The 144,179-nt window shown below is 33.9% G+C and overlaps 12 protein-coding genes, 2 long non-coding RNA genes and 1 other non-coding gene across 20 annotated transcripts in view; 4 read left to right on the top strand and 11 right to left on the bottom strand.

The window, feature by feature from the left end:
• LOC123885553 overlaps nt 1-503 on the bottom strand; it is a 1,908-nt gene extending 1,405 nt beyond the window's left edge. The window contains exon 1 of the long non-coding RNA XR_006801186.1: nt 198-503. This is a non-coding gene — a long non-coding RNA (uncharacterized LOC123885553). The remainder of the gene's footprint in view (nt 1-197) is intronic.
• An 18,072-nt stretch (nt 504-18,575) lies between these two features.
• Nucleotides 18,576-22,294, bottom strand: LOC123884995 (zinc finger CCCH domain-containing protein 62-like). Its single transcript, XM_045934233.1, has 9 exons — nt 22,016-22,294; nt 21,817-21,926; nt 20,696-20,810; nt 20,553-20,614; nt 20,247-20,298; nt 19,909-20,020; nt 19,491-19,589; nt 19,274-19,401; nt 18,576-19,172 (listed from the first exon to the last, which is right to left on the bottom strand). The coding sequence occupies exons 1-9, from the start codon at nt 22,186-22,188 to the stop codon at nt 18,662-18,664; spliced, it is 1,362 nt and encodes a 453-aa protein (XP_045790189.1). The 5' UTR covers nt 22,189-22,294; the 3' UTR covers nt 18,576-18,661.
• A 2,075-nt stretch (nt 22,295-24,369) lies between these two features.
• Nucleotides 24,370-29,719, bottom strand: LOC123884534 (25.3 kDa vesicle transport protein). Its single transcript, XM_045933646.1, has 6 exons — nt 29,475-29,719; nt 28,218-28,467; nt 27,455-27,615; nt 27,198-27,344; nt 26,264-26,340; nt 24,370-24,955 (listed from the first exon to the last, which is right to left on the bottom strand). The coding sequence occupies exons 2-6, from the start codon at nt 28,403-28,405 to the stop codon at nt 24,872-24,874; spliced, it is 657 nt and encodes a 218-aa protein (XP_045789602.1). The 5' UTR covers nt 28,406-28,467; nt 29,475-29,719; the 3' UTR covers nt 24,370-24,871.
• A 28,241-nt stretch (nt 29,720-57,960) lies between these two features.
• Nucleotides 57,961-65,749, bottom strand: LOC123886689 (potassium transporter 5-like). Its single transcript, XM_045935984.1, has 9 exons — nt 65,582-65,749; nt 64,656-64,881; nt 63,299-63,535; nt 62,882-62,923; nt 62,472-62,732; nt 61,804-61,856; nt 60,436-60,550; nt 60,073-60,327; nt 57,961-58,841 (listed from the first exon to the last, which is right to left on the bottom strand). The coding sequence occupies exons 1-9, from the start codon at nt 65,747-65,749 to the stop codon at nt 57,961-57,963; spliced, it is 2,238 nt and encodes a 745-aa protein (XP_045791940.1).
• Nucleotides 65,750-68,941: 3,192 nt separating this feature from the next.
• LOC123886688 lies at nt 68,942-69,256 on the top strand. The gene has a single exon (XM_045935983.1). The coding sequence runs from the start codon at nt 68,942-68,944 to the stop codon at nt 69,254-69,256; it is 315 nt and encodes a 104-aa protein (XP_045791939.1).
• Nucleotides 69,257-69,974: 718 nt separating this feature from the next.
• LOC123886687 (potassium transporter 5-like) lies at nt 69,975-74,374 on the top strand. The gene is made up of 9 exons (XM_045935981.1): nt 69,975-70,157; nt 70,309-70,534; nt 70,787-71,023; nt 71,407-71,448; nt 71,558-71,818; nt 72,444-72,496; nt 72,709-72,823; nt 72,932-73,186; nt 73,494-74,374. Exons 1-9 carry the CDS (start codon nt 69,975-69,977, stop codon nt 74,372-74,374), a joined length of 2,253 nt encoding a protein of 750 aa, XP_045791937.1.
• Nucleotides 74,375-77,258: 2,884 nt separating this feature from the next.
• Nucleotides 77,259-78,606, bottom strand: LOC123885856. Its single transcript, XM_045935193.1, has 3 exons — nt 78,402-78,606; nt 77,526-77,658; nt 77,259-77,425 (listed from the first exon to the last, which is right to left on the bottom strand). Exons 1-3 carry the CDS (start codon nt 78,560-78,562, stop codon nt 77,369-77,371), a joined length of 351 nt encoding a protein of 116 aa, XP_045791149.1. The 5' UTR covers nt 78,563-78,606; the 3' UTR covers nt 77,259-77,368.
• A 1,795-nt stretch (nt 78,607-80,401) lies between these two features.
• LOC123885029 (ABC transporter B family member 19-like) lies at nt 80,402-87,591 on the bottom strand. The gene is made up of 9 exons (XM_045934251.1): nt 86,551-87,591; nt 86,096-86,150; nt 85,801-85,976; nt 85,511-85,675; nt 84,949-85,244; nt 84,459-84,775; nt 83,960-84,183; nt 81,639-83,552; nt 80,402-80,977 (listed from the first exon to the last, which is right to left on the bottom strand). Exons 1-9 carry the CDS (start codon nt 87,544-87,546, stop codon nt 80,630-80,632), a joined length of 4,491 nt encoding a protein of 1,496 aa, XP_045790207.1. The 5' UTR covers nt 87,547-87,591; the 3' UTR covers nt 80,402-80,629.
• A 2,099-nt stretch (nt 87,592-89,690) lies between these two features.
• LOC123883626 (dentin sialophosphoprotein-like) lies at nt 89,691-100,733 on the bottom strand. Its single transcript, XM_045932519.1, has 11 exons — nt 100,370-100,733; nt 99,642-99,800; nt 99,346-99,528; nt 99,140-99,239; nt 98,999-99,029; nt 97,990-98,032; nt 96,668-96,820; nt 92,968-94,957; nt 91,529-92,828; nt 90,502-90,585; nt 89,691-90,212 (listed from the first exon to the last, which is right to left on the bottom strand). Exons 2-11 carry the CDS (start codon nt 99,698-99,700, stop codon nt 90,148-90,150), a joined length of 4,008 nt encoding a protein of 1,335 aa, XP_045788475.1. The 5' UTR covers nt 99,701-99,800; nt 100,370-100,733; the 3' UTR covers nt 89,691-90,147.
• Nucleotides 97,093-98,861, top strand: LOC123883627. Its single transcript, XR_006800337.1, has 2 exons — nt 97,093-97,242; nt 97,869-98,861. It is a non-coding gene; the product is annotated as an uncharacterized LOC123883627 (long non-coding RNA).
• A 6,807-nt stretch (nt 100,734-107,540) lies between the features above and the next one.
• LOC123885725 (probable F-box protein At2g36090) lies at nt 107,541-109,671 on the top strand. 2 transcript variants are annotated; one of them, XM_045935039.1, is made up of 3 exons: nt 107,541-107,681; nt 107,762-108,938; nt 109,445-109,671. In XM_045935039.1, exons 2-3 carry the CDS (start codon nt 108,002-108,004, stop codon nt 109,552-109,554), a joined length of 1,047 nt encoding a protein of 348 aa, XP_045790995.1. In that variant the 5' UTR covers nt 107,541-107,681; nt 107,762-108,001; the 3' UTR covers nt 109,555-109,671. The 2 variants fall into 2 exon arrangements, with proteins under 2 accessions (XP_045790995.1, XP_045790996.1); XM_045935040.1 differs by having other exon boundaries at nt 107,541-108,938.
• A 2,483-nt stretch (nt 109,672-112,154) lies between these two features.
• LOC123884928 (trihelix transcription factor ASIL2-like) lies at nt 112,155-114,007 on the bottom strand. The gene has a single exon (XM_045934152.1). The coding sequence runs from the start codon at nt 113,538-113,540 to the stop codon at nt 112,410-112,412; it is 1,131 nt and encodes a 376-aa protein (XP_045790108.1). The 5' UTR covers nt 113,541-114,007; the 3' UTR covers nt 112,155-112,409.
• A 2,858-nt stretch (nt 114,008-116,865) lies between these two features.
• TRNAA-UGC lies at nt 116,866-116,938 on the bottom strand. The gene has a single exon. It is a non-coding gene; the product is annotated as a tRNA-Ala (tRNA).
• Nucleotides 116,939-118,673: 1,735 nt separating this feature from the next.
• LOC123885008 (dormancy-associated protein homolog 4-like) lies at nt 118,674-121,084 on the bottom strand. 2 transcript variants are annotated; one of them, XM_045934240.1, is made up of 3 exons: nt 120,679-121,084; nt 119,251-119,350; nt 118,674-119,115 (listed from the first exon to the last, which is right to left on the bottom strand). In XM_045934240.1, the coding sequence occupies exons 1-3, from the start codon at nt 120,947-120,949 to the stop codon at nt 119,085-119,087; spliced, it is 402 nt and encodes a 133-aa protein (XP_045790196.1). In that variant the 5' UTR covers nt 120,950-121,084; the 3' UTR covers nt 118,674-119,084. The 2 variants fall into 2 exon arrangements, with proteins under 2 accessions (XP_045790196.1, XP_045790197.1); XM_045934241.1 differs by having other exon boundaries at nt 119,270-119,350.
• A 6,304-nt stretch (nt 121,085-127,388) lies between these two features.
• LOC123884759 (chaperone protein DnaJ-like) lies at nt 127,389-135,805 on the bottom strand. 4 transcript variants are annotated; one of them, XM_045933955.1, is made up of 7 exons: nt 135,321-135,805; nt 135,080-135,173; nt 134,768-134,835; nt 130,453-130,509; nt 128,818-129,054; nt 128,238-128,312; nt 127,827-127,860 (listed from the first exon to the last, which is right to left on the bottom strand). In XM_045933955.1, exons 1-6 carry the CDS (start codon nt 135,423-135,425, stop codon nt 128,283-128,285), a joined length of 591 nt encoding a protein of 196 aa, XP_045789911.1. In that variant the 5' UTR covers nt 135,426-135,805; the 3' UTR covers nt 127,827-127,860; nt 128,238-128,282. The 4 variants fall into 4 exon arrangements, with proteins under 4 accessions (XP_045789910.1, XP_045789909.1, XP_045789911.1 ...); XM_045933956.1 differs by having other exon boundaries at nt 127,827-127,856; XM_045933954.1 differs by lacking the exon at nt 128,238-128,312 and having other exon boundaries at nt 127,389-127,860.
• Between the last annotated feature and the right edge of the window lie 8,374 nt (nt 135,806-144,179).

Genomic DNA, 144,179 nt, shown 5'->3' with positions numbered 1-144,179 from the left:
CATCAGACTTTTGATTTTCACACTTTTACCTCTTTGCTTAATCATTTAGCCACATTTAGGTTAAAAGATTCAAGAAAGGCTAATTTTGTGCTCTTTTAAAAAATAAAAACAATGAAATAAATTGAAGAAACCTAACAGATTAACAAAAAAATTAAATAAAATATATAACACTAGAAAATAGAATTTTTGTGACTTACCTCATTAATCAAAAAAATTACAGTCGTTGAATTAGGAACCAAATAAAGCTCCTCGTTGAATTAGGAATCAAAAGTAGTAAGTATTGTTGAAGAAGTGGTTATTAATTAGAGGGGGGAGGAATTGATATTAGAGGGAGAGATAAGTTGACATGAGCTTACTACATAGAAGAACCAAGGATCTATCAATTTAGATATGATCTTTCTCTTAGGAATTTTGTGATGAAAATTTTGTTCCTTTTAACTTTTTTGTTACAATAGTTTTGAGAAAATAGTAACATGAAAGAAAATAGTTTTGAGATAAGAGCTAACTACTACATGTAAGAACTCTATCTTGGTTTTATAGAGAGTTGAGAGCTATATCTTGGTATGTGGCAGGTTCAACATGGTTGATGCTTAGGCAGGTTCCACATGATCTACCTAACTAAGGCAAATTTATTGATGGGTGATCTTATGTCTAGAATTATGAGCGAAAAAGATTAATTTTATCATTTTAAAAATTTACTTTTATTTATTCTCATTTAATTTACTACATCTTTTTCTTTTTCCCATAATCAATAACCAATAACTAATAAAAAGTAAGTTTATATTTTTCTATTAAACTTATTTTAAGAAAAACACAAAAAAATTATACTTCAAATTACGAAAAGTAACTATGTGAATCATTGTTCTCATTGTTTGTTGAATAAATATCTTCATTTTTTTAAGATGTAATCTTGATAAAACTAATTTTTATTATAAATAATAAAACTTTTATAACAAAATTTTATATTTTACTATAAATAAAAAAAATAAATTGTATTTTAAAATATTTATTTACAAGACCTTTATTCAAAGATGGTATGGTATTGTTTTTTATGAAAACAAAATAAAATCATTCATTTTCATACTTACTTTTCCAATTTTATTTTAAAAGTAGTGTTAATGCTCTCTTCTTTCCTACGCGCTTTTGTGTGGACGCACTAAGTTAGGTCTATTTCCCCCGTTTATATATATATATATATATCTTTTTTATATATATACTACTAGAAATTTGTTGTTTTCCTGCGAATTTCCTGCGGATTTGGGGAAAACATTTGCAGGAAACACGTTACCTGCGAAATTCCCTGCGGATTGAGGTTCCCAGCTAAAACCTTTGTGGGTAATTGTTTCCTGCCGTTTTTGGAATCCTCAGGAAACTTTCCTGCGGAATTTCCTGCCCAAAATGAGAATAAATCCGCAGTACATGTTTCTGCAACATTTCCGCAGGTAGTTCCGCTGTAAAATCCGCAGGAAAAGCTCCAGGAAACATGTTTCCACAGAGAAGATAAATCTGCTGGAACTTCTCTGAATTTTTTAATATTTTTACAATGATATTTTTTTAAACACCAAAATAAATATTAAAAAACCTTTAATAATCATATCATAACCGTAAATCATAATGTCTTTCATCAAAATGTTATTTACAAAGTCATATCAGCAGTTATGCATTACTAGTGTAAATAGTACTCCCTCCGTCCCAAATTATAAGGGAAAATAAAAAAATCACATTTATTAAGAAAAAGTAAAACATGAAAATTTGAAGTATGTTTTTGTGGGTTTTTCTTGGAATAAGTTGCATAGGAAGATGTAAAAATAATTTTTATTGGTTGTTTTTTTTTTTGGTATTCTTTATTGGTTGTTGTTTATTGAGAAAATGAGAGAAAAGAAATTAAATGCAATTTGCATTTACTTTCATGAAAATAAGGAAAAAACATTCTTGAAAATGATTTTTTCTCTTATAATTTGGGACAAAAAAAAAATGGGTTTTTTTCCCTTATAATTTCGGACGGAGGGAGTATTACTCAAGAAATTTCCATAGGCAGCAAACACACATTTCATGCTGCAACTATACTTCATAATCATAAATTAGAAGTATAAATAAGAGGGGATACATATTCTGCAATAGATTCAATACATATTCTTCCAAAACACATTTTATTGTGGACATCAGCTTCTTCTGTGGGACGAGCTGGAATTGCTTCCTTTCTAGTAGTTGTAATTGCTCCACATGCTTTTGCAAATTTGAGCACTTCCCTCAACTTTAATTCATCCTGCAATTAAAAACATGAAAACAAATCGATCACTAACTATATGAGTAGTGACGATCTATATAAATCACTTTCAAATTTTACAAAAACACTTTGCTAATATATAGCTGAACACTCACTTCAAGTATAGATTGATCATACATACAACATGAAACTAAACATGGACACGGAAATCAATTTAAAAGAGTTAACCAAATAGAAATAAATCACTGGAAATTGGCAATAGCACAATTAATAAGAGTAACTACTAAATTTGGTCTTCAAGTGTCATTATAGTATCCTATATCAGAAACATTTCATAGTGATCCATACAATTACAAATTGTTAATCAAACTCGTTCTATGTTGATATATGTATTAGGGACTATATAATGGGATTAAATTGGTAATTAGAGGAATGACTGCATTTAAAAACATATCCAAATAGAACAATATTAATGTATGCTAGAACTATAGTTTTTTTTTTTTTTAAGAAATATGCTAGAACTATAGTGATACACAGTCCTGCATTTTCAGTCCAAAACATTTTATTTTAGTTAAGTCACTCATGACAAAATTAAAATCTAAATGCAGAAAGAGAAGTTCATTGAGGTCATAGCACAAGTATGAATGTATCACGTAAGTTCATAGAGACGAAAAATAAAACTATCTTAAAGCTTATCTAAGCATAAGGGCAGAGGAAAACATCATCTGCATAATGATGGGAAATAGCATACTGATGATAACATAAGCCTATAATACAGGCACATTCAAGTTCTGTTGATTCCTCAACTAATTAGAAAGGTGATTTTGTTTATCTATTAATTACCTTATCGCAACTTACATATAGTTTAGACCAAACTGTGGTGTATAAGGGCAGAGAAAAGAACAAACATAGCTAATACAGAAGCCTATAATACAGAAGCCTGTGGTAGAGTGTGAGATTGAGTGTACTGAGATTGTGATTGTGGTTGAGGTTGAATGAATTGAGGTTGGGGTTGAGAACCCTTTGCACAATTCTTCTTTGAATTTTTTGGTAGCATCATGTATAGTATAGCTAAAGCAAACTAACAAAATTAGCACCATTTAGAATACATTCAGATTATGGCTTCAAACTTTTTATATAGCTAAACCTGAACAATAACAAATTAATAAAACTCCTAGTTCAACATATAAGCACACTAACACAATCAAACATTCAAACTCCTAGTTCAACATACTAGAAAATAAACAATAACAAATTAATATTCAGCACCTTTTATATGCTACTAGTTCTATCCACTGGACTTATACTATAAAATCTTTCATTTTCCCATAACAGTGTTAAAAACTTACACTTTAGTATATACTACTTTCTTAATATTTGTGAATTGATCAATTAAAACAACACTTATAAATTTAGCTTCTTTGGTAGTTCATAGAGTACATTGAAAATTAGTTTTATGAATAAAATGTTATGAATCATTTTTTTTTCGCTTCCTTGCTTATTAAAAAAATTGCTCCTCAATCCTTCCTGAACACTAAAGAATTAAAAATGTTTGTACTTACTTTTTATTAAACTAAAGAATGTTTGCTATCTTTTTATGACTTCTGGACTTTTAATGTGAATTTAACTAAAGAGTTAAGGTTTTTAATTGGGATAAGTTTTTTTTTTTGACAACCAATAAACTATAGCATTTCATTATTCAATAAAGGAGTAATACAAAGAGGTAGTAATGTCTCAAAGATACGGCGGCTAGTCTAGAAAATGGCCGCACTAGCAAGTGTGTGAGCAACCATGTTAGCTTGCCGCTTAATAAACTTAACCTTGAAGTTTGGATTACATAACAAAATTCTATTAATATTGAAAACAATAGAACTAAATTCAGAATTGCCACCACGTAAATTAGAAATGGCATCCACCACGCTTTTTGAATCCGTCTCAATAACAACGTGAGACAAGCCTCTTTGTTCCAATGTTCTCAAAGCTTCAAGCAAGGCTATAGATTCACCTTCCACTATGGAGCAATTTCCTTCCAACCACGCCGTCGCTGCCATGACAAAGCTCCCCCTATCATCACGCAGACACCATCCAAAGCTGGTTTTATTCAGTGCTTTGTGAAAACCCGCATCGACATTGCACTTATACCAACCAACTGCTGGTTTCTGCCATCGCAAGGCCTGCTGCTGCTGAGTATTATCGCGCCTGTCATGCTGTGTATTAGCTGCTACTGTGTCATGTTGCAGCTGCTGAACAGATAGCCAATCTTCCCACATATGCCGAGCCTTGAATCCCAAAGTTCGTCCCGATTCGTGTGAATCATTCCAAACTTCGCAATTACGGTTATTCCATAAAACCCAAGCTAAAGTCGCAAAAATGCCTGCTGCTTGCTTATCATTTGCAGAACAAATCGCATGTATAGCATGTTTTGCACTGCTGGCCTGCACTAAAAAAGGCTCTAAAAACTGCTCTATACCTGCTGCTTGTCGTGCTTGGATACTAGCATCACAACCAAATAAAACATGCCAATCATCTTCATTATGGTGATTACACAACGGACATAACAACGGGCAAGGTACACGTCTTTCTTGCAGTCGCATTCGAGTAGGTAAACACCCTTTACTAATCCTCCATAAGAGATGTTTTGTCTTAGGGGGAGCAAGGATTGTCCAAAGGCTATGCCAATCTTCTCGTTGTGGCCCAACATCTACCTTGCCTGTGACATCCAACAATAGTTTATAACCACTCTTGACACGACCATGTGTATTATCTATGAAGCACGGACTCCGACACGGACACCGCGACACGACACGGACACGGATACCGCGACACCGCTAATGTAAAAAATATAGGACACTGACACCGCTACATATTTATAAAACATATAAATTGAGAATCAAAATATATACATTTAAATCTAATTAGAGCAAGTTATTTTTTTTAAAAAAGTTTTAAAACAAGATATGATAGTATTTTACCTTTATTTATCCATCTACAATCGAAAAAACTAAAAATATCGTAATCAAAATGTAATGTCTTAAATCCCTCATTGATCAATAATTCAATATTGTTGTTTCTACGCATCTTTAACTCTTGTAGATATGTCTAATATGTGCATAAGGAGAGTATAAGCAAAGAAAAAATAATTATTTTTGGGACACTTGTCCGACACGTGTCATACGAGTGTTTTACATGTATCGGACACCGATCAAAGGTGTGTCAAACTAAAGGAAAAATTCAATTTTTTCCAACACCGATATGAGCTATCCGACATGTGTCGGAGGAGTGTCATACGAGTGTCAGACACGGACACGTGTCGGACACCGCGACACGCCTAATCATAGAGGTGTCGGTGCTTCCTAGTGTATTATTAATCCAAACAAGCTTATCCTCTTCAACAATGTCAAGTAAAGGAATGGCAAGTATACGATTAGCAATATGCAGCGGAAAAATAGATACAATTTTGTCCTTATCCCACAACTTTAAATTTGGAATCATAAGGTCATTAACGGTTAAATTATGCACACCTTGGCTTTGTGGTGAAGGAAGCCAGGCACCATCGTCTCCTCTTAGCCACGGTTCACTCATTAATTTGATGCTAGCTCCACTTCTAATACCCCACCTACAACCATGCATAAGAATTTCCCGAGATTTCCAAATACCTCTCCAAGCATAGCTCGGATTATGACCCAATTTTGACTCAAAAAAAAGGAGTTCGGAAAATACCTTGCTTTATACAATTTAGCCAGAAGCGTGTTGGGTTTTGTCATGATATTTCAACCTTGCTTAGCTATCATCGCCAAGTTGAAATAACTAAAGAGTGTGTTCAAATATATTTATACACCCGCAGTTCAAAAATTTGAGTAATTTAGAATTTCAAACAAACTTCAAATAACTTTAATATTCACCTTCACGCCTAACTTGAGTTATGAGTATAATTTACACATTATAATTGTTAGCCACAGTGGATTAGTCCTAGATCAAGGGTGCAAAATTTTTAACGTAATTAATAATTTATAACAAATAATGAATTAGTCCAAGTGATAAAAAATTTAAGCCCCTTTAACAGATGATTAGTAGTTCAATTTCTTTTTTTCTTTTGGTAAAAGAAGTTCAATTTCTAATTGCTCCTATTTTTTTTTTTGTAATAATAATAGGCAGCTGATAAATTAAATATGAATTAATTTGTTATATATATTAATTAACTTTGCGAAAAATATTCATATGTTTTTTTGGTGAATAAAGAGGGCAAAGCCAACAACTACAAGACTATGCAACCCCGGGATATATCATCAAAGAGGAGTTGTTGGAGTTTCCTAGGAGGATATCCTCCAAAATTCTCACATCATATGAACTTTGGTTGAGACTAAAACAAGCTAACCAATTTGCGCATCTATTTTCTTCACGTCATATGTGCTTAAAAATAACGTGCCACATAAATATATACTTCCTCAGTCCCATTTTATAAGACCCATTTTGACAAAATGCATTATTCATATGTCTTGTTTTGACCGTATTTTTCTAAGAGTATATAAATGTAAATATTATCATATAAGATCTTGTTTAATTTGTTTCGATAAATATTTTTAAAATATCAAATTTCTATAATTTTTACTAATACACAATTAAAAATATTCGTAATCAAAATTATGTATTGGTATACGTGCAATGGTCAAAGAATCCTTATAATTTAGGACGGAGGGAGTATTACCAGCTGCTTTGTAGTCTATTTTTTTTTATATGTGACATGTGAGTATGAATAAAATAATTGTGAAAAGGATTTTTCTCTTTTATCTTGATATTGGCATAAGTCTTTGGTGACAAATTTATTTTCTATTAATGCTAGTAATGAGAATAAGTAATTTAAATTTAGAAACATAAAGTTGGGAACTGCAAGGTGGAAGTTGAGGATTTAAATTTGTAAATACAAGCTCTTAATTTTCTTTTCATGGTTTTGAAGTTCTTTGATAATTTTAGGATTTACTGAGGCTCGTCTACTATATAACTAGATCAATTGTGATGATTTATGTGTGTTAGGTACATGGAGTATCATTAGTTAAGGGTTTAGGCTCTCAAAACATGGTGTTGTTGATAACGTGAGCACAAATAAAGACGATTTTCTTTTCATATGATATATTGATATTGATATTACTCGAGTTTATCTTAATGTTACAAGTTATCATTTAGTCACTTTTTATTGTGGGAATAGAGAGTTAACTACTGGTAGAAGAAATCATTTATGAAGATTAATACTACTTGCAAACAAGATGAGATTGTGTGAAGGAAGAGTATGCAAATTTATTTGGAGAATTAGGAAACAAGTGCATGTGAAATTTGTGATAGAGTGGTATCTAATGTAAAGTTGTGAATTAGTCGTTGAGGTTGTTTAAATTGAATTTGATTATTGAAGCTTGTTGTGCAAGGAGATTAGGGAGGAAGAATTACTCTATATTGTGTATAGAGATTAGGGATGAAGATGTTAATGCTTAAAATGACAATGAGAGAGCTATTAATTGATCAGAGTATGGAGCGAAAGTTTAAATTGTTAAGTAGTGCAAAATTTCGAGGATGGAATTTTCTTTAAGGATGGTAGATTGTAATATTCCAGAAAATTAAAATAACTAATTAATACCCGATAACGACTGATAAAAAAATATATAAAAAAAGAAAAGAAAAAACAAGATGGTTCAATTTTTGTGAAAGTTTTATTTTCCTTTTGATGAAAAAAAAAGTTGTTGTGTAAAGTTGGGCTAATTGGGCTGCTGCAAACCGGGATACTTGTTTAAGGTGTTCCGGTAAATTTAACAAATTGGAAAAAGTTTAGGTGCCTACCGGTACTGTTTTGAAGCATGTACAACATTTTGAGGAGGAAAAGTTAAAAAATGATAAAGTAAAAAAAGAAAGTAAAATAAGGGTATAATAGGAATATTTTAAAATATGTTGTGGTAGAGGATTAAATGTAGGGGTAGGAAATTTTTTTTTCCGTCGGTGATAGTTGAATGGGCCTAGGTGAAAAATCATTAGATAAGGTGCAAACTAAAATATTCAGGGTGCAAGTGCAAAATATAATGGAGTATCATATGTAAATATAAAAAATTCAGGGTGTGTAAGTGTAGGTCCAACCCTGATGTCAAGTCTAATGGAACAAGATTTCCTGCAGTCCAGTTTGCACGCAATTTCACGCGGTTTTGGATCTCCGCCGTTCGATCATAAATGAATGGTTCAGATTGCAAACAGTTGATTTTATTAATATATAATCTGGACCGTTTGTTCTTAATCTAACGGTTGAGATCCAAAACTGCGTGCAAACCGGACTGCAGGAAATCCAAATCCAAGTCTAATACCATGTTAGAATAAAATACAAAGTAGAAACATTAGGAAGATGAGAGGAAATCAAATATGAAAGTTGGGGACATTTTGAGGTCTTGGTTCCATTACAATATAATAGAATAACGAAACTTGACAGTACAAAGTAATACTAGAAATGTATAAATACTAAAGGTCAAACAACATATATTATCTAACACATGTCATCCCAAACTTAATTCCTTCAGAATCTATAGCAATATATATAAGCTCCCAAATAAATATTAATTTAAAAAAAATGAATAGTTTTGAGATGTCAGAAATGTTTTTAGCAAATGTTGATGTATATTTGCTATAGATTATGGAGGAATTAAGGCAACATTAATATTTTATAATCTTAGCTTTCTTCTTCTTCTCCAAATTATTTTTTCTTTCTCGTTACAATAAATAAGTAGTTCTCTTTACTTTACCATATCCAGCTTCATTGAATTGATTTATTTATCATCATTGATGGTAAAGTTCAGGGTGGTTTTCTTCAACTAGTATCAGTGGCCTTCTTCAGCTTAGTGATGAGAGTTTGGTTCTGGACATAGCCTCTGTTTGGTTCAGCTTCTACATGCCATGGACGTGCGTTTTTTTACCTCTAACGTGATTTATGAGGCTTGTAAAGGTGTTTGGATTTTTTTTCTTAAAATCACTTTTATGGTTCAGACTTGATTCTACAAGAAGCAGGAAATCCTAGCTTCTGCGTTAATGTGAATCAATTCTATCCATATTAATGTACAGTACACTCTTCAATTACCCTTCACAATTATTTTATACATATTTTATACACTTATATATACTTGTTTCTAATACTGAACGGTGTGAACTGAGGACAATTAATTTTGTGGTAATTTTTAGGTACTCACTACTTCTGTTGGGTATCAGTATTTTTAAGCAAAATTAATTTAAAATGTTTTTTTTATAGTATATACATAAAAATTACTTCTCTTGTAACAAAAAAAAACATTAAGGGATTGACCTCTTCCGACAAATACTTCTCCATATGCACCGACCATGGATCGAACCCGGAACCAAATGATTAAGACCCAAAAATCTATCACTGTAGTGTTGTTACATTAAATTTTACTTATATGACACTTATAAATTATATCCAATTAAGTACCAGTAATCGGTGATCACTTAATTTTGTTTGTTATTTTCCATTTCATTACGTTATACAATTAATGTTTTTTCCTACAATAAACTTAATGAAACTTTTTTTTTGTGCTATTGAATTTTTAACTTATGTACATGTTAAGAATTTTTTTGTTTTCACCACCAGTCTAATCTGGTTTAAGGGTCAGTTTTGGTATTAAGTGTTTTTAGCCTCATTCCGATCGCAGTTGCAGGGATCGAACTGCGGTTCTCCCTACCAAGTTCAACGTCAATCACACTGAACCAATTAACAATTGATTTATGTTAAGACCCTTTTGGTAATTTACACATTTAAAAGTAATTTTGACTCAAATTATCCAAACAACATCAAATGTTGAGAATCACTTTTACATCTATATATCCAAACATAAACTAATTCTGTTCAACTCACTTTTAACCAAAATCAATTCTGTCAAACTCAATTCTACCAAACTCAATTCTAGGTACCGCTAAACCAAACACACACATAGAAGAAAAGTTACGAATTTGAAATTAAGGACCAAATCCCCTCAGAAAGGTTAACAGAGATGGTTGGTAACTTGAGCACTTATCGCATGCATGGAATTGAGATTATGTATTTCGAGCTTTCACAACAAACTCTTTCGATATTCCCTTGCCTGATTATACCTTGCCTTCACTCGGTTGTTGTCTTAGTTTCCATTAAGGCAAAACCAACTAGTAGGGTTTCATTAGAGGATAGGTATGTATTTGGGCACATGGAGAGTAGAGAATACAAAATCTTCCAGTGCACTATAAGGCATGATATAGTGATTCGATTGGAGATTTGAATGAGTTTGAGTTTGAATTAATTTGTTATCTCAGAGAATTTATCAAACATAGTCATACACAACAAGTTGAAGCAGCAGTAATTGTTGAACAATTAGACGACGTCTAATTGTTCAACAATTGCTGCTGCTTCAACTTGTTGTGTATGACTATGTCTAATAAATTCGTTGAGATAGAAAATCAATTCAGACTCAAACTCAATCAAATCTTTAATTGAACCACTATACCCATGCCTTATAATGTAGTGGAAGATTATGCATCCTCTACCCTCCACGTGCCTAAATACATATATATCGTCTAATGCAACCCTACTAATTGGTGTTGGCTTAATGGGAACTAAGAAAATAACCGAGTGAAGACAAGGTATCTTGACAATGAGGTGAAGGAATATGGGAATAGTTTCTTGTGAAAGCTCGGAATAGAAAATTTCAATTCCAGGTATATGATATGTGCTCAAGTTACTGACTAAGTTTGTTAACCTTTATGAGGGAATTTGGTTCTTGATTTCAAATTCTTATCTCTTCTTCTGTGCCCAGAACCAAACTCCCATCACTCCGCTGAAAAAGGCTACTAGCACCCAAGGTTGTCGGGATCGAGCTTTTACCTCAACTCGTTTTGCCTAGGTAAACTCGACACGTAAAATCGTACGAGTTTACCAAAAATTAAAATAATATTACAATAATTATGTACACGACATATATACTAGTATAATACTATAAGGGTCCGTTTGGTGCGCAGGATATGATAGTGACATGATAGGATATAAAACAGGATAAGGATAAGATAGAATATCGGCAGGATAACAGTTATCCTGAGTTATCATATCCTGCGTTTGGTGCACACAGGATAACAAACATGATAACTATTATATCTTGTTTTTAATACATACTTGCTCATAATAATATGATAAGATATATAACAATTTAAATGATAAAGTTACTCTTGTAAAACAATTGTTATTTGTTTTAAAATTATTTTGTAATACTTTGAATTTTATAAATAAAAAATATAAATAAGTAATCAAATAACTTTATAATTTCAAATAAAAATCATGAGAAAATAATCAAGTTTAATTTTTTATATGAATCATGATCAAATAAATAACTCAATAATATATACATGTTAGATAAGTCAAATAAATATATGATATATCTCATACGTAAATAATAAAATTACTATTGCAAAAGAATTATATTTAATTTTTTATAAAATTTAAATTAATATCCCTATTTTTCAATTTTTTAATAATTAATTTACTTTAAAATATTGTAATTTTAGTAAAATTTTGATTTTTTAGAATATATTAATTACAAAATTACCCCTGAGAAAATCACATATATATTTAAAAATTAATTATTTTATTATTTATATTTTATTTTATTTTATTTTATTTATTTTAAAATATATTTTATAGAATAAATCAGTAATTTTTTTTTCTTCTTATCCTATCCTGTTGGTAACCCAGCTCAAATTCAGGATAAGAATTTATAACTAGATAGAGACAGGATAGGATAAGCTTCAGGATTAACTTATCATATCCTGTTGTGTCACCAAACACTGGATTGTGACAGGATATGATACAGTTATCCTATCATGTCTCTTATCCTGTGCACCAAACGGGCCCTAAAAACGTCAATATTTCAAAATATAAACTTAATTATAAAGGTAAAATATACCAAATCACCATATAAATAATATTATGTCCATAAACTTGTATTAAAATATACGATTAAACAAAACAAAAATTGAGCCAAAAAAATGAAAATGAGCTTTTAAAGGTAAACTCGAAATCACAAGTAAACTCGTGCAACGAGTTTACACGATTCCAGCGAGTTTGATCGAGTTAACTCGGTGTAAATTCGTTTTTTTTTTCCCGAGTTTACCAGAAAATGAGTTTACATCCGATTTAACACGTTTTTCATACCTAAAAGCGTAAAATCGAACGAGTTTACGTTTTAAAACGCGATTTTAACAACAATGCTAGACCCTATGTGAACTTTACGATAAATGATGATAAATAAACCAATTCAATGAAGCTGAATGGTAAAGTAAAGAGAGAGCTACTTTCCAAAAGCTCTTATTCCACATAATCAACATGACAACTGAAACTATAAATGAGTTTTGAGGGTGTAAAGTTTTTGTTGTCAATATATTCCGAGCTACTTTCCCAAGTGTAATTTTTGTTGTCTACTATTTTATTTTGTGAGGGTGTAAAATATGGACTAATAGTTTTGAGCTCTTTTAAAAAATAAAAATAATTAAATAAATTGAAGATATTTTTTTTTTGACAAGATAAACTGAAGAAGACTAACAGAGATTAACAACAAATTAAATTAAATAAACACTACAAAATAGAAATTTTGTGACCTTACCTCATTAATAAAAGGAATTATATATGGTCGTTGAATTAGAAACCAAAGCACATCGTTGTTGTGATGTTTTTCTTCAAAACAAAAAAGAAAAGGAAATCAGGACTCGGAGGTGACTGGAGTGGGCCATGACCACCCGAAAAAAGGAAAATTACTAAAATATTCTTGGAATTTTCTAAAATTTTAAATGTATATACTACATGTATTTGTTGGTGTACAAAATTATCAAATTAGAATGATAACCTTGGTGAATCATCGTGGGTTTTGAATACTATGGCTTAAAGTTCTATGCAAAATGAATGTTATCCACAACACATTGAATGGACTATATTTATAGTATTGTTGACATGTTGGGACAAGTTTAGAATAGGTAAGACATGCAATTGGTAAATGTGTGTTAGTTGGGAGGTAAGTGGTTCATGGATCATGGTAATCATGTTTAGAATAGGTATGATTTTTTTTTTTTCTTACCAAAAAAAAATCATATGATATCATAGTAATTGTCTCTTATATTTTAGTTTTTTTTAAACTTGATAATTCCAAGCTCAATAAGGTAATTAAATAGCAGTATACTCCCTCTGTTGTAAATTATAAATACTAGTACTAGTAAAGTAGAATATCTTTTAAGATTTTTACACATATTAAAAAATATAATGATGTTATCGTCCTTCATTATAAATTGAATTGAGTGTCGGTTATGATTTTTACACACGTTAAAAATACACGTTATTCCAAACATACATGATGAACATTAAAATCGCGGCAAATGCAAGAGGTAGATAACCTCCTTGGTCAAATTTGTATTAAACCGAGCTTAAATAAACAAGCTCTATTGTACAGCAATCACAAACATCCTAATTATAGAGATTGTTGGATTATAGAAATGTTGATATGACATGCAAATTGGATGGGGAGAATGGGTGACATATTAAATTATTAAAATACAATTATATTTTAAATTATTATATTTTTCAATAAAATGATTTTTTTTTATTTATAATTTAGGAGGAAGGTAATAGGAGATTATTGTTTCTTTAACACATGAAATATTCTGTTTCTATTGAAAAGATAGAAAATATTCTCCACTTCTCTTCTCATTTCTTACTCAAATGACATTGGGATGGCCTATATAAACTTTAATCAAATTAATAATAATATTACTTTCTTAAGAAAAAATTTAGCTTAAGTACCTTTGTGTTTCCTTAACTTATTTAAAAATTTAGTTCATCCCTTAACTTAAAAATCGTAACATGAAATTGTTGAACAAAGCAACTGAAACAAAGGAGCAAATATTGAACAGAGTCGAAAAAAAAAAAAAAGCAACGCAGCAGAGGTTGAAAGTGCTGCTGTCATGACAGAATCGCGAGTGCAGACGCATAGGCAGGAGAAGGCTGAGCTGCGTTGGCAGAAACCTGAAACCGGTAGGTACAAATGTAACATCGATGCTTCATTTTCGGCTCACCGGAACCGTGTTGGTTTTGGTATATGTATCCGTGACGATGAATGCCGTTTCTTGCTTGCCAAAACAATGTGGAGTTCACCTATGTGCAGTGTAGATTTAGGAGAAGCGTCGGGACTTTACCATGCTCTCAATTGGGTTCAAGAGTTACAACTAGAACGAGTGGACTTTGTGCTTGACTTGAAAAGAGTTTTTGATTATTTTCATAAGGGCGGGAATGATGTCACATAGTTTAGTGATGTTATAAGAGAATGTCATTGTGTGTTTGATCTAATTTTGAAAACTCTCATGTTGAGTTTAATAGGAGACAATCGAATGAGGTCGCTCATGCACTTGTAAGGGTAGCCACATCGAAAGCTATAAAAAAAAATTAACCTTTTTAAATTTTTTTTTAAAAAAAAAACAAACAGATTTTTAGCATAGAATCTGATTTTAAGCTCTCTTAAAAATCTGGTTTCAGGTGAAGTGAAAAAAGTGTCTCATTCTTTATAGGCATTCATGTTTTATCAAGTGAGGACTTGCACAAGATATCATTGTTCTGTGAATATTTCCTAATCTCGGATTTTATTTAGCCAATACTCCAAACTAGATTTGTAACACTTTTACAATGATAATAATTGGTCTAGAAGAAAAAAATCTTTCATCAGATAAGTGGCCTAACCTCAAGTGCCATAGAACACTACTTCTATCTTCACTGACAGAATGTATATACCTGCCGAGGCTTCAAATAGTATAGTCCATCCAATTGCTTAGCCAAACCAATACCCCTCATAGTGTCCTTTGCCTGTATAATACAAGAATCATTTTCAAAAGACAACACACAATTGTTTCCTTTGGCTAGTCTTGAGACAAATATCAAATTAACATTAAATTCTGGCAAATATAAAACTCAGTCCATAAGCAACTCATCTTGTAATCTGAATTTACCAATTATGTGTGCTTGAATGCTATTACCTGCTACTCCTGTAGAATAGCAGTGACTGGTTTCTCCCTTCACCGTGTTGGTGGAATGCTTTATGTCATCCATAGTGTTCCTTTCAAGTAAATCAAGTAAACTGTTGTATTGGTCCTTGGTCAATGATACATGTCCTTCATCTACAGGTTGCACATTGCCACCATTAACTCCCTCATTGTCAGCTCCAACATTGTTAGCATATGCATTTCCTCCATTACCTTGATTGTCTCTTCCATAACCCCAATTGGGTGGATAGCCATGTTTCTTGTAACATATATCAACTATGTGACCTTTCTTGCCACAATAGGTGCACACTCTTGTGGAATTGTTCACATTTCCACGACCTCTTCCTCCTTTGTTGACCATTGTGTCCTCCTCTACCTCTACCATAACCTCTACTATCAACTGCATTAGCCAATGCATCTGTTACTTCATTTTTGTTATCAGATTGATTTGCAACTCCATAATTATGCTGCCTTTCTTCTTGTAAAACTACGGAAAGAACCTTGTTTATGGTAGGAAGAGGTTCCATTAACAGAATTTGAGATCTCACATTTTGATATTATAATCTTGTCTTCATTGTTGTACAATCTTGCATTTCGCTTAGATGCACACACACATGCATTAGGACAAACACATTATGGCATAGGTCTGAATTGATCAAGTTCTTCCCACAATGCTCGCATCTCAGTGAAGTGGTCTGAAACCCTCAAAGCTCCTTGTACATGTTGCATGGCTCTAAAACTTGGGATGTATTGAGACATAGTCAATAAGCTTAACTTAACCCCTGGTTTGAGTATGACAATTAGAATTAAAACACATTTTTCATGTCAAACCATTAACAATGTAAGAGTTTAATAACCCCTCCAATTAGAGGCATCAAAGTTGTCATTCTTTGCTGCAGTTTTGAGGTCTTCATTCATGCATCACCTTAGTAAGATATGAGATATGATTTGCAGCTATCCCAAAGAAGCTGTTTACCCTTTCACTAAATTCAATTGCTGCACCATATGAAAATTAACAGAATCACATATTAATTACTTTTCAAACACATCATGTGTCACAAATCAAAGGATAAAAAAGATATAGATATCCCATTTCTCTTTTTCACTTTCTTCTCTTTTTCTTGATCCATATTTACAAATGAAAAAAAAAACACTGAACTTTGAGGAACACGCAAGAATCAAACTGAACAAAAACTAAAATCGGAACTAAAGGACACTCAAATCAAGTAAAAACAGAAGACTGATCTGATCAACCCTAATGGTTAGACAACAAATCATGGCGACAAACCGGACAAGTAGTTCCTTCTCCCCGCAACCAAGAGTTAAGGCACGATGTGTGAAACTCATGGGCGCAGACAACAAAAGGTTGAACCAACTCTCCTGTCTTCAACTCCTCTATAGACAAATAGGGCATTGCATATCTTCACCACCAAAAATTTTAACTGGAGGTAATGCTCTCATTGCCATCCTAGTAATCTCCGAGATTGTGTTAAAAGACATGTTGACCCTTGAATTTGGTCTGTAAGGCTCCCTCACAGACCATGAATTGCTCCTAGTAATAGATTGAAGTTCTTGCGTCCATCGACAATCTGATATACAAAACCATATAAACATAACCAACGATATCAATGTAGCTATGCAAACAAAATAAATGTATGCCGCGGCTTTTGGTAACATTGCCAGCGGAATGAATATCACAGCAGGAACTATGTACTTATAAATGGATTCTGTCATTCTTTGGCTGGTTGAGAAACAAAGAAGGTGGTGAAGAGACTATAACAGCAAGAGTAAAATGAAGAATACAGAAGCAAGATTTTGAAATGATTTCACTAAATTGTGTAAAGAGTGAGTACAATTTAGGAATCTATTACTGAAATTGTTAACAAGTATGGTTGAAAACCAAGGAAAAGCTAGGTAGAATCAAAGGGAATGATTTCACACCCATGCTAAATTGGTTTTCAAGCTTAGTGTTGCAATTGGTCTTCAAGCTTGTCAAATTTCATGGGATGATGATGGAGGAAATGTGTGTGGCTTGAGGATATGATTAACTCTCAAGTTATTATGCAGCACTAAATTGTTTCTGCATCAGAGAGGGATATAATTTCCATTCCCATGCATACTATGCTATTATCTTGGACAAAACACACTTTCTATTTCTGGTAGTGGCTAGTATAGTACATTATATAAGATGGAGAGAAAGATACAATTTTAAACATATTTTAATTTAATCATTGCGGGACCCACTTAGTTGTTTATTTTGGTTAATAGATGAAATGACAAAGCCATTGAAAACTCACGCATAAAGTGGAGTGACCGGAGTTCCAACCCTGGCCATAACTCTGACACTAGCAATTTCAACATTTATATCGGTTGAGCTAGAATTTGTATACAGACTCACTTACTTGTGGTCTTACATTATATATTTTGTATAATCCTCCATTATATGAAATGTGACATGATAAGTAAAAGTTTTTTTAATATAAAATTTACTTCATGACCCATATTTAAAATATCACAATATAAATAAGAAAAGGAGAATGTTAACATGTGCACCAAGAACACATGTTAAGAAAGCAAAAATGGAAATTATTAAATGCTAACTTGTGTATTTTAACTTTTGAAGCATTAAATTTTTTGTATCATTAAATGTTGATTTTCTATATTGGGATATCTTAACATGTGCCCTATATGCACATGTTAACAACACCCATAAGAAAAATATTTGAATGGACAGATTTGGTCACACTCACAAAATTATTTAAAAAATATACAATATTCATTTTTTATTTTGTTTTACTTTCTACGTTTTTTCAATTTTATGTGAGTGACCAAATTTTGTGATCAGAGTCTTATGACCACACAAGAGTTTCTCTATATGTAAAACATATAGTCACAATAACACATCAAATAATTTTATCGTTTTGATATATTCAATATATGGATTTGTCTAATATGTGTAATATTGCACATGTTAAAATAACCAAAAATAGTAACTATTTATTGCAAAACAATAATTATTTATTAAAAAATTATACATTTAATATAAAACGCATAAGTTCCAATGTAAACTTACTATTTTGAATTTCTTAACATGTACAAATTTGCACATGATAGATAAACCCATTAGTATTCACTAAGAACTTTTAATTCAACCGTGCAATAGGAATACACCACAATAATAAGTGTAATAGTAGTAGATAAAACAATAGATTAACTTTTCAATTTTAATACCAAAGTATCTATCCATCCAGAGAAAGGACAGACCAGATTAACATTTGTAACAGACCAAAATTTTAATTTCAAAAGCCAAAACATCTATGACATTATGCCACTACAAAGTTTTTCAGTTCATCCATTCCCTTAGTCTCTCCCACCATGTAAGAATTTGCAGTTATCTCCAAAATGGCATCTTCCACGCGCAAAATGTCTACAAAACTGTTTTTGCTGATAGCTTTCTCGGTTTGGGATCACTGTATGGATGTGATTTGCATTTGCAAAACGCGGAACAAAGTGATTTGCACTTGACAAAGGCTTCCTTGGATAAAAAGTTCTCTCAGCAAAATTGTTTGTCTCAACCATGGAAGGATGGTATCTCTCAACAGTAGTTGGTTTGTCTCTGTAATTATAGTCGGCATAATAATGGTTTGAATTAAAAGACGGTTTTCCTGAATTTCGGAACTGGTCAGATCCCATTGTGACAGCTCGAGAGTCAATAGACCGAACGGGCTGTTCAGTTACAGCTGCTGGTTTATTTACAATTGCAGATGGTGGAATAATGAGTACATTTGTTGTTTCTTGAGGTTGAATTTGTGGCCTTACGATGGATGAATGTGATTGAGATTGGTTCTTTGCTGAATCCTTTTTTGAGATCCTGAAAGTGTAGATTGCAAGTACATGACATTGTTTTGCAAACATAAACAAATGGAGTATTCATATTGAATGAAACACTAAACCTAAAATCATATGAAGTACCTATTTTCCTTCATTGATTTTCTCATCTCCTTTTCCTGTATTCTTGCTTCCCTATCTGCCCTAGCAACGGATCCCCGAGAGTGCTTTTCCATCAACAGTTTTTGCCTTTGCCCTTCATCCTCCCATTTCTGAAATTAAAGATAAGGACATGATGAACATCGAAAGAACAACAGCGCAATGATATCAGAAGAAAAGGAGTGCTGCAGAATTGACGAACCTGTCTCAAAGTCTTCAACCTATAAAGGTTTCGACCCTTAATCAGTAGGGGGTGAAGGGGAGGGAGAGGCTTTTCTCCCTTGCTCCAAAGCACTTCAATCTGTATGAGAAAAAGGATATCAGATGCATAGAATGATGAAACAATGGTTCAAACATAACTCAATAAATTATACTGCTATTGTAGCACCAACACTTCAGCAATGCATAAAATGGAGGCTGCTGCAGCTCTAAATATTCATGAAGATTGGTATTCCGAGGACTGATATTAATATGTGTATGATAGTAACACATTTCTATGTTGCAAATAACACTGCTATTTTGCAAATAACTCTGCTTAAGTTACATAAGATTATACAACACTCAACAACCACAAGAAAATAATCCATTTAGTTGATAAACTATGTCAAAGTTTTCCTCACCGTAAATGTATGCTGTTGTTTGGCAGCACCATAGCTTTCTTTCACTATGCGGCCTGCAACAGTCCTTTTGCCACACGGTGGACCGCCGCCACTCCTGGATGCTATGTTGAACCTGAGAAAACCAATTTTTATAAGGAAACTGGAAGATTTTTTGCCAGCATCATTCACCCAATGGCATGTACACTGGTAGAGAATAGTGTTGCCGTGTGTGTTGAGCTTTCTCTTCTCAAGTATGTTTATATACATACTTTCAAAAACATTGTATTGAGATCTCTGTGAGTGTGTGATATCATCCATCATGCATTAAGTCAAAAATGAAAACAGAAATAGAAGCTTACATTTCATAAACATTCTGCTCAAACAAAACAACATCACCAGTACATGCATCACCTGCATAAAGCAAATTTTTTAAGATTTTTAAGCCTTAGATAGTGATTACATGTCTAGAGAATATCAGTGCATTACAAAAATTATTTGAACAGATCATATCAAAACTCTTACTAGTATAAACATGTATATGATATATGATATATCAACATATGATAAATAAAAGTATGTAAAACAAAGTACTAGAGGATTGGGATGCTAATAGTCTTTGGAAGCTTTATATCAAATCAACAACATAAGAAATTATAGGCGGATACCTTTACAATTCAACACAAAGCTATGAGGCGGATACTTTTTCTCCCCTCCACCATTTATAATCCTGGAAATCTCACATAATTAGAGAAAACATAGAGTTATTAAAAAAACAACTACTTTTTTAACAACACAAAATAATAATTACTCTTGATGCTCCTTTATACGCTGGATAAGTGTGTCCTTATTCCCAGTTAGCCTCAGACCATTCTTCTTCAAATAAATCTTGCATTCATCCACTTTCAATTTCTCTAGCAGTCCAGCTAAAAAGTGCAAACCAAAAACAATGAGAGAAACCTTAAACATGTTTAGTTTGAGATTACCAAAATCCACCGCATGCCTAAGAAGTTCTATCTCAGTATTTGAAATTATTTGAGCTTATCTACTCGTATAAGAACTGGTTGTAAGACTGTTTGAGAAAGCTTATAGAAACAACTTTCCACAAGTGGTTTTTTACTTATTTCCATAAGCTCTCCACGATAGCGTATGAAAACAGCTTATAGCTTATATAAAAACAATTTAGCTTTATTTTATCTTTTGTTATAGAAATAGCTTATACATAAGCACTTATATGATAAACGCTTATCCTATGAACATTTAGTTTAGATGTTTATCCAAACAAGCTCTAAGTCTAACTATTCAAGGCTTGTTTACATAAGGGTATGGTATAGATCTATGTTGCCTAGGTACGGGTACGGTACCGATATCCGGTACGGGTACTCGTACGCGGTACGACATTTTTGGAAAATTTAAGGTACGGGTACGTTAATATAAAATATTAAAAAAAATCATTTTTAAGTGAATTATTATCATCATGCTTTGAAGATTTAATATTTTTGGTCCACTGTCTCAACTATTTTCATAAAAAATGAGAGATAATTGAAATATAATAAAAAAGTATAATAATTTAAGAGACTTTTCAACGGCCGATATGTTTTTTCCGTAATCATCATAAATCAACCAAATAAAAATGGGTACGGAATCGGTGCGTACCATACGAGTACCATGAAGTATCCGATACTGGTACGTACCCGGTACGGGTACTTCACCATTTTAGGAGTACCCATGCTACATAGATAAGGCTTAAACATTCGAATATCAAAATAAAATCATCGAATGGGACACACTAAGTAATCAAAAAGTGATATATGCAAATAAAAAATCATATTTAAACCTAAAGATAATAATCTAACAACAAAGCTTGTTTCACCTTACAAGTAACAATACCCAAAAAAAAAAAAAGGAATCATCAAAGAAAAGAAGACAAACCCTTTATTATTTTCTGAACTTTTTCAAAACTATCACCATCAACAGAAGGTGTATTCAACTCCAACACTTCTGAGTTGATCGCACTATCCATACCCATATTCTCAACTATGCTGAAAACACCAAATCAACAACAAATAAGTCTTAAAAATCAAATTTTGAATAATGGGGTTAAATGAGATTGTGATATTATTATTGTTACCGCTTTTTTGCCTTGTTTTTGAGTGAGAGATTGGAGAAGCTACGATGAGTTTCTTCGAGCATGTCGTAATCAGGATCTTCTTCTGAATCGTCCCATTCGGAATTTGAGTTTGATCCTTCACTTTCGATGATGATTTCGTGAAAATCCATTGATGAATCTTCTTTGGTTGCCATTGAAACGATTTGGTTAAGAGTGTGAGTAGCAGAAGAGGAAGAAGAGTGTAACCTTTTGGATTGTGTTGTCGACCGTTGCAGGTTTAAGGTTTGAATTTCCCACACAATTGACACCAATTACTCGTACTTAATAAAACTAAATTAAGACAGCACAATTAGCGAGGTATCTTTATAAACAGTGGAAATTACTCACTCCGTTTCAAAATATAAGTTATTTTGGCCAAATTACACAATGTAATTAATGTTGTATGGAAAAGATAAAACTATATTAAGTTATTTTGATACAAATTTTTTTCACAAAGTGACTTAGATTTTGGAACGGATGGAGTAATACATTAAAAAATTTAATGATATTGTCAAATGACATAATTGTTCAAAAAAATTTAATAGTATTTCAAAACAATAATATTTCTTAAAAAAAGTAATTTAATAATATTGTCACGTGTGCCATGTGGTTATTTTGCGTTATTTAAGCCCCTTAATAATATCTCTCCCTCGGTATGATAGTTTCCTCTATCGTTTTACCCGACTAACTTCACACGAGAGGCTGATTCTCTGTAGACAGCTTGAGGGTCCGTTTGATCTGCAAAATATAAATACTGGACAAAACAGTACAAGACAGTACAAGATAGAACAGCACAGGACAAACGTTTAAGGTATTGAACAAACTTTGTGTTGTACAATGTTTGGTGGACAAAAGGTTATTTTGGTATTTTATACAACTTGTGCTGAGGACAAAAAGTTGTCCCATGGTTCAGTGGAGGACAAGAATTTCAATTTTTGTCTTGTCCCTTAGCTGCCAGTTTGTCTAGTACCAGGAACAGTTTTAAAATCAAACACAGTACAGCAGAAGTTGTCTTGTCCAGTCCCTTATTTTTTAGCAGATCAAACGCACAGTAACTTTCTTCAGGATTCATTCATTCCTATCATGAGGACAAGAAGACGCTCTCCGTATCAAAATCAAAATATAAGTCATTTTGATCATATTATACAAATTAAGAAATTAATTAATGTTACATGAAAAAAAGAAATTATTAGTTAGTTTACAAAATTATCTTTTTCATTAATGGCATGGAAAAGATAAACCGAAGAATTGAAAGAAGATATAGTAATAAATAGTTAAGGGTATAATGAGAAAAATATCATTAAATGTCTAATTGGTATTGTAAAGCGACTTATAATTTCGTACAATTTTTTTCTCAAAACAACTTGTAATTTGGTACGGAGGGAGTAGTTTCAAAGATATTAGTATTTGCAGTTATGCACGGAGAATACCTTGGGTTTAAAAAAAAAAACATGATAATTGATCTTTGTTGTTCACGTAAAGGGTATCTGGTTTACGCAAAAAAAAATTAATAATTCATAATAATTGTTTCTACCAGGAATTAAACACTGATTCTCTCAAACAATTCGTCTTATGAAACTCACTAATCACTTGAGCTCAATTCTTAATTTACATAAACTAACTCTAATTACTATTGATTTAATGTTTTGGAAGTAGTGGTACACTCAATTATTTTTTATAAATTGTACACTCTTATTAGTGTTCAACTGGAATCAGTGCAACAATGAGTCCCCTGCCTACTCTATGCGTTACCCTTTTTCTTCAAAGAAAACAAAAATTGAAAATTGAGCTTGTTGAGTGACAGCATCTGATAAGGGTTGGGATGTACAGTTGAAGAGGATGCTAAGGATGGAGGGGTGGCAGTGACAGGGGAAGGGAAGACTCAAGAGAGGGAGAAAGAAAGTGATCTGATATGGTAAAATGGTTTAAAATAGTCCTGCACAGGGCAACACTTAATTGATTTGTGCACCTTAGAAAATGCGTGAGATTAAAGATGTAACCGATTTTGCAATATTACATTATAGGTTAATAAGATTTTCCTAACACCCATGTTTCTTCCAACTGACACTATTCCACACACCGAAGGCAATTTATATCCACAAATTATCTCCTTGTTCAGGTATATCACAAAACTAGGATAGCTTTTCAATTCTCCTAACCTAACCAAGATAAGCATAAGACATTCATCCTTAAAGACATGTTCCTATTTTTCTAGTTTATCTTATCTACAATGATAGTAGGTGATAATAAATGGTTTCTGCTAAAAAAAAGTGACAACGAATGGATGGTTCAAACTATACATGCATAAATACAATGACTGGTTTAAACAACAGCTATATCAACATATAAGAAATTGCATTATTTGCAAGTATACTCTTATAAACGAAATTGCAAAAGGTTTACGGTCTAAGAACAAACATTCCACACTAAGTCATCATACTAACCATACAAAATGCAGTTCTATTTCAGGTGTTCAAATGAAGGGGAGGGAAAAAAACATCGAGGGGGCAATATATAACTCATGAACGCAGTAATCCTGAAAATAATTGGTGGGTAGTAAGAAGAAATATCTATTATCTATATGCATCCCCAAAGGGATCCAGTTTTCTCATGTCTTGGCTCCTTAATATAAAGGTAAAAAGTTTCTATTCCAGAAAGTTGGATCCAGCCTTTCTCAGAAGTAACACAGGATAGTTTTTTTTCATAAATTGTCCACAGAAGTAGACATCACCTAGTTTATGTAGGGTTCCCACAAAACTGAGCAAATCTTGATAGTCATGAGGAAGACAAGAAGCCATAGCCACACAGTCTAGGTTTGTAAAGTCGTGCTAAGCTTGATCACCAAATTTTGTTCTTGAGCCAGAAAAGTACAAAGACAACTCCAAAAACAATAGCAACAGGGGCCCATTTCCGAATCAGAGCCTGCAGCAAATATTTCATTTTACAGTTATATATTTGCAATGCTGACAACAACTATAACCAAAATATATAAGGCAGAAGTTTAAAAAGTGCGCATCATATCCTAACACTAGACAGGGTTATATATCATCTCTATCAACTTATCATTAATATCGAAGGCTAATATACTTTTATTGAAGACCAATACCATCGGAGTAAGAGAAATGGTAAATGGGACAAGGACTCGCACAATGTAAATGGCAACAAAATGTGACAGCTTGTTCGGTTCTGTTCTCTTTGATTCTATCCTTTTTATTAGAACCAAAATGTATAGCTTTTTTTTTACCTTATGCCCTTAATATGTACAAAATATATAAAATAAAATATAACTCATACTTTGTTCTGTTCTAATCTGTCTATTTCTGCTACTTAAGAGGTCATGTATTTTAGTTATCGAATTAGCCTTTTACAAATGCAAGGCTGGTAAACTGTTTACAATAGACCCAAAATGGACTTGAGCCTTCCTTGGACCCTACAGTGACTGGAGCTTTGTACAACCAGGTTTCCCTAAGATTAAAATAGATCCAAAATGGAACCCTTCCTTGGGTACCATTGTGACTGGAACAACATGGAATATTCAACTTAAGTAATAGTGATAACAAAAATCTTTGACCTGCATCTAGAAACCTTAAGGAAACCTACTATATTAACGACACATTATCTGCAAGCATTGGCAATCCATGCAAATTGCAATGTTCAAGAATTTTTACAATTAATAGACCATAAAATATCCAATGAATGTGTTTTGATGATAGCCCATCCGGCTATAGTTCTAACTGACAATCATGCTTAAAATTAATCACAGGGCACACAAACTGAAACTGGCACAGTATATTTCAAAGGGAATGCCAATGAAGAAAATTTTGAAATAGCGGATAAAAAGTGTCATGTTTCAAATCCATAAAATGATAAAACATAGACTCTTATATTCCAGCTAATAGAGAGAGCTATAACCAAACGGTAAAGAAAGTGTCATGTATCAAACCAGTGAAGCATTGATTAGGTAAAAGGCAATAAAATTGAATAAATCATAATAGCTCTCTAGGACACATTCCACACACTGCATGCTTCTACCTAAATTGTAAAAGCAAATAGCACAAACCAATTTACAACTGCAGCAGGATATATTCAGAGGTTTTAGTATCATGTGCATGCTAAAATGTTCAAAAGAAAATGGAAGGCTTTAGTGTTAAATTAAGATGCGTCAGTGTTCAAATGAAAATGGAAGTCTGGTATCACGTGCATGCTACAGAGAAACTGAAAATGATGTACCTGTCTATTTAAATCTCTAGCCTTGTCAGCATATACACGAGATTCTGACGATAGGCGATTGGACATTTGGCTGACCTCTGCATATTTGATTTTAAATCAAGTGTAGAACAAAAGTGTCAGACACCACAAGGAGATAAAAGCAGTAAATATACCAACATACAGACAGAAATTGAAGCCGCGTGAGAATTAGAAATAAGAGGAAACCATCTATCAAGATTATGTAGGTGAAAATGTGGAACTAAGAAATTTTAGCAGAAGTTTCTGATAAAAAATCTTTACACTAACAATGTATCAGGGTTAAAAATACGAACAGGAGATCACATGCATTGGAAGATGATGTTGTCAAGATAAAACCAACACCCTATTGGAGAATCATCTTATGTTCCTTCTATTTAAGATTAGGTAGGACAGACTTATATTGCTGTTTTGTTGCAGCCGCCCTTTTCAAATTATAAGCGGGTCCAAGGCATCGTAAGCCTTTAATTTAACACAAATTATTGTTTAACTTAAAACCATAACTGTATCTTGAGAAAGAAAAAGTTAACATTTTTTTATTAGGACAGAATGTTAAACATTGTCAACTCAATCTTATCAGTTTTCAGGCCAAGTGTTTGATGAATCAATCTAATATAAATCTGAAATTGAATTAAGCCTAGTTTACTATAAGACCAGCCAAGTAAGCAGACAAATGTATGAGTATGACGGCCATTTTTACATACAGAGTACATATAAAAGCAACAAAAAAACAACATTTACAGATCCTAACCCATGCTTCATTTTTTATGAACGAATAGTAATATAGCAATCAGGAAAACCCAGCTACAGTAGATGCATATATAGCAGAGGCCTATAATATACTAAAATTATTAATTAAGCAAGCAGAAGGTAAATTATATAAACTACAATTATTCAGAAAATACAAGAAATGACTTACGATCCAACTGTTCGCCAACACCAAGAACTTCCTGCACATTTCGGGTCATAATTTGGTGGACTTCATAAAGCTCATCATTCAACTTTGCAATATTGCGCTGTGTATGGGTATCCTGGTAAAGTTTCTTTGTCTTCTGTATAAATGTGTCTATTAAACACTCAAAAGAAAAAAGGTAAATTAAACACCATTGGAAAAAAAAAGAAAAAAAAAAGAGAGTATGCTAAATGGTATATGACAGTACAGAAACTGATATCTACCAAACTTAATGAAGGCATAAGGTCTGGCAGCAGTTTCAATTTGCGATCCATTAACACGCTCAAACTCATTCCTGAGGTCTTCAAGATATTGAAATGCTAGTTTCTTGGGGTATGCCCGATCACACATTGTCAAGTAACAGACCCGTCCTTCTATGATATAACTTGTTTGTGTCAAGGTCATTTTTGGCTACGAAACGCTTTCATATAAATTTGATGCAAAAGAACGTAACTAATTTGAAATATAATAGACCACAAAATTTCAAGATAATGAAAACAAGATCAACTTGCTAAGGAAGGAAAAAATTTTAAAAACAAGATACATTTTTCACATGCATACCATTATACAAAGCACCAGCTCAATTGTGATTCAACAGAGAAAGGAGATATCAATAAAAACAAAGAAAACAGATCATGGTTTCTTCCAATGTCCAAAACGCTAAGATTTACAGACCTAGCAATGAAAATATACATGTAGGTAAATAGCATAATGCCCAGTCAAGCATCTCATTCTGAGGATGGGATGCCGGCATTTAGTGAAAGATAACAGCATAGTAACAACAAGCTGTAGACATCTCCATAATTCTAAGAAATTGCCTATCATTTAATACTGCATCTGATATTGTTATCAATTCTCACACAAAAATTATTGCCCAGTCATCATAATTGCTACACTCAGACACTGGAAGTGTCTTATAGTATAACAGCAGAACAATTGAGCAATTCTTTACACGACTACCACAGACATAATATATGAGAAGGATACTGGAAAACATAAGGACCACTTTCAACTGACATCCTGGATGCCTCATTATGCCCTCTTGATAGATTCTTAAACAACGACTTGGCTTGCTGTTTGTAAAATTCACCATCCGTAAGATCACGACCATCATCCAGTCCTTCAGCCAGTGGAAGACCATCAGTAACACGAGCAATCATAGTCAACTTCACCATCTTTCTCAGTTCACAATCTCCCTCTCAGAGTCTTAAACTTTGCAACTAAGCCAAAACACACACTACAATACCAATCCAAAATACAGTCAAAAATCAAAGCTGACCAAAAAGTTAAGACTAAAACAAAAACATTTAAAACACAAAACAGAAATCATTTTCCTTTACTTTTCTTCATTCAATTATTAACAGAAGTACCTAAGAAGCACAAACACTCGTCATATTAGGCGTGTCCCGGTGTCCGACACCGACACATGTGATTACATTGAATTATTTCATTTTCTCAAATTATCGGTGTTGATGCGTCAGTGTCGGGTCCATGCTTCATAGAGAGGTACTAAAAACATAATCAATAATTAACGAACAAATTCCTCATATACTACCACCAAACAACATCTATATCATGAATTTGGCTCTCTAAAGTTATAGTACAATGTAAAGTAAGAAAATCAAGAATTGTTATTTTAACAAACTCATCTTTTTTATAATGTATAAATAACATCCTACTTTTAATTTGTTAATCAACGGTTGATAATACTCACTTTATACTCTAAATTAAGTTGCTCACTTCAGAGAAGCTAGATCCCTAAATCACGATCGATTTGTAACTATCACCAACCAATCAATGCCAATTTCAAACTATTCATTCAATTCTTTTACAATTCACAGTTCAAAATCCATTCTCTTTATATTGCAAAACATCAAACAACATATAACTTCAAAATTGAATATAAGAAAATCATACTGAGGCGAAAAGCGCCAAAACTAATCGAAAATCCATAACAGAACTCATGCATGTACGACATAAAAGCTTGCATCACTAATTTCGTCCTTACGTCGTCGTTTCTTTAACAATTTACTAGATCTGACAAAACAAAAAACGCAACCAAACCTAATTTACGTAATTCAGATCTCGCACAGTTAAATCACAATCATTACTTCTACATAATTAACTGAAACATTAGGTTTTTTAATTAAATTTCGATAATATTGCGAAGATTTAAACGAAAATAATGAAAATTAAGGTTAAAGTAAAGTGAAAGTGGAAAAGAAAAGGCGATGGCGGAGAAACCTGAAGAAGAATGAAAGAATGGTGGTGGAAAGGTGGCCGGAGCTGCCGCAACAATCGGCGGCGTCGATGGTCCAGCCGAACCGAGCCGATCGATGAAAGTTTCGGAAGATGTTGTTGTTATGTTTAGTTTGAAATGAAATGAAATGAAAATGGAGTGTGAGATTTTCGCCAAAAGCACAAGAAAACGAAACGCGCTTATTTTATGTCTTAACTTCTCCTTAAGCATTAAGTGTTTCTGTTTAGTTAGAAAATTGATTTTTTTCACGTGGCATTTTCATGACTATCAGTATCCAATGAACTGATGACATGTGGCGATGATAAAAAAACAAAAGAAAGATATTTTACACGCATAAAAAAAAATTAGTAAAATTAAGTAAATCAAAGTGAACAAATAAAAATGATAGAAAAAAGCTGTATTTTTTATTTCAAAAGTAAATTATGTTAGACTCAGGTATATTTTCACTTTTTTTTTCTTCGTTAGACGGAATGTAAGGATTACAAAATAACTAGTTTTGGAACACTATGGTGGTTCTGTAAGTGCACAAAATTGCAATTAAGTAATAAAGTGATAAGTGTATCATTCTCCGCAGGGATTGTGCCAAAATTACTAGTTTCGCTTAGAAATGATTTTGCATTGTTTAGAGATAGTTGTGCTGATAAAAATAGATAGCAGGAAAATAAATGATAGAAAAATAAAGTAAAGCTGCGTGTGTGTCCACGCAGAGTGGTTAAATGTTTTCGAATCCTTGCCTTACTCCTACTTGGTGGTTAATTTCCTTGTTCCCCTCTATCAGGATTAGTCATATAAAATAGGTTCAAAAGCACTTGTTCCCTATTTCTATTACAAATTGGTTAGAGCCTAGTTTAGGTTGTCTTACTCTGCTTAAATATCATCGCCCCAGTCGATTGCACTTCTTCGTTTAAACTTAGATATCCTTACCCTTAAGGCTCAATGTGTTGCAAGCTGTCACGTGTGCCTCAAACTAGTCCTAACTCTGACTTCAGGTAGAACTTATCGTTCTAGACTAAGCTTTCTAATCCTATACTAAGACCTCAGATACTGAATTTAATGGTCTCATGTTGGACCTTAGCACATCGTCCTTCGTTCGGGATAATTAGCTTCGTTTCCTATCCGATATCAACTAATTTCTTTAGATTTTATTCTAATGTGATCAGTATTAAAATAAATAATAAAAACCAGACAATAAAAGAGTTTTAATAGGAACAACTGAATTTATACCCAAATTATACAAAACCAATCATTCGTAAGTGAGTTCATCGACTCCACCTAACCTAGGAAAAATAAATTACAAAGACAGAAAAGAAAAAAACCTTATTGGCCTTGGAGTTCCTTGGCCCTTCTTGCCTCCTCCTTAGAGTTCTCCTAACTCTAGAGTGAATATTCAATGTCTCTGAATATTTTGTAATAAATAATAGTGAAGGAGGAAACTCTATTTATAGTTTTTCAGGTGGGTTTGAGCTTTTTCTGCGTGTCCATCGCACCCATCGTGGCCATGATGGCGTGTAATTTCGCCTCATCGTGGCCACGATGGATCATATCGTGGTACGATGAAAGATTTTCTCCAGATTTTCTGCTTTCTTCAACCGCCTTCATCGTGGTACGATGGTAAAGATTTGTTGCAGATTTTTTTCAATTTAAATCGCCTTCTCATCGTGTCACGCTGCATCTCATCGTAGGTACGATGACTGCACTGTTTATTCTGTTTTTTGCTCTTTTTTGCTGCTTTTTCCACTTTTCTTGCTTCTGAGCCAAGTAACTTCATTTTTCCAGGTATTTGCTTGCTTTTGGGCTTCAATTGCTATTAGAACTACCCTAAATTACTACTAAAAACATCATATAATTGACTGTCATCACAGTTTCATAAGCATTGGTTATTATTCCCTCCGGCCTCATATGTAAGCAAAAGTAACATTTTTAGATTCATTGAAAAAGTTATGTATTTGGTCTATAATATAGACCAAATACAATATAGACCAAATACATAACTTTTTCAATGAATCTAAAAATGTTACTTTTGCTTACATATGAGGTCGGAGGGAGTATAAGATGATGAATTTTAGTTGGACATAACTCATAAATAATTATATTGGAATTCAAATTACTCCCTACATGTGCAAGTAGATCAGATTTGCACACATATTGGTCTTATGGTAAGTATGACGAATTCGAACTTCTTAATTTAACTCCAACAATCTTCATATCCTCTTGCAAATGCTCCAACCTTCTTTGTTGAGAACCTTGACCACACATTGATCATTCATGTGCAACTCTACATGTTTGTATCCTAGATCCCGCACAAGCTTCAAGCCTTCCCAAGTGCCCTAAAGCTAAGTTGCCATCAACACACTACATTCACCCAACCCTTTGTCAAACCTACCAATCCACACAACAAGGGGTCCTCATTGTGTTTTCTATTTTTGTAGACAACATAGGAGACAAAACACAGGAAGAACTTAGAGCTCAAAAGTACTTATAACGGTATATCTTTCTTTTCTTTTCTTTTTTGATATAAGAGACTAATTTATCAACTTGTTGGGTTTTGTGATTGGCTACATTTTTGCAAAAAACCAACTCTAGCCAGATGTTGTAGAGCATCGCATACAACATTATTGATGCTCTGTTTTGCGCAGAATTTCTATTTCAAATCAAAGGAAGATTTAATTCGATTATATATGCAAGCACATGCGTCTGGCCAAAACGAGTCTTGTTCTCCAAAATTCAGGAAGTCAGTGTAAGGAATATTATTTAAAACATAAATATAACCTGATTATATTTTTGCGTTTTTGCGTGACAAACAACTGGATATATTTTTGAAAATAATATAGGGTTGGCCGCAACTCTTACAACTGTGTTTTTCTAAACCGTGTTTACAAAGCATGAGTGTCTTAGGGTTTAGAGTTTTTGTTGTGAGCCTTTTCTTGTGTCCCCTTGATGCAAGTTTAGGACTGTGTCCTTGGCGTTGATTGTAAACTACTCCTAAGCTTTGAAGCACGGAGGTAGTGTGTGTGTTTCACTTGAGAGCTTTTAAGCGAGAGTGAAAGTCTAGTTTCTAGGAGGGTGTCTCCATCTCTTATCTTTGTAAATGTTGAACAGCAGCACAATACGTGTGTTGTTAGAGGGAATTTGGGACGGGGTCTCATTATCTAGGAGGTTCCTAGGTAGGATTGCACGGGTAGTGTCTAGGCGAGAAGTCAAGTACCGGTTGTTGGTCGAGGGCTTTGAACTAGAGCTATTATAGTGGATTCATTCCTGGATTGGTATCCCCCAGAGTAGGTGACGTTGCACTGAACTCGGTTAACAAACGTTCTATGTTATTTATTTTCTCCTGCTATTTACTGCTTTAATATATTCAGCGTTTGTGATGCTACACCACATGTTGTAGCATCATCTGTAGCATTGTGTTCACTGCGTGCCAGATTTCACAACTCAACTGATGAGGAGAAACACCACCACAGCATAAAAATTTACAATAGGCTGCAAATAAGTAGAAGCATAATCAATATTGGTATTATGAAAAGGAGGAGACTAGTACCCACTTTGAGCAAGCATATGAGCACAACTATTAGTCTCTCCAAACAAAAATTGAACTATTTCAATCTCTATGATGAAGTATGGTGTATCTTTGGTTGAGGAGAATGATCAAAAGAGTATAAGTAGTATGACATTTCATGACCATGTCAAATAGAGCAAGAGAGTCGGTCTCAAAAATGATGTCCTTAATACCTAAATTACGGGCAAGATGAAGTTTGCTACAAGCTTCTACAAAGATGGAGCTTCAAGAACTAACTTTGCAGTACGTAGAATCCTTTCATGAAAGTATCATTTTGATCTCACAGGATGTTCCACAAGTTGAAGAGCCACTACCATTTATATGTGAGTCAACTACTCACTACCATATCTTTAATTTTATTATAAAGTTTTATCTTGCGAATACATATTTTGTCATTATTCATCATATATATATATTGGTTCAATACTCTAATCTGGCACAAGGCTTACACCGAAAAGAATTAAATTACAAGATAGTTAGCTTAACAGCCACAAAATAAACAAAGAGAAAATTCAAAAACTACAAAACAAGGAACCCTAATCCAAATAACCAAAGACACTTCAAAGGATTGTGCCACCACAAATTAAAGCTATAGGAAAAAAGAAAAACCTTTAACCTTAACTTTAAAACACCGTTAAGTATGAATCTTGATTTTGTCTACCATCCATCAACCTTAATCTCTTTATTTCCAAAAATGTGATTGTTGCAAGTTTTTCAAATCAACCAAATTAAAGTAATCCAAATAATATTAAAGCTATTACTTGGCTTCGAAGCATGCATCTGTAACTCATAAAATTGCTGAACATGAGAATAAGCTTCATTCAAAAGCACATGAGAAAGACATAGCCAATTCTAAATCTCTACCCACTCTATTTTAAACAGTGCAATCAAAGAAAAAGTGGTATAAAGATTCTTGAACACCACACCCACTAGCACAAAGACAATATTTTTGACTTAAGATTCCTCAACAACATAAATTGACCTCCATCGGAATACAATTAGAAAGTATCCTCCAAGCAAATATTGGTACTTTCAACGGTACCATTTGTTGGGTCATCACGAAGGGGCAGTCAGGGGGATCATCCACATTGGATTCAAGAACAACTTTATAAGTGAGTTGGACACCACACTCTTACTCAAAACCTTAAGGTGTTAGATTTATGGGTACTCTCACTTATAAAGTGTTCAACCTCCACTTTTCTAAGCAATGTGGGACTTAACCACACACACTTGCCACAACAATCTCCCCCTCAAGTGTGAGTCCATCCATTCTTGGATATGCTCCCCCTCAAGCGGAAGCTTTCTTCATCCTACACTTGTGCCGTCGTAAGCCACACTGCTCCACGGGACTCGCCGCCTGACCACCTTTGTCGGGAAGACTTTCGACACAAGGAGCCAGTTCAACCCTTCGTCGAACCATCGACTCTGATACCACTGTTAGGTCATCACGAGGGGGCAGCCAGGGGGATCATCCACATTGGGTTCAAGAACAACTCTACAAGTGTTGATGGGAACCAGAGTGCACATCGGAATATACGGAAGCGTTTAAATTGATCTTTCTTGTGGAACCTGAACAACCAAATTAACTAGCGTAGCCAACACCAACAATAATAACAATAAAGGAGTAAAAACTGTAAATAAGGACACCGCAATTTTAACGTGGAAAACCCTCAATGTGAGAGTGAAAAACCACGAGTCGTGCAGACCAAATAAATAATGAGTACAATAATCACCACCTATGGTGAACCTAACAACAAGAGAGCTAACAAACTCACAACCTAGTGGGTATTCTAAACAGACACAAAAAGAAGACAAAACTACTCAGAAAATTATCTAAGTAACTAACAAAATGACAAAAACAACATACTCAATTTTCAGCCGAAACGGAGAATGTTTGCCGAACACACTTTTGTCACCGAAACCAAACTCTTCTTCTTCCTTTGGTCACTTCTTCCTTTGGTCACACTCTCTGTTTCTCTTGCACAGTGCGGCGGTACCTTATGTTACGCACTGTATCACTCTTAATTGCACACTTGCAATTCACCTAGGCATATGCCCATCCAATCAGGGATTTTAATCCCTTTAAATAAACACACACACTTCACGTGGGCCACAAGCCCAACAACAAAAACAAACCTTTTTTTTTATTTCAAATCTTTTCTTATTTTTTTTTCTTTTTATTTTGTGTATGGTTCCCACTTGAGGAGGGATCCATCCAACAATCTCCCCCTCACGATTCAAGTGGGGCAATCAGTTGTCATTCCAACAACTATGTCGCAAGTCTCAATCATCTTGTCATCTGCATCTTCAACCAATGCAAGAACTTCAACATCACTTGTAACAACAAGTCCTTCAACAATGTACCTCTTCAAAGGCTTTCTTTCTTGGTGGTTGCATCAGCTTCAACATCCCTTTTTCATGAGTTGGATCATCATCTCTAACTCTATCAATGTTTTTCAACCGCTGGTCTTCTCTAAACTCAGCATCACAACATCTGATAAGTTTTTCCATAACAGGATCATAAAACCTGCAACCAACTTCATCTAGGTCATAGCCAACAAACAAACATTGTTGATTCTTTACGGACGCTTTACATCCGAAAACACGTAAGTGGTCATAAGAAACATTCTTACCTGACCAAATCATCTTTGGTACTTCATGTTGCAAGGACACACATGGTGAAAGGTTCAGGACATGCACAACTATGCTCAATGCTTCTCCCCAAAACGATTCTGGAAGCTCTGGCTGTGACAACAGACATTTAACTCTTTCCACCAATGTTTTACTCATCCTCTCAGCAACACCATTCCAACGCGAAGACCTCTGATATCTAATTCAGTTCTCTCTACAATGAGCTTCAAGCTTTCTCAAATATTCACCTCCATTATCTGTGCGTATGCACTTCAACTTCTTCCCAGTTTCACATTAAATCGAGGCTCTAAATTTCTTGAACACGCTCAAAATACCACTTTTACTCTTCAAGGTATAAACCCAAGTCTTTCTTGAATGGTCATCAACAAACGTCAAAAAGTATTCACTACCCCCAATTGTTCTAGTCTTCATAGGGCCGCATAAATGAGTATGCACCAAATCAAGAATCTCTGGTCTTCTAGGTGAGTGAATCTTAAAAGAAGCTCTATTCTTCTTTTCAACAAAACAACCATCACATTTCTTCAAATGTGGATTTCTCATGTTAGACAACACATTCCGCTTGCTTAGCTCAACCATGTCATTCTCACTCATGTGACATAAGCTCTTATGCCATAACTCAACTTTTTCAGTTGATTCAACGTGCACATCTTTTACTATTTTTGCATGTTCAACATAAATGAGTAGAACACTTTATACCTCTAGCAACAATCATAGAACCCTTTGTCAATTTCCAAGTGTCCCGTGAGAACAAGCTGTTATAACCTTCATCACATAGTTTAACCACGGAAAGTAAATTCAACCGAATGTCTGAAACATGCTTAACATCCTTGAGAGTTAACTTGCTACCATTAGCCATCTCTAAATTAACATCTCCAAGGCCGACACACTTTAGCACACCATCATGTGCTAACTTCACATCACCAAATTCACCTGAAGTATATGAGCTGAAAATATCTCTTCTGGAAGCGACATGTACTGAAGTACCACTATCAATCATCCAACTGGATGCATTGTCAACAACATTTGACATACCATGCTCTTCAACAAGAAGCAAGTCATCTAATTGCAGATGAGTACTCTCTCCATCTGAACTATCTTCTTTATCTTTGTCCTTATCCTCCTTTTTCCAAAGTCGAAAATCTTTTTAAATATGCCCTTTTCTACCACAATTGTAACACTCAACATTAGTGTACATGTTCTTCGAATAGCTTCTACCTTGGCCTTTATCATTTGAATATCGATTCTTGTTTCTCCCCCTTGATTGAGAAACCAATATCTCTGACTGTGTAGAGGAATCTTTGTGACATTCTTCTCATCTCATCATTCAAAACACTGCTTTTAACAAGGTCCATTGACAACACACCATCAACAACAAAATTAGACAATGACATTCTAAATGTCTCCCACGAGTCAGGCAAGGAACCGAGAAGAAATAACCCTTGAATTTCATCATCAAACTTGATCGTACCTGTTCTAGAGAGGTTGATCGACGGCCGGCTTGCTCGACGTTCCCTACGGTTGTTGAGATTCCACCACGGAGGAGGGGGTTGTACCTGTATACACTCCGACGCTCAAGTCAGAATAGGCACAAGAAGTAGAGAGTAGAGAGTTTAGAATGAGATACCTGGACCTGTTATGAGGTCGTATTTATAGCCCCCAGCGCGGGGCCAACGATTCCCGCTATTGGGCCGCCGTAGGGCAGATCCAATAGGGGAACTGCTAGGGTTTGCGTGGAGAGCAAGGGAGTTGGTTACGGTAAAACCCTAACCCTAGTTTGGTGCGCAAGGCACGGAAATGAATAGAGCACGTGCTTTAATGAGAGACTTGCTCATTAAGGCACGAAGTTGCGTTCGACTTAGCCTGTTGAGGCGTGTGTTCGAAGGCGTGTTCGACATAGTAAACGTTGTGCAGTTTTGGTATGTCGAGCACGCCACGCATGTTAGGATGCTGGTGCTGAGCCGAACTGAAGGGGAAGATGGGTCGGATTCATGGACCCTCTTTGCCCAAGCGGATTGGGCCTGGAGCGGGCAGCGGATCGCCAGGCCCAGTCCAGAACAGAAGCCCCCCAAGTCATTGCTGCTACGCATAGGAGTGATGACTTGAGTTTCAATGTCGAGGAAACCAAAACCATGTGCTCGACGGGAGATCCGGGGTCGTCAACATTTCATGGGACTGTCAACGGTCAGTCAAAGTCAGATTTTTGAAAAAGGGTCAATTCCCTTCTCAATGCAGTCAACCTTAGGGAATTGTAGCCGCCCACGCCTTTATTGCGGGCCGTTAACAACGAAGTTGGGTCTTTGGGGCAGCTTTTCTCCTATAAATAGTTGACATCCTCCCCATTTTTCTTTGTAAGTGTTTCTTCATACAACAGTCATGGATAAGAGGGAATCTAAGAGTGTTGCTGCTGGTGGAAAGAGGCAGCAGAGGGAGAAGAAGATGGAGGTGGCTGCCCGCAGGTCCGCGCGTCTGCGGAAGCCCAAGGCGTCAAAGGGAGAGGTTGTTGTTCTTTCCTCGGGTACCTCAGATTCCGAGGAGATTGATGATGACTACGCGGAGTTCCTGAAGGTGTGTCGCTTCATAGAGGATCATCCTCGTCCTTCTTCCCCCGGAGGAGAATCCCAGGTGACTGTGGAGTCGAAGAGGAAGCCGTCCGCTTCTTCGGAAGCTAATTCGAAATCCGAGCGTTAGTTGCTCGTATCTTTGTAATTCGCCGTTGTTTGGCCGTTTTTCTAATAATAATAATAAAGAATTTATCTCCCATTTATTTTGCCGTTTTATGTCTTGCTTTTTCTGTTTTCGAGCGCGTTTATCCATATCCAAATACCTTGTTCGACGCTGGATCCCCTCGTGGGCTGTCCGTCGATGCCGACACTTGTCCGAGTGTAATCGTGATTCTCGTGTCGTCATTCATGTTCGCGAATGGCGCTAGGATTGCGTGTTCGACGGAAACTTCGAGGTTCTGGGTTTTCTGGGGTTCGTGTCGAACTTTCTTGTGTTCGACACCGGTTTAACCTTTGCTCGACACAACTCGCATGTAACAATTCTTGTGCTCGTGACGACTGTCTCGATTATACAGCCAGCGTTCCCTCAGCTGATTTGTCGCGGAGCTCGAGGGATTTTCGGGCAGATGATGCGACGTTTGATTGGACGTGTCTCAGAATTCGTGCCGTGTATCGGGGATGGAGGAGACGTCATCATTGCCTGTTTGTCAGGCCTTTTGGGTTTTCGAAAGGCGCGTGTGGCGCGTGTCTCCTGCGTTTTTGGCGGGGAGAGATGTGGGCCGTTGGATGCTTTTCATCTGACGGTTGTAGATGCAGGGAACACGCTGGTCTATAGGTAGACGCGGGGCACGGTGTCTGGCTGTTTGCTTATAAAAGGAAGTGGAGGGGATCATTTCATTTTTTCGGTTTCCTCTTCCTTCCCATACTCAGAGCTTTTTGGTGCGGCCAAACTTTCCTCCTAAAAACTTTGTCAAAGTTTAACTTCTCAAGAAGAAAAAGGTAAGCTTTCGTATTACTCTTTTCGTTTTCGTGTTTTCCCCCTTGTTCCTTTGGATTCCCTTTTTGATTTATAATCAAGGAGAGGGTTAGTGGTGGTTCCGCTTCGTGGAACTTCACAATCCGAGAGTTTAAGTAGTGTTTTGTACTAGGAAACGTCCACTGTATACTTTATGGTAGAGGAAACTCGGTTTGTGTTGTTTGAAACGTAGTACTGTTGTTTAGAGGAGTTTCTGGGTGGCGAACCGTTTGAGATCCTGTTGAAGCTTTGGGTTTTCCTGATGAACCCGAGCGAGAAATTGATAGGAGTCATGAATCCGGGCGCGAAGTTGATAGGAAGCGTGAACCTGAGCACGAAATTCATGTGAGCGTACGAGCGTGATAGCGACTTGCTCGTGAATCCTTGCCCGCGAGGGAGTGGGTTTTGGCGAGCAAGGGAGTGCGTTTCCTTTTCTTGTTTCTGGCAATTTTCTCCTCTGCGCTTCGGTGCACTTCCCTAGTGCGCCCGTATTGTTCGCCGTTTGTTTAAGGGCTTCTGGTCGGGGACAGCGTCCTCGCCCTGTTCTTCGCACTTTCACTTGTCTGGCGGTGAAAGGGTGGATTTGATGTGATGAATGTCGAATTCACTTTTGTTCGCTGCTTTTCAGGTATACAATGGCGGACGAAGGCACGTCGAAACCTAAAAAGTCGCCCATAGTTCAGCCGACGGCGGACGATCCTATCGCATGGATTGCGGTGGACGCGCGCAGGGCGTCCGTGCTGACGCCCACATACGAGCCCAAATTCACGATAGTTGAGGAGAGAATTAGCGGGCAGCCGAAGGACTGGACGGCGTATTCCCTGGATAAGGGCCAACGGGTGTACTCGGATCACGGGCCTTACAAGTTCGCGATGTACGAATTTGTGTTCGAAAAGCTGGGGTACGGATGCCTTTCAGCGGGTTCGCCATGGGGGTGTTCGATCACCTGCACCTGGCCCCCTCCCAACTAAACCCGAACTCGATAGGGTTTATCTGGGCGTATGAGCTTGTTTGTGAGTTTTTGGAGATCGAGCCTTCTATCCCGATGTTCTTCCGGATCTTTCAAATATAGAGGCAATCGAAAGATGGGCGACAGAGTTGGGTGTCGCTTAGGTCAAAGATCCGGCTGTTCGACATGTTCGTAGATTCTGTTCGTGGTTATAAGCCGAGGTATTATCTGGTTGGGGCTGTGAGTGAGGAGGCGAAGGCCTCGTTGTACAGGACTGTTACCGAGGTGGTGGGAGGGGTAGGAGTGTCGAGGGAGGAACCGAAGTTCCCGCTGTCGTGGACCTTCGAGCACTACCGCTCGAGCACAGATTCGTACCTAACTAAGTTCAGCCAGTTATCCGAAAAGGACAGAGCTGGTTTAAAAAAGTTGCGAGAGTGAGTGGAAGGTTTTGTGTTAGGGCGTTGTGTACATAAGGTAGTAGATGAGGGTGGCAACAGGGTCACTGTTCCTTTAGTTGGTGTGGATGGAAAGCCGGTTTTTGAGGCTAGACTGATCCCAACTAATGCCCTGTTGTCTTGCACGAATGGGGCTGCTCGCCAAGTAGTGCTCGGTAACACAGTTTTTCCTGTTTTTTTCTTTATCTTCGGTGGTAACTTGCAAACGTTTTGGGTCTCTTGTACTGATTTTGTCTTTTCTATGTTTTGCAGAGAATATGTCGAAGCAAGGTGGGGATGTTTTGAAGATGTTGAAGAAGAAGACGGCTGTGAGGCAGGGGTCGGCCATGTCGTCGGCTACTGAAGGGTCGGGCTCTCCAAAGCCTGCTGGGAGTCCGCGCCCGAGGGAGAAGAGAGCAAGGACCATTCAACCTGAGATCATCGAGCTGGAGGAGTTGGAGATTGATCCAAAGGGGAAGACGGTGATGTCCCCGTGTTGGGCGCAGCCATGGTACTTTGAGAAGTTCCCCCTCGCTGTGAGTGGTGGGGAGAAAGCAGCTATCCTTGGTACCGACCCGCGGAAGCGCGAGGAGGTTATGGCGCAGGATGTAGCGGGGTTGGTACGGCTTGTGGAGACGGCCCTGGTCCTTAATGAAAATGTTGGGGTGCCCAACAAGGAGCTCGAGGCGGCGAAGGTGAAGATTGCGAAGCTGGATGCTGCCAACCGTGAGCTGGGGAATCAGGTGGTCGATCTGAAGGGAAAGACGGAGAACTTTGCTGCTCTTCAGGGCGATGTGAACCGTTTGAATCTCCAGGTTACCGAGCTCGAGGGGCAGAAGAAGGAGCTTAAGGAGGGTTTGGAGAAGTTAAGGAAGGACATGGCCCCCTCTGCCGAAGAAGCCGAAGGCACTCGACACCTGAGTTCTCGAGCTGAACTAGTTGCAGCGTATTCCGAGTTACTCGGGCAGCTGACCGACCTGGCCAAGCAGAGCTTTCAGAATGCTGTCGACCAGCTTCAAATTGTGAACCCTGAGCTGGTTGTCGAGGGTATTGGGTTCTGGAGGGAGGTCAAGGATGGTGTGATTGTGCTTGATGAAGACAATAAGGCGAATGAGGTGGCTGACCTCGAAGCGGCGGAGAAGGCGATGGATGTGGAGATCGTAGATGACACCGAGGAGCAGCAGGGCGAAAGCGGCTGATTCTTGCTCGTGTGCATACTTATGCTCGTCTTCTGGCCTGCGTGCCTTTGTCTTTATGCTCTGACAATTTATTATTTTTTCTTTTGGGGGCCTGCGTGCCCGTATTTATGTGATTTTCCGAACATCTGGGGGGGGGGGGGTGACCTCCCCTCTTTTAATTTAAGTGCCTTTATTTATATGTTCGTTAAGTACCTTTACTTATTCGCTTTGCATGTTTGAATGACCGGCGAATAGTTTCGCGTGTTGTATGCTCGAGATTAGTATGCTCGACGAATGTTTGTGTGGCCGTATTTAGGAATAGGCGTTTGTGTTCGTCTTTGACTTTCCTTTTCCAAAACTTTGAGTTTCCTTTTCGCAAGTTTATCGTGTGGCGTAGATTATGCTCGCCTTGTCTTTTAAGGCAAAGCGTTGTTGTGCTTGCTCGCCATCACGTTGGTGGAGAAGGAGGGTTGTTTCCTCCTCAGAGACATGTAGGCAGTGTAAGGAAACTGCAGGTGTGTTCGAGGATGTATCCCAAACAGGACAGTGAGAAGACTCGTCGATGAGACTTGGACACTGTAACTTAACGGTCCTGTCGCGAGCAGGTGCTAAGTCGTGGCACGAGTGACGAAGGGGCCCGTTTTTTGGGCTTGTCCTAGGTTGGGTAGGTTCCGTAAGTTGTCTGGGCGGATGGCGTTGTGCCGGACACCGGTCCGTTGTAGTATGTGCTCGTAGTTTTCATATGTACGCGTTGAGGTAATGTCGCGTCCGACAGTATCTCAACTGTAATATTGTTTGAGCTTTTTGGCATTCCACGTGCGAGGAAGTTGCTTCCTGTCCAGAGTTTCGATGTGGTATCCACCATGATCAGTTTTTGCTCGGACGCGATAAGGGCCTTCCCAATTTGCTGTGAGCTTTCCGTGGTGGGTGTCTTTGGCGTTTCGCCTTAGGACGAGGCTGCCGACTTCGAACTCTCTGTTGATGACTTTGAGGTTGTGTCGAGCAGCGACCTTTTGCTTGAGGGAAGCTTCGCGGAGGGAGGCTGCTGTTCGGAGCTCTTCGATTAGGTCGAGTTCCTCCCGAATTGCTTCGTTGTTTTCCTCGTTGGATAGTGGCTGAGTTGTTCGCCATGTTAACTCTTCTACCTCGACGGGAATGACCGCTTCAGTTCCGTAGGTGAGTCGGAACGGGGTTTCTCCGGTAGTGGAGTGTGGGGTTGTCCGGTACGCCCAGAGGACGCTCCAGAGCTCTTCGACCCATTTGTCTTTTCCTTCCTCGAGTCTTCGTTTGAGTCCGCGTAGGATTACCCTGTTGGCCGACTCAGCCTGCCCGTTGGTTTGGGGGTGTTCGACCGAGGTGAAGTGTTGCTTCGTTTTAATCGCGGCGAGGAACTCTTGGAAGTTTTTGTCGGTGAATTGGGTTCCGTTGTCGGTGACGACTGCTTGTGGGATCCCAAACCGGGCTAAGATGTTCTTTTTGAAGAACCGTAGTATTGTTACATCTGCTATGTTGGGTATGACCTCTGCCTCCACCCATTTCGTGAAGTAGTCGACGCCCACGATGAGGTATTTGCCTCCGTGCAGACCGGTGGTGAACGGTCCCAAGATGTCCATGCCCCACCACGTAAAGGGCCAGGGCGAGGATAAAGTGTTGAGCTCTTTTGGGGGAGCTAGGATCATGTCTGCGTGTCGCTGGCAACTGTCGCATTTCTTGACATGCTCCTTCGCGTCCTCCTGCATAGTCGGCCAGTAGTATCCTGCTCGGAGTACTTTCCTGGCGAGGGATCTTCCGCCGGGATGTTGGCCGTTGATGCCCTCGTGTACCTCACGCAGGATGTAATCGACGTCGCCTTCGTCTATGCACCTAAGGAGGGGGTTGGAGATCCCTCTCCTATACAGTTTGTCGTGCATGAGGCAGTAGGAAGAGGCTTTTCGTTGGATCGTTTTCGCCTCCTTCTCGTCTTTGGGGAGGTGTCCGTGGGCTAGGTAGTCGTAGTACTTTGTCATCCAGGAGGTTCCATCTTTGATGGAATAGACGTTAATGTCCATGACCGTCAGAGTCGAGGGTGCACGCCCTTTTATGCTCGGGTGAGGGAGTATTTCCTGAATGACGGATTTATTTCCTCCTTTCTTTTTCTTCGTGCTGGCTAGCTTGGAGAGGATGTCTGCTCGCGTGTTGTCGCCGCGGGGGACGTGTTTGATGTTGACAGAGTCGAACATCGCGACCATCTCTTGTACTAGGCGGAGGTATTCTTGGAGGTTATCGTTTTTAGCCTGGTACTCTCCGAGGACCTGGGAGGCCACAAGTTGGGAGTCCGTGAATATTTTTATTTCTCTGGCGCCCACGTCCTTTGCCAGACGCAGGCCGGCGAGGAAAGCTTCGTATTCCGCTTGGTTATTCGTCGTTGGGAAGGACAGGGTGAGGGAGACCTCAATTATCGTTCCGGCGCCGTTCTCGAGGATGATTCCGACGCCTGCGCCGGTCGCGTTAGAGGCACCGTCGATGAAGATAGTCCATTTGTCAGCTTCGCTGCTGGGAGCCGTCGACGGGGTCATTTCGGCGACGAAATCGGCGAGGACTTGTGCTTTGAGTGCCTTTCTACTCTCGTACCGAATGTCGAATTCGGAGAGTTCGATCGACCATTTTAGCATTCGTCCTGCCATATCGGGCCGGGCGAGCAGGGCTTTGATTGGCTGGTCGGTCCGCACTACTATGGTATGTGCTAGGAAGTATTGTCTTAATCGCTTGGCCGCTATCAGGAGGGCGAGGGCGACTTTCTTGATCTGCTGATATCTGACTTCAGGGCCCTGTAGTGCTTTGCTTGTGAAGTATACGGGTTTTTGTCCTTCGAGCGTTTCTCGTATTAGCGCGGCACTTACTGCTTCGGTGCTCACGGCGAGGTAGACATATAGGGTTTCATCGGCTTCGGGTCGCGAGAGGACCGGAGGTTCGGAAAGTGCTTTCTTAAGGTGTTGGAGAGCTTGTTCGCACTCTGCGGTCCACTCGAAGACGGATTCCTTGCGGAGTAGTCTAAAGAGGGGGAGCGCATGCTGGGCGGATTTGGCCACGAAGCGGGACAAGGATGTGAGCATGCCGTTAAGGGATTGGACGGACTTCTTCGAGTCGGGTGTTGGGAATGTGGTGAACGCCCTGCACTTGTCGGGGTTGGCTTCGATCCCTCGTTCCGTGAGGTAGAAACCGAGGAATTTCCCTGCTCGGACTCCGAACGTGCATTTCTCTGGGTTGAACCGCATTTTGCATTGTCAGGCCCTCTCGAATACCTTCCTTAGATGGACCGTGTGATCTATTTCTGCTTTGGACTTGACGATCATGTCGTCCATGTAGACTTCGAGCATATCGCCGATTTCGGCGCGGAAGACTTTGTTCATCATCCGTTGGTAGGTCGCGCCTGCATTTTTCAGCCCGAAGGGCATTACATTGTAGTAATAGTTGCCTGATTCGGTCATGAACGCGGTTTTTTCCTTGTCGGATTCGGCCATGGGTATTTGATTATAGCCTGAGTATGCGTCCATGAATGATAGCAGTTTAAATCCGGACGAGTTATCTACGAGTTTATCTATGCTAGGCAAAGGATAAGCATCTTTAGGGCAAGCCCTGTTAAGATCGGTGTAATCAACGCACATTCGCCATTTTCCATTAGATTTTTTAACGAGTACAACATTGGAGAGCCAAGTAGTATATTTGGCTTCGGAAATAAAATTTGCCTCTAGGAGGTCTTTTACAGCTTTTTCTGCAGCCTCCGCCTTTTCGGGGGACTGCTTTCTCCTACGTTGTACTACGGCTCTAGCAGCCGGGTCTATGGCGAGCTGGTGGCAGGCTGTGTCTGGGTCGAGTCCGGGCATTTCAGCGGCGCTCCAGGCGAACAAATCGGAATTCTCGGGGGACTGCTTCTGCACCAAAGGTGGAAGGTCGGTTCCTATCTTCACGCTCTTGCTCGGGTCTTCTCCGAGGGGAACGAGCTCGAACTCGCTGTCAGGGATTGGGCGGAAGATTTTCTTGCTTGCTTCTTTGTCTTCCTCCTTTTCCTTCCGCAGCTTCTTCTCTTCTTTCCCTTCTTTTTTGGAGAATCTGGAGTCCAGGTCGATCATGCTGACGGTTCCAGGAGAGGGTTTGGTGTCGTCGACTTTTTTCTCCGAAGTCTTACTCTTGGGGGACACGTTGTTGATGGTGGTGTATCCCTTGGAGGCGGCTTCGAAGCACCTTCGGGCAGCGGCTATGTCGCCGTGGATGGTAGCGACTGTCCCTTGCCTGGTGTAGTATTTCATCTTCAGGTGTATGGTGGAGGGGACGACCATAAGATCCGCTAGTGCGGTTCTGCCAATGATGCACTGGTACAGCGAGTCGCAATCGATGACCAGGAATTTTACTTTGATCGACTTGGCGGTTTTGTCTTGGCCGAAAGTGACTATGAGGTCGACGTATCCCCAAGGTTTGCTGGTAGACCCGTTAAAACCCTGCAAATCCGAGCCTACGTACGGCGACAGGTGCTCCCGGTCGAGCCCCAATACCTGGAAGAGGGAAGTATACATAATGTCGCACGAACTTCCCTCGTCGACCAGGATTCGATGGACATCGAAATTCGCCATACTGGCTCGAATCAACAGTGGGATAGAGGAGTTAGGTGATCCTCCGGGCAGCTCCTCGGGGTAGAAAGCCAGGGGAGTGGAGCTCCTAGGTTTGTCAAGTGTCGAGTTGACATCTGAGGAGGTGGACATGAGTTCTTCAAATTTTCTTCTCACCGAGCCGATAGTGAAAGTGCGGAAACTGCCCCCGGAGATCACGGCGGTTCGGGGGAAGTTCTCCCAGGCCAGCTTTGGGGTTAGCGCGAAGTCTTCGGGGCGAGAGATCGCCATGGCGGTTTGCATGGGTATTGCTTCATCCTCGTCGCTTCTGTCTTCACGCCTAGGGGGGTTAGTCTTCCTTCCCTGTTGGGTTTCATTCGAACGGGACCATTTTTTGAGGGGCCCGTCTCTGATCAGGACCTCGATTGCGTCTTTCAGGCTAATGCAATCGTCGGTGTTGTGGCCGTGAGTCTTGTGGAACTTGCAATATTTGCTCTTGTCAGCGTTAGGTTTAGCGGGCCCGCCTCTTGGGATTTTGATACCCGCGTCTTTAAAGACTCCGACTCCGGCGGTGGCGAAGATGTGTTCGCGAGATGCTGTTAGGGGGGAGTAACTTGTGAAGTTGCCGTGAGGCCCGCGGTTCTTTTCGCGTGGGCGGTCGTCCTGTCTCCTTTCCCCTCCCCGGGAAGACTCACGGCTACGCTGGGACGACCCCTCAGATCGGGTCGGTGCGTGTCTGTTTGCCAAGGCCTCCTTCTCCTCGTACTTGATGTGAGCGTTGGATCTCTCGAGGAGGTTGTTGAATGAGGTGGGCGGCTTGATGCCGATGGATCGGACGAGCTCGCTGGGACGTCGGAGGCCCTTTTCGAGCAAGTATGATTTCATGCTGTCCTCGGTAGTCACCATGGTTGCCTCAGTGCTGAACCTTTCGATGTAAGATCGCAAGGTTTCGCCGCTTTCCTGGACGATGGCCTCGAGGGTCGCCACGCTCTTTGGAGGCCGGCGGGAGGCGGTGAAGCGGCTTTTGAAGAGTCTGGATAATTGGGTCCAGGAGTGGATGGAGCCCCTGGGCAAGGTTTTGTACCAGTCTAGGGCCCTCTTAGTCAGAGTGAGGGAAAAGAGCCTGCACTTGATATTCCCGGGGACCCTCTGATATTCCAACTGGATGTTGAATTCGGAGACATGCTCGTCTGGGTCGCCCTTCCCATCGTATTTGGGCAGCTTTGGGGGCTTCTCAAGCCCCGGAGGAAGGGGTGCTTCCAGAATTTCGAGGGACAGCGGGCCGTAACCCTCGTCTTCTTCGCTCCCGTAGGCCTCATGGTCGAGGTAGTCTTCGTCACGAGGAGACGGGAGAAGCGATGGGCTTCTCCGCTCGATGCGAGGAAAAGGAGGGTTGGTGCGTCCCTTGCTTCGGTTCGCGTAGTCAACCGAGAAGTTGGTGTTGCCCAATCGGTCGAAGACGCTTGATCCCCTTTGGTGTTTGGTTGCGACCGAGGGAGGTGCACGTCGAGGAGGGGTGCGCCCTCTCTTCCTCGAACCTAGGAAAGAGCGGTTGTTTTCCGTGGGGTGGCGAGAGACGCCTCTCCCTGTAGCCAGGGGGTGGCGTCGGGGGTCAGCCCAGTTGACGCCACGGAGCTGGCGCTGCTGTTCGATAATAAGCTGCCTCTGCTCCTGGATCAGGCTCTGGTTATCTCCGAGGGCGGCAATAATCTTCCTCAACTCGGAGGGGGTGACGTTGAGATCCTGATCTTTTTCGGCGCGGTCTCTTTCGGCCCAGGCGGCGGCGGCCTTCTCGAGGGCGAGAGTGCCTCTGCGATCGAAATCGTGCAACTGATCGCCGGATTTCGGCGTGTCGTTGGTCATGACGTTGTAACCGTCAGGTTCATCGTCGAAGATGATCTGCTCTTCTCCGTCAGGTTGGTCGAACTCATCGGTGACGGCGGCGGTACGCCCGTCGATCCTGGCGGGGATAGCCCGTTCGCCCGAGTTATGGCGCGGGGAGATGACAGTGTTCATCGGATTCCCATTGGCGTCGGTGAAAGGTGCAGAGCCGCCGCTAGGGTTTCGGATGACGGAACTGTCGGGGTTTTGAGCCGTGGAACCGTTAGGGTTCCAAGTGGTAGAACCGTTAGGGTTCTGAACGGTGGAGCCGGCCATCTCGGATGGTAGAGATGTTGGTTTTCTTCTTCGGATGTTGATGGAAGGGGAAACTCACGTTCCCACAGACGGCGCCACTGATCGTACCTGTTCCAGAGAGGTTGATCGACGGGCGGCTTGCTCGACGTTCCCTACGGTTGTTGAGATTCCACCACGGAGGGGGGGTTGTACCTGTATACACTCTGACGCTCAAGTCAGAATAGGCACAAGAAGTAGAGAGTAGAGAGTTTAGAATGAGATACCTGGACCTGTTATGAGGTCGTATTTATAGCCCCCAGCGCGGGGCCAACGATTCCCGCTATTGGGCCGCCGTAGGGCAGATCCAATAGGGGAACTGCTAGGGTTTGCGTGGAGAGCAAGGGAGTTGGTTACGGTAAAACCCTAACCCTAGTTTGGTGCGCAAGGCACGGAAATGAATAGAGCACATGCTTTAATGAGAGACTTGCTCATTAAGGCACGAAGTTGCATTCGACTTAGCCTGTTGAGGCGTGTGTTCGAAGGCGTGTTCGACATAGTAAACGTTGTGCAGTTTTGGTATGTCGAGCACGCCACACATGTTAGGATGCTGGTGCTGAGCCGAACTGAGGGGAAGATGGGTCGGATTCATGGACCCTCTTTGCCCAAGCGGATTGGGCCTGGAGCGGGCAGCGGATCGCCAGGCCCAGTCCAGAACAAAACTTAATACCCATAGCAGACAGCTGATTCATAATTCCTCGGAAAGTATTCAAATGATCTGCACACGAAGTCCCTTCTTGGAGCTTCAAACTCAACATCTTCTTTATAAGATACATTTTGTATGTTTCTCCCCACTAATGTGGTTCAAAACGTTGTCATCAACCCACTGTTGAATGTACCCACACACCTGTCTGTGTAGTAGATTCCACTCATCATCAGTCTTTCCAGTAGGCTTCTCGGTAGCGAACACAGGTTCGTGAAAATTCTTCACATAAAGCAGATCCTTCATCTTACTTTTCCAAAGGGCATAATTAGACCCATTCAAGGTCAACATACGAGTTGTGTTGACTTCCATTGTTCACCACAAATTAATTCCACAAAAGAACCGAAGCTCTGATACCAGTGTTGGGTCATCACGAGGGGGCAGTTAGGGGGATCATCCACATTGGGTTAAAGAACAACTCTACAAGTGAGTTGGACACCACACTCTTACCCAAAACCTTAAGATGTTAGGTTTATGGGTACTCTCACTTATAAAGTGTTCAACCTCCACTTTTCTAAGCAATGTGAGACTTAACCACACACACTTGCCACAACACCATCTTATCCCGGACAAAATCATCACATATTCTTTAAAATTAATTACTAGATTCGTTTATTATATATTTTTTAGCATAAACATAATCAATACTACTAATTTGTTTGGGAATATAAAAATTTAATATTAAATATATCTACGCATAAAGGATAATTTTGTAAGTTATATATAGAATGTACACATCTATTAATATATTCTATATTCTATATTTCTTTTCTATATCTATATCTATATCTATATCTATCTATATCTATATCTATATCTATATCTATATCTATATCTATATCTATCTATATCTATATCTATATCTATATCTATATCTATATATTATATGTTTAGGAGTTTTTTGTCAAGGAAATTTTCTGATTTGTCAACGTCTTATGAACTCTAATCTTATGTGGCATCTCCTCAACCAACCTTTGCTTATGTGTCGTTTGGTTAAGCCTTATGTTCACAATGCTCACAATTTTGGTAGAAAACTCCTATTTAATTTTCGAAATTATGGTGTATCAATCATCATTTATTTCCTACAATTATTCCTTTTTTATTTTTATGCTCAGAAATTAATTTCGTAAATAATTTAATGCTAAATAAAAAGTAATCTTTTTTTAAAATGAAATAATTGAATACGTTTTTTACAAACTCTTCTTCTTATTCTGAATATTTATAATATTTTTTATTTGAATTTTTAATAGATTGTAAATATATAATTTGAAAATCATAATTTAATAGTAAATAAAAATTGCATCACAAACTAAAAATAAAATAGAGTCAACTTTTTTTTTTTATAATGAAATAGAGTCAACTTTTATTTGATTGGTTCTAGAATATTTCTACCCTCATTGAATTCTCTAACATGAAAATGGATATAAAATACAAAATTAATAGTGAATCATTCAAATGATCAATGCAATATAATTTTCTTTAATCACACATTATTACGTTCCTAAAAAAATAAATAAAACAATCTCAACAATTATTTCAAATAACCTAGGCCGTCACTATATAAACTCATTGCCATTGTCATTTTTTTAATATTTCATTTCATTGCTGCATGCTTCTCCATCATTTTCCATCTATTTTACTATCTCTCCTTTAGTTACTATTACATTATTATTCTTATATTATATTTACTCTTCTTTTTTTTTTTTACATTTATATTATATTTACTCTTAACTTTGTTCTTACTTTTTTCTCATTTTTTTGTCTTTTCGTTGATGATTGACATGAATTTAAATTACTAATAACTTTTTCCTTTTTGATTATGCAGTATTATGAATCAAAGACGATAAAATTTTGATTCAATTGTGAGCATTTTTTTAACTACTGTAATGTATGTGTATCACTGGACTACATTTTTATCTTTGTATTTTTATCACTCTATTTTATATTCTTTTGTTCTTTATTTTATATTCTTTTGTATCAACCATCATTTATTTCCTACAATTATTCCTTTTTTATTTTTATGCTCGAAAATTAATTTAATGCTAAATAAAAAGTAATCTTTTTTTAAAATGAAATAATTGAATACGTTTTTTACAAACTCTTCTTATTCTGAATTTTTTTGTTTTTTCTCAAAAATATTAGGAAAAATATAACTGGAATTTTTTATTCGATTTTTTAATAGATTGTAAATATATAATTTGAAATGTATTATTGTTATTATTATTATTATTTGAAGTGTATTATTATTATTATTATTATTATTTGAAGTGTATTATTATTATTATTATTATTATTATTATTATTATTATTATTATTATTATTATTATTATTATTATTATTATTATTATTATTATTATTATTATTATTAGTAGTAGTAGTAGTAGGATTGAAGAGCGATATATTTACTCCATAAATAAATTTAGAGACTTATTCTAAATCTTGATCCTTTAGATCTATTTTCCTTTAATCTAATGTTTCCACCAATCATTCATTTCTCTCATATCAATAGAAACATAAAATGAGTATTGTAATATTCTGAAGGAAAAACCATTCTTCTCTACTATTCATCTTTCATTTAGAAAATTTTAAATTATCTATATTAATTTGTAAAAAAATTGAGAAAATTATGAGGTTTTTTGTTTTTTTTACTTATTTCTTAATTCAAATATAGCATCATCGTCATCATATTCAGTCCATTGATGGGGAAAACAAATACGGGGAATAAAATTGAAAAAAGCTGAAGCTTAACGAAAAATTTCAAAATTTCACAACCACCTATGAAAATAAAACATTCACTATAATACCAAACAACAAATTACTATACAGGGGTATTGATAAAAAAAAAAAAAGTTGATAATATTCATTATTATGCCATCTATTAAGAAGTTCGTTAGATCATTAGTTCTACATAAAGTATTCGTTATTTTTTTAATAGCCAAGATACGTATATAAGTGTTCACTTAACACGGAGTACTTTTTTAATTTTGTTATGTTTGTCTTTTTAATTTCATACTTTCATCGATCCTTTTGACTTTATAATCTTATTTAGAATATTTTGACTATAAACTCATAATTAGTTTTAGTTCAACAACACGTCCTTTGCAATTAAAAAAATATAACTACTTAAAATTGAATTAAAAAATTTCAAGGCGCAAAGCGATTTAAGCAGAAGATCCTAATATGAACTTAACCTAAAGATAACATTCACCCTTTCTTTATTTCTAATCATGTTTCCTGTTATTACTTTTTTTGAATTTTATCTTCACAATTGATTAGTAATAATTAGTAATAATATACTACTCCCTCCATCCCAAAATATAAGACTCTGTTGACTTTTGCACGTATGTCAATACATAACTTTGATTACATATATCTTTAATTGTGTATTAGTAAAAATTATAAAAAATTGATATTTTGAAAATATTCATCGAAGCAAATCAAACAAGATCTTATATGATAATATTTACATTCATATTCTTTTAGAAAAATACGGTCAAAGTTATGTATTGACATACGTGCAAAAGTCAACGGAGTCTTATATTTTGGGACGTAGGGAGTATATCATTGCCAGCAAATTTAGAAACTTTATAATATCACTAAAAATATGGACATTCTAATCCTATGCCCAAAAATATTTCAATAACATTAATTGTGTTACATTTCATTGCCTTCATTTTTGGGTCTGTTTAACACATACAAATTTTGGCACCTCAGACATCGTATTGATCTACTATAAATACATATCAACTCAACCTCAATATTCACACATCTCTTTCGATCTTTTTCAAAATCGTTTAAGTTTTTAGCAATTCAGGTTTATCTTTTAATTTCAAATACGATGGCGGACAACATTGATATGATGCAGTTTTATCATTTAAGTAATATTTTTGTGCTTATATTTATTTTGTTTATCTATTTTTACTCTTGACATGGTAGAGAATCGAGAAACATGGACAAATGTAACATATTTTTACAGATCTGTCGAATCAAGATAAAAATGGATAGACTTTCGCATGGGTGGATTAGTCCTTATGCAAATTATGTAACTATATTTCTATTGTATTTGATAATTCATTTCTGATTTTCTCCTTTCAATTTCATGTTTGTATTCAAACTTTTAATGCATGAGGTTGAATCTGTTTTATTTTTATTATAGTAATTACAATATTGAAGATACTCTATGTAAACTGATTATTGTAGAAAAAGTGATGTCTAGCGAGAGAAAGTGGCACTCTAAGTTTTATTAATTTTCAATAAAGACCGTACTAGAGACTTACACTTTTTTTTTTGAGATAAAAGACTTATATTTTTATTAGGACTTATATTTACATTCATATTAATACGATTATCTTCTTTTGTAATTTACACGGAGTCCGTTTTTATATTCATATATTAATATTAATACAAGTGCCAATATTTTATGTGATTTACATGAGACCTCTATTTTTATTTTTTATGTGCCAATAATTTATATGGGGACGAGAGAGAAAATATCATATTGTTGGGAACGGGGAGTGGGAAATCACGAAATTATATCCTAATACAAGTAATTAGATTTTTTTTTTCTAATTAGTCAACATATCGAGGACATGTATATCTATCCATATACTAATATGAGGACCAATTTTTTGAAAAATTTGTAAAAAACCTATATTTATACTCATATATCAATACAAGGTCCTACTTTTTTTGCAATTTCTACTTGGAAGGGAGAGAAAACACTCATTATTTGAAGTTCTTTTAATTGTAATCATATATACTAATCTAATTTTCTACAATAGAATAAATAATATCATATCATTAAAAACGGGAAATGAGATATTACTCTTCACCGTGTTCTATCCCTTTAAAATCATAAATTTGTATTATTCTTCATATTTAAATAAAAAATATATAAAATAAATTTCACAAGTAATTGGAAAAATAAAAATATCAAAATGAATGTCTATGTAATATAAAAAAGGGTTAAATATGTTTTTAGTCCCTACATTTTATCATATTGTTAAGAATAGTCCCTAATTTCTTTTTATGGTGTAAAAATATCCTACACTTTATTTCCGTTACTATATTTAGTCCCACCGTCAGTTTTCATCTAACGGATGCTTATGTGGCATTTTTGTTTTGTTTTTTTTTTACTAATGCATTTTTGTTTTATTGATGACCGTTTCCTTGAGAAAAAAATAAAATAAATTAATAATATTAGTAATAATAAAAAAAATATATATTTTAGTAATGTGTTGACATGTGTCATCATCCCATTTGCAAACTCAATTAAAAATTGGGCCCACGCAATGCCATGTCACCACTCCGTTTGTAAAATAGACGGCGAGGACCAAATTTAGTAACGGAAAAAAATGTAGGACTTTTTTTCACCATAAAAAAAAGGTAGGGACTATTCTTGATAATAGTGTAAAATGTAAGGACTAAAAACATATTTAACCCATATAAAAATAAAAACCATATATATACTGATACGAAAATTCTATATTTTACACATGTTAGTAATCATTGATGAGGATTAATTTTTGTAAAAACCATATATATACTGATACGAAAATCCTATATTTCTATGATGACCTATATTTCTATCCATATATTAATATGGGACCAATTTGTTTGAAATTTTTACCAGACCTATATTTATAATCATTGATGAGGATTAACTTTTGTAATATTTACGGAGTTATATTTTTGCATATGTTTTAATACGGGGAGGAGGGTCTACTTTTATTTTCTTATATGTAATGATTGGAGCTTCCGGCTGATGATTTTCAACATTAAAAGCTTTTAAAATGCAAAAATAAGTCATTACGTGACAAAAAATACATTAATTAAAAATAAGAATAAAAAACTAACATTAAATTCAAAAAATTAATATCTCAACTAATCAACTTTAACCTTAATCATATATATTAATTTAATTTTGTACAATATAATAAAAAACTTTTAATAATTATTTTTTTCATTTAATATTAACCCGAGCGATAGCACGGGTAAGTTATACTAGTAATATATTATTTAAGACTTGTTTTTCAAGCAAATTTGTACACATGGCAGTCCTACAATCTTACTCTTTTCTCAGTGTTTTCATAATAAATGTACATATTCTTTAATTATTATTAAATCAATTTTATTTAATTATTTATATGTTACAATCATACTCCTAAAAGGCAACAATTTTTTTTTTACGATCCTATAAAGCAACAATCATAAAAGGTAACAATTGCATCTTTGGCAAGACAACTATTTGAATGAATATAAGGCAACAAATCAAGCAAATTAATAAAAAAAATAAAAAGTTAATATAATATGTCTCTGCAATTTTTGTAAATATTAAAATTAAAATACTATATATAAATGCAATATTGTCCGTTCTTTCTACCACAATTGCTTTTGCTTGATTATAATGTAAGTATATATTTTTTCATGATTGAATTTCAGTCATAGATTGTCCTTTTTCATTATCATCTATCTATTTATATATTATTTGATTTGATACTTTTTTTCAAAGAATTTTGTACACATGGCATGTCCAAAAGTTTTCTCTTCTCATATGGCTTTAACAATTAATTCACATAATTCACATGAAAAACCGAAAGTTCAAATGCTACATGGAAAATTCATGATTTATAGTTGTACCATTAATACTAATAACAATACCATTAATACAATTGATGATCTAAGTATCTTTTTGGCTGGCTTCTCCTCAGACATCTTTTCTCCTAGGGCAAATGATGAGTTTTAAATATTACGAAGTCCAGTGTTAAACTCTGATATTGTTTCATCCTTGTCCATCTTTAAATTTTTAAATTTTGTCGTGAGGAGTTGTAAGCTTTGACATACGAACCTTAGTTGTTCCTTCATGAGCATTTTGGAGAATTTTCCATGCTTGCTTGGCTTCTGTACATGTGTTGATTAATTTGAACATGTTTTTATCAACACCATTGAATATAGCGTTGAGCGCTTTTGAATTACCAGTAGCCTCTGTATCTTCTGATACACTCCAATCTGCTTCGGGCTTTAAGCTTGTAGTACCATCTTCTGCTGTAAATATTGGATGAGTCAAACCTTTAATGATTGTCTTCCATGCTCTATAGTCCATGGATTTGAGAAAGGCAACCATCCTTGCTTTCCAATAATCATAGTTTGATCCATCCAAGACTGGTGGCCTATTGAGTGATCCTCCATCTTTGTCCATATTGAACAAAATTTATCTCCCTGAGCTCACCCAGCAAGTTAGGGTGCCTGCTTTGATGCCATTTGAAATTCAGTTCTCGGCAGGACATATGTCTTACACGGTGTCTGGGACAACTTTGTATATTGTCAGATGTCTTAGACAATTAGTTCGGCAATTGGATTGCAGGATCAACTTAATAATACTGAAGTAAATACTGAAAACAATAAACGACACAAATAATTGTTTACCCAGTTCGGTGAAAACCACACCTACTCTAGGGGATATCAATCCAGGAAAGGAAACTCAGTACTCCGAATTAATACTTAGTCTTACAACGCATACCAAAACCTATTGATATGTATGCCTTTTCTTAATCCTAGTGTTTTTCTACATAAGAGCTCACTCCCCCTAGATATGAGTTACTTCCCACTTTCCTTTCACCACTAATCACAAGTGATGGAACTTCTTCGTCGTTTACAAATAAAGTTGAATAAACATTCAACAACAACAACAACCTAGCAATTAAATACCTAACACCTTTAAGCCTTAATCACCGGTTGTATACCTTGCGCAGTGAGCACAAGGTCTTGGACTCACAATCTTCAGTTATTGCTCGTGCTTGAAAATGTATGCTTGAATCTCTATTTATAGTCATGCTCCTCCTCTTGATTATAAATTGTTTGAGATGCACGCTAATAGGGATTTTATTTTTAAAAACAAACTTTGCTTCAAACTTGTTTCATAAGATAAAAGAATCGAGTTAATCTTTCTGCATCTCCTCTTGATTATAGAGATCGTGAGATGCAAGCTCATATGATTTAGTTTTAAAACAAACTTTGTTTCAAAACTTAATTCATAGGATAAAAGATTTAATCTTATCCTTTATCAAAGTTAGTTATGATCCCCAATCATATCTAACACATAGGCTCGATAACAAACTTTATTATCTTACCATTTAACAGCTGGCCATCGTAAGTTCGTGCATGTAACATACTTTGGAGAGAATCACACGCCTTGGATAAGTTTAAGTTCTCCAGCCTGCTGTACTGGGGCAAGATGTCCTGCGCCATTGTTTGGGACATCTTGTTTAACATATTGCACGTACACATTCTTTGCCCTTTAATAAGATGTCTGACACATCTTGTTCAATATGTTGCATCTGCACATCTTGTTCTTGCACAAGTTGTTTTAGCTTTATAATAATGCAGCCAACTCATAAGAACTACAATTGGAATTCTTTTTTATAAAAAAATACACAAAAAATATGAATAAATATTTCTATAATTAATAATATACTCTTTATTAGTTTTGCAAAAATGAGAAAGAGAAAACAAAAGTTCACATATTGCAATAATCTTTTTTTTTTTTTTGGTAAGGAAGCTAAAAAAGAAAAGAAAGAAAAAGGAGGGACTATTCCCGAAGAAACAAAGTTAGAGACAAACAAACAAAATACAAACTACAACTCTAACTTTTTTTTTGACGGAACTACAACTCTAACTTATTACTTGATAGACTAATATTTTAATATATATCTTCATATTTCTTGTGCATTATATTTCATATGTCATTCCAACTTTGAGAAGCCTCTTGCGAGGGATAGCCATTAACTCATCTCTTTGTTGAAAGTTCCTTCTCAAAAAATTATATGTATCGACAATAATTTTATGCAAGATTGATGATTTTGGATATGCCACTATCTCAGTTTCCCCTAGCATATACACCACACCTTTCTCCAATGCCTTACCTATAGACTTCATTTCATTTTCAATTCCTTCAACCACACCTGATGACATTGTTGTTTCATGCTGGGAAATATAATTACTTTCTTGTATAATAAATTCTTTTAGATATTGCACCAATTGTGACTCAAACTCCATAGAATCTCCAATTACATCATTGTAACCATGTCTTACAATGCAACGGAACATTTTGCATTCTCTTGGCTCCACGTATCGAAAGAGAAACCTCTCCTCCAATGCAACATTGCTGATTGGAATTCCTTTGAGGGAAACAAATACAACAACTGAATGAATTGTTGGTATGTTGGCAATGAAGTGAGCGAATATTGGAGGAATTCCTTGTACAAGCTCAGAATATAAAACTCCGATTCCTTGGATGCGATTCGTGTTTAGGTCATTTACCAATTTAATTACACTCTCAGAGGAAACTTTGTTGTTGAGTTCAAACATGTACCTTTCTTTTTGTGCATAAAACCATATTCCCATTATCATAGTGAAGATGATTGCAGATACTAGAGGAAGAAAACCACCTTCTTTGAACTTTACCATTTGTGATGATAAATATATTAACTCAATGCAACCAAATGGGATAGAAAATAGAGCTACTTGCCATATGTTTTTCTTCCATACAATCAACATTACAATGGAAACCAAAAATGTTGTGATCGTCATATCACAAATTATTGCAAACCCTGCATGAAGCATAACAATTGATTTTATCATAATATTGTAAATTTTATATATACAGTACTACATAAGGGAAGTTGCAAAAACTTCAACAAAAGAAAAAAGGGAAGATGCAAAAAATATTTAGTTTAAAGTCAATAAAAGAGTCTATAATATTTTTGCAAGTGTAAAAGATTGAAGTAATCCCTAAATAGAAATACAACACATATATATTTTTTTTCCATCTAAAATACAACACATATTTATTTCTTGATTGATTCTAAAATATCTCTAAAAGTTAGATTAAGCGACATTTGAAACTTTTGAAAAGACTAGGGTGGCTAAATAAATTTTTACTGCATTGAACATGTTATAAAAAAAAAAAAAGGAAAATGATTAGTGGCACGAAGATATTTGTCGTAAAAAATGCACGACGCGTCCATGTTTTTCAATATAATTTTTCTCTCTTATTTTATGAGCCGGAATCATTGATTTAATTTGTATTGCATTTTTAATGTGAAATTAATATCACAAACATATTCCCTCGGTGCCAAAATACAAGCAAAAATGAGTCAAAGAAACTAGATGTATTTGATTAAAAATTTGGACCAAATATATTTATTTTTGTTGATCTACTTTTGCTTATATTTTGGTTCGGAGGAGTATATAACATTGAAAAAAAAAACTCAAACATATATCTTCATATAGTAGTAATCCAGATCAATCATACCAATTGTTAGAAAATTGACATTTGGCTTTGAACATATATATACGTGTAACTTTTTAAATTAAAGTGTATTATGGGTTATACTGTGTGCTTACTTCTTTGTTTAATTAGTTTGATTTATTCTTGAAACGAATAACTATAGATATGAAGTTGATTTATGAGAAAATTAATTGTTGTGTAAATTCGATGAGAAGAGCGTCGTGCCATATAGCACAGCTCAAAAAAAAATTACCATAAAATAGAAGTGTGAAATTTGGCCACGTGTCATACAGGGAGCTCAAAATAAATAAATGTAATATCAATGGATGGATATGAATTTTATGTGGGGAAGAGATGGTGCATAATACACTTTTTGATTGAAATCAAATGACACAGATTTAACACAATAAAATATCTTGATCTGATTCAATGGATGAGATTCAACTGCGGTCATTATTTGACTGCAGAGAATCCATATCCGATATAAATGTGTTAAATGTGTTTGTATATATACTGTGTGTGAGAGAGAGAGAGAGAGAGAGAGGAATTACCATATGCATTACTAAGCTTTTCTGCGGTTCTGAAGATAATAGTAACTGCAACACATGCAAACAAGAACATATAGTTGACTGCAGGAATATAAACTTGGCCTTCATGTGAAGCAGAAGTATGCACAACCTTAACCCTTGGAAAACAACCCATACTTAAAGCTTGAGATACAATGGAAAATGCTCCTGAAACTATTGCTTGACTTGCTATGATGGAGGCAATAACAGCAATAACAAATGTTGGCCAATACAAAGGACCTATATGAAACAAGGTAATTCACACATATTAAACTTTTGATAATTTAATAAAATAACTTTTAAAGGTGTATATGCATATCAATGAATATTTAAAAGTTAATATTGTACCAGGTATGCATTCATAGAAAATATTTGACACAGTGTGAGGGAACTTTCGGAGATATGCTGCTTGTCCACTATATGCTGCCAATATTGCTGGAAGTGTAATAAAAGAGAAACTAATCTGCAACATATATATTATAACATCAATAGTGCAACTGTGCAATTATAATAACAATATCTATTTATAGTATGCAAAATTTTATATTATAGAAAATCACCCTTTTTTTTTTTTTGTCATTATTGATCAATGCTTCACTTGTACAGTATCACTCTCTCCATTCCTTATTACTTGTCGCATTAGTGAAAGCTTTACAACAATTATGGTTAAATTATGTTTCATCCAAAGTGAGCTTTTTTGGATGGAAGTTATTATTTTCGAGACTTCCAACTCATATGGCTTTGGCAAGAAAATCTATCCTTGTTAATCAGCATGAGCAATGTTGCATTTTTTGTTTTGAAGAATAAGAGGAATTATCTCATGTGCTCTTTAATTGCTCTTTTTCTCAAAAGTTATGGAAGCGGATTTTTAAATGGATGAATGTGAATTTCATCTCTTTTGATGATGGATGGAAATATTTTTCCTCTTTTGGAGCTTTTTTGAAAAATAAGAAGTATGAAAAAGCTCGTCACATTATTTGGTTGGCCACCACTTGGTGTATATGGCATGCACGTAACAATGTGGTATATGACAAGATTATTCATATTTCATGATTTTGGTTTATAGGTAAAATAGCTAGTCAGTCTTCTTGCGTTTTTTCAGAACTGTAAGGGTTGCATACCTCTTGTATTCCTTATAATTCAATTTTTGCTTATAAAAAAAAAAAACTTGTCGCATTTCTAGAATCTTTTTGTTCCTATTTATTTGTCATTTTAAAATTTAATACATCTTATTTATTACTCCCTTCGTCCCAAAATTTTAGTCCTTTTAGAGTTTTGCACGGAGATTAAGAAATGATAAAGATTGATAAGTTAAGTCATTTTTACCCTTATTTTATTAAGAAATATAAAATATATTTAATTAATTTTTTAGCTTTAGTAAGGGTACAAATGATAAGGTATCACTAATTGTGCATTGATTTCTTAAAATGACTAAAAATTTGGAACAAAACTAAAAAGATAAAAGGACCAAAGATTTGGGACAGAGGGAGTATTGTTTTGTCGATAATGCCCTTAAGTATATATTGCATAGAGATATAAATATATAAAAGCGGCATTAAAAAATGGAGGGAGTACTTACACAATAATTGATCACAAAGTTTTAAAATGGAGGGAGTACTTACACAATAATTGATCACAAAGTTTGCTCATGATTTCAATCATTTTGTTTTTCATTTTAGCATAAAAATTAATTTGATTTTATTAATGCATGCTTACTTGAATGGCTCGAACACTGAAGTGACCCAAATCAGCGAACATGGCTTCACATCCTGAAATTATGCATAAATAAATATATTTGAATCATTAAAAAAAGGATACAACCCAAATAAAAATATTAAAAATTGTGGTTTGTATAACATGGACCTTACAAAAAGAGTTTAATGATGGATCTAACATTTTTAGTTAAAAAGTGAATTTATAATAATAAAAAAAATGGAAGATATATAATATAGGCAGATGCAGGTTAAGTGAATTGGGGGCTCAAGCCCCCATAAGAATACAATTTTTTAATCTTTAATACTACTATTTTTTTAATGTAAATAAAATACTATGATATTTTTCTAAGTCCCCATAAAATTGATTAAGTCACAAACTTACACATATATCTTTGTAATTATTTTATGTAGATATTCATCAATTTTTTTAGCAAAATAAATCAAACATCATGAAAGCAAGTTGTTTGAGGTTCAATTCTCAACTCTTGCATATAGAGAATATTCGGATCATCGGATGTAAGGTGAGAAATCATCTTGTATGTCAAACAAATTTAAAGATTAATTAGTATTAAACGACAGTGAAACTTCATATCTATAACATGATATAACAAAAAAATCAAACATCATTTAAAAAGTATTTTCATTAGTTGGACTAGAGATATGTTATACCTGAGATGCATAAAAATACTCCACCAAGTGACATCCATGCTTTTTTACCATCACGTTGAAAGTAATCAACAATATATTTTGGATTAATAGCACGTAATACCCCAACATCATATTTGAACAAGTCGTAAATACCAATTCCTCCAATTAATATAAACCATATGGTTATAATTGGAGCGAATGAAAATCCTACTTTATTAGTACCAAATCTTTGAGCCATAAAAAGAGCGACCAATATCACTACAGTGATACCGACAACATAGTCTGAAAGTGAAAAATAAGAAATATGTATATATTAGCAATATTATTATTATTATTTTATTTTATTTTTGAGAAAATATTAGCAATATTTTTGTTCATTAAAAAAAGTAAATTATAATAGTTATAAGACGATAAGTTAATTAATTAATTACCTTGACCTAATTTAGAACTGATACCGCTTACTGCAGAAATAACTGCATATATAGAATTGAACAAAATATTGTTATAAATTCCATCCAATGTGAAAAAAATGGTCAATATATAATGGCATATATATTATATTATATATATTATCTTTTTTTTTTTCATGTCACACTTTTTGTGTTGTTATTACTACATTATTATTGTAAGACTAATCACTATGTTCATTCAATTAATTGATTAGCAATTTGTATTGATATGCATTTTCTTAATGCTAACACACCCTTCATAACCTCAAAAAAGATAAATTATTGTACTAAATTATATTTTTTAACAAGTACATGAAACTATATACGTTTACTTGTGACCAAGGATTAAAATTTAATACAGTGTAAATTAAAACAAGATAATGATAGTTAATACTTAACCTGACATTGGAGGAGTGAAAATTCCATCTCCTATAACCATAGTAGCTCCCAAAATAGTCATAAATAAAAAAAGCACACGTGTAAAATAATTGGTTTCAATCTTTTGCTTCAACTTTTGATTACTAGAAAGTGTTTCTAGTTTGTAATTAGAAAGCTGCATGTCTTCTGGTTGTTGATTTGGAATCAAACTCACTTTGGCATGTCTACATAGTAGTGAATATAGTGCAAACGCCCCACCTAAATAAAAACACAAAACAATCTCATTAGCTGTTTTATTTATGTACTATTATTTTGCATTTGCTTCTCAAAGAAAATGTATTACTATTATTAAATGTGAATTCTTCTGTACACATATTATGTGAATATGTATCGGTATATTTGTTAAGGTGGATGATTCTGATTAGTTTACATATAATATTTATTAATTTTTCGATATTAAATATTATTTATGAACCAATCACAATTATTCACCCAAGCCGTGTACATGTACACAGTGGCGGAACTGGAAAAAAAATTGGGGTGGGCCGAGAAAAAATTTATAATGTATAAATTAAAGAAAAAATAAAATTTGCACCGATAATGTAAAATAATTTTACATTAATAGTACCCGTTTATTCTGCCAAATCATCTCATTAGTCCTCATTAAACTCTAAGCACAAATTTATATTTCATACAAAAAATTAAGTCATAATAAGCACAAATTTGGTCATTAAAAAATTTAATTGTGTAACTCTAAATAATATATTTTTTGAAAAAAAGATAGAAATTGTGCTTCTTTTATATTGATGATATATCTATATATTTTTTGGAAAAAAAATATAAATTATTCTTCTTTTGTATTGATATATGCATATGGAAATTAAAATTGTTTTTTTAAAAGAAAAAGAAAAAGAAAATCGAACAAACTGAAGAAAAGACAAGAAAAAAGAACAAAATGTTAAAAAACATGCTCTGCAGGATTTGAACTCACAACCTGAGTATGTTATGGCATGCTACGAGCCACTAGGCTAGCACTTACATTTTGCATTTGGACGCGTAACTAAATATATATCTAGTATAATTGTTTATTTTATAATAAAATTAAGGGTATATTAGTAATTTCTTATTTTTTCGGGGTGGCCGCGGCCCACCCCAGCCCCACCCGAGTTCCGCCAGTGCATGTACATATCCACATAATATGTGTATCAGAGTGTTCACCTTATTATTAATAATATAAAAAACATGTAATCATTTATAGATAAATAACAAAATTGAGATATATAAAATAGGGAGTTCAACTATTTAATATATATCAATTTTTATTTAAACAATATATAAAATAAATAAAAGGAACATAAAGCAATTTAATTTATCTTACCATTGCCATTGTCGTTAGCCAAAAGTACAATGAAACAATATTTGAGCAATGGGAAGACCAAAATTGTATAATATATGATAGATAAGACCCCAAGAATGTCATCACTATGATCAATAGTACCATTTGTGAATGTGCTTGCAAACACATAAAGTGGAGATGTTCCAATGTCACCATATACAACTCCCAAGCTTTGAAATGCTAATGAAATAGTTGCCGCCCAACTCAACTATTAATTAATAATCACATTCAAAAGAAACAATTTGTCAATAAAATATACAAATTCAAGAAACAAGTAATAATTGCAAATTTATTCCCATATATAAACGAAAAGGCGTCTATTGTACAACGTAAATTATTTCTTTACAAAAAGAAAATGGTATTATGAATTAATTAATTAAAGAGCTTAACCATATAATCTTAGGGCCTCTTTGGATTCGAAGACAGCACACGCGTGATGTTTCTATGTGACAGGTTTAGCAAATCCTATCAGATTGGTAACTCAACTATAATTTACATAAGTTTGATATAATTAAATTGCTTGAAGATATGTCACGACCATAAAGACTGTAAAATTATTATGATAACAGTCTTTGACTCGAAGTTATTCGAAGAAGAGGAAAAAAAATAGATGTCAATGTCACATGGATTAGACAATTAACGGATTCGACAAAACATTTATCTATTTACTCATAATTTTTGCCAAAAGTAAGTGTATATTATTTTTTTCATCAAGTAGTTTAGTGGTTAAATATTTTACGTGAACAAATGGAGTGTCTCGAATTAGAATCGTAACCTCTACATATATAAAGCAAATATCTCTATAAAGTGAACTAACAAGTGATGTAAGTGTTGAGATAAATTATAAAAATTTTGTATGTGACAAGAAACTAATCAATGAGGGGGAAAAAAGCAAATGGAAGAAAGACCTTAGAGGAGTGACCAGTGATGTTGGAAACTCCGGCTTCGACATCGAATGAGTTTAAACGGCGATGGCGAAGCTTAGGAGGTGATGTATTACTCTCTTTGTCGCTTGTCTCTATTGTTTCATTACTCTTGTCCTCCATGCCTGTAGAATTTGCTTTATCAGTAGACATTGAAGATCGAGATACACTCTTAAGGATTTGTTACAAATGTATAGAATTTGCTTCATAAGTAGACATTGAAGATCAAGATCCACTCTTAATGCCTATAGAAGTGAAAATGTTTTTGACCAAAAAAAAGAAATGAAATGAAAATGTTTTGGTCGATATTCTTCATTAGTGGCTTATTGAGTTTATGAGAAATTCATAGGTAAGTCAAACATTAATTAATGATTAGACACAACCAATCATATAATTATAAATTATTAAAATATTAAAAAATTACAAGTAATTAATATGTACTAATTAACAAAACCAAATCTCTTTAACCAAGAAAAAAATTAACAAAATAAAATCTTTATAAATAAGGAAATGAAAAAATAATTACATGTGCACTTTATATTTTTATAGAGATTTATTTATAAGCTCATATGCTCATCATATTTTTATTTTTTTTTCATACAAAGGACAAAGAAGGGTCGCGAGATGAAGAAATAGTTTTTACTTTTTATTTATTCTGAAATTAATATTTTTTTAATTGATATGTGTAAGAAATAAATGTGAGTCATTGATATCTTACATTTTCACGTGTCTTGCTTTTGTGATTGGAAATTGAGATTCTCATTTTCTCTCAAAATTCTGACTCGGCTACATGTTAACATAACCCTAATATATATATTATTTGCCTTACTTTAGTTTGGTTGATTTGAAAAGCGCACAACACTCACATTTTTGGAAATGAAGAGATTAAGCTTGATGGGATGGTAGACCAAATAAATATTAAGTCGAGTTAGGACTTGTGGACTACTTAGTGTTGTTTTTAAGTTAGGGTTATAGGCTTTTTTTTATTCTATAATTTTAATTTGTTGCTATTTTAAGTGTGGGCTGAGTCTTGCATTGGATAGAAAAGTGGATGTTGAGCACTTATAAGTGATATGATCCATGAGCCTAATGCCTTAAGATTTTGGGTTAAAATATGGTGTTCAATTCACTTATGTAGTTGTTCAAGGTCCAATGTGATGATTCATAGACCCCTCATGACCCAACAAATTTGTGGTGGCACAATCTTTTGAAGTGTCTTTTGGATATTTGGATTCAGGGTACTAGTTTCGTGGTTTCTGACTTTTCTTTTTGTTGTTTTTGAGTCACAAATAAATGGTAGTGGCTTTTCAACTTATGGGAATGGGACATCCTGCGAGATCAAAATGATACTTTCAGGAAAGGATTCTACTATAAAGTTAGTTCTTGCTCTATTTGACATGGTCATGAAAAGTCATACTACTTATACTCTTTTGATCATTCTCCTCAACGAAAGATACACCATATACTTCATCATAGAGATTGAACTAGTTCAAAATTACGTTTTTGGAGAAATTTTTTTTTTTGAAACAACAAATTTTATTAGAAAACCTCCAATAAGGCATGAAATATGCCAAGCGAGAGAACATGATACATAAGGAACAAAATAAAAAACAAGGAGTTAGAACCAAGCCTCCTGAAACACAACCAAAAGAAACCATAGCAAGCCACCTAAACGAGGTCCATAGCTAGAGGGCACTCCACAGTCTCCAGACCACCAAAGACAACATCAACACGACCAACAAAGATGCTACTAGACTCTAACTTCCGATCTCGAATCAAAAGTGATCGGCCCATCGGAGTCCAAGAAGCAGCTCCGCAACCAAAATTAATTGGTCAAACGGCAGCATGAAGACCTAGGTAAACAATTATCGGCTCGCAACCCGCCAATGTGCTCGTATGCTTGCTCAATTTGCTCCTTTTCATAATACCAATGTTGATTATGCTTCTGCTTATTTACATCATATTGTAATTCTTGATGCTGGTGGTATTTCCCCACAACAGCAGAGTTGATAAATTAGTCTCTTCTATCAAAAAAGAAAGAAAAAAAAATTACCTTTTGTAAGTACTTTTGATCTCTAAGTACTTCCTTGCTTTAGATTTTGTGACCCTATTTGATTTATTTTTTGACATTTTTTTAATATTTTTTTAACACAATATTAACTAACTTTTATAGGTTTAACATGATATATAATCACAATATACACCATTTTGAACATAAAAATGTCATGATATAGACATTAACATGTCAAAAATTTGCTCATTAAGGACTAAAAACAAAAGAAATTATTTTGTATGGATGAAAACAAGTAATTTTATTTTACATGGACGAAAACCAAAACTTACAATAAAAGTAGGACTGAGAACATATTTACCCTGGAATTCACACATAAAATAGAGGGATTAAGGTTCAAATCTCAATCATAGTGAGTTAAAATTTATGAACATATTATTTATTAGGCATTTTTATTATTTTTAAAAAAATAACACTAGATATATATTTAGTATTTACTACATTATAACAAAATCTTTGTTCTTGTAACATTTTATGGAGATATTCTTGTGACTTGTGAGGTCAACACATCACTTTTAGTCACACTCGGATGAAAGTAAAATATTACGTAGTAACTTATTTCTTCATAAATCGTAGTTCAACTAGCAAAAATGTCGAAATTGCTAGTGTCGGATGTTATTATCGGGATTCGAACTCCGATCACTCCACTTTGTGTGTGTGAGTTTTCAATGGCTTTGTTATTTCGTCTATCAACAAAAAATATATTAATTAATTACTTTTTTTATAAAAATTTAGTCTCTTGACCATACAATAATAATTCTATTTTATGATATGAAATCTATTTATAAGACTATATTGAATATTGTTTACAAGTAATTATAATGAATACCAACCTCATATTATTTTTCGTCGTGTATTTTATTATTAAATATAAACTTAATATTCTTCAAGAATATCACCAACCATTTTAATGGAGACTATGAGGTGAATTGGATTTCAACTTTTATGATGGCGTGTTGGCACTTGTGGACATGAAGAAACAAATCAATTTTTGAAGAAGGTTTTCAACGTCCGCACGACCCTACTTTTACTACTCTCAAGGTGGCAAAAGAGATTGAAGGGTGTTCTCATGTTCCCCGAAGCAATTGAAAAAGTGACACTATCTACATTGGTTGGAAAAGTTCACAAGAAGAGTGGATCAAGCTCAACTGTGATGGATCGCAAAATGATAGGATGGGCCAGCTGGGTGTGGATGTTTGTTAAGGGACTTGAATGGAAAGTGGATCAAGGGCTACTCTCGAAAAATTGGATCTTGTGATGCGCTTCATGCAGAGATGTGGGGCATGTACTTAGGAACGAACCTTGCTTGGAGGCATGGAATCACTCATCTCCATGTTGAAAGTGATTCTAAAGTGCTGATAGATATGGTGACTGATAGAGTTAAGCTCAATGAAAGCACCCCCACTTTGGTGCTTCGCATTAGACATCTTCTTCGCATTAGAAGCGCATATTGGCTTGCTAATTTTAGTTACTCTCTTGATTCTTTTGACATTCATGTTTTGGAGTTTCCTCCTAGAGAGCTTCAAAGTATGCTTTTTGACCACATATCTAGAGCTTGCATGCCCAGAAATGTTCTTGTAATATTGTAGTTTTTTTCTTTGGGGCTTTGCCCCTTTATTTCACCAAATAAAAATGTCAAAATTGTTAGGCTGGACGTCGTGACCCGTTCGAACCCGGGATCTCACAATTATGTGAGTTTATTTTCAGTGGACCAAATATGTATATATATATATATATATATATATATATATATATATATATATATATATATAAACTTAATATTTTTGGACCAACTGTATTTTTTAAAAATTATCTACTTACATGAGTAAAAAAAAATTACTGTATTTACTTACATGTTAAACAATACTGTACATAATTTTTCCAAAAAAAAAAAGAAACAATTACATCATTTATTCAAAAAAAACTTAAATGGTAAGCCGATTTGACTTTTTGAAGAATGTAATTCATTTTTTTGAAAAAATGAGTGTGCTAAAAATAACAAAACGCGTGATTATAATGAGTGTCCTAAAATAATAATAGGAGGAGTATATCCTATAATGAATGAAAAATTGACCGTTTAATTTAAGACATTAATTAAAAATGAATGAAAAATGTACCCGAAACAATGAATAGAAAATATTTATTAAAAAATCGCACATCCGATCCTTTCAATTAATAGTACAAAACATAAACTGAAAATAGAAGCTCTAGAAATGAAATATATAAACTCAATGTGCCACTAAAGAAGAATATCGACCAAAACATTTTCATTTGTAACAAAACATTAAGAGTGGATCTTGATCTTCGATGGCTACTGATGAAGCAAATTCTATAGGCATGGAGGTAGAAGAGATAACAAATTGTAATGAAACAATAGAGACAAGCGTCAAAGAGAGAAATACATCGTTTCCGAAGCTTCGCCGTTGCCGTTTAAACTCACTCAATGTGGAAGCCGGAAAAGTTTCCGGCATCACTGATCACTCCTCTAAGGTACGTCTTTCTTCCATTTGCTCTTTTTTTTCCCTCATTGATTACTAGGCTACATGACAACAAAAAAACAAAAAGAAATAATTTATGTTGTATAATATACACCTTTTCTTGAATTTATTTATTTTATTGACAAATTGTTTCTTTTGAATAGTTGAGTTGGATGGCAACTTTATCATTAGCATTTCAAAGCTTGGGAGTTGTATATGGTGATATTGGAACATCTCCACTTTATGTGTTTGCAAGCTCATTCACAAATGGGACTATTGATCATAGTGATGACATTCTTGGGGTCTTATCTATCATATATTATACCATTTTGGTCTTCCCATTGCTCAAATATTGTTTTATTGTACTTTTGGCTAACGACAATGGCAATGGTAAGATAAATTAAATTGTTTTATATTCCTTTTATTTATTTTATATATTGTTTAAATAAAAAAAATTATATATATTAAATAGTTGAACTCCCTATTTTATATATCTCAATTTTGTTATTTATCTATAAATGATTACATTTTTTTTATAATAAATAATATTAATAATAATAATTCACTTTCTTTGAGAAGCAAATGTGAAATAGTAGTACATAAATAAAATAGCTAATGAGATTATTTTGTGTTTTTATTTAGGTGGGGCATTTGCACTATATTCACTACTATGTAGACATGCCAAAGTGAGTTTGATTCCAAATCAACAACCAGAAGACATGCAGCTTTCTAATTACAAACTAGAAACACTTTCTAGTAATCAAAAGTTGAAGCAAAAGCTTGAAAACAATTATTTTGCACGTGTGCTTTTTTTATTTATGACTATTTTGGGAACTACTATGGTTATAGGAGATGGATTTTTCACTCCACCAATGTCAGGTTAAGTATTAACTATCATTTTCTTGTTTTAATTTACACTTGTCTATTGAATTTTAATCCGTAGTCACAAGTAAAAGTATAAAGTTTCATATGTACTTGTTAAAAAATATAATTTAGTATAATAATTTATCTTTTTTGAGGTTATGAAGGTGTGTTAGCATTAAATGCAAATCAATACAAATTGCTGATTAAGTAATTAAATTGACCACTCTAATTAATTAATTAATTGAATGAACACAGTGATTAGTCTTACAATAATAATGACACAAAAAGTGTGACATGAAAAAAAAATGATAATATATAATATATATGCAATTATATTGACCATTTTTTTATATTGGATGGACTTGACAACAATATTTTGTTCAATTCTATATGTGCAGTTATTTCTGCGGTAAGCGGTATCAGTTCTAAATTAGGTCAAGGTAATTTATTTATTTAATTATTTATTGTCTAATAACTATTATAATTTTTTTTTTAACGAAGAAAAATATTGATCTCTCTATAGTGATATACATATTTCTTATTTTTCAGATTATGTTGTCGGTATCACTATAGTGATATTGGTCTCTCTTTTTATGGTGCAAAGATTTGGTACTGATAAAGTAGGATTTTCATTCGCTCCAATTATAACCATATGGTTTATATTAATTGGAGGAACTGGTCTTTACAACTTGTTCAAATATGATGTTGGGGTATTACGTGCTATTAATCCAAAATATATTGTTAATTACTTTCAACGTGATGGTAAAAAAGCATGGATGTCACTTGGTGGAATATTTTTATGCATCTCAGGTATAGCTCACATCTCAAATATGAAGTTTCAGTGTCGTTTAATACTAATTAATCTTCGAACTTGTTTGGTATACAAGATGATTTCTCATCTTCCATCCGAATATTCTCTATATGCAAGAGTTGAGAATTGAACCCCAAATGAATATCTATTTTTTTTAGTCAATCCAACAAAAACTATTACTACGATAAATAGAAGACAAAAGTAAAATTGACAACGTAAAAAATTTAACCTTTAAATATTGATTGAGAGATAATATATGTAGACAAAAAATAGTCGATGTTGAAGTATAAATTTAAATTTTGAATTTAGAAGCGGAGTAATAACAAAAAGAAGAATGTGAAAAATGATCTAAGATCTTTTGTTTGGGAAGACTATATAAGAATTAAAGAGAGACATTATGTGAAAGATTTAATTGGATAATGGAAATATCTACACAAAATATATATATATATATATATATATATATATATATATATATATATATATATATATATATATATATATATATATATATTTAATATTTTTAGTAAGGTTCATATTAGACAAACCACAATTTTTAATATTTTTATTTGGGTTATATCATTTTTTGATTATTCAAATATATTTATTTATAAATAATTTCAGGATGTGAAGCCATGTTTGCTGACTTGGGTCACTTCAGTGTTCGAGCCATTCAAGTAAGCATGCATTAATAAAACCAGATTAATTTTTATGCTAAAATGAAAAACAAAATTATTTAAATCATGAGTAAACTTTGTGATCAATTATTGTGTAAGTACTCCCTCCGTTAATCAATAATGACAAAAAATAAAATTTTGCATACTAAAATTAGATATTGTTATAATAATTACATAGTTGCACTATTGATGTTATAATATATATGTTGCAGATTAGTTTCTCTTTTATTACACTTCCGGCAATATTGGCAGCATATAGTGGACAAGCAGCATATCTTCGAAAGTTCCCTAACACTGTATCAAATATTTTTTATGCATGTATACCAGGTACAATATTAATTTTTAAAGATTCATTGATATGTATATACACATTTAAAATTTATTTTATTAAATTATTAAAAATTTAATATGTGTGAATTACTTTGTTTCATATAGGTCCTTTGTATTGGCCAACATTTGTTATTGCTGTTATTGCCTCCATCATAGCAAGTCAAGCAATAGTTTCAGGAGCATTTTCCATTGCATCTCAAGCTTTAAGTATGGGTTGTTTTCCAAGGGTTAAGGTTGTTCATACTTCCGCTACACATGAAGGCCAAGTTTATATTCCTGCAATCAACTATATGTTCATGTTTGCATGTATTGCAGTTACTATACTCTTCAGAACCTCGGAAAAGCTTAGTAATGCATATGGTAATTCTTCTCTCTCTCTCTCTCTCACGCGCACACACACAATATATATACAAAAAAAATTATATCGGATATGGATTCTCTGCAGTCTAATAATGACCGCAGTTGAATCTCATCCATTGAATCAGATCAAGATATTTTATTGTGTTAAATCTGTGTCATTTGATTTCAATCAAAAGGTGTATAATACACTGCACCATGTCTTCCCTACATAAAATCCATATCCATTGATATCACATTTATTTATTTTGAGCTCCCACACTTGGCTAAAATTCACACTTCTATTTTATGGTAATTTGTTTTGATGTAGGGGTTGCAATAGTTTGTGATATGACGATCACAACATTTTTGGTTTCCATTGTAATGTTGATTGTATGGAAGAAAAGCATATGGCAAGTAGCTCTATTTTCTATACCATTTGGTTGCATTGAGTTATTGTATTTATCATCACAAATGGTAAAGTTCAAAGAAGGTGGTTTTCTTCCTCTAGTATCTGCAATCATCTTCACTATTGTAATGGGAATATGGTTTTATGCACAAAAAGAAAAATACATGTTTGAACTCAACAACAAAGTTTCCTCTGAGAGTTTAATAAAATTGGTGAATGACCTAAGCACGAATCGCATCCATGGATTCGGAGTTTTATATTCTGAGCTTGTACAAGGAATTCCTCCAATATTCGCTCACTTCATTGCTAACATACCAACAATTCATTCAGTTGTTGTGTTTGTTTCCATGAAAGCAATTCCAATTAGCAATGTTGTATTGGAAGAGAGGTTTCTCTTTCGATGCGTGGAGCCAAAAGAATGCAAAATATTCCGTTGCATTGTAAGACATGGTTACAATGATGTAATTGGAAATTATATGGAGTTTGAGTCACAATTGGTGCAATATCTAAAGGAATTTATTATACAAGAAAGTAATTATATGCCCGAGCTTGATTCAATTCAATCACCAGGTGTGGTTGAAGGAATTGAAAATGAGATAAAGTTTATAGATGAGGCATTGGGGAAAGGTGTGGTGTATATGTTAGGGGAAATAGACGTAGTGGCAAATCCAAAATCATCAATTTTGAATAAGATTATTGTCAATACATATACCTTTTTGAGAAGGAACTTTCAACAAAGGGATGAGTTGATGGCTATCCCTCGTAGAAAGCTTCTCAAGGTTGGAATGACATATGAAATATGATGCACAAGAAATGAAGATTTATATTAAATTAGTACTACATACTTTATCTTTAAACTTATTGCAATATATGTAAAATTTGTATATGTAAAATCATGCATTTTAGAGCGACTCATATTTATCGTGAAAGGAACTGTTGTGCAGATCGAATGGTTGTTTTAGTCATTAATGTTAATGGTTTTTACTGGTGGGACAATGTTCCGCCGAGTGTTCAAGAAGATTATATTAGTAATTTAATGGGTCTTCCACTGCACTCTTTTTCCTATCCTTGATTTTATCTCTTGGGGTTTTCCAGAAAAGGTTTTTAATGAGGTAGTGGTAGGTTCCTTGTATTATTGTTTCCTTGGGTTTTGGTCTAGTCCCCCCAAGTTTGTCTCTTTTTCTTTCTTTTTAATAAATTTATTAGGGTGCTGCAAATGATAGGTGATGATTATGGGGTGCCAACATAGTTGGGATGTCATAATTATCATGTGATGCCTATGCACGCTAATGTTTTATAAAAAAAAAAATCTTTAAACTTATTGCAATATATGTATATTTTTGTTTTCTGTTTCTCATTTTCCATATTTTAATTTTCTTGGTCCAAATAAATTGCTAGGCTTCTAAAAGTATTTAAGAACATACTTAATAAAACAACTTTTTTAAATAAAAAAATTCCAAAACTAAAATTAATAACGTAAAATCATAATTAAAATCAATATTTGTAGTGTTCGAAAAATTAGCGGTTGAACTTAACTTATAGCGGAAAAGCTAACTGATTGAGTATAAAATGACATAAAAAAGAAAAATTATATGGTGCAGTCCTAACTGACCAACGGGGATGCAGTATTGACTCACTTTGAATTATATGGTACAAACCACTTATATGGTACCTACCATGTATCTTTATATCAAATAATATTTCAACTAAGTCCCTACCATATTAAAAGTTACAAAATTACCCCAATGTTTGAATTGTTTTTAATTTTAATTGTGATTGTAAATCAATTAAAACAAAATTACAACTAAAATTGAAACAAAAAACAACAAAGTCACAAAATTCACTAAAATTGAAACTTCTCTGTTCATCACCTGCGTTCATCACCAAGTCACAAAATCGCTAAAATTGAAACTTCTCTGTTCATCACCCGCGTTCATCAAAATCACTAAAATTGAAACTTCTTTGTTCATCACATGCGTTCATCATCGTTTTCGCGAGCGGAACTCCATTCGACGGAGAGATTGAAACTGAAATGTTTGTTATATTTACGTGTAATTATTTATTAAAAATCAATTTGATTTCAATTTGGGAATTAGGGTTTATGCTTTAATTTGTTTTCTGTATATAATTTGTTGTCTGTATATAAATTTGATTTTCAATTGTGTTAGTTACCTTTCGTTTTCAATTTGTTGTATGTATATAAATTTGTTTTCGATCGTTTTCGTTTGCCAATGGAAGAAGTACACGAGAGTCTATATGTTAATTCCAACATCCAATTTATAACTTCAGTGATGAATAAAGAGAAAATGTCAAGTATGTGTTTAGTCTCACAACTCAAGTTTGATAACTGAGTCGATTAACAAAAAGCCAAAAATTACAAGTTCATAAAAACTAAAATCATCCTGCTAGCATCATTCTGGAACGAAGCTTGAGGGCAGAAGTGAACTTTGTTGGAACGAAGCTTGAGGGTAGGAGTGAAGGTTGAACGAATTCGAAAAAACGTTGGAATGAAGAAGATGAATTCGTCGTTGTTCATTACGTTGGTGGATTGCTTGATAGCGCAACTGAGTGAGTGAAATAGATGGAATTTCTGATGGGGACAAATGTATATAAGGTTAAATTTGTCGTGGGTTTTTAGAACAAGAAGATGGAGAGGAAGAAAAAGTAAAATTTGGGATTTAGGGTTTTCAATTTCATTTTGAATTTGGTTAAATAAAAACATTATAAATTATATTATGATTGTTTTAAATTGAAATAAAATTTGTTTTTTGTTTGCAAATTGTAAATGAATATTTACTTGATGGGGGACTCATGTGCAATAAATAAAAGTTTGTTAAAAAAAAAGGACTCATCATAGACTTGCGCTGATGTGAGAATTAAATTGAATTCTATTGATAAAAAATAAATAAAAAAATGCACCAAAATAGTCCAAAAAGGGACTGCACCATAGAATCTCCCATAAAAAAAGGATGTTTAGTTAATAGAGAATCAAATTAAAAAAAGTAAGGTTGCAGGGGTGAAATTGAAAGACAAAATGATAAGTTATAAGCTCATAAACTACTTGAAATAACATTTAAAAAGTAAGTTATAAGCTCTTTTTAAAAAACATTTATAAAACATATCTTTTTTTTGTCATACATTTTATAAGCTAAAAACTATAAGCTTAAAATCTGACTTTACCAAAAGAGAGCCAAAGTGAACCAAAATTTAATTAATAAGTCATATAAAATTGCATATTACTTGTTCACAAGTTATAGTTCAACTGATAAAAAATGTCAAAATTATTAGGTCGAACATTGTGACCGGAGTTCGAACTTCGACTTTTCCACTTATGTGTGAAAATATATAATAACTTTGTCATTTCTTTTATGTACCAAACTTTTTTTACATATTACCCTTCCTATTTATAAAATCATTATTAAAACTATGTTCTCAATTCAACTCTCTAAAGTTGCTACTTAAAGAAATGAAACAATGAGTGACTTAATACATCAAAACGTTACTGATATTTCTTTTCTCTTTTTTTTTTCATTCCCAGAGTGCAGGTATAGAAGGTTGAACTTCACTATTAGTGATGATAAATAAATCAACTCAATATAACCAAATGATATAGTAAAGAGAGTTACTTTTCATGTTGCTAACGTAAGTTTTTAAGAAAAATTGAAGCCTTGCTTTACTTTCCTCAACATCACAATTATTCTTCAAACAATAGTGAATTAAAACACCATATGGGAAACAAAAAAAGAAAAGGAAAAGAAGCAACAACAACAGCCTAGTTGATTACAATTTCTGGTATCTTAAGCAGGTTCAAAGAGGCCTAAGACATGTCCATCAATGCACCTCATAGCTGCAACCTAATCACAAAGATAAATCACATTATTAAGGCTATGAAAAATATTTCCAAAACTAGTAGCATAGCATAGCATTGCATGATTTCATCATGATATAGAGTACCTTTCCATGTACTTCATGTTTGATAGTTCCATCAAGTTCAGCTCCTAATGCTATAAGTTTAGTCACAGTACTGTTGATATCTGTCACTGTAAATGAAAGAAGCGAAGTGTATCCCTTCTGTGTGCTTTGGTCACTGTCAATTTCAATCACAATTCACAAACAATCTCACCATTCACTCCACATGGCACATACATTTTATTTAAGCTAGAAATTATAATTTATGATTCTATAATTAATTTTTAAATTCAAAATTATTATTCAACTCACTTTTATATGAAAATGTATTCAAATATAAATAATTTTAGTTTCAACTCAATTTTAGTCTAAATCAATTTTAGAAAATCAATAACTGAAAATCAAAATTTCTCACTACATAACCACACATAAACTAAATATTAATAACTTCCGAATACTAGCCACAACATTAATATTTGACTCGAGAAATTCTCCTAAATGAGAAATGATCTAAATATTTTTAGTGAAGAAAAATTAATACATGATTCGACATTTTTATAATAATTAGAGAAATTGAAATAACTTGTTAATATTGTTGGTATCCGACATGTCAAACACTAAAGACATTAAATTAGACACTAAACATTATATTAAACCCGTTTGGCATCTTTCATTCAAATGTAATTATCCAAAGTCAACAAAATTAGGTTTTGAAAATTATACAACGATATGTGTCTAAGACACCACACATTCAATTTAAAGTATCGGTGCTACAGACGTAAGTGATAACGCTGCCGTCAAGATTAGACTTAACAGAAACATTATGATTATGCTTACATTATAGAGACAAATTATCGAACATGTGGTGGGCAATGGCATTATGATGAAAAGAAAGAATGAGCAAAGAGTGAAGAAAATTACATGGGAGAATGCATGAGAGCAAGCTTAAGAGGACCAGATTGAAGTTCAGCCCAACGGAGAGTGCAAACGTTGACAGTGAAATCTAAGCCTTCTGAGTAGAAACTAGCGGCTTTTGGAACGTCTTTGTGTAGTTGTAATAACCACCTAAACGACGCTCCCATCAGCGACCGATCACCCTTAGACTAAATCGAGTGGCTTATTTTACTATTATTGTTATAATGACATCTAGAAAGTCTGCATTAACATAGGTCAATTAGTAGGAATATTGTATGACATATGTAAAATTGAGATTGAATCTCTTATGCTTCCACTTATTTCCTTTAAAAAGTAAAATTATTTCACTAAACTACTTGACGAAAAAAAATATCTCTATGTTCAAACGATAGAGGGGTATAATATTATGATAGTATTGTCCTCGTAAGCATAATTCTATTAGTAAAAACTTTTTTTTTTCTTTTCAAGTTTTTAAAAATAAAAATAAAAAACAGTTTTTAAAAATTAAATCAAACAGATCCTAAGTACATGATGAAGGGACATTTTACCATCAAATCATTAAGTTGGACGTCACGACCGAAGTTTGAACTTCGACTCTTCCACTTGTGTGTAAAAGCTTATAATAACTTTGTCATTTCATCTATCTATTAAAAAAATACATATTACTCTTCATGTTTATAAAATCATTATTAAAACTACTGGTTGGGTTAGAATGTTAGATTGCGGATGGAGTACTTAGTTATTTGGTGCATATTAATAATTATTATAAGATCATTATTAAATCCCTAGTTGTTTGGTGCATCTACTATCTAAGTTTTTTTTCTTTCTTATTTATGTTTGTCTACCTACTATACTCTCATAAGACCACTGGTTGGGTTAGATTGCGGATGTAGTAGTACTTGGTAATAACTTTTGTGTATTAATCCATAAAAAAAAAAGTGTATTTTCTAGTCCGGGTAAAAAAAAAATTTTAATTTATTGAATAACTGATATATTTAATTTTAAAATATCAAATATATCAGTTATTTAATAAATTTAAAAAATAAATATTTGTTTATAATTAAAAGTTGGAGGGGGTATGGATTAAGGTAAAAAAAAGTTAATTCATCAATTGCAAGACATTGGTGGGTGTTGTGGCTAATTTTTGGTTGTCAAATTTCAACAGCACCTCAACAAATCCATTTTAATTAATTACCATATGCCATTTCATTATACAAAGTGATTTTTTTAAAGACACTAAAGTTGAACCACCCTTCTGAACCAAGAAAATGGTTGCCAGCCCAATACACATGTAAGTTGTAACTACTAACTATATATCATACTTTAATTAATCAACTGTGTAAAATTACATGTTACTCTTCATGTGAAACACATTACTTTTGCAATATTCATTCATCAAAGATATGTATATATATATATAATACGATGTTTCTATTTCTCTATTCAATTCTCTAAGATCTTTATAGAATGAAAACAGTATGCAGTGGCTTGATCAAAAATGTTATTGATATAGAACCATGAAAACAATCGAGGAGATTGAACCATGCTGGAGAAGCAGGGCACATGCTTGATTTATCAAAAATCTGAGCATGTGCTCTTGTTCTCCATCATGGATTTTTTCTCTTATTATTTAAATAATATCGGAATTATGGTTATATATTTCAATGGTTAATTACAAGGTAAGCTCTTTCAATTACTTTTGTTTGCATTTAATTAGAACCAAATGTTGTTTTGTTTTCTTTATTTTGATTATTAAGTATTTTTGTTATTCTTTATTTCGATGTGATTTTTTTCCTTTAAAAATTGAACTAGAAATTGATGAGATATCTGAGTCATGGTTGAACCTTTTGAACTAAGGCGCGGTTCGCACTTGTCAATGTATTCTCACAATCTATATCATTGAGTGATTAATTAGTAAAGTGAATTTTTTTTTCTTTATTAATTTTTTAAAATGTTAATGAAGATGATACTTTATATGATTTTTCTCTATATTGATAAAGATGATACCCCAAAAAAATTATGATTAAAATATTGAACAATGATAATCCACACTTTAAAACATACCTAACAAATTGCATTGGATTTTCCCTATCTTAATCCAATTGAATTTGACAATAGATCATTTGTGAAATGCTATGTTCACTATAACAACATTACATGCTGAGATAGCCGATCCTTAGACCAGATACCGAGTTTCCATAAAAAAACATTATATGCTAAGATTTTTTAAAGGATCAAGCAAATGCATTGGCTTCGGTCTCAGCTCTAACAAGACTAGCATACAAACCATTTTGATTTGAAGAAATAAGAGTGTCATGGCTACCATACTCAACTACTTCTCCATTTCTCATAACTGCAATTTTATCAGCTTCTCTTATTGTAGAAAGACGATGCGCAACTATTATAGTTGTTGCTTCTTTGGAAACATTCTTAAGAGCTTCTTGTATGTGTTTTTCTGATTCTAAGTCCAATGCACTGCTTGCTTCATCAAGTAGAAGCACCTTTGATTTCTTCAATATGGCCCTTGCTATAGCTATCCTTTGTTTTTGTCCACCTGATAATTGGACTCCACTTTCACCAACCTATAGTATAGAGAATATTATAGATTATTAAACCATATGTTTTATTAATAGAAGGGTATTGGAAAAATCATGTAAAACGTTATGTAGCATACTAAATGCTATGTTACATGCTAGATAAATAAGTATAACAAATACTTCAGTAAAATATGTAGCGTAACTTGGAGAACAAGTTATGTAGCATATCTCTCCATAGAGTCTTCTTACATGATTTGATTTTCATAATGCTTTAAATAAACATGATTGTGAACAAATTGCTGAACTTAGGTTATTATGCTTAGGTAGATAGACACTAAATATTTGGTTGTGAATTGTCTGCAGTTAAAGAATCAATGCATTCACGCAATTGGTAAGTTGGGATGCCCCCGACTTACTGATTATGTGATGAATGCATTTTCTTTCTGAAGCACCGACACAGACACGATACTGACATATAGACACTAGTATCCAGTAATAATTTGAAAAAATTGAAGTGATTGAATGTAACCACGTGTGTCAGTGGCATGTCAGTGTTAGACCCTAACACAAGTGTCGTACACTGAATACGCCTTCAATCTGAAGTGTCGTTGCTACAAAACCATATGGAATTTGGATCCCTAATTCCATATCTTTGTTGTAAATTTAATTTTGCTTTGGTCGAAGCAATGAATGTCTATGAACATACCTGAGTTTCATAACCCTGAGGAAGTCCACTAATGAACTTGTGGATGTAAGCTTCCATTGCAGCAGCTTCAATTTCAGCCCAAGAAGCACTTTGGTCTCCAAATGCAATATTTTCCCTTATGCTCCCAGCAAAAAGTGCAGGTTCTTGACCAACTAAACCAATTTGTCTCCTCAACCATTTCACATCAATCTCCCTCAAATCTACACCACTCATCATAACATTTCCTTGATCAGGATCATAGAATCTCTGTGTCAACCACACAACTGTTGATTTTCCTGATCCACTTGGTCCTACCAAAGCCACGGTACTTCCACCTTTAACCTTCAAACAGAAATTCCTCAGCACAGTTATCTCAGGCCTTGATGGATATGCAAATGTCACCATTTTGAATTCTATTTTAAAAGCCTTTGATCTATCAACTTTCCTAGTTTTTCTTCCATCATTTCCTATCAATGGCTTTCTGTTTATCACATCTTGAACTGCAGGAATTGATGTTGAAGCCATAGAAGTATCAGGTGCTAAACCAGCTAGTTGACCAACAGAAAATGAACTCAAAACAAGAATGAGAAAAATCTTATAAACATCTTCAAATTCTCCTTGGTTCTTTTTTACAAGGTATGCACCAAACCAAAGAGTTAAGGTGTATGCTGCATACATAGCACCTTGGAACAATCCAAATACAAGACCTTGAAGCTGTGAACTTTTTAATGATTTTTTTCTAGGTTCTGATAAGGCATTATCAAAGGATTTAACAATCTGATCCTGAGCAGAAAATGTAGCAACTGTCCTTATATTTGAAACTGCACCAGAAGCAATATTGCTAGCTCTTGCATAAGAATCGTTATTGATTTTCGGACCAATGTTTATGATCAAGTTTATGTAACTTGCACCAAGGGTTAAAGGTGTTACAGCAGCTGCAACAAGAGTTAGTTTGACATTAAAGGCAAAGGACACGCCGAGTCCAACAGCGGCCGAACTCAATCCCATAAGAAGTACTGAGAATCTGTCACCGAGTACCGAACGAAAACTAACTGAATCTCTCGAGAGCAGTGACACCAATACACCGGTGGAGTTTTCATCAAAATCAAACCATCCAAGTTCTTGTCTCAATATGGATTGAAACAAGAGGTTTCTAACCCGAAGTGTTAGCTTTGAACCTGCCCAACCACATAAACCTTGTTGTCCTGTCATGGAAACGATGCAACCGAATCCAAGGCCGACAAGTACTAAACAAAGGTACCCTACATCTCTTTTCATTTTTGAAGTGTCATTGCCAAAATATACTCCAAGGGATATTCCTAAAACTAATGGAAAAAGGGACAGAACAGCACCAGCAAACATGCCCAAAACAAGGCCTGAAATTAGCATCATAAACTCCGGCTTTTGCAATTTCCATATCTCAGAAAGTTTATAATTTTTTGGCTTTTTATATTTTTTATCTTCAATATCTTCTTGTTCCTCATCCTGCATTGAATCGATATCGACTAGATAACTTGATTTTGCTATATCAGGAGCATATTTATTATTAATGGACGACAAATCATTGGTTTTTTGCATTCCGGTTTCTAATGGAAGAGGTTTTGAAATGGATTCAGTTGCAAGCTTGACAAGGTTGTAGTAAGCTCCGGTTTTCGCCATAAGCTGGCGATGGTCACCAATCTCAGCGACAGAACCGTGTTCAAGTACTACAATGGCATCAGCATTCTTCACTGTTGCTATCCTGTGAGCAATGACAATAGTTGTCCTGCCTGCAGAAATCTTGTCAATGGCCCTTTGGACTGCAGACTCTGACTCAGCATCAAGAGCACTAGTTGGTTCATCTAAAATAAGGATTTTCGGATTTTTTATCATTGCTCTAGCCAATGCAATTCTTTGCTTTTGACCTCCCGAAAGTTTCGTACCTCTATCACCAGCCTACAAAAGAACATGGTACTTTTTTGGTAAGAATCAAACCATAAACATTTTACCAAGTTGTGACTATTATATATGTTTTTTATGCTCTTTGAGAATATTCATGGATGTTCATAGTTTCGTTGTGTCTATAGACTAGTTTAAATAGCGGATAATGGTTATAGCATAGCAGAATAGTACCAATATTGTTAAATAGCAGATATAGCAGCGCTAATAGTACTATTGCGTAGCAGAATATAAACAAACCGTTATTTTCTGTGCTTGACAAAACTGTTATAGACACTAGTGCTGACACAAGAGTTGATCTATTTTTACTATAACGTTATTGTATAACTATTATGTAACCTTATTTTTCTTTAATATCTGGTAATCTAGAAATGGAAAGATATGTTTGTGATTGGTTACTGCACCTGAGTGTCGTAGCGCAGTGGCAGCTTAGATATGAAATTGTGAGCATCAGCAGCAATACAAGCAGAAATTGCCTCTTCCTTTGTAGCATCATCTTTTCCCATCATCACATTTTCAAGTATAGATGTAGCAAACAGAATTGGCTCTTGACCAACCATCCCAATTTGATCCCTTAACCACTTCACTTGAAGTGTCCTTAAATCATGTCCATCCAAGGTAATAATCCCTACAAACATATTCAAACTCAGCAAAGTTAAGTACCATAATCACTTTCTTTCCTATTTGTCCGCAAAATGTGTAAAAATAATACGTAGTCTCTAAATCTATTCTGCTAGTCCATGTTGTTATATATTGACAGTATGCTAGAAACTAACATGACAAATTTTCATATACTTTAGAAATTACCGTTTCGAAATATTTTAGAGATTAAGTAGGAGATAGAGTGATACGCAAGAAACTAAAAGAGACAATTAAAAAGGAACGGATGGAGTATATGGTTACCTTCTATAGGGTCATAAAACCTTTCTATGAGAGCAAAGATAGTTGATTTTCCACCTCCACTTGCACCAACCAATGCCAAAGTTTTTGAAGATGGAAATACCAAGTTTATGGAATTAAGTATTAGTGAATCAGGACGAGATGGATATGCGAAACTAACATTCTTTAACTCGATCCTTCCACGAACAGATGAAAGTTTCCTACCCTCAGGATTGTAAGGATCAATCTCAGGAATTCTCTCTATAACATAGAATACACGGCTTGCCGCAACAGTACCTTGTGCAAATTGTGCAAAATATGAAAGTGCTAATGCCAAGCCTCTGTCAATAAATAAATAAATAAACTTATGAGAACACCGTCAAAGAAAGTTCATGTAATCTTGACCGTCAGATTTTTTCTGACCGCAGGACTGCATGCAATTTTGACTGAATGCGATCCAAATCCAATTTTAAGGTAACATTTGAAACAAAGTTAGAGAGAGAAGAAAGCACACCTTCCACCAACATTGACACCAAAGAAACAAGCAATAGCTGAACCACCATCAAGTTCACCCTTAGCAATTAAGATAGAACCATACCAAAAAGCCAAAGCCCATGTTGAATAAGTTACTAAGTAGATAACACCCATTCCTGCACCTTTAGCAAAACCAAGTTTAGCCCCAACTGGAGCTGATTTTTGAAGTAGATCAGAATATTTTTCAACCAATTGGCTTTCAGCAACAAATGAAAATACTGTCCTAATTGAACTTATTGCCTGCTCAGCAATGCTTCCAGCTTTCCTATAAGAAGCCTTTAGCCAAAAAAAAATTATTCAATGAGTTATTTCTATAACATAAGATATAACAAGGTCAAATTGTTTTCAATAATATCCTAGACAGTTTATGGAAATAAGCTGACAACAGTTTATGGACACGTCATAAACAGTTTATAGTAATAGATAAACTCAAATAAGTCAATCAAATAAACGGATCCTTTAATCATATCTATCTTAAAGTCATACAAATGAATGAATGATGATTAATATGATATATAGTTGTGTGTTTGTTTTTATCTTACTTCTTCTTTTGCTGCTAAACCACCATAAAGTGCTTTGTAAGCCATACCACAGAACATTGTTAATGGTGTGACTGAGAATACAACCAATGACACTTTCCATGATCTTCTAAATCCAACTGCATATCCACATATGAATGTAAATATATGATGAATGAAGTGAGCCATCTGCATTAGGAGCAAATTAACAATTTGTTAAGAATCATGAGTAGCAATATCACTATAAGTCTTTGTTAAAGTAATGTATCTTTAGAGTATAGTTTTCTTAGCAGAAAAGAGTAACAAGAGTTAACCTTCTCTCCCATAACTTCTTGAATTTGTGCAACATCACTAGCAATACCATGCATAATATCACCAGTATTAATTTCTGTATCAAAAAAAGTTATGTCTTGTCTAAGAATTGCTCTTAGATACTCAGTTCTAATTCTTTGAGCAGATCTCTCCCCTACTAACCTCCAACATGTGATCTCTGCCATTTTGAGCCATCAAAAAAATGTGTTACTACCTCAAGAGTTCTAGACAAACTATGTATTTGTTGAAAATTATGAAATAAATAAATATGATTAGTTAATGATTTAATCTTCTTACCCATATATGCTCCAACTACCACAACTGCAGCTAAGCCGGTCATAAATACACATATCTGAAAATTACAATAAGAGAAAGACGGTGAAAATTTACTCCAAATCACGCATTTGACATAGTTACACAATTTAAACCGTTGGATTAAGATCGAACGATCCGTGTTTTGACTATGATAAATCAAGTCAAAACATAAGTCATCTGATCTTAATTTGATGACTCACATCAGTGACTGCATGACTATGTGGATGTAGCCATGTAGGGATCCATATTCCCTATAATCCGAACGCTTTTAACACACTCACGCGATTAGAATTACCAAGTCATGATCAGACAACTCACTTTCCAACTTTTATAAATTGGGACCAATATACAAAGTTAGAATATGAATCGTCTGATCTTGATCTAATGCTTCATATCAACAACCCTATGATTGCGTGAATGCAGCGAAAATTTAGTACCTGGTCTACATCATTCATCAGCTGAGATTTGTTATCTTTTGCTTCTCTTGAAAGCTTATTAACCAAGTTACCAAAAAGATAAGAATAAAAAGGAAGTGATCCTCCATTTATAAGAGCCCCTAAACAACCAAAAAACACAAGCAACCAATCCCACTTTCTTGTATACCTAAACAAGCTAAACAATCCAACTGTCTTTGGAGGACCTACAACATCATCATCATCCTCATCCATATCCTCATCACCTTCATCATCAAACCCTGATGCCATTTTACTCTCATAGTGACTATAACCACCACCACCATAAATTTGGCTAGGGGATTTGTTACCATAAGATGGTACTTTATGATCATGTTTAACATATGACAATTCATCAAGAAAATGATTATCATTCCCATAAGGTGACATAACATGTTCATCTGTTATACTATAATCGATCGCACTGAGCTCGTCTTCCTCGGCTAATGGACTAGTCTTATGATTAATGTTACGACTTCCACTACTAACTCCTTCTTTGATGATTCCTAATTTAGAGAATCCACTATATTGATCAAAGTAACTATGATCATTGTGGGCCCTAGCAACATGGCTCCTAAGTTCAACTCTTCCATAGGAAGAATGATCATTTGATGGGTTTGTAAGGCCTCGAAAACCACCAATTCTCGAAAGGTAATAGTCATTAGCTGATTGGCGAAACACATGGCTACGATCAGAGGTGGAGTTGGTTGGCCATGGACTAAGAACAGAACCGAAGTTTGTACTATGTTCGCGCAACCCAGTTGGTTCAAACTTCCACGAAACTTCTCCTTGCCATGAACGGTCGTCGTCTGAGGCAAAGGGTGTGGATGGAATTTTGTTGCGACGAGTTCTTCTAGTTCTCGGAGTTACTTTGCTTCGAGAAGAATGTATGAAGGAACTAGAGCCGGATACACTCTGATAACTCACTGGAGTTGGATAGTGTCTTCTCGGATTGTCTATCTCAAACGAAGAATCAGCCATGGCTAGCTAGCTACCTAGCAGCCACTGCCAGTGTTTAGTGTTTGTAATAAGAAGTTATAGAGAAAGGAATAAAATGTTCAAACTTAGTGATTGGTGTAATGTGTGAAATAACATTGGTTGTTCCGACAGACACAAGATTGAACAGATATTACTTTGGTTTTTAGGTGAAAATCTAATTTAATGGTTTATTTAAGAATGTTTGTATAATATATTAAGATTAATATTGTTGTACATGGACGGCATGTAATACTAAGTTGCCGGCTTAGTACATAATTAGAGGATAAGTTGACGGCATGTAAACTTTTGAAGTGACTTATGTTATGTAAGTGATTATTGTCTAAGTCAAACTTTCTCTTTCCTAATCAGAACAAAATCTATTTGTCATCTATGTTGTATTTTTGTTGTTGATAATGTGTTATATAAGAAGTGAAAGACTATTTCATGAGGAAAAAAACAAACAACAAAGACTAATCATAAAAGACATAAATGTTGTACCGGAATTAACAAAGGATAATTTTGTTCTGTAAGAGAATCTGTTAGTTTATTACACAGCAGGCTCTTGCACTAAGTGCATTGCTTTGGTGCATAAATAAAAATATAACAGTGTTTACGTGTAATCCAAGAAAAGAAAATAATCAAAGGGAATCTTTATTTGTTGTTAATTGACCGAATTGGTTCCTAGATGATATCAAATAAATAGTGACTGCTAACATTGAGTGATAACAGCTCAAATCTATTCAACAACCCTTAGATTTTCTCAGCTAAGTATTTTTTTTTTGGTATTAACTATCTAGTTCTTAGAGGAAAGGGGTCCCGATAATCCAGAGTTCGGCCGCGAGGCAAGTAAAATCTGGCCAAAAATTGTTCCTACCAGGAATCAGACTCGGGTTTTCTGAATGATCTGTCCTAAGGGAAGCTCATTAACCACTTGAACTCAATATCTTGGTTAGTTTGTTTTTTTTTGCTTAACTACGCATTTGGTCCTTACGTTTATTTTAGGTTTCAATTTGGTCCCTTACGTTTCCATTAGGTTCCAATTTAGTCATTTCCGTTAGTTTTGTCACTAACACCATTTGAACTATACACGTGTCACTGTGTCAAAGTGTCCACGTATCAGTCCACATATGCGAATTGACTGCCACATGTGACAAAATTGACAGAAATGACTAAATTGAAACCTAATGGAAACATAAGGGACCAAATTGATACTTTTTAAACGTAAGGGATCAAATTGAAACTTAAAATAAACGTAAGAGACCAAATGTGTAATTAAGCCTTTTTTTTTATCCGTAACGAGGTCTCAAATTCAAACTCGGGTTAAAGGATCCAACCTAGCATTAGCAATATTTACCCTTACACCAACAATATTTACTGTTACACCAGTTTTTAGTGGTAAATATTTGTTCAATTTTGGACTGATAAGACTATAATGTCCTTGCATAACTTATGATGCTCGTGACCATGCAAAAGCATTGCTAGAATAATCAAATCCCAATAGTTTATCCATGGTACTTAGTACTGATAACGATTTCTCAGTAGATTTGATTCTTTGAAGTACCATTTGACTAAAAAAAGCTTAATAAATGTCAAATAACTAGAATGAAAAGTATATGAATTGACATTTGGCATAAGCTGTTTCTTAGGCACTAAAATACATTTTCACTCACCCTCAAACATGTATCATGGTCATGATATAATAGCATTATTTATACATCATTATGTCATCTTAACATTCACAAATATAGATGACATAATAGGTAACTTAGCAGGACTAACCTGAACTAAAATTGCTTCTTCTGAACAGTAAATAGAGAAGTTATCCTAATCCAGGTAAATATTATTTTCACATGCAAGAATATCCAAGAGCTTATATGGAATAGCTTATTTGAGCTTATTTATAACAAACACTTGACAACATAAAAACAACTAGTTTATGCAGAGTCTACGCTTATATGCGCTTATTCAATAAACGCTTCGAAGTTGTTTATCCAAACACACCTCAAATTAGAACTGGCTCAAAATTGTGTTCAAAAGAAATGGATGCAACATCACAAGGATCCAAAACCAACTCTATTACTGTATGACAAATTACAAGAAGTTTAACTTAAAAAATGTGCGACTATCGTGAAATTAAACATTAATACTGAAGCGGTAAAAGATTCCGATATTTCTTATTTGTCTGTTCACATGGGAGAAAGAAATAATCTTTTGAAAAGGCTATTATTTAACTCCGCAATCACATTACTCTTTCTTAATTCTAACTATACTGACTAACAAGAGTTCAAATCTGATATACATAATCACACAAGTAACAAATCAAAGTAAATGCTTAAAAAGAATGTCACTGCTGCCAAAATTACAAAGACACTGCACTGGTATGCAGCATATTTTTCAACACAGCCATGACTAACTAAATCATAGGGGAAAAAACTCATGAATCCAAGAAAATATACATTACCCCATATTATATATCTTTCATATAGAATCACTGTATCATGCCTACCTCTCTTTTATGTATCATATTTTTTTAAAGTTGTCCTTTACACCATATCATTGAAGATGATTCAAATCACTTGCCAGGCCTCCTCACTCGGTGAACTATCATCTGGGTTTTGAGTCACTTCCTTTGCTTCGGAAAGTTGAGAGAGAAAAGAATGATTTGGGAGCTGCACAAAATGGAAAGTATATAATTAGACATTTGGCATAAGCTGTTTCTTAGGCACCAAAATGCACTTTAACTCGCCCTTAAACTTAATGTTCCATGAAAGATGCTAAATCTGAAGCAAATGAAATGTTATTCTCGACATCAATGAAGAGAGACTCAGTTGTGTTGTATGAATCAAACACAATATTAACAATAGCACAAGTACGCAAGTACTTCATTAGCGTTACACATACAGCTGTGACATAAATGGATTGATTGAATCAACATAAATTAGGTTACACAGGTATCACCTTTTAATGAACTTCCTGATATATGATCATCCCTCAGCTTAAAATGAGCGGGAGGCGCAGGAATAGAGCTTTCTATGGATTGAACTGCAAGAATTAAGAATCAAATTATCAATTGCAAAGTTATTTATCTTTATCCATTACACAATAAGTGAAAATTATAGTATGTAGACGTGAACACGCATGACCAAAAGGAACTAGCTGAATAAAATAGAAATCATGATTATTGGCCAGTAGTAAGAACATTACAATTGGTTAATATCAAGAAAAGGTGGGATCGTGTTAGGTTCATGAGATGAGAACCTACGGAAATGTAGAGGACAGACAGAAAGAAACGCAGAGAATGGCACAATAAGAAAAGCGAGATGAAGAAGAAAGAACTAGAATTAGTAATCCAAATCACAAGGTTTCATACAACCTTACAAGAGCAATATCGCTTGTGACCGAGAGATCGGTTTAAGTCAAAAATCCTAATAGTGCCTATTCCTTCTAAGGCCATCTCTATCTATTATTACAATAAATTCAACTAACTAACTAATCTAACAAATGGACAAACTGACTAACAGCTGTCCCTATTCTACCTAGACAGTACATTCTAACAGATTAGCATCAGCATTTGTACACACACACACCACTTCGATAGAGGTGGAAGAATCTAAAAATATATTGTCCACATATTGCATCTATCTACTCAACTATGATCCACACTGAAAAGATAACGTGTACATTTGAATACACTAAAATTAACAAAAGTGTATAACTTTCGAATTCCCGATGACAAAAGGTAAATTGAGTTTTTTTCTTCTTTCATTCGTATTGATATTTACAAAAAAAAAAAAAAAAAAAAAAAAAGAAACATTCATCTAAATGAGCAAACAAAGATGACAAAATGAAGGATCCATTTGCTAATTGCAGGCATTCACAAGAAATTGGAAAAACGAATTCGAAAAGGAAGGGTAAACTTGTATGTACAAAGATGTAACCAAGCATATTGATCGATAACAAGAAATTTGAGTAAATAATAGGTTACCTTGTTCGTTGAACAGCTCACTTTCATTGAAGCTTTCGTCAGAAGGATGACCATGAGATAACCCCATTCTCGATTTCCTCAGGTCTTCCGATGACCGGTTGGCCAGATCTCGACCATCTTCCATATCATCATCTCCTTCTGAAGTTGTAGCAGAAATCCAATCAGCCAGCGTCTCTGTCCCACGAGTTTTTCTCCCAAACTTAAGCAATCGCTTAAAACCTTTCGTGACATCTTTCTTGGGTTGACTTTGGGAAGAATTAGCGACAAGATAAGGTTTTTGAGCACTTCCCCATTTTTTCCTCATTCGAGCAGCATCACTCTCACCCTGGATAAGGGAACGGGAATTCCAAGCAGGACTTCCAATTGGAGAATCTATAGAAGCATCAATGTCAGAAGACTCATGCGGGTAAGAAAAAGGATGAGGTGCGCGTGAGTTCCAGGACACAGGACTTTCAACTGGAGATTCCTGCAGAGATCCAACACCATTGAAAGTTGATGAAAATGCATTAGGCATTTCACCCCCTAAAATAGGGTCTGCCTGAGCAAGAGACCTCGTAGAATCACTGATTTCAGACCCAGAATTACCAGATTCCTGGCTCAGACTAACCTTTCCATTATTATTATAAGCAGAATCTTCAATGGCCATACTTCCAATTTCATCTTGTTCCTCTATGGTCGTATGGAATGAATCTTCCATATCAAATTCTAAGTCATTGAAATCTTTATTTTTCTCAATATCAGGTGCCATTGAAGCTTTCATCCTGATAGCACTGCCTACAAAACCAGGTCCTACAGTGCTACCCTTTTTAACAAAAGACCTTGATGATTGATCATAAGGGCCTGGATCAGTCTCGTCCAAATCAAATTTCAATGGAGTCAAAACAATCCCATCTGAATTCAAAGCAGACAAATCCTTAAACTCTGCAGGGTTGGCAGAGCTCTTCCGTAAAGACAGAGTTTGCCTTAGCTTCTCTTCCTTGATACCTTGCTCCTCTTCATTCGAGCTTCTGCTACGAGCATAGTTTCTCACCTGAGAGCGGGTTGATTTGCTTACTCCAGAAGAAGGCTTTGTGTTTTCTTTTCTTAAATCAGAGAAGTTCGGAACAGATTGAGCAAGAGGATTGTCCCTTCGTTTGGCGGATGGACGTGACATTGACACTACTGCTGTGCGAGGGGTACCTGAAGACACATTTCTGTTAGGAAAATTTTTCCTACTTTGCTTTGAAGCACCATATATCTTTTCTTCCGAAAATTCAGAAAGATCTTCATCCTCTTCATTTTGAAGGGAATCTATAGGATGCTGTTAACAAAAATAAGGGATTTTAAATTAGAAACTTAATGGATTTGAAGTTTTAATTGTCAAAACAAACTTGGTTTTATAGAAGATTAAAATAAAATGTAGCAGTATTCACAAAAACCACAAAGCAAGTAACGAATACCTGGTCTCTCTTTATATTTGATTTGAAGTATCCAAGTTTCTCAGCGCGTTGAAAACCTCCTGCTGAATTTTGTCTGTTTATAGACCCTGAAAACTTAGCCTTCATCTCAGCCCTACTCCGGTCAAGACTATCTTGCATGGCCTTCATCCTAGCTTCTTTCTCTGATCTGTTCAAACTCCACTCTTCCTGAAGTTTAGCATTCCTCTTTTTCATGTACTTTTCATAAAACTTTCCTCTAGATTCATCGCCGAAGTTAAGTTCCGAGAAATTTTGCCTTAAAGCATCACCACCGGCATTGTGACTGTCCACCATCTTTGCAAGCGACTTAGTACCAGAACTCGCAACCGGTTCAGGCACACCGCTTCTGGAAGGTGGCTGAGGAGTTGAATCCCCCACTCCAGGTCTTCTAGACTGCGAGTTAACAGCCGGTTCAGGCACACTGCTTCTGGAAGGCAGCTGAGGAGTTGAATCCCCCACTCCAGGTCTTCTAGACTGCGAGTTAACAGCCGGTTCAGGCACACTGATTCTGGAAGGTGGCTGAGGAGTTGAATCCCCCACTCCAGGTCTTCTAGACTGCAAGTTATCAGCAGGCTCGATCCTCCGTGCAGTACCAGATTGGTCACCAGGAACCCTAAGCTTATGCTCAGCAAAAAGCTTTTCAAGCTCATCAGCCTTCAGTTTCAGCTCATCATGCATCTCCTGATTTCCTTTAGACTGTCTTACTCTCTGATTCTGCTCGATAGGCGCAGTCACACGGGCATTATCCTGACTCTCCAAAACCTGTTTTTTACCAGGAAGGTTCAACTTAGTACTTTCATTAGCACTCCGAATTTCATCCCTTTTACTCCGCGCCACCCCAGTTTGTTCCAAACTAGAAGGTAGAGGTTTCTGATACTTAGTTTTCATAACTTGAGAAGAATCCTCTTCCTTAACCCGATTCTTTAAATCCTCAGTTTCAACAGCAAAAGATCTCAATTGGGATTGAGTTGTGGATTGATCAACACCATTTAAAACAACAGAAGAAGATAATCTAGATTTGAATCCAACACCACCACCACTTTCAAACTGAGCTGAAAAAGATCGAGAATGACTACGATGGACCCTACCAAGTGACTTGGCAACCACATTACTTTTCACACCACCACCACCATCATCATCATCATTATTCCCATCATCATCAACAGCAAACTCATACCTATCTGATGAACCTTTCAATAACATCCCAGAAACACCCACTTGATCCTTCAACCCCACGCCACTCCTCTCTTCATCAAAAATTGAAACTTTACAACTCTCCAAAGAAGACCCATGATCATTTTTCACACCCTTATCAAAATTATCATTATCCTTATCAATATCATCATCATTATTATTATCATTATTGCTTTCGGTGTCATTGTTGTTGTTATCTATTGAAAAAGAAGGGTCTTGAGAATTTTTTTTCTCGATGCTGACATCAATGCTCATGTCACTACTACTACTCCATCTTCGAAAAACATCAGAAGACATTCTCCGAAGCTCAACCGGTTTTCCAGTTGTATTCTCTTTTTGCTTCTTTTCAAAAAGGTTAATCCGGTCTTGTACACTGAGCCGTCGTCCCGTCAGAGCCGGTGTTGGAGACGACGGCAACAACGTCGGAGAAGACTCGTTCAGTTGTTCTTTATTGTTTGTGTCGTTGTTGTTGATGTTGTCTGTTGTTTCGTTTTTTTGGTTTAATATAACGTTGTTGTCGTTGTTGGTGCTACGTCGTAGTGATGTGGAAGTGGTGAATGTTTTGGGTGGTTGCCACGTGGAGGATGTTTTGGGTTGTTCTTGGGCTTCGAATTGGGCTTGGGGTTGGGCTTGATCATCATCATCATCATTGTCAATGGACATGTCAGAGTTAACTGATGAACGTAGTTCTCTGTCATCGACACGTGGCTTCTCATCTTGTTGATTAATAAGCTCTGGTCTTCTTTCGTATACTGACGTGTATTTGGTACATGCATCACTAAATAAATAAATCCAAAAAAATAAAAATACAATCATTAATAATTAATAATAATAATCTATATATATAATTCCTAGATAGTTCTCCTACTATCCATCTTAACCCGAATCCACATCACCCACTTACATCCAATTAAATAACACAATAATGTCACATCACTTCCTTATATTATATCATTTTCATCTCTATTTTTTTTGTTTCCACATCACTTCCTTATATTATATCATTCTCATCTCTATTTTTTTTTTATATTATATCAATCTCATAATAAATAATAAAGAATTATGTTTCTCCAATTATCCAAAAATTGATGTCACAAGATGTTACAATTTTCTACATTATTATTGAATTATACCTCTCCAATTATCCAAAAATTGATGTCACAAAATGTTACACTTTTCTACATTATTATAACATTTCTTAGTGACAATGAAGATGAACATAGTTGGATTCTCTTTCAACATTTATCCCATTTAAATGTCAACCGTTTTCATAGAAACAACAAAGAGTTTATAATTTAGTCACACAAAAAAATACGAAGAGTGTATACATTATTGACTTAATTACATTATAATTTTAGAGAAGAGTGAAGGTTATGCAAAAAGTTAGGTTATGGGATTGAAATATATAATAACCATTATCATTATCATATTTCATTCAATTTTAGTGTGTCGCCTATGCGTTGCACTATTGCATTGCCTGACGCACCCCACAAAAAAAAAATTCATTCAATTTTGATGGTCCGTACTCATTCTCTATACATATAGGTATATATATTGGTTGGAGGAAGTGATAAGTACATCACTTTTATATTATTATTATTATTATTATTATTATTATTATTATTATTATTATTTTCATTTTATAATACTTATTGTTACAATTTATACGAATAATTTTTCAACATTATAATATAAAATACCACATAACACCTGTGCATCGCACGGGTGTGGGACTAGTAATAATAATAATGAATGATTAGTACCTTTCATGACTATTAAATTAAATATAACTTTTATTTTAATAAAAAAACTAATATAATTTTTAGATTCAATATGAAAAAATATATAATTTTTAGATTCATAAAATATTTAATGTATCTGTCTCATAGACTAGATGAACATAAAAAAACAAACTTTTTTATAATAAGGATTAATGGGAGTAATAATAATAGTAATGACTGATTAGTGACTTTTATGACTATTAATTAACAATAACTTTTTATAATAAAAAACTAATATAATTTTTAATAACATTGCTTAGTATATTTATGAGTTTAAAAAATGTGCAATACTTAGTGTTGAAGTCCTTCTCAATGCTTAGTGTGTGTGAATTTTGTAGATAAGCTTTTTGAAATTAAAAAAAAAATAAAAAATACATGTATATGTGTGCACCAATTTTGTCTAAAAAAAGAAATTACAATGTGGACACTAACACGTTAAACTAATAATAATTTTAAAAAATGACATAATTTAATGTAACCATATGTGTGTTGTCGGTGTGAAAAAACTATGTGTGTCTGATACTGATGTCTAATACAAGGAGTGTCTGTGCTTCCTAGGCAATGATAGTGGAAAACTTTTCTCCACGGTCATCTAATCATATTTTATCATGAAATTAAAAATAGTTTTATATTTTGGATGCATATTCTTTAAACTTATTATAAAATATATGTATATGATGATATGATTTTGAAGGGTTGGTAGTTACTTCAAGCGATGGGCACGGAATTGATGTGCAAAGTGTTTGAGTTGAGAGACAGTGTAAGGATTAAATCCAGATGCTGATGCATTAGCATATGCTGTTGCTAAGTCCTGCCTAACTGCACTCAGTCTCACATCAATAGCCCTTAGCAGTTCCTTCCTGTACAAGTATAGTGATCATAATAAATATTATTAAAATCATAGCTGCAAATTTCAAGGGGTTGAATCATATTTTTCATTTCACATAATAGTTGTTTGTTCATTATCAGTTATCACTAATCACTAAATAATAATAATAAACCAAAATCAGTTTCACACTCAAAAGCAAATGGATGATAGTCTTATAACAACTACTACTACTTGGAATGTCTTTTCCTATTAAGTAGTTTTCATTTTCTGAAAGGTCATGCAGATTATAATCATATTATTTAGATGTGTTATCTTTACCAATTCATTTACATAGATTGATCAAGCTATCTTCCATATATGATCAAATCTTTTCTTATAAAGGCCTATATTGGTCTTCTTGTCATATAGCTTAAAATAGTGTTCAGCCAGGTTTTCTTATCTTTTCCAGATGAGGTAATAATATCCAACTTTCTCTCTAATATAACTATTTGTTTTGTTCGAAAAAAAATTCTATCTAGTAATGTGTACTCAAAATTCTTATGTTGGCAACACTTGGCTTAATGCTCAAAGTTGAGTTGAGTATAAATTTTGCCTCCTTCAGAAGTGGAAAAGTCTTCCACTCTTGAAGAACGCAAAATTGATTTTGACATGTTTGGTTGTTTTATAATTGATTCTGCCTTGAAGCTAGAATTTGGAGTTTTTGCCTCTACAGCTGATTTTTGGCCTTCAATGTTAAACTCCCTTTTACATGCAAGGATTCAAACATAAATACATATGTTCATTCAACTCAATTTTACTCATAATCAATTCATTCAAAATCAATTTTTTTGTCACCGCAAAACCAAACACAAAGCATTGTTGGTATTATGACTGTTTCATGAAAAAATGTTATACACTCCCTAGAATATTAGGACTAATATTATGGTATTTGCCTATTAGGATAGTGTGATTATTAGATCTCACAGTATTACCCTATCATTCTGAGTTCTATTTTCCTCTTTTGGTCCTCTCTTTATCCTTATTACCCTATATTACCCTATAATTTCAATGATAACAAAAGGAGAGTCTCTTCTTTTCAGATATGTAGCAGCAAAGTTTCTTATCTCTAACCACAATAGAGAATACCACACAGAAAGATAAAAAACATGCAATGCAAGATGTAGTGCAACCAAAGACAATAAAAGTGGATAGAAAAATTACGTTGTTGCATCTGCCGCTGCGATGACTCTTGTTCCATCCCCACCTGGAGCAAATTGACCAAAATACTGTCACCATGTTATTATCAATTACTGAGATTAAATTAGTCAAGAGTAATCGAGAGTTCGAGACTCATGAAACCACAACTCTCATATTTTCTATATCCAATTCTCCGTCCCTTCCACATTTCCGTGCACACCAACAAGCTTAATAATATAATAAGTTCTAAATTAGAACATAACATATAGCAACGGCATCTAGCATTCGTAAGATATACAGGTACAGAACATCGAATTTTTAGCTACATTGTTTATGTTGAGTCCAATGAGACAGTGCCATAAGAAATTCAATCTCGAAGTTTGTCTACGATGTATTCTTTTACATTTAAATTTCTTGTAAAGTCTTTACTTTCCTAACTTTCTTTACTTTATCACTCTTTTCTCTATATCAAAGTTCATGGCCAGGCTTTACTTACCTTGCGGCTGAACTCTGGATTATCGGGGGGGAATTCCCCTGGGAACCAGAGGGTTAATACCAAAAAAAAAAAGTTCATGTGATTCATAGTTCATGCATGTGTTCCATTCTCTGTTTCTATTTATGTGCAAGTTGTCAATATTGAATCTACAACCCATTCTGACTTACCACATTTTTAATCTGTCCAGATTAAGGATGGAAAACACCAGAACTCGTGGATACCGCATAGGTTACTCGCAATGCAGGGGGAAATTGATATCATGTACAATAATATGGCCTGAAGATTTTATCATAACAATAATTCCATTTTATGGTGGACTATAATTGGCTTTACTTTTAAGGAAACCATATTAAATACTAATGAACTTTGATATAATTAAACTTTTCAAAGTTGGATAAAATATAATCCTAACTGAAATAACTAAAATTTATAACTGTCCAATATGTTTCTTTTATATTTTCCACAATCGAAGAAATACTATGCATCTTCATGCCTACATTGTATGCAATCCAGTGTCTAATTGAACGGAAAACATACCTTGTGAATCCATTCGCTTATCTCCTGTCCGCTGAAATACGACATTAAAAATATAAGCAATATAAACAAAAACATTTCGCGCTGCTTCCAATTGTCCGGTGTTTGCACCAGCTTCATGTTTGATCATAAGTTTTTTATTACCTGAGAATATAGTTTCCGCGCTGCTTCCAACTGGGACATCTCTGCATCAAAGGTGTTCACCATTTCTAAAATTTCTGGCATGCCAACATACTGCACAAACCTGTGCGCATCATCAACACCAACCAGTCGTCAGAAAGTAAATCAAAAAGCTCTCACTCACTGCATACAAAGCAATCAAATCCAATGAAAATTGAGATAGACTTAACCTCTCAAATGTTCCTTTCGTAAACCATCTCTCGGCATTTCTATGTCTATCAATTTCTAGCCTTATTGACTGCACAGAAAGTGCAGCCTGCTCCTCTGCCACCTTTAAATGGTCCAAGTACGGCTTTACTAATCCTGATGCTAGCTTTTCAGTGATTCCATCACTTGAAACAATCAACTCGCATCTGCCAAATTAATATAAAAAAATAAAAAAAATAAAAAACTAAACATAATTATAAACACTAATCAGCAGAAAAAACATATAACAGTCAGAAAATCCAACGAATGTTATCCGCACCTTGAACGCTTCGGAGACAATTGTAACACAGCGTAGTCAAGAAGAGTGTCAGACCTCATTTTTGTCTATTTAAGGTAACACTTACGGTTACACCACTCTTCAGATACTTTCAAGTTTCACCATCCTTTTTGAACAAAACCAATCATAAAATCAACAAAACTGCACACAAGAAATCCCAAAGTCAGAATGTAGATTCTCTACAACCACACAAAAAAGAGAAAAATCTTACAAAACAAAAAACTTTATACTAAATTCTATATCAGACCAACAAATGCAATCAGTGTATCATTCCCAAATTGGCAATACTTTACAAAATCTACATTTTCATAAAACTCAAAAATCATACAAAATCAAGTAACAACAACAACCCAGATGCACCAAAGTCAATAAATCCCACTAATTTCCATCCATAGATCCCAACCCAAAACCTAAAAATTCAAAAAATTAAACAGAAAAACAAAAACCCAAAATTCCCACAAAGAAATCATCAAAAAAAATAGATCTGATTCAGTAAAAGACCAAACTTGACTAAACTAATAAAGTTCAAAACTTCACACAGAAACCTAAAATCCAACACTAACCAAGCAAAACCCACAAAGCCAATAACCCAAAAAACCATAATTTCACAAAGCATTATCATAATTAAACAAAAACAAAAACAAAAATGCAAACTTCAAAATCAAAAATAGAAACAAAAAAATAATTTAAAAAAAAAACCTAAAAATTACATTTTTCAATGGAAACGATCCAATGCAAAGAGAAAGAATGAAAGTAGATGATCTTGGATTGTGTTAAGCGATCTTCTGATTTAGAGATGAAAAGGGTATCAGCATTTGCCTCTACTTTTCTTTGTTCCTTTTTGTGTCTCTTCACTGTGGAACCAAATGAACCTCTTTTCTATGTTTTTTTTTTTTTTTTTTGCTCTTAAATTCTTATTTTTTAAGGAAAAAAATTGAGTTTTACGAAAACCCCACAATGAAAAAGATGGTTTTTGCTTTACTCATCCTACATTTGAAATCTAGTGTTCTACCTTCTCTCTCTACAACTGTCTCTCAAGTAAGAGAGAGAGTGGGTGAAAGTGGTAGTAGTGGTAAGAAACAAAAAAATTTACCCTCGCGTTTGTAATTTGAAAAATGTTAATTAATTAGCAACTAACTAAAAAAAGCTTAATTAATAAAATAGTTGACATTTTTAGTTTCAGATTGGATTTTGAATATGTCTCTTAAAAAAGAAAAAAAAAGTCAGGTATCAGTTTGGTCAAAAAGATCAAACTGATTAACGAAAATGTCTTTAAGGGACCAAATTGATTAACGGATATGTCTTTAAGGAGCCTATTCGGACCTTTTTTTCTTTAAGGGGTCAATGTGAAACAAAAAATATCTTTAAGGACCATTTTACTAATTAAGCCTGAAAAAACAAACAAACTAGGATTTTTTATTCAAAAAGACAAGAAGAAGATGATATAGCCTTATTCTGGTGAATGTGTTTTTTTGGGAGATTGATGTGGTGATGATCTTCTTTGTTAAAAAAATTTAATGTGATATGGTCTGAACGTGTGTTTATAAGTTATGACAATTTTCACTTTATCTATGTGTTTGATTTGCTAAAAAGTATGGACTGGACATGACAACTTTTATTGTACCTTGTCGGATTTGAAACTGGTTATGTTATGGGACTGGACAAATTAAGTAGTAAGGGACAGGACAAAAACAAGATTTTTTGTCCTTCACTAAACCACGGGACAACTTTTTGTCCACGGTACAACTATAAAAAAATACGAAAATATCAATTTTATTTTCGAATATAAAAATATTATCGTCCTATATCTCTCCGATACAGTTTTGTCATGTCTGTATTATCTTGTTCTGTCATGTACTGTTCTGTCCAGTCCTTGTTGTTTTACGAATCAAACGCACCCTAGGGTATAAGGCTGAGTTAAGTCCAATACTCAATTCTAATATGGTATCAGAGTCTTTCCACGATCCGTTGGGCCACCTGTTATCAGGTTTCAGTTGTCAGGCCACTCATCGTTTATATACACGCATGAGAGTGACCGTTATTATCAACGCACCAAGTCCAATAGTGTTGGGCGTGAGGGTGTGTGTTAAGAAGTCCTACACAATTGCGAGATGGTATGAATGTGTGTTTATAAGTGAGGGCAGTCCTATATCGAACTCCCATTACAGTGAATCATTTCTCCGACACTCATGGACCGTCAAATTGATATTTATATTGTTAAATTGTATTTCGTCCATAAATGTATTTAATTTTTTGGGGCAAGGCAACAACTAATATTTTTTATGCCAAGAACAAAAATTAAACTCACACCTTTAAACAATATGACTCGGTTTGTTACTAACTGACGACAGTCAATTATATGATATTTTTAGTATTATTTTAGAGTAGTTTTTAGTAATGTTAGTAGCAATTGAATACCAAGAGCAAGCAAATACCTAGAGAAATGAAGTTATTTGGCCAAGAAGTAAGAAAAGTGGAAAAAGCATCAAAAAAAGGGAAAAAAAATGGAAGAAAACATGCAAGTCATCGTACCCACGATGAAGGCGGTTGAAGAAAAACATAAAATCTAAATCAAATCTTCATTGTACCACGATACCATCCATCGTGGACACGATGCATACGATGGAGCGCGTGAAAAAGCCCAAATTCAGCAGAAAAATTATAGGCTTAAATGCAGTTTTACCCCCACTATTTTGAAAAATACGGAATTTTACCCCCCCTATTTTAAAATGCGGAATTTTACCCCCCCCCCTTATTTTATAATTTGTTAGATTTTGCCCCCCACCAAAATTCTGCACAAAATCTGCTTCTGAGCCTCAAGTTCAAAGCTTCGCACAGAACTCAATTTGGATCAATAATTCACAAAACTGACACTGAAACGACCGTAATCGAGTTAGCTTTCCACAGAATCAAACCCCACTAAATTTTGAGTTATAGAGAGATATTAATTACCATTTTAGTGAAGGTCTGTCCAATTACTAATTCTGCAAAAATCTACTTGTGACCTTCAAATTTAACATCGTCTACCGAACGCATCGTAACTCCAAATTTGATGAAATTGAAATGCCAACAAGGGTAATTTCGTTAGCTTTCCATACATGTAAATAGTATTCAAAAATGAGCTACAGGGTGAGAGGCATGACGAAAATAACAGTAGTAGTTTCATACGATAGTTAATTTGAACATACCTTCACTAAAACGGTAATTAATCTCTCTCTGTAACTCCAAATTTAGTGGAGTTTGATTCTGTGGAAAACTAACTCGATTGCGATCGTTTCGGTACCAGTTTTGTGAATTATTGATCCAAATTGAGTTCTGTGCGAAGCTTTGACCTTGAGGCTCAAAAGCAGATTTTGTGCAGAATTTTGGTGGGGGGCAAAATCCAACAAATTATAAAATAGGGGGGGTAAAATTTCGCATTTTAAAATAGGAGAGGTAAAATTCCTCATTTTTCAAAATAGGAGGGGTAAATCTGCATTTAAGCCAAAACTATAAATAGAGCTCTCATCCTTCACAATTATTCATTGAGAAATCACTGAACAATAGTGATAGCTCAACATTTCTACAGTTGAAATCGAAACTAAGGAAAATGCTAAAAAATGTTGCTCCTATTTTTTATGTGTAGTAAATATTTTTTAAATATAAAAAAGGTTAAGTCAACAAAAATAAAAATAAAACAGGTTAATTTAAATACAAATGTTACTTTTTTTAATTGCTTAACCATTGTCTCGAGACACCGGTTAATATGATCCTTAAACTAATATAATAAGTGTGATTCTAACTAGTGTTTTTTGCACTAATTAGATAAAACAAAAGAGGGAATTTTTATATTGAAAATAATTCTTTTTTAAATATTTTGAAAATATGAATTAAACAAATTTCAATATTATTTTACTATAGTAATAATCTTTTAGATACATTAATTGCCATTTTCTAATAACAGTTATTCAATAGAAATATAATAACATTTGTCAAAATAAAAATATAATAAGATACTTCCTCCAGAGTTAATTATAGGCAAATATTTACTTTTTAGATTTATTAAATAATTGATGTATCTTTGATATAGATTATTATATATACCAGTTATTCAATAAATTTAAAAAATGAATATTTGTTGAGTATTGTCTTGTTGTTTTGGGCTTTAGTAGTGTTAGGCCCAATTTCTTGCTTGTAAACCTATATAAGGCCTTATTGTTGATTGAAATAATAAGTTGGATCTTTTTTAGCAAGCTCCAAGACCAAATATCAACATCTTATAGAGATTTTAAACACATAAATGCATTAACATTAGAGTCTAATAATAACAGAACTTAGAAACATAAAACAAAGCAAGACCAACAAATTGTTTTATTTTCAGAGACTTTTTATCAAACACATACTATGCATTATTTAATATAATAAGAATCGTGTTTCAGCTGAGATGCAAAAGCTACGAATCCTGGCTTTTGAATTACTCATGTCTGGTTGCTTAATCGCGTGGAAGAGAATCACATTTCCTTTGAGCCGAACAAGCATAAAATTCCTAGAATCACGTTTGGAAGTGTAGACTCGCGTTTGGGCTTTTCAAAAGCCAAACCAAACAGACACTAAGTATATTATTGTGAAATGTTAAATTATTATAAAATATTTTGGAGGACTTCCACCATGGTGTTAACGGTGGCTTTCGCCATAGTGGATATTTTATAAATGAAAAATGCACATAGTATGTTGTATGAGGTTAACTAGAATGGTAACAATGCAACAAATTTTATAACGAATGATAATTGAAAGGATAAAAGCGACCGGAAATCTAATGTATCTAGATACAATTATATTTGTTCGACTAGAATTCTAGATAAATTTAGTTGGACGCTATAGAACCTAACGAGTTGAACCAAACTATTCGCGAACTTTGAACAGGCCAAACTCGAGTTGGAAAAAAGTTCGTGTCAAACTCAAGTCGAGTTTTAAGCTGAATAAATTCTTAACGATTCGAGCTCTAACGAGTTCGGCTCGACTCATTTTCATCCCTACCTCCAACCAAATTTAAAATTGTTACCACTTGAACCCATTTATTATTGGTAGAATTTTTGTATTTTTTTCTCTTTACCTAGATTAATTATCAATTAAGTATCGTTTTTTATGAAATTCAGTTAAAATTGTTTACATTCATTTTTGTTTTTTGGTATAATTTTTGTTTTGTTTTTATTTCATATGAATTAAGAAATTAACTGGAGTATAAATATATGGACAATGGTTTTATTATATGGACCATGCATGGTTTTATCAACTGGAGTAATAAACAATAAACAACTAAAAAAGTACCATACTGTTTGTGTGTCGGACGAACTCTGGTACTTCTCACCCAATGTTACTATCTAAAATCCTTGCCATTAGAATTTTAAATTATAAATCCATGGCTACTGTTAGTTTTGGGTGTGGTGCACAAATTTTATCATTTGTGCATTTAACCCTTTGGTTCTGGTTTTTGGGGCTTCACTGTGTGTTGCTGCTAATGTCGTAAAAGAAAAGTTGAAACTTCTAAAAGGGACCCTCAAGCAATGTTGACAAAATTGAGAAGATTATGGAGGATTTGGAGGTATTAGGTGGAATCAGATATCAGTCGTCCAATCTATGACTAGCTACTGAAATTGTTTTGCTTAGTAAAACGGTATTTAAATTTGAACCGTTTAATCTCAAATGAATGGTCAGAATTTACTACGGTGTGAAACTGCGTTAATAATTGACAACAATAAATCTAAATCTGTAATAGATTGCGGTTAACACTAGGGATGGCAATTTGACCCATACCCAGAGGGTACCCGCAAAAATTACCCACAACGGGTAGGGTAAAAACCCGCATTTTGGGTACGGGCACGGGTATGGGTAATTACCCGCAAAAATGAACGGGTATGGGTGTGGGTACGGGTACCTTAGTACCCACCCCGCCCCATACCCGCATAATATATATTTATTTATTTTATTTATATTATTATATTATAATATATATAAATCAATTTAAAACAATACAACTCTACTAAACTATTACATATTTTTAATAAAAATGTTTATTTATAACATAATATAAAAATAATGTGAATATTTAACATAAATATGAACTTTAACATAAGGTTAGTAATAATTTTGTTTATAATTTTTATTAGTCAATATTAAAATCTTTGAAATTTTTTTAATTCTATTAAAATTATATGATATTTTATAATTGATCAATTTATTTTTAGTAAAAATGCGGATAACGGGTACGGGTATGGGTACCTAGGTACCCATAGGGTATGGGGACGGGGGCAAAAATTGTTACCCACGCGGGTATGGGGATGGGTACGAGTATTTTTTCAATCTGCGGGTATGGGGATGGGTACTACAGTACCCTACCCATACCCTACCCATTGCCATCCCTAGTTAACACAGGAACTCTTTGAAAAAATCACACAGATCAAGAAAGCACATTTAATATAGTTATTTTTATTTAATACTCTTGTAAATTTAAATTTATTCCATGTATTGTATACCCTTATTTAATTCCTCTTTATTCAACTAACTTACTTATTTTTAAATTCTCTCTCATAATAATTAAGGGCATAAGTGAAATTGAACATTTAAAATATTTGAAAATTGGTAAAAATTTCTTATAAAAAAGACCAATTTTTTTCCTCCAAAGTATTCATTTTAAAAAGGAACAAAGGGAGTATTACTTTATGGGTCTTGTTAACGAGTGCCCCCGGGGTATTCTTTAAGCATTCCATTAAAAGAAACTTTTTATTCGAAAAATTAAACACTTCAATTTCCATTGTGTTGACTTTACGCATTTCCATAAAAATTCTATAAAAAAACTTACTATTTAAGAGCTTAAAGAGTGTCCCGGAACACTATTTAGCATTTGCTTTACTTTATATATCTATTTTCATGCTATACTATAGTAGGTGTGTAACTTTTGTGTAACAAAGAGTGTGTCATCATATCATTACTCTTATTTTTTTAACAATATATTATAGATATAAAATTTTCACCGATGTTTATCGGTGATTAATCTTTATTTGAGAATTTGTAAGTATACATAGTGAATTTTTCTCTTCCAAACAATTTTTTTTCCTATACATAAGAGTTATGCATCAAATTTCTAACCACTTGCTTAAATAAGTTCAAAATCCTTACAATCTAGTCTGATTCATTGTTGATATTTTCTGGCTCTACTCTATTTGTAATAGCAAATTTTACCAGTGGATGTGGAATTTCTGGTGTTGTTGAAAGGTAACTAGCTATAGACTTGGGATACAAAATTATTAAGAAAAAAAAACTATAAAATAAAAAGATAGGCAAAATGTATTTTTCGTCCCTTTAATGTAGGTGAATTTGGATTCGTCCCGAAAAAAATTCTTATGATTTTCTCCTGAAATACTATAATTTTATGCTTTTTAATTATTTTTTTAGAGGGACCGAAACAAAAGGTAACAATATATATACATTTTTTTGTGATTCATTCATTTTTTTTCTGCAACTTTGCAACTTTCCACCGGAAGCCTAGATAGTGAAAAAGTATAGAATTGAAGGCGTGGTATTGGATGGAGAGGATGGTTGTTGCGTGACAAGGAGAAGAGCAAAGTCCCGCAAGAGAGAAAAGAGAGGCTAAAATCACGTTGTGGGAGAGACAGAGGAAGCAAAGGCAGGTGAATGAAGAATGTATCCGTTGGTGGTGGGGCTTAAGAGGTAGTCGGCGGCAGTTTACATGGAGGGAGAAATTACAATAATGAGAGATAAGGGAGAAATTCTCCTGTGATGGAATTTTTAAAGGAATGATTGTTTGGTTGGTGTGTGAAGAGTTGTGAAGGAAAATTTTTAGATTTGGTTTGGTTTTTTAGTCGCGGAGGTGAAATTAAACGCATTATTAATGTCATATACAACAACAATACATCACTTCTCTGATATTAAGCTTCAACAACAACAAATTTGTTATTGAGTTGAAGGCAATTTGCGTTTTTGATGTATGACAGTACGATTCGGATCTGATCGTTAGGCTAAGCGGTGGGTATATATAACACAGATTTTTTTTTTTACAGTGGTATAACAATAAATAATAGCTTGTATTCTGTTTGGCTTGACAGTGTACCAGTTTAATTAGATGCGGCAGGATTAATATGTATTAATAGGAAACCTGATGCTAGATTAAATCAAGGGCCAGGATCCAGCAGCAGGCACCGCAGCAGAGATCGTCGCTGCTGAGGATCCAGATCGGTGAAACATGGCAATTGTGTAAAAATTCCTCATATATCTTAATCTTAACATGAAAACCTAACCCTATATCTTAACATGAAAACTTAGCCGTCTTCTACCATCGATCAATCATGAATAATTTTAGTATGTTACCTCCGGACATCATTCTTACTCACATCCTTCCGCGCCTCGACGGCGAAACCCTAACGGCTTTATCAGCAGTCTCCTCTGAATTCTTTCACATGATCTGCAAAGACAACAACAGCAGACTATGGGTGAACGTTTGCATTTCCACGTGGCCTAGCTTGTTGTCGCATACTTGGGTAGGTTTCCATGGGATGATAATTTCAGACTTCCCCGGTGGCTGCCGTTCCTTCTTCTCCGATGCGTTCCCTTCCCTCCACCATCGTAATAATCCTCCTCCACCTCCACCACCACCAAAATTTCCATCCGTTGCAGATTTTGCGTATGTATTTGATGTTTTTTTACAGGGAGAACGAGAACGAGAACGAGAACTTTTGTGTGCAAATATTGGATCTCAAAGCATAAAGATAGGGACATGTGGAGCCACGAGATCCTTTCGTTTTGTTGACTCTTGTGACTTGTGGAATATTTTGAATTTTATTCCAGTGAAGAAAGATGGGTGTGAGGAATATTTGAAAGAAAAATTGAGGTTTAGTTGTGTGCTTATATCATCTCTATATAGTGAAATATCATCTAGGAGTACTATAAAGCATGCAGGGAGCTTGTTTCGTCCGTGTTGTAAACCTGTTTCAGTTACAACTAACAATGGATCGGTTGTGGCGGTGTACGAGACGCTGTTGCCGATGGCGGGGGTTTGGGAGTATTTTACGGAGATGGTAAAGTGTGAGGTGAAGGTGAAGTGTGAGTGGAAAAATGAAGAAGAAGATAAGTTCTATGTGAGGCGTATTAAGATTAGAATGGAGGACATGGATGGGATTGTTGTGAATGAGAATCAAGCTGCCATTATTCTTATGAATGCTATTGAAAATGGGGAGAGGAGAGGAAGAGGAAGAGGAAATGAATTTCACCTTGGCTGCACGCATGGTAATTTTTATATGTTTAGGTTTTGGTTGATGCATTATAATGTTTGGTTTTTGTGATTCCTTGTTTTTAATTTATTGTTGTTTTGTGGTTTTGAACTTTGTAAAATACTGTCCATAATCCATATTATAACAGGAGGATGATATATCAACACAAATTTGTGGACAAAAATACGACACATTCTCTCTCTTCTCTCACAGCACGCAATTCGAAACATGTAAAAAATATTAAAAAAAGCAAAAAGTGTATAAATGTTGTATATTTGTTTGATATTTGTGTTTGAATAACATTTTTGTTATAACAGAAGCAGAACAGTGATTTCATAATGTAAACCAACAGAACAAGCTAGCAGAGATACCTTAATTTACAAACAAATGTTTAACTCCTTTATTGTATTTACATTCATGCTCAAATTTTAAAATAAGAAGTGCATATATTTCTTGTGTAATATAGAGTGTGTGTTTGTTTGTGGTGTTTTTCTACATCTTTGGTTCTGGTTTTTGGTGCAGTTTATGGGCCTTCACTGTGTGTTGCTGCTAATAAAAGAAAAGTTGAAACTTCTAAAAGGGACCCTCAAGCAATGTTGATTACAAAATTGAGAAGACTGTGGAAGATTTAGAGGTAGGTGGAATCGGATCTTAGCCATCCAATCTATGATCAGCGGCTGAAATTGTTTTGCTTTGTAAAACAGTATTTAAATTTGAATCGTCTAATTTCAAATTAATGGTCAAGATTTACTACAGTGTGAGACTGCGTCAATAATTGACAACAATAAATCTAAATCTGTAATAGACTATGATAAACACTGTTTCGTTGCGGTATTTTATGATATGATGACATATTTTTTGTTACACAAAAGTTACACACAATATAATATTACTTTATACATCTATTTTCATGCTATACTATAGTATGTGTGTAACTTTTGTGTAACAAAAAATGTGTCATCATATCATTACTCTTATTTTTTTAACAATAGATTATAGATATAAAATTTTCATCAATATTTATCGGTGATTAATCTTTGTTTGAGAATTTGTAAGTATACATAGTGAATTTTTCTCTTCCAAACAATTTTTTTCTATACATAAGAGTTATGCATCAAATTTCTTACCACTTGCTTAAATAAGTTCAAAATCCTTACAATCTAGTCTGATTCATTATTTTCTGGCTCTACTCTATTTGTAATAGCAAATTAAAATTTTATCAGTGGATGTGGAATTTCTGGTGTTGTTGAAAGGTAACTAGCTATAGACTTGGGCAGGGGCGGACCCAGACATTGATTACCGATGTGGCTAAATTTTTTAGCCAGTATTAAAAAAAAATCATCGTTATCTTAATAGTTTAGTTAAACAACATATGAAATTATTATTAATACAATATGTGTATCTAAAAAAAACACCAACAAACCAACAATTCAGAAAATTTCTATTTAAAAAAAAGAAATTAACAAACTAACAAACTATATCCATAAAATTACAAAGTTTCTATTCGGAAAAAAGAAAAGACTATAACTTATTGATTATATGTGAAATCATACATATTACTATTGTTTCATACATCACAAGATTCTATCTTGGATCAAAATATATAGAACCCAAACTTTTACCGGCTTATAGTTTATTTTGATAAACTAATTCAATTAACTTATAACTTATTAATATTTATTCCAATTTTACCCATATTTTCTTACTTGAAAAAATTAAACCTATTGTTTTATGTCATTTCATATTTATATGCCACAATAGTTAAAGTTAAAGTTGACTATTATACAATTAAAGTATATAACTCTTTTTTTTGGTTTACAATGAGCTAGGGATCGAACCCAAAACTTATAGCGTACTACCCAAATCTCTTATCACTAGATCAAACCTAGTGGCTTATTAAAGTATATAACTTAAAATAATACACTATGTATGACCAAAAAGTTGAATACTATAAACTAATATTTGCACTAATATTTAAACTAATATGTATCGAGAGACTTACGGTCATTAATAATAAACTCTAAACTAGTATTTGTACGAATATGTATACAGAATAATTTAAAATTATTTATAAAATTATTTTTAAAAAAAAAAAAAAATATTTGGGCTGGGCTGGTGTGGCTATAGCCACACCAAGCCTCACACAGGTCCGTCCCTGGACTTGGGGCACAAAATTATTAAGAATAAAAAAAAAAACTATAAAATAAAAAGATAGGCAAAATGCATTTTTCGTTCTGTAATGTAGGTGAAATTGGACTCGTTCCGAAAAAAATTCTTATAATTTTCTCCTATAATACTATATTTTTATGCTTTTTAATTATTATTTTTATAGGGACTGAAACAAAAGGTAAAATATACATTATTTTGTGATTCATTCATTTTTTTTCCTGCAACTTTCCACCGGAAGCCTAACTAGGATAGTGAAAAAGTAGAGAATTGAAGGCGTGGTATTGAATGGAGAGGGTGGTTGTTGCGTGACAAGGAGAAGAGCAAAGTCCTGCAAGAGAGAAAAGAGAGGCTAAAATCATGTTGTGGGAGAGACAGAGGAAGCAAAGGCAGGTGAATGAAGAATGTATGCGTTGGTGGTGGGGCTTAAGAGGTAGTCGGCGGCAGTTTACATGGAGGGAGAAATTACAATAATGAGAGATAAGGGACAAATTCTCCAGTGATGGAATTTTTGAAGGAATGATTGTTTGGTTGATGTGTGAAGAGTTGTAAAGGAAAAATTTTAGATTTTGTGATTTGGTTTGGTTTTTTAGTTGGGGAGGTGAGTTTTCTTGAATAGGATAGGCACCCATTCTTGTGAAGCATGCTTGATTTTGTTTTGTTTTCTTTAATGATTTTTTATGATAATCAACACCAGACATGTTACTTTGTGTGGTGTTTCTGACTTCTGAGAACTTCGATCGCATCAGAATCATTCACTTACCTTAATTATATGCAGAGCCAATTTCATCATTCAACTAACTCACTCTAGATTTCCCTGCATACTGACGCCTCAAAATAGCAAAATGTGATATGACATTACATGATAGACAACATCCTTAAATATTCAAATGTTGTAGATATATTCAGTATTTTAAGAATGTCACGTCTAAACCTTCCATAACAGTAACTAAATCAATGCTCCAAGATCGTAAGCCCAACTTTCAAGATACTATAGGAAATTCAATATGTGCTAAATTAGTAGTATCTATAAGTTTGCATATCTAATATGTACATTGTATCAAAGTAGAGCCTATCAACAATTATATGATTCATGATACAATAATAACAATTCAGAATGGTGTTACATTGATATATTGAGATTAAATTATTTAACACACTTGTTTTATTTGGCAACAACATCCCACTAAGTTAACTATAACAATTAATGCACATATAAATCTTAATCCATAATAACTAAACACAACAACAACATACACTAGTCTTCACACAAAGACTAATTGGGGAATTTGAATCTAACCTTAACCTAATTATCACTCACTCATTCACTGTCACTATTATTGTTATGGTTATTGTTGTTCATGTTGTTTTTTTCATTGTTGTTGTGATGATGATTGCTTGTGTTACCAATGCCATTAACATTTTTTCTTCCAAGCTTAAGCTGTGAAATCTCTACCTGTGTTTTCATGAAAAACTGCATTCTCTGCAACTCCAAATCCTTAGCAAACTTCATCCTCTGCTTCTCCATCTCCACCACCTGCTGCAACTTCGATGTCTCCGCTTGTTCATAAGCCTCTCCGAATTTCACAATTGCTTGAGTCAATTCCCTCACACCACTTCCCCAACCTTTCTTTCTTCCTTCTGTTCCTTTAGCAGCATTCGAATTCATCACCTTCGCTCTCTTCCTCTCCTGACTATCCGGTGGTGGTAAACTGTCACTTGACACCGGCGATAATGCTTCTCTTTCCGATGAATTATCGGAATCCACAGCCACAACTCGCGGCCGAAGTTGAACCTTCTGGTAATTCAACTGCGGCTGTACTTGTGGCTGTGGTTTTTTATTTTTCTTTTGAGAATTGAACTGATTAGCACCACCACCGGCATGAAGACCGACCGGAATTCCTAACGGAACTTTTTGCGGTGGTAAATTACTGTTACCGGCAGATGTGCTACCGGTGATCTTGGCGGTTGGTCCAATCAACTGATCTAATCGGTCATAAAACGGCCAATTACTGGTTGTGACGCCACCTCCGGCGGCGATCTTAGCTTTCTCCGATTTATACTTCTTCTTAACTGTATCGATCCGATTTTTGCACTGAATATCGGTTTTCGGCACTTTCATATAATCTTCTCTTCCGTTAACGATCTCCGCCACCTCTTTCCAATGCTTTTGCTTCAGATTTCCTCTGCTCAATTCCATATACCTCTCTCCCCACGCTTCGATCAAAACCGCCGTTGCGCCTTCGCTCCAACAATCCTCTCTCCCTCCACCGTTGTTTCCTCTTACCTGATTCTGAATCGGTAGCGCTAATGCATAGCTGTTCGTCACCGGATGAGATTCCGGCGCCGGTGCCGCAACCGTCACCGAAATCCTACCAATTGCTCCCGGTGATGACACCGGAGATCCGCTCAACGGTGATGGATTGGAATGGATCTCGTCGTCGTCGTCCATAACTACTCACCGCCGATTCACCGAAAACAAAGGAGAGAGAAAGTGGTTATAGAGAGAGAGAGAGAAAGAGAGAGAAGTTAGGGTTTAAATTTATTTAACATATTTATTATTAATTTTTTGGCCGGCGAGAATGAATATACCGACGCCTTTTCGTGGTTTGTTTCGATTATTTTTGTTTTTGTATTTTAAAATTTATGAAATTGGTAACGTTTTTTGACGGAAGAGGGTGAGTTGACGGTGACCGACGACACGTGGAGAAGATAGAAAAAGGAGTGATGACGTGGAAGAATTTGATTGGTTTGGTATGAAAACTCCGTCACCGGCTCAGTTGGTATCGCCGTGTTACTTCACTTGCCTGGTTTGTTTTCACGATAAACTCTACGTTAGTTACGTTTCTATTTCCGAATTACCCATTAAAACAGATATCCGTCATATTACCAATTTACCCACATTATTCTAACACACGCTTTTGCGTCAAAAAAATCTAACACACGCTTATAATTCTTATTTAAATAAATCTCAATATATATATTTTTTAGAATGAGCTGATGATCGAATCCGGTACTTCTAACATATTACTCAAACTTCTCACTACTAGACCAAGAAAAATATTATTTGGTGGCAATAATAAAATAAAAAAACATTTGGTGTCGTATGGTACTGATAATATTTAATATTCTCTCCGGTTTCTTTTATGTTGATTGAATATTTAATGTATTTAGTTCATAGTCAATGAGATTGTAGAGTCGAGACTAATATTATGGATTGATGCATTTTAATAAAAAATCTACATTAGCTATTCAATAAATCTAAAGATTAACGGTTTTTTTTTTTATAAAAATGAGCAGATATGTATTTATTACTTCCTCCGTACTATAATATATGTCATTTTGTCACTTTTACACATATTAAGAAATGCAATTAATGATGTATGAAAAAGAGAAATTACGAGTTGATTTACAAAATTGTTCTTAATTTATTATCTGACATTGTCTTGCAGCCTAATGTTACAGATCAATGGGTGTGGCGGCCTGACCCAGGTGGTGGCTATTCAATGCAGAGTTGCTCACTTCTAGGGAGTTTCAGGATGTGGAGGCTACAACAGACTTAGTCTGGCACAAACAGGTGCCCTTAAAGGTGTTAGTGCTGGCTTGACGATTATTTTCTAATAGGTTACCGACTAAAGACAACTTGGTGCGGTGACATATCATTCCACAGTATACCTATTTTGTGTGACTGGCGCAACACTTGTTTCTCTCCTGTCCGATTTTTGCCCCCTTATGGGACTTGCTTAGAATTTGGGTTGGTATTACCTCATTCAACCCGTTTATCCTTCAAGATCAATTTATTGAGTCACTCACTCTTTTGGAGGCTCTTGCGCCCGCCGCTCATTCTTGCAGCTACTGTGGCTGAGCTGCATTTGGGTCGTGTGGCACAAACGAAATAGCAGAATCTTTAAGGCGAAGGAGTCCACCATCCATCTGCTCGACAAAGTCAAAGCTCATTCACTCTGGTGGATGAAATTCTCTAATGTAAATCACAGTGTAAATTCTCATATGGTGGTCGAGCGCCTTTGTTTGTTTGGGATTGGTTGAAATGTCTTGTTGATGTAAACGCTTGATGTTCTGCTTGACACTCCTTGTGCTATGCAGGACTTATTTTTCCTTATTAATGAAATTCACTTTTGCTTGTTCAAAAAACAATTATGGTATGAAAAAAATAAATTGAAAGAAGATAGAGAAACAAATAGTTAATAGTATAATAAAAAAATAACATTAAATACTTCATTGGTAATGTAAGAGCATCCACAATGGAGCACTTCATTTTTGAGTACTTAAATGATCCCACATAGACACATCATCAATTTATTATTTTTTTAATAATAGTACCTAATAGGTACTCAACCCCTCCAATGGGGCATTTCTTAAAAAGTTCTAAAATGGGTCCCATCAATAACTCCACATCATTAAAATTTGAAATTTAATTTAAAATAATATTGTCAAATTTTAAGAATTACATAATTAAAAAATAATTTAAAATAATTAATAAAATGATAATTTTGAGAGGAGTAGAATCCTTCAATTTGGTTTTGATTTATATGATAGGAGTATTTATTAACAGTAAAAAGAAACAAACAATGACTACCAAGTCTATATATGGTTGACATTAAATTTTTATGCCAATTTAAAAATTGTGATTTTTTTTTTGAATATATTAAATAAAGTGGGTCCCATAAAAAGAAGAGAGAGAGTTCTTATATTAGAAGTGGTACCTATTAGGTACTAAAATGTGTTGTGCTCCAATGGTAGTACTTAATAAGTACCATGAGTACCTAATAGGTACTACACCATCGGAGATGGTCTAAACAATTTATAATTTAGTACAATTTTTTTTTTTCAAAGTGACTAATAATTATTTTTTTTCTCATGGTGGTGAGTTTAGTGTCATTTTGTCTATGGACAATAAATGTAAAGAACCATTGGTAATTAATCATAGTTGTTGTTGTTTGTTAAATTGATTATACTGTAGTTTATTTTTATGGGAGGAGGGTAATATGGGAAAATGGATTGTAGGTTGAAGAGAGATGCGTAGAGGAACCGGTGATTTATGCGTTGTTTTGGTTGTACATATTTGGTAGCGTGAAGTTAAGTTTATTTTTCGTGTTTAGTAAATTGTGGGCATGTCCAACCAAATTATGGGGCAGTGTGGTGTGGTGTTTGTATTCTAGTTTATCTCACGTCTCCATCTCAATGGGCATTGATTCATTCATTCATATAGAAATGGATAGACACGTATATGAATTCATACATACATCATACATACAATACAAATCTTAATTGAAATTAAATTTCCATTTGTGGCTGTGCTATCATTATTTTTGGTGGCACCTAATTTGAATCTTGATCTTAGTTATAGGAGGACCCTGAAAACATGTTTGTAGTTTGTGTCCTTTCTTCACTTCACTCTCTATTGATTAGATTGAAAACAAGAACACACATTGAGATTTGGCAAACCACATTGGTGCTGGTGAAGCTGCAGCAGCAAATAATGATTTGAACAAAATTGGTAAGCCAAAGAAGGGGGTTTGAGTGACGGTGAGAAAGACATAAATTTATGAAAGACAAGGACATGGTTGCAAATATTGTTAGAGGGTACTCCACCTTAAATAATGTGGTTCTAAATCAAATTAATTACCCTTTTGGTTTGTCCTACTAGTACTACTAATCGCAAGTTCCACATAAAACATGTCATTGTGTGCGTATTATTATGAGATAAATCCCACAAGGCAAGGAAAATAGAAAACAAAAAAATATATGGATAAAAATGGAGATGCGGGGTATCGAACCCCGTACCTCTCGCATGCAAAGCGAGCGCTCTACCATGTGAGCTACATCCCCATCGTGTTGTTTTGATGTTTAGTTATATATATAACGGTTTTAGTTTAAATTGAATATGTATGTTCTTTGTAATTAGATTATATTGTGTTAAAAGTTCTTGCTTCTGAGAGGTGAGAGCCATATTCTTGTGCATGTATAGTTATATCTTCTCTCAAATCAAAATCAATTCTTTGGTCCATCAGTGGTTCACACAATTTGTTTTAATTTACACATGCAAGGGATGTTAATGTTTGGTGGGCTAAAGCTTTGTGAATAAGGTCCAACAACAAAAATCATGATCACTCTCTAGATATTTCTAAAGTTGTAATTTAATTAGTACTACTATTTAATAACTTAATAAGTACATTTTATAGTATGATAGAAAATATACAAAAACAACCATGCCTTATCTCAATGAGAGTATTGCCTTCTTTAATTAAGCAAGTAGAATTCATGATGAGTTTGGTGGAAGAGAAATTTTACATTTGCCAACCTAGGCCAGTTGCAAGTTTCAGTCACACAACATAGCTTTCTCCACTTTCCTTAAATTTTTCACAAAAAGAATATCATAGAATGCTTAGTTTCTACTAATGGATTCTTATCTTCACATTTACTTCATAAGTGATTTTTCTTTAGATTCATGTAATTGAAATGAATAGCTATTTGAATTGATTTCCTAAGGTCATACATTTTTTTAGTTAAAAAGCTGCTAAAAATTTCAGTTTTAAGGTGAATAAGTGAGATGTTCAGGGTTCGAACTCCGACCCCTATATATATAATGTGATGTCCCTATCAACTGAGATAAGCTCACCGGGACTAAGGTCATAAATTTTCTTATAATGGTTATCTTTTTTAATCTTGTCTAGCTTGACATTTTGAGATCTATTGCAAATGTATTTTGTTAATTGTCTGATCGTCTAGGATATGATAAGATAAACTCTCGGCAACCTTTCATAAAAATTGAAGAGTTTGTCTGCGTTGATGCTGCAATAAACAATTCTATTAATAAGATTTCATAATTATCGAATCAAACGTAAAAAATATTGAGATTAGAGTCAATAAATACACTCAACCTTGAAATTTCTAATAAAATGAGCATTTGTTGGGATCCAAATTGAAAGACAAAATATGGAGGAATACCCTAGAATACAAACCAAATGCATTGTAGCATAAAGCACTACTAAGTACTAAGCAAAAGAGGTTTAACAACAATAGACAGGGCCGTCTCCGAGTATTTAGAGGTCCCGGGCCAATGATAAAAATGAACCCCTTATAAAAATATTGTTTTTTTTTTTAAAAAAAAATAGTGATTGTATTTGTAGGAAAAAAAAACAATTTTTAAAATAGTTTGTCCGTAAAAAAAAGAGTTTATGTGATGTATTGTATGAATTGATATATATTATTAAAATGACACAAGGAAATTTTTTTTTTTTTATGTATACACAATTCAATAGTTGTTTAAAATTTAAAGGCTTAATTAGTAAGATGATCCCTTAAAGACATTTTTTGTTTCACATCGCTGGTTGGAATCGAACACATACCTCACCGGCCTACAATGACTTAGGAACGAAACATAAACCACTGCGCTGAATCACATTTCTTGTTACATCTTCTCCATAACAAATACTTGTCCTAAAATCTAAATGTTAGGCTTGAAAATAAAATAAAATTGAGGCCCCAAAAATGTTAAGGCCCTGGACTGAGGGCCTGGTTGGCTGGTTGCCCTGGCTCAAAACCGAGCCTCTGACAACAGAAATATAATAAATTCTAGCTTCATTGAGTTCCACATAGGTTTCAGAGTACATAATCCATATTTACAATAGTCAACAACCAAAATCTCAGAAAATGAGAATAAAAAAATTAAAAAATCAAAACAATATATACAAATACACACTTGGTAACTTCCTTCTACTCCTTTACACCCTCAGAATCTCATGAAGCACTGGCTTAATAATAAGCTGCACATGAGTCATGACTCTGCATCATCTGAGCCATTAGGTACTCATATTTTATATAGTAATATACAATATATACAATATTTAATATACATATTAATACATATTAATTAGAAAAGCAATGTGATTCCCCTTTGAAATTATAGAATCAATGTTATATATCTGCCGAATGATGATGTTCAATTCAAAACATCTTACTTCCTCTCTCTCAATCAACAGCGATCCCAAGCATTCATAATCACCCTGCAAGCAAGCCATAAAACAATAAGAAAACTTAGACAAAAAATTGGGCATGAAAAATTTAATGAAGGTCACATATATATATATATGAGTAATTGTCATGGTAGAGTTAAAAACAAAAAATGGAAAATAGATAACCAATCGGAAATAGTCGGACTTCGATGATCGGAGCTGTCCAGCGGATCCATTGGAAATTTTCTCCTTGTGAATTTCTTAAAATCACCGCCCGGTGCCTCCGCTGCAAAATAAAAATTGTAAATATAGGAGTTTAATAAATTACGTAAATTCATCTGGGACTCAAATAAGAATAACAGAAAATACATATCTAATTTATATTAGATTTAATTCATTTGCACTGTTCAACAAAAAATTTATGTACATGATCAGTGTAAATAATTTTTATATTGTCAATCAAAAGTAATCGTCAAAATTATTAAAAATATTTGACAAGCAAGAAATCGTAAAGAGCACAATTTATGTAAAAGTGTATATATGTGAATTTTTTTAAACTAACCCCTTAAATCCCCAATACAGGAAGAGTAAAAATTGAGTGTGTTCATCCACCAAACTACTTGGAAAAAAAAAATCATATAAATTCCTCCCATTCTCTCTACTTTCATAAGTCAAATAGTACTATTTAAAAATTAAACTTTAACCTTAATGGGTTTTTTTTACAAAAAATACTTGATCCAAGAATATAACAAAAACGAGAAAAAGAAAATTTGGGCTCTAATTTCAAATATCAAGGACTTTTTATTTATTTTTTTTGTAAAAAATAAACAAACAAGGTTTTAGAAGTTTTTGTCTTGATTCATTGAAATTATTCACAATGCTTCCTAATATCAAGTGACTAGCAATTATAATTTAACTTTGAGTATTATATTTGAATAATTTCATTTTTGATTCTTTTTGAAACAAAAGGATGAATAAGTAATTTTCTTCTAAATGTTGTAAATTAAGGAACAAAATAAAGGTTTAAGGTTCAATATATTTCCTTCCCTTGTCATTTTCCCAGTCTTAAAAACTAGTACAAACATATGAAGCAACACACAACATTAACACCAACAATAATTTAGAAAAATGACATAATTGAACAAAATCATATATGTCGATGTTGTGTTGGACACCAACACACCACAGAAACACAGATCCGAATTTTGTCCACTCACTGACCATATAAAGTTGCGCAATCACGATTTTCTAACCGTTCGATTTCGACCAGACAACCAAAATCTAACATGACTATATCTTATGACTTACATAGAATTTATTTCCTAGGTATACACATAATCTAAAGATTTTTCCGTAGTTCATTTGGTACAAACCAAAAACATAAAAAGGTGATAACACACAAAAAAACATGAATTAGAGATTTTGTGTAACCACTAACTGCATGTAGTCGTGCAGTCATAACTTTTGGCGAATCAAACAACCAGAAATCTATGACTGCACGACACAAAATTCAAATCCCAAAAACACACATAATCTAAAGATTTTCCTTGCTTCATTGGAATAAACTAAAAACATAAACATTGATAGAAAATGAGAGATTAAGAATATAATTACGTGTTAATGGGGTATGAGGGGTACGAGGGGTGCTAGGAGCAGAAGAACAAGGAGAAACAGGTTCCGACACGGTGCCTCTTCCGCCGTAATTAGCATTATTAGTTCTAATAATCATAATGCTACGACTAATAGGAACATCATCCTTCACCGGCGGTGACCGTGGACCGGAGGAGCTGGCAGAGAAAGAGTTATACTTTCGAAGCTTACCCAAACCTGTTTCAGGTGTGGGACCCGCCAACGTTTCGTCCCAAAGTTTGTCAAGAAATCCCATAATTATAATGTTATTACTCAAACACAAAAAAAATTAAGATTTTTTTTGAATAACAAACACAAATTAAGATTAATTACAAGATGAAAGGGACGAAACGACAGAAAAAAAATTCTTTTTTTTTTTGGGGTTTTAAGTTTTTTTTTTGGTTTGTGTTTGATGAGTGTGAGGGTTCTTATATAATAATATGAGAGAGAAGATTAAGGATTAGGATGAAGAGTTGATAAGATTAGAATTATTACTATTGATGATGGCTAATTAAGACAGCTTGTAATCTTAGATTTGGCTAATCTAGCTTTCTTTATTTGTAGCCATTAAATTGATTTACTAATTGCTATATTTATGTAAGTATCTAATTATTTTATTTGGATTTTTAGAGATCTTCTTCTATATTGGCTTCTTACTAAATTTATACATTTTTGTTTTGCATATATCTAGTAGTTGCTGAAATTAGAACTTTGTAATTTTGTTCATCACTTTAGTATGACTCATCTTTAGTCAATATTTTAAAAATGGAAATATAAAATTGCGGTAAAGATTCGAGATTAAGGAGAAACTAGGTATCCAAGCTTCTGATTTTCACGCTGAAAATTAAATCAAACTGTGAGACTGACTTGGCAAAATTGTTCCAAACACAACATGCATAGTATTTCATTTACAAGGATCGGTGTAGCTAAGGCCCTTGTATTTAGAGCTGTAAAAAGGGCCTTAAGGGGCCGGCCCTTTAAGGGGCGGACCCACTTATTCCTGATTATTAATTTTATTTAAATTTTAAACACAGTTTTTTTAGGGTGCCGATCGTGGACAGTGCTGATTGAAGAAAAAGAGAATAAGTTCACGACACTAGAAAAATTGTTTAAAATTTAAATAAAATTAATAATCAGGAATAAGTGGGTCCGCCCCTTAAAGGGCCGACCCCTTAAGGCCCTTTTTACAGCTCTACTTGTATTTGATATTTTAAGAGATTAATTTAAGGTAAAACTGAGATTTTTTATCGTACTATTTATATAATATGTCACATGTGAAATTTTGCCAAAATTTTATAATATTTCTGACTCCGCCACTATTTACGAGGGATTTTCTCTAGTACACACAAAAATCATATTATTTGGAAATTGAGAAATTGTATAAAAATTAAAAAGTCTTAATTGTACTTTTGGTCCCTTATCTTTATGGATCCAGATGAGATGATGTTAAGCGGTCAAAATCGATATGATTCATCCAATTAAAATAGGTGGTTCAAATTTAAAATAAATTTATTTATTTTTATTTAAATTGTTTAAAATTTAAATTATTTGATCTTGATCAAATGATAAATCTATTTTAAACTATAGAACAATATATATATTTCACTACATGTGATCTAAATCCCAAGTCAATTGGATAAGATCCCACAAAATCTCATCCCACCTCTACGTTACATCCTTAAACAACTCTAAGACTAAGTGCAATGGTGGGTGTTTAAAACACCCTCCACATCATCTTCTCTCTCTTCCACATAATACCTCAACACCTCATTCAACTTTTACCACTCCAATAGTTTTTGTTTTAAACACTCTACCCCACCACTTTATCTACCCCACCACTTTTTATTTTATATTCTTATTTAAATTTATATTTATGTTTTTATCATTTTACATAAAATTATAATTATCGATTAATATTAAATTACAATTATACGATAAAAATAATCGATTAAAATTAATTATCAATTATAATTAATTAAACTCCCGGTTACAATTATAATAAAAACACATAAATAACGTAATTATTACATTGTTGGGATCCATTTCACTCAAAAAAGACAATTAACTTCAAATTAAACACTAATAGAAAGGTAATAATGAGATTAAGATGATGAAAAATATGATTTTTTTTTCTGTGTCCAAATGAAATGAACCAAGTCTCTATTTATAGAGAAAAAAAAATCATGAATTTTGATATAAAAATAAAAAAATAAAAAATTAATTTGGACCGAAATAATTGAGTTTAAAGTATTAAATGGATAAAAATCCAACCGAACCAATCAGGAGACGCCACGTGGCGCCCCTTATCCAAAGCTGCCTTCTCTCTCTTTCCATTCTGCGCGCCACTCTCCCTTGTCGCGCGTGCATGCCACGCGCCTGAAGAAGACCAAATTGCAACGGGACGCGTGTCCCTGTGTGGGCCATTCTGCAGGCATTAAACTCTGTTGGAGGGTTTAATCTCCTCTCTCCTCCAACTCAATTTCAACACCTGTTTAAACACCCATTGTAGTGGTTTTGCATGTTTAAAACACCCCCTCTCAACACCCATTGCAGCTAGTCAGATGTAACATACTTGTCATATTGAATTAGGTAGAGTATAGAGTTTGAAACTTGATTATATTTTGGTATGAAATTGCCTCATGGTATTTGTATGTGGTCTACTATAGGAGTGTGCATTCCCATGATCCCATCGGGTAAGTTGGGAAAACACACTATTTTTATTTTATTTAAAGAAGCTTATTACATATACAGTCTCTAAAGTAAAATTCGGGTAAATATTTCTTTTTCTGCAAATATTACTGAGGATCGAACCTAAGATTTTATGTATATTATCTAAATTCTTTACCATTAGATCAAACCTAATGACTTGAATATCTTTTAGAGATGGATTGAACAATCATCTAATAATAATCTAATAAATGTTTGAGAGGTCGAAGTCAATATTAAGAAGTCTCAAATCGGATGTGAGTTGGCCTAAAAATAAGTTTATAAATAAGAAGCAATCATCACATTAAAAGCGGATTTTGTGGGGTTGCAGTTAGACCTAACTTTCAATTCTAAAATAGTATTGTAGGCTCTCCAAGATCCGTTGGACCATTCAACATTTATATTCACGCACCAATCATCATCTTATAAGTCGATTTTGTGGGGTTGAGTTAGACCCAACTCACATCTGATGTGCGACTCTTAACAATCAATAAACCGTCTTGATAAAGGCTTGGAATGCATCACCAACAATAAATTGATCTAAGTAGTAAGAGTCTTACGCTTTTAAATAGGTGGCCATGGATTCAATCATTGACACTTGTGTATGAAGAAAATCTAATGGGGAAGGGAGAATTTACCATTATGCCCCATAAATTCCCCGACAAAAAATAATCACCGCTGAACTGTGGTGAAAATTTTATATTTATAATATGGTAACCAAAGGAAAAAGGTTTTGGAATGAATTGGTATGAAAAAATAAAAAGAAGAATTTTGGAATAGATTATAGATTCATTCTTTTTGCGCCTTCCGACCTTCCCATCCTACCCCATCGTAACGTAGGATGCGAATGTGTAAATAGAAAAAATGGGCAAAATAACAGTTCGCATTCTAGTGTGCGAATTCAGGGGGCGCAAAATATGAAGAAAAAAAATAATTTGTATCCTAGGATGCGAACCTTATAAAATAGGGGCGGAGGAAGGGTGAGAGATACAAAACTATTAGATTTTATAAGTTTCGTATCTTAGAATACGAACTTCGCATTCTAGAATATGAGTTCACTATTTAAATAGCAAGATCGATATTTTTGAATTTTCTAGAGAGGAACGTGGACTTCCAAGTTACACAAAAAGAAAAAAATCTAGATCATATTATAAGGCTTTTGTGGGCTGAGAGTCAGGCCTTCCAGTTTGTGGATTGTAACTTGCACCATTAATTCTGTGAGTGGGCTTCTGTTGTTGTAACTTTGTTTGAACAAAATTTAGAAATGATATTCATGACTTATAATAATTTAAACAGTACATTTTTTTTATGGTTAAGGAAATGATACATTTTCAATAATAATAAAAATATTTCTATTGACATTTTCATTATTATCATAAAAGGAATATCTTACAAAAAAAAAAGGAATATATTCACTTTAAGAGAATTATTTTTTACGCTATTAACAAATAAAGCTAACACAATTTTTTTAAAAATAATGTATTTTTGTCACAAAAGAAACGGACCCTAAATAAAAAAGAGTAAATAAATGCCCTTAAACTTGAGAAGTAGAGATGAATTAATAAAAGCACACATTAGTTAGTTAACTTGAACATATAATATGTTTGCATTAAATCTTTAAGATGGAAACATGTTATACCATTCTACTAGGACATTCAACAAAATATTCTCAAAATCGATCTCAAAATGTATATAAAAATCTTAATTCACCGCGCCTAAAATAACAGATTATGTGTCGACCCAACGAATTCGATGAATTTTACCACTGTAATAAAAAGGGACTTAGGGAGTATCAAGATGTCTTGCTTGGGACAATGTTGAGTTCTCTTCCTTGGCACAATCCTAATCCTTAATTAAACCTACACTAGTTGTATATCAATTAGAATGATATGAAATTTAAGAGTTTGGTTTACACCACCAACATAATGCAATAAAAAAAAAATAGGGGAACGGTCCGATACACATTTTTTTAAAAATATATGTGCAGATACACAGTTAATGTGAATAATTCTAATAGGTCAAAAAATTATTAAAATCTATTTGTGAACTTTTATAAAAATTATTGAGTTGTAATTGTGTATCATATATTTCACTTAAAAAATAATTGGTCTATGTTTGCCACTCCCATTCCATCTGGGGAGCTGAACCTTGAGTTGGTTCCTTGGTGCAAGGCTTAATTATCATATTGCAACTTGTTATGTCTCTGTCAATAGTTTATTAGGCCCCTCTGGAGGGTTCTATTTCAGCCATTTTCTTTTAATAGTATTTTTTGTTATCCTTCTATTTTTAGTGTCTTTCGGTATCTTTATTGCACATCTATAAAATCCTATGTGTATGTGGTCAGAAGTTCGATTATTGTCTCATGCATATGGTTTATAGAAGAAGTTACATGCTATGTAATCCTTTTGTAGAAAAAAGTTTATAGATTTCAACCTTCAATTTAAGATAGGTCCTATTACACATCTATAAAATCAATATAACCAATCTTTACATTGGTTTAAAATCGAACGTTGAAATTTACAACACCATGCAGTGCAATTCAATTTCCATATGTTGAACACAAGGTATTCACATATTATAAGTAAAATTTATTTTTAGATTCATTTAATAATTTATGTATCTGATCTATAATATGTTTCGAAGAAATTGTGTGATAAGCTAGACAATAATTCATCAATATGGTGTAAGCATGCAATATAAATAGTAAATACTTCAATAATTTGATATTTGTTATGAAATCAATCTCTAGTTAATGTATTGAAAAAATATCTATCAAATGAGGTTAAATTATAAATAAATTATAATTATTTTAAAAAATTAATAAAATACTAATTTGACTCACCAAAAATAAACCAAGCAATAATTAAAAGTCAAGGACCCACGAATCACACAATGCTACATTGAAAATAGTTAGCAAGTTGCTTGGAATTTGGGACCCAAAATTCTTCAAAACAAAAAGTAAAGTGTATATTTCATTTTCAGCTATCTTCTATAGTTTGAAACTAAGTTTCCATAGCCACGTGCTGCAGGACCCTCTTCCCCACTTATAAAATTAATAGCCACCATCCCTTTTTCTATGTTTGTATTTATCTTTCTTTTGTCTATTCAACCATCATCTCCAATAAGTTTCCATATGTTTCCATCATGTATTAAAAATATCTAAAGTGAAAAGAGCTTAATTGTAATTGATCAGTCCATTATCAAATTAATTAATTGATCAGAGTTAGTTATTATAGATTAAGTATATCAATGTATAATTTTTTTTTTCTTATTTTAAAGACTAAGAGTGAAATTAGTCCCTATAAGCTTAACTCAGTTGGTAGGACATCATACTATATGTATAAGAGTCGGATTTTGAACCCCGAATACTTCACTTATTCACCTTTAAAGTAAAATTTCTATCTACTAAACTATTTAAAAAAAAAACTAGAGGGATTATCTTTTTAACATCAGACTCTAATACAAGCTATTTCAACTTTAAATATAACTTTTTTCTGTCAGCTAATTGTATAAATAACTAATATAATTTGCTTATAATGTAAATCGAATACATTAATTATTGGTCAGTTTTGAAATTTTGTATAAAGGTTTTACCGTTTAGTCTCGGGTAAAAGACGCCTTAGTATTAAACTATTAATTATGTGATCAGATGTTTGATAATTGTCTCATGCGTTTGGAGAAAAATCGATTAAGCGAGAAGAACCCACTTTGTGTGCCCTACAGGTTATCCGACGAAAATTAGTCATCACCAACGATGGTGGAAACTTCGTACTATGGTAACAAAAAAAAGCCTTAGTAGATAAAAAAAAACTCAATTTTAAGTATTCATTCATCTCATATCTAATCTCCTAAATTATTGGATTAATTGAGACTAACATGCATACTAACTTTAGATTTTGTTGTTCCCTTGGCCAAATTTAGGGTAAACAAAGAATAGACTCCTTTCAAATCAAAAAGTGACATTAAGAATTGTACCATAATGCAACAAATGACTAAAAATATTACACTTTTGATTCAAATATCTTGAAATGAAATAATACAAATATGCATAAATGAAAAATACCAAAATGACTTGTCAGTTGAATTTAAACTCATACTCTTAGCATGAGTGCCAATGGCTTTTGAAGGGTGGCACTACCATCAATTTTGTAAGACATTTCAAACCTCCCTACCCTAATACTACTTCTTAGTAACACAAACTATGCTCTTCCTCTAATATTTTTAGTTGTAAAACTCAAGATGACAGAGTTCCCATTACCAAAATGCTAAGGTTGACCACATTAATCAGCATGCCATCAAATTTATCAATTAGCAGAAATTCCATGATGATCATTAGATGAAACATCATGGCCATGTGAGGTCTTTTGCTTTCTGCCTTTTCTTTGTCTACTACTACTACCTCTTCCTTCTTGAATTCCCCCTTTTTCCTTCTCCACATCTTCTTGAAGGTGCTTTGCCTGTCTTCAATAAAAAAACGTCGAATTAATATGAAGCTAAATGTAGACGGAAAAAAGGTAGCATATATAATGCATCGAATATACCATGTAATGTCTGATGCAGATAGTGATGTATCGAAAAAATTTAAATAGTAAAAAATCAAATGCACCCATTTAATATTTGATGTAGGTAGTGACGAATCCAAAATTTTTAAATTATAGACATAATAATTGTATCTATAAAATTTTGAAGACGATACTCGTATTGTAAGTTTATAGAAACCCTAGTAGGACAAATGCCCCTATTGTACCAAGATCTATCCCTAAATAAAACACTTCACCTACTAAAGAACTTGACATACATAACATTTTGTAAGAAGAGGACAAAGGAAAATCACTTACCACTTCCATATACTCCACACATACTCCATTGTTTTGTATCCTCAATCATTGGTAATGATAATTTACAAGATTAACCTTGATGATATGAACAACAGAAGAGATACCACTAATTAAAAGACTCATGAGAAAAATTCTTAACACAAATCAACTACCTTTTCCTTTAACCAATTAACTCAATCTTTAGCATAATCAACAAGGTTAATTACAAACCATAACATGTCATTCTTCAGTCAAATCCTCTATAACGACTACACTATTGCGACGACTGCAAAATTGTTGGATTCAGGTGCACTTGGATCCAACGACTCTGTAGTCATTGCACCTATGCAGCTACATCACATGATCTAAACTTCAAATCTTTGGATCATAAGATTATTCCTTTTACCTCAAAAATATTGTATGCTTTAAAGTAAATCTCATAACTCAATTATATGTCAAACAAATCCTACTGAGGAAACAATGCCACAATCAACTATCATTCAAAATTCATACAAATCATAATCATTAAATACTATGTATGCCATGGATGCAACTCATAATCATTAATTATATAATATAAAAAATGTTAGAATATACTGACCCCAAAACAAAAGTTCTGGTAATTGACATCAAAGCTAGAAGAATCCTCTGCTTTTCCATAATTCATCTGAGTGGAATTGCGTTTATTAGAATTAGAACTTTCACTACAAGTCATGAAAGTCGATGAAGTCGAGCAACCAGAGCCATTAAGAGAAGTGCTTCCATTTAATCCAATGTCCGCTTGAAACATATCTTCGAACAACTGTTGCAACTCCTCAAAGCTTTCCTCTCCATTTTCCTTAATTACATATAAATTAATCAATTTCTAAGTTAAATGTTCATTCTGGTTAAAGGAGTTAAAATGATCGGAGTTCCAACCCCAATGAAATATTTTTCTAACATGATGATGAATATATTTTTACATTTGCCCATCCAAAAAAATAACATTCCAAAAGAATGTGTGACAAGATAATTTTAATTAATCAATATATGGAAAATAGAAGGAGAAATTTCAATTGGTATGAAACATTTTGTTTATATTCTAATTTAAGACATGAATGTTAACATGTGTTGTTTATTTGTTTGCCTCTCCTCATCAATAACCTTCAATAATATCCTTTCAAGTTTCAACAATTATTATACAATGTTTTCTCTCCCGACCTCCCGTGAATCTTTTATACCCCCAATATTCCAATTTTGTCCTTGCAGAAAAATTCGGTTCGCAGAAACCGAATTTTTTCTAGTGCAAATTCAGAGTAAATTTCGGTTTTTAGAAACTGAAATTTGTTTTCAAGGAAAAAAAAAACTTCGGTTTCTACGAACCGATGTTTTTTCAAGGGCAAAATTGAAAATTCAGGAAGATAAAAGATTCACGGGAGGTGGGGAGAGAAAACATCTTATTATACATGAACACATCCTGGCCCGGTAACCAAACTAGGCCCGCACTTTTCATATCTAGTCTAGTTCAACATTGTCCACAATAAAAATTAGGCTAACATAATGTCTTGTTTCACAATCCAACATTGAGTTACATGAATTATTTTTCAAAATATTAATATATTATTGTCATATAATTTTATTTTAATCAACATATTTTAAGTTAATTCAGTCTTGTCCTAGATAGGGTTGATTTGACCCCATGACCCAATTCATCTAAACTTTGTCTTATAAATAAAAAATGAAGAAGAAAAGATAGGTTTCGTTTAAATTAGACTCATTAAATAAAAAATTAAGCAATCCAAATTTTGAGTCGAGTGAAAACCAATCATATCTTCATCAACAAGGGTGGGGTGGATATCTCAACCGATTTAAGCTAAAGATCAAAATAGTTGAAGTTCGTGAATTCAAACTCGAACAAAGAGAAAAAAAAATATTAACCTAACGACTAATTACTAATATTGACATTTAAAAAAAAAATAAAATTTCCCCAACAATATACCCCACCAACAACTATCATAGCAATTGGACCAACAAAACACAAACATGATTAGGGCCCAATTCCAAAAAGTAAAAATGTGCAACTACATAGTACTATTTGCCTAAATGAGACACTATGTTTGTCTACCTTTATCTACTAAACAAAAAAATATAATAAAACAACGTTGTTTATTGTGTCTAGCTTTATTATCACCTAACTTTCCACTAAATGCAAGCAAACAAAAATTGATATATTGTTAAAAAAAAAAAGAGGACTCACATTTGATTTAGTTTGGCTCATCATTGTAACCATTTCATTCAAAAAGTCTCCCATACCCTGCAAAACAAAATTCATTTTCTTAGATTATAGTACATCAAAATTATTGGTTCGAGAATACTCCTTTCCATTTGATTAAAACAAGATCAAATTCACCCCCTTTTCCCTCATCCAAACTCGATTCCATGAATTATTCCATCTTATTGAAACCTATAAACTATATAACCAATATGCCCCATGTGCTATGTATGTGACACAAATTGACTATATTAATAAGATAAGTGTATGCCTTTGAGAAGAAAACCGATTCCACACGGTTGCTACGTGTGTTAGTGCAGTAATTGATGTAGATCGTCCGATAAAAAAGGATAATTTATATTGAATAAATTAGAGCCGTTACATAATTTTTTTATGATTGAGATTGTCTACTGCGTGAAACAGTTACAACTGGCAATTCATGTCCTTTGAGAAAAGATTTTTGTTCTTCTTATTTGTGAAAATTGAAAAACATTTGTCGGAGAAAATGCATTCCTACCATTGAAGATTCCTCTTTTTTCACATGAAATCGGAGAAGAAAATATTTGGACGGTGCAAAATTAGAAACATGACAAGACAACACCAATACCACGATATAAATAAGAAAGTTAATTAATTAGTTTCTGCTGAAATTTCTTGACATATTTAAAAAGTTTAGTATTATAAAGTAACTTTATGATGCAAATTTGATAGAATGATTAATTATAAGAAAAAAAATTGTCACATTAATAATTGAATACATATACTCTTTGTCAAAAAAAAATTGAATACATATACTCAAACAAGTTTTATGATGGGCAAAGTTATGGTGGCTTATACACCATGCATACATATCCCAGATTACTTAGCGCCTCTTCCAGATTGCTTAGCGCGCTCCTTAAATTGCTTATCGCGCCCCCCAGATTTCTACCGCACCCCAGATTTTTTATTTTTAATTTTTTTTTATTAATTTTGATTAATTGAATTTTAGTTTATTGATTAGGGATAATTTTCAGAGTATTATGTATGGTTAAATGTTTTAGTAGTTAGTTTTAAACTAAAATCATGCCAAAACCATTTTGCTGTGGAATGGTTTCAGAGATCTATACTCCAAAACCATTTTGCTGTTGAATGGTTTCAGATATATGTACTCCAAAACTATTAGATGTACTTAATCATGCCAAAACCATTTTGCTGTAGAATGATTTCAGAGGGTTGTACTCCAAAATCATTAGATGTATTTAATAGTTTTTATGTTAATTGTGATAAATTAAACCATAATTACAGTACATGTAGTATGTAATTTTAAATTAAAATATGGCTATATAATCATCCAACACAATTAATTTAAAATGAGTTCTTATAGTATATACTTCAAAGGAACAAAAGTAATTATTTAATTGGAAATGGGAGGCGCACTAGAAATCTGGGGGAGGAAAAAAAAACTGGAGGGCGCGCTAGAAATCTCGGGGCGGAAAAATTTTTTGGAGGGCGCGCTAGAAATCTGGGAGAGGGGAAAAAAACTGGGGGGCGCGCGAGAAAATATGGGGGGCACGCTAGAAAAAAACTGTGGGACGAAAAAAAACTGGGGGGCGTGTTAAACAATTTTCATTATTTATGTATGGACATAAGGAAAAAGCTTAAGCACCATAACCACTCCCTTTTATGATGTACCACCTTGATAGATGATTCAAAAGTAGAAGTTCATTGTCTTCAAAATTATAGAGAGAGTTCATTTTCAATATTCATCAAAATAAAGATTAAAATTTAAGAGTATCGGCTACAATTTAAAATTTTCTAATAATTTTTTGACATTGATCTCCGGTAGACCACATATTTAGGTCCATATGTTAAGGATCAGAGTTACGTGCAGTCAAAATGTTGCTACAGTCATGCGGTTAGACATTGCTGGTCGTCCGATTCTGAATCGGACAACCCTAATTTAAGCATAGGTATTTAAAATTCTTAAATAAAAATAAGATAATTTTTTCTAAACCGTCCGATTAAAATCAGAAGATTATAATCGGACGATCCTAATTTAATCATAGGTTTTTAAAATTCTTATATAAAAATAAGATAATTTTTTCTAAACCATCCGATTAAAATCAAAAGATTATAAATGTGATGACTACATGACTGCAAAGAGGAAGCGATCGCAACTAATCGAATTCCATATGTTAGCACTTCCCCGGATTTGGATTTCCTGCTGTACAAAAAGCACGCAGTTTCACGCTGTACTGCATCCTAGCCGTCCGATCACGATCCAACAACTTAGATTAAATATAGTAAAAAGTAACCACTACAGATCTGATCTGTTGGATCGTGATCGAACGGTCAGAAAGCAATACAACGTGAAACTGCGTGCTTTTTGTACGGCAGGAAATCCAAATCCCACTCCCCCCAGACCAAAATTGTTAATGCAAAGTGAAAAGGTGAAATTAAGGTTGCTTTGCTTCTCTTCTAAACTAAACAATTTTATGCCCAAGGCTTAATTTCACCTTTTCACTTTGCATTAACAATTTTGGTCTGGGGGGAGTGGGATTTGGATTTCCTGCCGTAAATGGATGGGAGGTTTAGGCCTAAGAAAACTAAACAGTCCCTAAATGGATGGGAGGTTTAGGCCTAAGAAAACTTGATGTTATGAACAAGGCTTGCTTGCTTAAACTTGGATGGAAACTTCAAAATGGTAGTGATGAACTTTGGTGTAAGGTTTTACGTGGAAAATATGGAAGTGAGACCACAATGGGCAGCAACACTAGTACTAGTAGAGTTACACACTCCAGTTTGTGTAAAGCGCTAGATGGTTTAAAGCCTATACTAGATAAATGTAGTTTCTGGTGTATAGGAGATGGGAGAAGTATAGATGCTTGGAGTGAAGCATGGATAGAGGAAGGTTTTTTTTTGGATCAGAATGTCATTATTCCTGTCCATTTACAAGGAATGACAGTGCATGATCTGGTGGATGGTAATGGTAAGTGGAATTGGAGTTTATTTGACAGTTGGATACCTGTAGATTGTTGTAAAAAAATTGCAGCAATTCTACCTCCAAATGATGATTATGGTGGTGACGAGAGGGTTAGTATTGGAGGAAGTACACAACAATTCTCAGTTGCTAATATGTATAACAACTTGTGTGGACTTAATGAGAAGGATGTTAACACCATTTGGATGAAAATCTGGCGTTTGAAGGTTCTAGAGAGAGTTCGGACACTAATTTGGTTGATTTTTCATAAAAGATTGTTAACTAACTCTCTCAAAAGCAAGATGGGGCTGCATCATGCTATGTGTGTTTTTTGTGGAGATGTAGAGGAAACAATACTTCATGTTATGAGAGATTGTCCAAAAGCAATGGCTATATGGAGTAGTGTGCTATTAGTAAATGATAGAGGAAGTTTTTGTGTAGGAGAGCTGCAACATTGGATAAGCCTAAATTTAAATAATTCTATCCAATGGAATGAAAGAGGAAGTTGGAGTGAATTTTGGGCTATATGTTGTCACTCTTTATGGACTTGGAGAAACAAGGAGGTTCATGATGAAGAGTTTGTGAGACCTCCAAGACCTGTGCAACACATTATGCAGTTGGTTGGAGATTACACAAGGGCAGTTTCGAATAGTAGTATTATTACAGTTCGCGATTAAACAATAATGAGGATTGGGTGGAGTCCGCCAAAACCAATGTATGTTAAACTCAACACTGATGGAGCCTATAAAGATAAACAAGTTGCAGGGTGTGGTGGTGTGATCCGTGGCAGTCAGGGAGAATGGATTGGGGGCTTTGCTAAGAATGTGGGTTTATGTAGTGCGTTCATAGCGGAGTTGTGGGGAGTTTTAGAAGGATTGCGCTATGTGCATCGGTTGGGATTTAAGAAGGTGGAGCTTAATATAGATTCGGAAGCTGTGGTTCGAGTGATTCAAAATAGAAGGTCTAACAGCTCGATGGGTAGCTCGGTGATGAAGCAAATATGGCGTTTCATGGAGATGGTTTGGATAATTGAGATTTCCCATGTTTATCGTGAAGCAAACAAGTGTGCGGATGCGATGGCCAATATAGGATGTTGTCTTGATTATGAAGTTGTGTACTATAATGCTTGTACATCACAGCTTGCAGAGACTTATGCAGCTGATCTCTTGGGGATCACTACCCCTAGATTTATTTCATTGTAGTCTTTTTCTTTTTGGGCATTAGCTTACCCTCTTTGTTATCAAAAAAAAAAAAAAAAAACTAAACAAAAAAACATAGTACTAATAGAAGAAGGCAAGTAAAGGAGGGTGGGTCCCAACATGTGTGAAGTTCGTGACTTACATTTTCGTCATCATCACTGTCGTAAACTCCAACGTCGTACATTAACCTCTTATTCGCGTCAGATAGAACTGCCACAAAAATATATCAACAACAAAACATTTACTAGTACTTCATTTTAGACCCAACAATATTTAAATTAAATAAATAAAAATCTCAACTTTTCTTCAATTTTCAGTAGAAAATAAGCTAATGAAATATTGGGTGGGTCAATATTTTTTTTGATAGAAAAATCTTGGGTCAATATTCAACTATGAAAAATGAAAATAAATTAATAAAATTTTAAAAAAGCCAAATATTAATGTGTAAAATTACCAGAATAGGCTTCTTGAATTGCCTGAAATTTCTTCTTAGCTTCTTCCACAAACTTCATATTCCCTGAAGCTGAACAACGATCTGGGTGCCATTTCTGTCCATTTAATTCAAATTATTTTCCAAATTTCATCAAATTGAAGATTCTTTCAACCATGAAAAAAAAAAAAATCAAATTTTGAGAAGACCCATTTGAATGAACTCATGAAAAAACAGAGAAAAAAAAAAGATTATGAATTCTAACCAGTGCTAATTTCTTATAAGCATTCCTTAAATCTGAATCAGTGCATTCTTTGTTCAATCCCAAAACTGCATAGAAATCATTGCTTTTGTTTCCTTCATTAGCCATTATTATTATTATTTTCTCAACAATAACAACACTCCAAATTTTCACAACCAACTAGATCAAACTAGAACTCTCCAAAAAAAACCAATCAAACATGAAACTATTAATGTTTTTTGTATTGTCGGCAAATTCAATCAACTAAACTCAATGAAAACATAAATTCCGTACAACCATGAAAAAGGAATGAAGCTAAACTCAAAAGAGACACAATCACAATAACATTAGTGTGTGATTATATATATAAAATATGTAGTAATATTAATTAATATACAACTTGTATGACAACTTGTGTTTATGCTACATGTTTGTGAATAGGTACATGGAATGAAGGGTTAAAGTACAAAGAGAAAAATACCCTTCTTAGCCTCAAGAATACTCTAGAGAACTTCAATTCTAGTAGACTTTATATAGTTTATTTTTGTTTTATTTCAATATAATTTAAATCAATGAATATTATTCCCTCGGATCCTAATTATAAGAAAACATTCATTTTTTAAATACATTCAAAATTAAATATATCTAGACTAGGTACATCAAACTTTCAATAAATCTTAAAAGTAAATCTCTTTTTATAATTAGAACCAGAGGAAGTATTATTTTAGGTTCTGTTGGTAAAAAGTTAACTCATATCTGCAAAGACGAGATTCAATTTCCGTTATCAACGTGAGAAATGGATTTTATAAATAAATAAAAATTAATTTTTTAATTCATTGAAAAAATAATATATCTAAATTTATTATTATAAATTAAATATATCATGTTTTTATTGAATATAAGTTTATTTAATAATTGATATATCTACTTTATAATATAAATTATATATATATAATTCACTTAAAAATTAATAATTTTTAATATAATAAATATCTAAGGAAGTAGTGTGTATGAATTAAAAATCATTAATTTTAATAATATATTAATTAAACCCAAAGAAGTGGTTTTGGACGGGTGGTGGTGATGTAGGGCTAAGATTCCATGGTGTTGAAGATATTTTTGTGGGATAGTCTCCAGAAGTTTCTCTATGAATGTGAAAGTCCTTTAACTCCTTTTGTTGTTGCTTGTTGACTGTTGTAATGTAAAGTGAAAAACGTGAGTTTGTGAAATTGTTTAATAAGAAAAATGAAGGTTAAATTCAGGGGCGGGTCCCACTATAGTTATAAGCTGTTTAACCGTTTTCAGAATGAATTGATCGCTCACACTCCATAAGTCTTTGTCAAATGATAAAGAAGCTCATTCATAAAATAAAATAATACTAATAATTAAAATGATAAAGAAACTCATATAGTAAAGTTGTGGAGCTTAACCAAAATATTCCGAACCTAATTATAAGAGTTGTTTGACCACTAATATATTTAATTGTCTATTAGTAAAAATTATAAAAATTTAATATTTTGAAAATACTCATCAAAACAAATTGAACAAGATCTTATATGTTAATATTTACATTTATATATATTATTTAAAAAATACGGTTAAAACAAAGTAAATGAATAGTACATTTTTGTCAAACAGAGTTTTATAATTAGGGACAAAGGTAGTAAAAGGATTTAAAGAATATGCACGGTCGGTGTTAAAAATAGTTTTACACAGACATCCAATAAAATTCACCAATTTATCACATCACTCCATTCATGTATGGTTATTTTGAAACTACTTATATGATATGTAAGAGTGATGGTTTCTTATTGGTTGTCGATATAAAACTATTTTACATTGACAATACATAGGATAGACTTCAACAGAAAACCGAAGAGTAACGACAACAAGTGATTGAGTTTAGTAGTTCCTCATAAAAAAGTATTGACCCTAGAGATATAGTAATATGGAGAAGACACAATTGTTTCAAGCACCGACAGAATACGAAGCACTCCTTGTTTCAATGCATGTCCATTAAACTCTTAAAAAATTTTGAGTTTATTTTTTAATAGAAATAATTCTCGACTAAATTTATTTATTCGCGACTTAACTTTAAATTATTGATACTCTCTTCTATAAAAAATAGAGCATTAATAAAAAAAAAAATAAGTGGAGCTTACTTTTGGAAATAGGTTTGTCTTAGGAAAAAAATGTATTGCAATTTTATTATTTAATGTCAGCTAGCAAATGAAGTGACAAGGCTATAAACCTACAAAAGATTAGGTTAATTAAGAGACTGAATCCTCTTGTAGTGTTTATTGGAGATTGTCTAATGTTTAGTGTATACTATTATAACATTTCAAATTTTCAATTATGTTTACCATATAAAGTGATATAAAATCACTTTATACATGCTTTTAAATAGGTTATGAGGTCAGGTCAGACTTTAAAAAAACTCAGGTCAGGTAAAAAAAAATAAAATTTGATAGACCGTAGGTCAGACTTAGACTTGAAGAAAAATCAGATGATTTCTCTCCCGACCTCCAAAAATCTCATTTTACCCCTTGCGGTTTGAAAATTTTTTGCCAACAAACTTCGGTTTTTACGAACCGAAGTTTTTAAACATGGAAAAAACTTCGGTTTATATAAACCGAAATAACATAAATTTACCCCCCAAAAAGAAGAAAGATTTATGTGAAAATTCGTGTAGAGCTACCTGTGGTAAATTTAGCATATCTCTCTGAATATAAGTCGTGTGCTAATGATTTTTAATCTAGTGTAAAGAAGACAAAATTTACTACAAGATTGACACCGAAATTGTTAAATTTCATTAAGTATAGTATTAAAAAATCTACCTACAAGTTTGAGAAAAGTTTCTGCTCTGTTTCTGTATCAGTACTCATTATTTGGTCAAACTGAACCAATTGGATAGTTAACCCTCAAAACAAAAATTATATTTGTATTCTTGACACCCTAAGTTTTTCGACAAGTGATTGTTTACGCAAATCGGACATCGTTTAGTATTTCAAATAAATTGTGGAAGTTGTGGGTCTCATGCAGAATTTATGCAGGAAATCTGGAAAAAAAATTGGAACACAATATTTCGGTTTATATTAACCGAAATTTTTTAGCATGACAAAAAAATTCGGTTCGTATAAACCGCAGTACCCCAAGGACAAAAACGGAATTTCAGGGGGTAAAAAAAAAGTGGGGGGTCGGAAGAGAAAACGTCAAAAAATCGTAGCACAGGCTCAAGTCTGTCAAAGTCTAACCTGACCTGACTTATTTCCGACCCTATTTAGAGGGAGTTTCAATCCACCTAATTAAGTTGACCCATCTCGCACCGTTTTAGATAAATTAATGACAGGCAGGGCCAAAACAACCTGTTTTGCAACCCTTGATTAAAACATAAGGGTACAAGAAATGCCACAACACAAATAACAAGGGTCCACAAAACCGAAAATCAAGCATCACCACACCCCTTAAATTGTCCCCAAACATGTCTAGCATTAGGACAATATACACAACAGAAACCGAAATTGTGCATAAATACTTATACACTATATTTAAGATTTTTGAGCTTATCTTATGATTTAATTTGTATATACAATTTTTTTACACACATAATATCAAATCAAATTATGCCATGTAGATATTTGTGAAAATATTTTAAAAATTAATCAATAAAAATAATACTATAGTGTGATTTGATTGGAAATACCGTAAATTTTGTTTACACTTTCGGAGCATAAAAATTACGAGTAATGTCTTATTGTATTCCACTCTTCTTAAAAATACAAATCACTCCATATCATAAAGTATTTTTAACTGGATACTCATTTTTTACCGCCACCGTGCAATTGCATGACTTCTCACCGTAAAAACCAAAAGCTACTATCTTTAGCTTCAACGTGTATACTTTCGCCTTCATTTCATAATCTTCTACCGCATATCCAAACACTCGTTAAGATTACTATTTTAACAGTCTAAAAATGAATGACTCGTTTCATTTTTGTTGATGACATCCAAAAATAAAAATGAGATAAGTCATACTAGTAATCATCATTCCAGCTGCCTATCAACTATATTCAATTCAATTTAAGATTTTGCCAAAGATAATATAAGGTATGAATAGTGGTGTGTATTTAAAGGTAAAAAATATCTTATGCTTCAATCACAATATTTATAATGTTGAGAAAATCAAATATTTAAGTATTTTTTAAGAATTAATATAATGATATAAATTACTAATGTAGTTATAATACTATAAATATATATTATACTAATTATGAGAATGAAGAGTATAGATAAGTTTGTATGAGATTACTTATTGCTCTCAAAGTGTGTCTTATTGGAAGATTACTTATCTCATACAAACTTCTCTATTCTCTTCATTCTCATAATTAGTATAATATATATTTATAGTATTATAACTACATTAGTAATTTATATCATTATATTAGTACTTAAAGAATACTTAAATATTTGATTTTCTCAACACGTTATCAGCACGATCGTTTCTATCGGAAGTGATTTACCACCACTAGGTATATATCATCTATCCTTATTACTTTAATCTTATGATAATTATAATTATTATTCGCCCCGGTTATAAAAAACTGGCAATTTGTCAAGTGATTTATAACTAGAGTGGCTATTATTATTATTATCACTACTTTACCCACTTATTATAGAAAACTGACAACTTGTCAAGTACTCTATAATAAGTGTGAATGTTATTATTTAAATTTTGTGTGGAGGTCTAAAATCCCCATAATATCACAAAAGATAATTTTTGATTAATAATACTAATTTCCATGGAGGTGTTCAAAACCCCTTCTATATATTACTAATTTTCATACTTAATGGAGGATTAAAAACCCCATATGTATGACTAACTATACTTAATGGAGGTATTCAAAACCCCATCTATATTACTAACTTACATACTTAATGGAGGATTAAAAATCCCATATGTATGACTAACTTTTATACTTAATGGAGGTATTCAAAACAACATCTATATTACTAACTTTCATACTTAATGGAGGATTAAAACCCCATATGTATGACTAACTCTTATACTTAATGGAGCTGTCCAAAAACCCCATCTATAATGCTAATCTTCATATTAAATGGAAGACTAAAATTCTCATCTATAATATTGTTAACTTTAATTCTTAATGGAAGATTAAAATCTCAGTCAATAATATTATTTCACGAAAGATTTATAATTAAGATTTTGAAATTTGATATTATTTAAATATTAATATGTTATTATCATATATGTTCATTAACTTTATATGTTGTTCTCTCCATTTGTGCATCTTAAGAGCTAAATGATTTTTAACACACTTAGAATATTTTTACTCATTCCCAACGGTAACAAACAATAAAATTTAACACTTTTCTCATATCTCCTAACGGCCACATAACGGTCACATAACGGCCATGAACAGTAAAAGCTTACCTTTTTCCACTATCTCCCAACGGCCACAAACCCAACGGTAATGTAACGGACACTTCATAAAATTCACCCTATAAATACTTCACCTTCACTCTTAAGTTTTCATACCATTCTCAAAATTTTACTCATATTTCCAAAATGTTTAATTTTTTTTCTTATGCTTATCACTCTACTTGTCTTTATGTTTTTCATTTTCTGGATCACCAAATATGAAGAATTAGGAGAACCTTTTATAGTAGCAACAATATTTGTTGTTTTACCATTATTGGTATTAGCCTGGTTTATTAGCTGATAGAATCATGGTTTTTGTAATCATAGCTATTGAATAAAATAATTTTTTCTTTTCGTCATAGTTTATACTTTAAATATTGATTGTGTTCTTTTGTATTTTAGATATAAACATGTCAAACGTTAAGCATCATTTCAAAATTCTAAACATAACCGGAGAAAATTACATAACATGGAACAACAACTTAACTGAGTACCTTGCATGTGAGGGGCTCGATAAAATTCCAGAAGGAGATAATGCAGGGATGCAAACAGCTGACTCACAGGAATTAGCAATGAAAAAATCGAAAGTAAATCGGATAATTAAACACCACCTTGATGATGGATTACAAATAGAATATTCAAATGCCAAGGATCCCAAAATACTATGGGACAAACTTAAGGCAAGATTTGAACATCAGAAGAAAGTCCTGTTACCCTCATTAATGGATTAGTGGAACAAATTAAGGTTCCAAGATTATAAAAGTGGTGTTACATATAACTCTGTCATGCACCAAATTATTGCACAATTAGAATTTTGCGGCGTGGTTATAACTGAAGAAGAGAAATTGGAAAAAACATTTTCAACTTTCCATGCATCCTAAGTATTGTTGCAACAACAATATAGAATGAGGGAATTTACTGAGTACTCTGATTTGGTCGCAGCTCTTTTGGTGGCAGAACAAAACAATGAGCTGCTGATAAAAAACCACCAGACACGTCCCACAGGAATAATAGCATACCCCGAAATAAATGCAACAACATTTAATCGTGGGCATGGTGGCCATAATCGTCATAAAGGACGAGGGGGTAAAGCTCATTTTGATGGTTGAGGCAGAAATCACGGTCAAAACCACTTATGTGGTCGCGGTCGTGGACGAGGATATGTGAATAATTATAGGCCTCCTAAATATGACCAAAATAATAAGAATCATCAAGGTAAATGTAAATATATCCAAGAAGGTCCCTCAAGGAACCGTGATGATATCTGTTTTAGATGCGGAAAGAATAGACATTGGTCTAAGACGTGTAGGACACCAGAACACCTGTGTAAAAGATACCGGGCATCTGTAGAAGAAAAGGGAAAAGAAGTAAATTTTAATGAAGTTGAACCCAATAATGATACTACCTACCTTGAGACTGATGATTTTATTGAAGAAGAAAATGAAATGAATATGAATTAAGTAACTAATTAAATATGTATTTGAATAATGTGTGGTATGCTCGAATTACTTAATAATATGTGTGACTTGTGTGGTGTGCTTGAATTACTTAATAATATGTATGACTTTTTTTTTTTGACAATAATAATATGTATGACTTGTGTGGTGTGCATTGTGTAATATTTGATTATTGAATAATAATGTTGAATGTATTATATTGATTTATTGTTTTCCTATCTTTAATCCTGATTTTATTTTAAGAAGGTCAGACATGGAACATGTCAAAGACATTTGCATCCCGGACAGTGGAACTACCCACACGATCCTCAAAAGTAAGAAATATTTCACTGACTTAAATTCTACTAAAGGTGTGATAAATACTATCTCAGGACTTGTTGATTTAATAGAAGGGACATGTAATGCTATGTTCATGTTACCAAATGGATCATTAATGACAAATTTTGTTCCATTTGGTAACATGAACATAGCATTACCTGTCCCTTCCATTAAATCAGCAAGTCCTGAAATAATATTTATCACACCTTTAGTAGAATTTAAGTCAGTGAAATATTTCTTACTTTTGAGGATCGTGTGGGTAGTTCCACTGTCCGGGATGCAAATGTTTTTGACATGTTCCATGTCTGACCTTCTTAAAATAAAATCAAGATTAAAGATAGGAAAACAATAAATCAATATAATACATTCAACATTATTATTCAATAATCAAATATTACACAATGCACACCACACAAGTCATACATATTATTAAGTAATTCAAGCACACCACACAAGTCACACATATTATTAAGTAATTCGAGCATACCACACATTATTCAAATACATATTTAATTAGTTACTTAATTCATATTCATTTTCTTAAAATCAGCAGTCTCAAGGTAGGTAGTATCATTATTGGGTTCAACTTCATTAAAATTTACTTCCTTTCACTTTTCTTCTACAAATGCCCTGTATCTTTTACACATGTGTTTTGGTGTCCTACACGTTTTAGACCAATGTCTACTCTTTCCGCATCTAAAACAGATATCATCACGGTTCCTTGAGGGACCTTCTTGGATATATTTACCTTTATCTTGATGATTCTTATTATTTTGGTCATATTTAGGAGGCCTATAATTATTCACATATCCTCGTCCACGACCTCGACCACGAAAGTGGTTTCGACCGTGATTTCTGCCTCGACCATCAAAATGAGCTTTGCCCCCTCGTCCTTTATGACGATTATGGCCACCACGCCCACGATTAAATGTTGTTGCATTTATTTCGGGGTATGCTATTGTTCCTGTGGGACGTGTCTGGTGGTTTTTTATCAGGAGCTCATTGTTTTGTTCTGCCACCAAAAGAGCTGCGACCAAATCAGAGTACTCAGTAAATCCCCTCATTCTATATTGTTGTTGCAATAATACTTAGGATGCATGGAAAGTTGAAAATGTTTTTTCCAATTTCTGTTCTTCAGTTATAACCACGCCGCAAAATTCTAATTGTGCAATAATTTGGTGCATGACAGAGTTATATGCAACACCACTTTTATAATCTTGGAACCTTAATTTGTTCCACTGATCCATTAATGAGGGTAACAGGACTTTCCTCTGATGTCCAAATCTTGCCTTAAGTTTGTCCCATAGTATTTTGGGATCATTGGCATTTGAATATTCTGTTTGTAATCTATCATCAAGGTGGTGTTTAATTATCCGATTTACTTTCGATTTTTTCATTGCTAATTCTCGTGAGTCAGTTGTTTGCATCCCTGCATTATCTCCTTCTAGAATTTTATCGAGCCCCTCACATGCAAGGTACTCAGTTAAGTTGTTGTTCCATGTTATGTAATTTTCTCCGGTTATGTTTAGAATTTTGAAATGATGCTTAACGTTTGACATGTTTATATCTAAAATACAAAAGAACACAATCAATATTTAATGTATAAACTATGAGAAAAAGAAAAAATTATTTTATTCAATAGCTACAATTACAAAAACCATGATTCTA

This window comes from Trifolium pratense, linkage group LG5 (assembly GCF_020283565.1).
Source record: "Trifolium pratense cultivar HEN17-A07 linkage group LG5, ARS_RC_1.1, whole genome shotgun sequence".
In the NCBI taxonomy this organism is placed as follows: domain Eukaryota; kingdom Viridiplantae; phylum Streptophyta; class Magnoliopsida; order Fabales; family Fabaceae; genus Trifolium; species Trifolium pratense.
The sequence above is the reverse complement of the archived record's forward strand: the minus strand, read 5'-3'. Positions and strand labels throughout refer to the sequence as shown.

Coding starts and splice junctions, on each gene's coding strand:
- LOC123884995 (XM_045934233.1), bottom strand. CDS start 22,188: ATGGCAACCAAAGAAGATTCATCAATGGATTTTCACGAAATCATCATC. Junction 20,299..20,552: donor CTTTGTGTTGAATTGTAAAG/GTATCCGCCTAT, acceptor TGCTTTATGCAG/GTGATGCATGTACTGGTGAT. Junction 19,590..19,908: donor AACAACAGCATACATTTACG/GTGAGGAAAACT, acceptor TTTCTCATACAG/ATTGAAGTGCTTTGGAGCAA.
- LOC123884534 (XM_045933646.1), bottom strand. CDS start 28,405: ATGGTGAAGTTGACTATGATTGCTCGTGTTACTGATGGTCTTCCACTG. Junction 27,345..27,454: donor TTATGCCTTCATTAAGTTTG/GTAGATATCAGT, acceptor AGTGTTTAATAG/ACACATTTATACAGAAGACA. Junction 26,341..27,197: donor TGTTGGCGAACAGTTGGATC/GTAAGTCATTTC, acceptor TCAAATATGCAG/AGGTCAGCCAAATGTCCAAT.
- LOC123886689 (XM_045935984.1), bottom strand. CDS start 65,749: ATGTCTACTGATAAAGCAAATTCTACAGGCATGGAGGACAAGAGTAAT. Junction 63,536..64,655: donor GGCTAACGACAATGGCAATG/GTAAGATAAATT, acceptor GTTTTTATTTAG/GTGGGGCGTTTGCACTATAT. Junction 62,733..62,881: donor CAGTTCTAAATTAGGTCAAG/GTAATTAATTAA, acceptor TTTCACTTTCAG/ACTATGTTGTCGGTATCACT.
- LOC123886688 (XM_045935983.1), top strand. CDS start 68,942: ATGTGGGGCATGTACTTAGGAACGAACCTTGCTTGGAGGCATGGAATC.
- LOC123886687 (XM_045935981.1), top strand. CDS start 69,975: ATGGCTACTGATGAAGCAAATTCTATAGGCATGGAGGTAGAAGAGATA. Junction 70,535..70,786: donor GGCTAACGACAATGGCAATG/GTAAGATAAATT, acceptor GTTTTTATTTAG/GTGGGGCATTTGCACTATAT. Junction 73,187..73,493: donor AAAGCTTAGTAATGCATATG/GTAATTCTTCTC, acceptor GTTTTGATGTAG/GGGTTGCAATAGTTTGTGAT.
- LOC123885856 (XM_045935193.1), bottom strand. CDS start 78,562: ATGGGAGCGTCGTTTAGGTGGTTATTACAACTACACAAAGACGTTCCA. Junction 77,659..78,401: donor GCTCTCATGCATTCTCCCAT/GTAATTTTCTTC, acceptor TGAAATTGACAG/TGACCAAAGCACACAGAAGG. Junction 77,426..77,525: donor AACATGAAGTACATGGAAAG/GTACTCTATATC, acceptor CTTTGTGATTAG/GTTGCAGCTATGAGGTGCAT.
- LOC123885029 (XM_045934251.1), bottom strand. CDS start 87,546: ATGGCTGATTCTTCGTTTGAGATAGACAATCCGAGAAGACACTATCCA. Junction 85,245..85,510: donor GTTTAGCAGCAAAAGAAGAA/GTAAGATAAAAA, acceptor TTTTGGCTAAAG/GCTTCTTATAGGAAAGCTGG. Junction 84,184..84,458: donor GTTTTATGACCCTATAGAAG/GTAACCATATAC, acceptor ATATGTTTGTAG/GGATTATTACCTTGGATGGA.
- LOC123883626 (XM_045932519.1), bottom strand. CDS start 99,700: ATGAGGTCTGACACTCTTCTTGACTACGCTGTGTTACAATTGTCTCCG. Junction 94,958..96,667: donor TTCCGTGCCCATCGCTTGAA/GTAACTACCAAC, acceptor TTATTTATTTAG/TGATGCATGTACCAAATACA. Junction 90,213..90,501: donor ATCAGGAAGTTCATTAAAAG/GTGATACCTGTG, acceptor CATTTTGTGCAG/CTCCCAAATCATTCTTTTCT.
- LOC123885725 (XM_045935039.1), top strand. CDS start 108,002: ATGAATAATTTTAGTATGTTACCTCCGGACATCATTCTTACTCACATC. Junction 108,939..109,444: donor TCACCTTGGCTGCACGCATG/GTAATTTTTATA, acceptor TTTTTGGTGCAG/TTTATGGGCCTTCACTGTGT.
- LOC123884928 (XM_045934152.1), bottom strand. CDS start 113,540: ATGGACGACGACGACGAGATCCATTCCAATCCATCACCGTTGAGCGGA.
- LOC123885008 (XM_045934240.1), bottom strand. CDS start 120,949: ATGGGATTTCTTGACAAACTTTGGGACGAAACGTTGGCGGGTCCCACA. Junction 119,351..120,678: donor CCCTCATACCCCATTAACAC/GTAATTATATTC, acceptor TTTATTTTGCAG/CGGAGGCACCGGGCGGTGAT. Junction 119,116..119,250: donor AGTCCGACTATTTCCGATTG/GTTATCTATTTT, acceptor GCTTGCTTGCAG/GGTGATTATGAATGCTTGGG.
- LOC123884759 (XM_045933953.1), bottom strand. CDS start 135,425: ATGGCTAATGAAGGAAACAAAAGCAATGATTTCTATGCAGTTTTGGGA. Junction 135,174..135,320: donor CTTATAAGAAATTAGCACTG/GTTAGAATTCAT, acceptor TTAAATGGACAG/AAATGGCACCCAGATCGTTG. Junction 130,510..134,767: donor ACAGTGATGATGACGAAAAT/GTAAGTCACGAA, acceptor TTTGTTTTGCAG/GGTATGGGAGACTTTTTGAA.